Source organism: Bos grunniens, chromosome 25, assembly GCF_055505025.1.
Source record: "Bos grunniens cultivar Pamir isolate PY7600 chromosome 25, Bosgru_T2T1.0, whole genome shotgun sequence".
NCBI classification, from domain to species: Eukaryota; Metazoa; Chordata; class Mammalia; order Artiodactyla; family Bovidae; genus Bos; species Bos grunniens.
Genome location: NC_141189.1, coordinates 41,248,791 through 41,352,148, shown reverse-complemented (window position 1 = coordinate 41,352,148; position 103,358 = coordinate 41,248,791). Strand labels below are relative to the sequence as shown.

At 62.2% G+C, this 103,358-nt stretch overlaps 5 protein-coding genes across 33 annotated transcripts; 3 read left to right on the top strand and 2 right to left on the bottom strand.

Moving 5' to 3' along the window:
• The first annotated feature begins 700 nt into the window (after window positions 1–700).
• On the top strand, window positions 701–12,899 carry NHERF2 (NHERF family PDZ scaffold protein 2). Of its 6 annotated transcripts, XM_086376342.1 has the most exons (7): window positions 701–1,054; window positions 3,347–3,547; window positions 8,358–8,537; window positions 11,002–11,155; window positions 11,233–11,276; window positions 11,631–11,693; window positions 11,927–12,899. In XM_086376342.1, exons 1-7 carry the CDS (start codon window positions 842–844, stop codon window positions 12,083–12,085), a joined length of 1,014 nt encoding a protein of 337 aa, XP_086232468.1. In that variant the 5' UTR covers window positions 701–841; the 3' UTR covers window positions 12,086–12,899. The 6 variants fall into 6 exon arrangements, with proteins under 6 accessions (XP_086232468.1, XP_086232469.1, XP_086232470.1 ...); XM_086376343.1 differs by lacking the exon at window positions 11,631–11,693; XM_086376344.1 differs by lacking the exons at window positions 701–1,054; window positions 3,347–3,547 and adding an exon at window positions 5,922–6,058.
• Window positions 8,544–10,458, top strand: LOC147345647 (uncharacterized; the record flags this gene model as incomplete). The annotated part of the gene is made up of 4 exons (XM_086377037.1): window positions 8,544–8,763; window positions 8,948–8,971; window positions 9,034–9,155; window positions 9,806–10,458. Coding segments are annotated over 4 exons (870 nt in total), but the record flags the coding sequence as incomplete, so codon positions are not given.
• Window positions 12,383–19,205, bottom strand: NTHL1 (nth like DNA glycosylase 1). Of its 6 annotated transcripts, none has more exons than XM_086376323.1 (7): window positions 19,085–19,205; window positions 17,838–18,076; window positions 17,153–17,323; window positions 16,162–16,321; window positions 14,257–14,405; window positions 13,843–13,948; window positions 12,383–13,755 (listed from the first exon to the last, which is right to left on the bottom strand). In XM_086376323.1, the coding sequence occupies exons 1-7, from the start codon at window positions 19,200–19,202 to the stop codon at window positions 13,529–13,531; spliced, it is 1,170 nt and encodes a 389-aa protein (XP_086232449.1). In that variant the 5' UTR covers window positions 19,203–19,205; the 3' UTR covers window positions 12,383–13,528. The 6 variants fall into 6 exon arrangements, with proteins under 6 accessions (XP_086232449.1, XP_086232450.1, XP_086232453.1 ...); XM_086376324.1 differs by having other exon boundaries at window positions 17,838–18,073; XM_086376329.1 differs by lacking the exon at window positions 14,257–14,405 and adding an exon at window positions 18,154–18,319 and having other exon boundaries at window positions 13,530–13,755; window positions 17,838–18,069.
• Window positions 19,206–19,298: 93 nt separating this feature from the next.
• TSC2 (TSC complex subunit 2) lies at window positions 19,299–50,928 on the top strand. 18 transcript variants are annotated; one of them, XM_086376214.1, is made up of 42 exons: window positions 19,299–19,445; window positions 19,977–20,143; window positions 21,461–21,547; window positions 23,325–23,435; window positions 24,081–24,225; window positions 24,913–25,030; window positions 25,401–25,449; window positions 25,869–25,994; window positions 26,317–26,390; window positions 27,396–27,522; window positions 28,257–28,400; window positions 29,184–29,321; window positions 29,845–29,948; window positions 30,324–30,405; window positions 31,434–31,589; window positions 32,042–32,158; window positions 35,222–35,344; window positions 35,990–36,096; window positions 36,279–36,429; window positions 37,187–37,309; window positions 37,767–37,901; window positions 39,108–39,297; window positions 40,068–40,161; window positions 40,363–40,465; window positions 40,670–40,764; window positions 41,847–41,975; window positions 43,365–43,529; window positions 43,672–43,824; window positions 43,945–44,057; window positions 44,492–44,707; window positions 45,164–45,367; window positions 45,959–46,027; window positions 47,221–47,351; window positions 47,750–48,249; window positions 48,415–48,490; window positions 48,699–48,785; window positions 49,498–49,684; window positions 49,764–49,903; window positions 50,018–50,096; window positions 50,170–50,261; window positions 50,347–50,445; window positions 50,559–50,928. In XM_086376214.1, exons 2-42 carry the CDS (start codon window positions 20,006–20,008, stop codon window positions 50,727–50,729), a joined length of 5,448 nt encoding a protein of 1,815 aa, XP_086232340.1. In that variant the 5' UTR covers window positions 19,299–19,445; window positions 19,977–20,005; the 3' UTR covers window positions 50,730–50,928. The 18 variants fall into 18 exon arrangements, 17 of the variants coding, with proteins under 17 accessions (XP_086232340.1, XP_086232342.1, XP_086232337.1 ...); XM_086376206.1 differs by having other exon boundaries at window positions 19,348–19,445; window positions 43,368–43,529; XM_086376211.1 differs by lacking the exon at window positions 41,847–41,975 and having other exon boundaries at window positions 19,341–19,445; window positions 43,368–43,529.
• Window positions 50,929–50,931: 3 nt separating this feature from the next.
• On the bottom strand, window positions 50,932–90,306 carry PKD1 (polycystin 1, transient receptor potential channel interacting). 2 transcript variants are annotated; one of them, XM_086376204.1, is made up of 46 exons: window positions 89,859–90,306; window positions 76,841–76,912; window positions 76,654–76,725; window positions 76,400–76,569; window positions 75,557–76,228; window positions 75,289–75,472; window positions 74,153–74,373; window positions 73,784–73,899; window positions 73,078–73,204; window positions 72,515–72,762; window positions 71,353–72,108; window positions 70,466–70,597; window positions 70,036–70,211; window positions 69,721–69,851; window positions 65,575–69,188; window positions 65,231–65,380; window positions 64,203–64,346; window positions 63,841–64,120; window positions 63,561–63,774; window positions 63,305–63,476; window positions 63,048–63,200; window positions 62,277–62,421; window positions 61,558–62,178; window positions 61,155–61,311; window positions 60,802–61,054; window positions 60,526–60,721; window positions 58,798–58,968; window positions 58,473–58,616; window positions 58,182–58,392; window positions 57,967–58,093; window positions 57,146–57,262; window positions 57,015–57,064; window positions 56,492–56,676; window positions 56,327–56,420; window positions 55,961–56,079; window positions 55,686–55,888; window positions 55,417–55,611; window positions 54,899–55,038; window positions 54,408–54,520; window positions 54,034–54,181; window positions 53,814–53,939; window positions 53,490–53,664; window positions 53,080–53,370; window positions 52,873–53,007; window positions 52,493–52,798; window positions 50,932–52,399 (listed from the first exon to the last, which is right to left on the bottom strand). In XM_086376204.1, the coding sequence occupies exons 1-46, from the start codon at window positions 90,071–90,073 to the stop codon at window positions 51,929–51,931; spliced, it is 12,912 nt and encodes a 4,303-aa protein (XP_086232330.1). In that variant the 5' UTR covers window positions 90,074–90,306; the 3' UTR covers window positions 50,932–51,928. The 2 variants fall into 2 exon arrangements, with proteins under 2 accessions (XP_086232330.1, XP_086232331.1); XM_086376205.1 differs by lacking the exons at window positions 50,932–52,399; window positions 52,493–52,798; window positions 52,873–53,007; ... (16 more) ...; window positions 58,798–58,968; window positions 60,526–60,721 and having other exon boundaries at window positions 60,882–61,054; window positions 61,150–61,311; window positions 89,859–90,224.
• Between the last annotated feature and the right edge of the window lie 13,052 nt (window positions 90,307–103,358).

The following is a 103,358-nucleotide window of genomic DNA, read 5'->3' as shown; positions in this document are numbered from 1 at the left end:
GACCATCCTGGCACTTGGTGATGGGTACGGGAGGGATCCTGATAGAGGAACAGGGCATGGGAGAAGGGAGGGGGCTTCCCGAGGAGGGTGGGCAGAGCCATGGCCCTTGTTCTTACCCTGTGGCCCCTGGGTGGGGGTCCTTCAGCCTAAGGACCGTTTATCTGGCCCTTCTCCCACCTCCAGGGCCTGCCTCCATTCTTGTGCTGTTCATTTAGTAGGTGCGTGGTACTAGTGGTAAAGAACCCACCCGCCAATGCAGCAGACATGAGATACGGGTTCGATCCCTGGGTCGGGAAGATCCCCTGGAGAAGGAAATGGCAATTCACTCCAGTATTCTTGCCTGGGGAATCCCATGGACAGAGAAGCCTGGCGGACTACAGTCCACGGGGTCGCAGAGTTGGACACGACTGAAGCAACTCAGCATTCGCCCAGTGTTACTGGCATAGGAAGCAAAGGCACTGGTGCTAAGGAGGCTGCCCAGAATGGGGGCTAGACATAGGGGTCGTGGTGATTCGGGGGGTGCCCTGGCCCTGCAGTCTCCCTCCCGGACTCCCTGGGCTGGCGGGGCCCGAGGCAGGGGAATGGCCAGGGTAGCTTGGACCCGGGGCGGGGGCGGCAGGGCGGAGGGGGCGGAGAAGGGGCGGGCGCGGGGGCGGTGCCGCAGCCAGAGCCCGAGCCCGAACCGGAGGCGACGGGAGCCGAGCCGAGCTGGAGCCTCCGAGGCCGCCACCGGGTCCTCAGCGACGCCGCCGCCTCTGCGCCGCCCCCGCGCCCCTGCCCGCCCTGCGACGGGCGTGAGCGCCGTGGCCAGCCCTTGGCCGGCCGGTGGGCAGCGGGCGCCATGGCCGCACCGGAGCCGCTGCGGCCGCGCTTGTGCCGCCTGGTGCGCGGCGAGCACGGCTACGGCTTCCACCTGCACGGGGAGAAGGGCCGCCGCGGGCAGTTCATCCGGCGCGTGGAGCCCGGTTCCCCGGCCGAGGCGGCCGCGCTGCGCGCCGGAGACCGGCTGGTCGAGGTCAACGGCGTCAACGTGGAGGGCGAGACGCACCACCAGGTGGGTGTCTGCGCTCCGCCACCGGCCCGCCGGCCCGCAGACCCGCCGCGCGCCCCCAACCCCGCAGCCCCAGCGCGCGTCCCTGCCCCGCGCGCCGGTGACCACCCGGCTCGGCGCTGCCTGCGCCCAGGCCTCCGTCCCTTCTTCGAGGCAGGAGGGGATCACACAAGGGCCTCTGTGGGCTCCCGTGGAGACGTGGGGGACATGGCCCCCGAGGCCGCGGCAGCCGGCGTCCTTCCGCGCCTCCTCCACCCGGGTCGGTCCTGCACCGAGGGGGGTGGATCCTGGCAAGGGAGGGGCCCGCACTGCGGCTCCTCCGGGTCTCAGCCCTCGCTCTTCGCTCTTGGTCTTGTTCCGGCGCAGGGCAGTGTGTGGAGGAGCTGGCACCTCGGGGGTCTCCGTGAGCCTGGGGACCCCGGTGCTTTTCTACCAGCGTGTATATATGTGCGTGTGTGAATGTGCAGGGCCCTCGAGTGCACCTGCCGTGGATTTCACCTCGAGGGCACACCTGTGTGTGTGTGCATCAGTTGAGTGAGTGTGTGTGCTGGACTGTGTGCATGTGAGTATATAGGTTTGCACCCCTAGATGTGTGTGTGTGTGTGTGTACAGGTCTGCCTACCTGGAGGTGTGTGAACTGGGTTGTGTGTGTGTGGCCGCGTGTATGTGTGTCCCGGCTGTGTGTCTGCTGGCCGGGTTGTGTGTATCCTTCTGTGCGTGTCTGCAGCCTGGTGTACTAGTGTGTGTCCTGGCCCAGGGTGTCTGGATCCTGGTGGGAGTTGCCGCTGTGGGAGCTGTGGTAACACATTCCTGTCCTCAGAGGCTGCTGGGCGGCCTGGCTGGGATCACAGGTCGCAGCCCCCTGCCTCTTGCAGCGGAAGATAAAGGCCAGAAGGAGGTTCTCTGTAGGTTCTAACCCCCAGGGGGTGTCCATCTCCCACTGACCAGGGACTCACATGGCTCGAGACCAGTCTTCTACTGCTTCTACTTAGGGTCTTCTGTGTCCCTCACCCCACCTTTTGCAGGACCAGCCCTGGGCCTTGAGAGTCATAAACTGGCTCTTGGTTGGGCTGGGGGCTGCCCTTTGCTTATATCCTTGGAGGTTTTGTGTTTCCCCCTGTCAGCTGTCCTTCTGTGGTTTACTCAGAGTGTCAGCTGGATGGACTGTTTGCTCAAGGAGGGTGAGGGTCAGAGCCGAGAGCTTAGACGGACAGGCCATGGGGAGGGCCTGGCCTCTGTTTAATCGTTGTCGCCACCTTTGCCCCAAGAGCGTGTCCCAGGCCTCCCGGGGTGCTCGTCTCTAGGAGCCTCACACACTGGACCCTGTGAGACCTTCCTACTGTCTTGGCAGGGGGAAGGTACAGTTCTGGTTCCCATTTTACAGATGAGAAAACTGATGCTTGGAGATACTGGGTGACTTGTCTGTGTCCCACAGTCAGGAAACATCAGGGTCCAGGGTTCCTGTGACTCGGGGTGATGGGGAGAGAGGTGTAAAGGAGGGCTGGGGCAAAGACAGGCCCTGTTCAGACCCTCCTCTTTTGAGAGCATCTACTGGGCCCCACCGGTCCTTCCCAAGGCCTTGGGGAGGGGTTGGGTGTTGCCCTCCCTACACCAATGCCCAGTGGGCACTGCCCTCCTGCAGGCACACACTGGCAGGTATGGCCTTGTACATGCTCTAGACACGTCACAGACACCGTGTAACCACACCTACCCCTGCTCACATCTGCCTACAGCCTGTGAATCCCGCTTTCTGGGTTGTGGGTGTGCACCTGAGTAGGCGCCTTGCCACAGGACCCCAGGTGGTCTCCCTGCAGGTCTAGCAGGAACAGGTTCAAGGTCGGGGTCTGGAAGAGAACAGAAGGCCTAGAGGCGGAAGTTTAGACCGTGTTCCACTCCTGGGAAGACAGAGATAGGCAGAGACCCCGAGCCTGGGACCCAGGGAGTCACGTCTCCCCTTCAAACCCAGACCTAGAGACACCTAGAAGGCTGCAGGCCGCAGGCCATACACATGCACACACCCGTAGACTGAAAACCTGAGGCCCAGCTGAACACGGTCGTTGTCACTTCCCGGGCCCTTGCAGCCTGGGCCCTGGTGCCTGCAGCCCTGGGAGAAGAGGGAGGCAACTGCTGGAGCTGGGGGTGGGGGGTGGGGCCGGCGGGTCTCTCGGTCCAGCCGCCCACCGCTGCCTGGGCTCGTGGCCTGCCTGCCGCCCTGGGCCAGCCCGGGGTGGGGCCGCTGCCCTTGTGCTGCCTGCAGTGCCGGCCGTGACCCGGTCCCACACCCGCCTACCCCAGGTGGTGCAGAGGATCAAGGCCGTGGAGGGGCAGACGCGCCTGCTGGTGGTGGACAAGGAGACGGACGAGGAGCTCCGCCGGCGGCAGCTGACCTGCACCGAGGAGATGGCCCGGCGAGGGCTGCCACCGGCCCACGACCCCTGGGAGCCGAAGCCAGACTGGGCGCGAGCGGGCAGCCTCAGCTCCGAGGCCGCCCAGGAGGTACGGCGGGCTCTGCTCACAGCGACCACCCTGGCTGCATCCACACCACGATCTCGTCCTCCGCTGCCCTCTGGGCCCCTTCTCCGCCCCTGCTCACGACCCACTTGGCTACTTGGAGCCACCCTTTCTGCCCTCAGCCCGTGCTCTCAGCCGTTGCGGTCCCCGCCCCCGTTCAGGCCCTCTCCCCTGGGCTGCTCATCAGAGCTGCTGTCCCAAGAAGGACAGGTCACTTTGACGAGCCTCCCCGTCCCTGGCCTGGGGGCTGAGGGACCTGGGGACGGGCTGCTAGGGTGTCCCAGGACTGACCATGCTCAGCTCTGTGCCTGTGTTAGGTGTCTGTCTCTCTGTCCGTCCATATGAGGAGTCTGCTTGTGCTATGACGGCTGTGGAGGGGGCTGGCCCTCCTCTGTAGGGCTGAGAAGACTCTCCAGGCGGGGTCCTCAGCTCAGTGGTGGTCTGTGGGGGCTGGGCCACCTGCCCCTGCTCGCTGCCCCCTTCGAATTGGACAAGTCAGCTGGGAAGGAGCTGGGGGGGAGGTGTGGGGGCAGCCCAGTTCTGCCTCTCGCTGGGTAGCCAGGCCTGGCGGGGGTGGCCCTGTTGGGGCAGCACATAGAGCTCTCCTTCATGTCCTGCTACCTCCTTTTGTTTTTAAAAGAAAAAAAAAAAAATTCTTAAAGGAGGATTTAAGCCAAAGGGTTCCCCAGACCCCACTTTGAGAACCACTGGCCTAGGGCAGTTTCTGGGTGTCCAGGGGGCCCTGACACCTGCCGTTGCCTGGCTGTCTCCCTGGCAAGCTTCTGGGCCTGTGACCTGGGTGCTGGGGGGCTTCGGGCTTCCCCTGGGGGGAAGGGCATTCCCAGTGAGGGGAAGGGGGGAGCCTGGGCACAGTCGTGGGCATGAGCCCCTGCCACCCTTTTTGTTCTCTGTGGCTCGAGGGCAGGCTGGGGGTTGGTTAGGGCCACAGTGCCAAGTCCTGGAATCTGGACTTTGCCCCGGAGCCACTGAAGGCCGCAGTAGGGGTTTAAGGGTTAGGTTTGTGGTTTCAGGGGAGCCCTGGGACAGCGTGCTGGCTGAGCTCCCCACCACCGAAGAGCTGGAGCCTCCCTCCTTCCCAGGGCACCTCACCCCCAGGAGGAAGCGCCCTGGGCGTTTGTCCATTGACTTAGACACAAATGGCTGAGTTCACCTTCCTGTGGAAAAAGCTGCCCTCGGGCCTTATCTGGAGGATGGGGAGGCACCTTGTCCTTGGGTGGGACCTTCCCCCTCCACTATTTCAGGCTCTGGGGGCTGCAGGAAGCCCTAGGAGGGGTCTTCCGCTGGGTGTATTTTTAGAGGAACAAAGTGGGGCCCGTCTGGTAGGTCCCTCCGTGGTGGGGGCTGGCCTGGGGATGGGGCTCCAGATCACGGGAGTCCCTGAGGACAGGGTCTCTCGGTTTCCACCCCCGCAACCAGCAAGCGGTGATGTAATTGGCTGAGTTCAGAGCACGGGAAGGAGGGGCGGGGGCTCTTCCACCTCCACAAACCAGGCTTAGCTTCTGCCCCCGTGGGCCGTCAGGGGGCCTGCCTGGATGATGCTCGTATACAGGGCTGTCCTGGTGGGGCCCCAATGGCAGTGGGATCGGAGAACTGGGGAGAGATGGATGGCGCGGCTTGCAGGACCAAGATGGTGGTTTGCCCTGTGGGAGGGAGGGAGGGCCCCTCTGGCTCTCGCAGCCTCAGTTTCCTCCCGTTCTGGGCAGGGGTGCAGGAGGTTTGGGAGGGGGGCGCTGGTGTGGCGGGCCCTCCCTGCGAGGGGCTGTCGGGGCTGTCAGTGGTGACTCAGCCCTGCTTCGGGCTGTGCTGGGGTGGCTGCAGCTGCAGTGCAGCTGATCCTGATGGCGGTGATGGGGGCCCACCACCATCAGAGATGGGGCAGCGGGCGGTGCCAGCCGTGGGGGTGTGACAGGCCCCAGGCGCACCTCCCCTCACACCCAGTTCTGGAAGCCTTTGGGGGAGTGAAGGGACAGGGTCCTGCAGCGCATGCAGGGCTTACAGGCAGGCTTTGGGGGGCCTCTGATTCCTGTTCCCTGCCCCCCACCCCAAGCTGCAGCAGGACTGCCTCTTGTTTGGCGGCCAGGGTACCCTCCTTGGCCTCCTGGCCTCCCCAACCCTGGGTCCTGGGAGCAGGGCAGGGCCTCCCAGCAGTTTCCTTCCTTCCTTTCTTGGGACGGAAACCTGGCTGGTAGGGGGCGCCGGGCTGGAGCCTGAGCAAGGGAGGGGGAGTCAGTCACCACCCTGTTCCCCAAAGTGACTCAGCCCCGTGTCCCCACCCGTCCCTGGGGAGCCTGGGCCACAGTGGGAGGTGGATAAATGGGGTGGCAGGCTGCGCTGGCCCGAGAGCTCAGGCCACTCCAGCTGGACGCCCTGCCCGACGCTTCTGTCCCGACTCCCATGGCCCGCTCTGGGAATGCCGTGCCATCCGCCCCGGCCCCAGGAGCCCCTCCACAGAGCCCATCTCGGGGGCTTGTGCAGGTCAGGCGGCTTGGGGGTGGGGTGGGCAGTGAGGTCACCAGCACCCAGCTTAAGTCTCTGGCACCCAGGCTTGGCAGAGGGGACCCTGGGCACCCTGGTGTGAGCAGGCTGGACCCTGAGCAACAATGGGGGCCTTTCTCTGCCTGGGCTGGTGAGTCACCATATGGGGGGGTGTAGAGCCTGGCTCCAAGAGTTACCCCCATGCCAGTCCTTGGACTGGTCACAGGCAGGGCTGGGAGTCGAGCGCTTGTCCAGCTCAGGGGCAGTCTGTTTGGGACTGGGACTTGGAAGCCCCTGGAAGCCCAAGGGCCCAGCTGGGAGGCGGCAGGAAGAGCTCTGAGCCAGGCTGGAGCGAGGAATGCGAGCAATGCGCTGGGCCAGCCTGCACCCCCTCCCAGCCTGCTGCGCTGGGCCTCCCTCGGGGCCTCCCTCTGGGTCCCCAGGCCACCGGCCTCATTCTTCGGCCACTGCAGCCCCCAGCCTGAGGGTCCAGTGCCGAGTCCTGATCCTAATGCGAGGGATGTGGGCCAGATATTAGTGGTGGGAGATGGCTGCCCTGGGTCTAGTCAGGGAGATGGCCGGTGTGGTCTCAAACCGGAAGTGACTGCATTCAGTCTGGTCTCATGGCCCCGGATGCCCCCTAGTCCTGCTTCCTGTTTGGGGGCCTTGAGAGACCTCGGCCTGGAACCAGTGTGGAGGGCGTGGGAAGAGCCCCCGGGGAGGGCTGTCTCTCACACCACGGGTCACCACAGGGGTCTGTGGAGCCTGTTTGCGCGCCTGTGTTTGGATGTCTGGTCTCTGTGACCGTGTGAGGTGCCTCAGCCATTTGGGCCCACGTCCACCTACCAGGTGTGGTCATGTTACACGTCCAGGGTCCCCGACAGCCCTGGCCAGCCTCGGAACCTGTGGTCTGACAGCCCTAACCTGAGAGTCGCCTCAGAGCCACACACCTGTGCTTGCAGCTGTGTTTGGAGAGGGCCCAGTCTGTGGGGTCCTGGAGAACCCGGGTGTCTGCCCGGCCGATCCCCTGGAGGACAGAGGAGCAGCAGCCCCAGCCCCTGGAATTTCTGGGGCAGATGGTGGCCTGCAGCAGGGGTTCCCGGGGGGCTTTGGGGATCAGGGACGCTTTGGGGATCAGGGATGGGCTCCTGGAGAAGGGGCCCAGGCTGGACCAGAAGGTGTTCCCCACCGGTAGGAAGGCCCAGATGCTGGGGCAAGGTACCATCCTGTAAGGAAGGGCACTCTTGGTTCCACAGCAGGGTGGCCACAGTCAGATTTGGGGGGTTTGAGGTGAGCTTGGAGGCCTGGAGGCTAGCTCTCCCAGGTATGGCCCCCCACCTGGCCTAGTGTCCCTGGCCACACACAGGGAGGTGGAAGGCCAGGCCCCGGTGAGCACCCCCGCCCCGCAGAGTCTCACCTGCATGCACACTTGAGCCCCAAGTGCTGGGGAAACCTGAGCTGCTGGCCGCCCGCTCCCTCCGGCCACCGCCATGTTAGACTGAGCGTCGCGGCCGCTGGCCACTCAGTGCTGGTCACTGCCTCAGGCCCCGGCGGGGTGGGGGTCTTGGGGTCTGGCCCCTGCCTGCACGGCCCCCTGCACCCCCTGGCCCAGAGCCCTACTGCAGGATGCCAGAGGTAAATGGAGGCAGGGCCCTGGGGTGTGGGTGGGCACCCTCGGCACCAGGAGCCCCCGGGGCCGGAGGGGCAGGTGGGAGGCAGGCCCCTCTGCTCGCCCACTGGGCTCCAGCCTGTTGGGGTGGGGGGCTGCTCCAGCTGCTCTGGTATGTGAAGGCAAACACAGCTGCAGCCGCCACCAGCCCCAGGGAGACCTGTGGGAGTGTAAACAAAGCTGGAGCCCTACACCAGCAGACCCACACTTGGGGTGCGGGTGTAAACAACAGGCGGGGCTGCCCTCCTGGAACAGAGACGTGGGGCAGCTCACCTCGCCTGCTCCCTACTTGGCTCAGGTCTGCGCCCAGCCCTAGCCTCGACCCAGTGAATTCTCCTAACCCCGCTGTAAGGCCTTTGATCCCATCACAGGTCGACTGGGGGTTTGGAAACTAAGCCTTTGTTCAGGATCCCAAAGTTGGATCATCGTAGGTGGCCTAAGCCCCACTCACGCCCCAGAACGGGTCTCTGAGATGCGGGGCTGTGGTCAGGTGGGGGTATGAGGCCGAGTGCTGCCTTGGCACCCAGTGGGGCATGGTGTGGGTGTGGGCTGGAGGCCTCGGGGGTCAGCATCTCTCAGGTGGGAGGAGGTCAGAGCTGGAACCTCACCAGGTGTTCCTGACGCCTGCAGGATACCAACGGGCCCCTGAGGGAGCTGCGCCCAAGGCTCTGCCACCTACGGAAGGGCCCCCAGGGCTACGGGTTTAACCTGCACAGCGACAAGTCCCGGCCCGGACAGTACATCCGCTCGGTGGACCCCGGCTCCCCTGCCGCCCACTCAGGCCTCCGTGCCCAGGACCGACTCATAGAGGTACCCACCACTGGGGCTGCGGGGAGCCGGCTGCCCCGCGTGTACACATCTGCAGCTGTGTCCTGCTGTGCGTGCCTCTGTGTGTCTGTGCCTGTGTACTTCTGTGTGTGTGTGTGTGTATGCCTACGTGTCTGTGTATCCGTGTCCGTGTGGGTATGTGTCTGTGCCTGCGTGCTGTGTGTCCATGTGTATCTATCTCTGTGTGTGTCTGCGCCTGCATGCCTGTAGGTGTGTCCGTGTCTGTGCGTGTGCGCCTGTATGTGTCCCTGTGTATCTGTCTGCAACTGCGTGCCTGTATGTGTGTCCGTGTGTATCTGTGTCTGCACCTGTGTGCCTGTAGGTGTGTCCATGTGTGTGCACGCACGCCTGTGTCCATGTGTATCTCTGTGTCTGCACCTCTGTGCCTGTAGGTGTGTCCGTGTGTATCTGTGTCTGTACCTGTGTGCCTGTAGGCGTGTCTGTGTCTATCTGTGTGTCTGCACCTGCGTGCCTGTAGGTGTGTCCGTGTCTGTGTGTGTGTGTGTGCGCACGTCTGTGCACCTGTATGAGTCCGTGTGTATCTGTCTGCAACTGCGTGCCTCTGTGTCCGTGTGTATCTGTGTCTGCACCTGTGTGCCTGTAGGTGTGTCCGTGTGTGTGCACACACGTCTGTGTCCATGTGTATCTGTGTGTCTGCACCTGCGTGCCTGTAGGTGTGTCTGTGTGTATCTGTGTGTGTGTCTGCACCTGTGTGCCTGTAGGTGTGTCCTTGTGTATCTATTTGTGTGTGTGCGCCTGCAGGCCTGTGTGTCCATGTGAACGTATCTGTGTGTGTGTCTGCACCTGCATGCCTGTAGGTGTGTCTGTGTCTGTGCGTGTGCGCCTGTATGTGTCCCTGTGTATCTGTCTGCAACTGCATGCCTGTATGTGTGTCCGTGTGTATCTGTGTCTGCACCTGTGTGCCTGTAGGCGTGTCCGTGTGTGTGCACGCACGCCTGTGTCCATGTGTATCTGTGTGTCTGCACCTGCGTGCCTGTAGGTGTGTCTGTGTGTATCTGTGTCTGCACCTGTGTGCCTGTAGGCGTGTCCGTGTGTGCACACACGCCTGTGTCCACGTGTATCTGTGTGTCTGCACCTGCGTGCCTGTAGGCGTGTCTGTGTGTATCTGTGTGTGTGTCTGCACCTGTGTGCCTGTAGGTGTGTCCTTGTGTATCTATTTGTGTGTGTGCACCTGCAGGCCTGTGTGTCCATGTGAATGTATCTGTGTGTCTGCACCTGCATGCCTGTAGGTGTGTCTGTGTCTGTGCGTGTGCGCCTGTATGTGTCCCTGTGTATCTGTCTGCAACTGCGTGCCTGTATGTGTGTCCATGTGTATCTGTGTCTGCACCTGTGTGCCTGTAGGTGTGTCCGTGTGTGTGCACGCACGCCTGTGTCCATGTGTATCTGTGTGTCTGCACCTGTGTGCCTGTAGGTGTGTCCGTGTGTATCTGTGTCTGCACCTGTGTGCCTGTAGGCATGTCTGTGTGTGCACACACACCTGTGTCCATGTGTATCTGTGTGTCTGCACCTGCATGCCTGTAGGCGTGTCTGTGTGTATCTGTGTGTGTGTCTGCACCTGCGTGCCTTTAGGTGTGTCTGTGTGTATCTGTGTCTGCACCTGCGTGCCTGTAGGTGTGTCCGTGTCTGTGTGTGTGTGTGCACGTCTGTGCACCTGTATGTGTCCCTGTGTATCTGTCTGCAACTGTGTGCCTGTGTGTCCGTGTGTATCTGTGTCTGCACCTGTGTGCCTGTAGGCGTGTCTGTGTGTGCACACACGCCTGTGTCCATGTGTATCTGTGTGTCTGCACCTGTGTGCCTGTAGGCATGTCTGTATCTGTGTGTGTGTCTGCACCTGCGTGCCTGTAGGTGTGTCCGTGTGTATCTGTGTCTGCACCTGCGTGCCTGTAGGTGTGTCCGTGTGTATCTGTGTGTGCGCGCCTGCAGGCCTGTGTGTCCATGTGTACGTATCTGTGTGTCTGCACCTGCATGCCTGTAGGTGTGTCCGTGTCTGTGCGTGTGCGCCTGTATGTGTCCACGTGTATCTGTGTCTGCACCTGCGTGCCTGTAGGTGTCTGTCTTCTCTGTGTGCATGCTCCTGTGTGCCTGTATGTGTCCATGTGTATCTGTGTGTGTCTGCACTTGCATGCCTGTAGGTGTGTCTGTATGTGTGTGCACGCGCCTGTGCGCCTGTATGTGTCCGCGTGTATCTATCTGTGTGTCTGCACCTGTGTGCCTGTAGGTGTGTCCATGTCTATCTATCCACGTCTGTGTGTCTGGGCACCAGGTCCTCTGCAGGAGGGAGATTCCGGGAACCTGAGCTGGTGCTCCTCTTGCTGCTGCGGCTGGTGATGACACTGATGAATATTTGATGCCACACCTGGCTGGGTGGCTTGGGGGGCTGGTGGGGACCTTCCCCCAGGCAGCACTGACTCTGTGCTGGCGGCAGGTGAACGGGCAGAATGTGGAGGGGTTGCGCCATGCGGAGGTGGTTGCCAGCATCAAGGCGCGGGAAGATGAGGCCCAGCTGCTGGTGGTGGACCCCGAGACGGATGAACACTTCAAGCGACTGCGGGTCACACCCACCGAGGAGCATGTGGAAGGTGGGCGGCTGCCCTGGGGCCCAGGGCTGGGGTGAAGCATCGGGGCTTGAGTGGTCAGTTACACACTGTCCCCACAGGTCCACTGCCATCGCCGGTCACCAACGGGACCAGCTCGGCCCAGGTGAGAGGGTGGGAGCAGACAGGGTGGGCTCGGGGACCACAGGGGCACCTCTGGGAGCCCCTCCTGAGACCTCGGTCCTGGTGTCACGTAGTTGTGACACTGAGCCCGGCCCTGTCACTCCCAGCTTTAAGGCCCCTTGGGTCCGGTCCGAGCCCAGCCGCACCCCACCCCACAGGGCACTTGGGCACTTCCAGGTTGCAGTAGAGGCTCAGTGCCATTGCCAGATGCAGGAGTAAATGCAGCTCTGGTGTGTGCACGTATGTGCGCACACGTGTGTGTCCATGTGTGCACGTATGTGTGCACAGAGTTTCCTGGGCGGGCCCCTGAAGCCACACCTTACCCTTGGTTTCCCAGCTCAATGGTGGCTCCGTGTGCTCATCCCGAAGTGACCTGCCCGGCTTAGACAAGGACACTGAGGTAGTGGGTGCCCCTCCACCTCCAGTACTGCTGCTCACATGCTGGGGGGCTTGAGGCCTTGGGGGCGGGCATCTGTGGAGCTGTCAGCCTGAGCCGTGAGGCCGCCACCTCTAGGAAGCCCTCCTGGACCTGCTGCCAGGTGGCCTCTGGCGCGAGCTCCCTGGGAAGGGCCACCTGCCTGGGGGCTGGGGTCCAGGGCTCACTGGCCACCCGCCCACCATGTCCACCCCTAGGATGGCAGCACGTGGAAGCGAGATCCTTTTCAGGAGAGCGGCCTTCACCTGAGCCCCACGGCAGCTGAGGCCAAGGAGAAGGCGAGAGCCACCAGGGTCAACAAGCGGGCACCACAGATGGACTGGAACCGGAAGCGCGAGATCTTCAGCAACTTCTGAGCCCCCTGCCTGCTCCCCGCTGGCTCCTCCCCACGGGCCTGGGCCTTGCCCTTCGGACTGCCCAGAGCTCCCCATGCCCCGGTGGACTGGAGGGGGCATCCTTCCCCCCTAAGCTGGGGTGGTCCCACCACCACCCATGGGGTGTTAGGGGAGTGTGGCCACAAGATGGGCAGAGGGAGCCCCTGAGATGTGAGAGACCCAGAGAGACAGTGAGGGGCAGGGGGAGAAAGAGGGGGAGGGCGAGGGCCAGGGGGGAGGGGCGGTGGTGACCCGCGGGCTGGCCGCCGTGCTGACTGCCTGGGCCTGCTGACTTACAGGAATTTGTTTTTGCTTTTTTCCAGAAAGATCTCTAGCTCCACATATGTTTCCACTTAATAGCAGAGCCCCGCCCCCACCCCCTCAGGACGTGCTCTCTAAATACTTGCAATAAAACAAACCTTTCTCTGCACACCATTTCCCCCCACCCCCTCAGCAGCAGCCATCCCAAGTGGGAGTCCCAGGGACAAGGCTGGGGGCTCGCAGGCTTCAGGGCAGGGGCCGTGGGAGCTGCCCTCTGCCCTTTCCTGGGGTGGGCGGTCTGAGGATGGAGGCCCCGTGCACCTGAGGAGGGCACCTCTGGACAGGCCCCTAGTGCCTGCAGGGCAGCCCCCAGGAAGGATCTCAGGCTCCGGGCTCGGCCCCTGCCAGGAGCCTCCCTGGAGGAAGCCCATTCTGCCTTCCCTCTGCCCAGATCCCGACCCACCGACTGACATCGCTGTCTGCCCTTCAAGCCATAGCGCATGCGCGCCCTCAGAATAAACAGGCCTTTCTTGGACTCTGTCTGTCTGTCCTTCCTGAGCCTGCGTGTCAGAGGCTGGGGGGGCCATGTTCCAGGTAGGGAGGCGGCAGCCCACAGTGTCCCAAGACCCAGCTGAGGCACACAGCCCCCTCCCTAAGCCTCCGCTCCCCAGATCCATCTGCCTGGCCCCTCCCAGCGCACTGGGGACCCTCGGAGCCCTACCCTCCTGTCCCCAGACTGGGCCCCGGCCCCCTGCAGGAGCATGCAGGTCAGGCCTCTGCCCTGTGTTGGCCTGCCTGGACCTGCTGGCATCCCAGGATGAGGCCAGGTGGCTGTGTAAATACTGGGGGCAGGGCCTTGAGGCGGGGGCCAGGCTCTTGGGGGGCACAAGTTCAGGAGGGGGCGTGTTCCCAGGTCCCCAGCCAGCTGCTGAGGGAGGCAGCCGGCGTCCCCTGCGGGCTTCCAGACAGCTGGCTGCAGCTGGCTCCCACGACCCTGGCCCCCGCCCCCGCCCCCGCACGCAGCCCAGATTGTCACGTCCCCATCCCAGCCTCCCAGGCCGCCCTGTTCCAGACACATGTAAGCATGGGTGTGCACACAGCTCACGCGTGTGCTTTCCAGCCTGCCCCTTGCCCCCGCCCCAGTACAACTCAGCCAGACCCTAACTACAAACAACCCCCAAGCTTTATTATAAACAGGCTACGGCTCCCCAGCAAAGGCACAGACAGACAGTGGCCAGAGTGGCGCCGGGCAGAGGGCCCCAGGCCCTCAGAGTCCCCGTGCAGCTGGGCACAGGGCCCGGTTGAGGCAGGCCTGGCAGCGTGGGCGGATGGGCAGGCAAGTCTGCTGGCCGAAGCCCACCAGCAGGCCGTTGATTTCGCTCCACAGTTCCCTGTGGGGGTGGGAGTCATCAGTGTGGAGGGAGGGAGGGAGCCCACCTGAGGGAGCCCACCCCAGCCCACCATGGGGGTGGGCACACCTGGGCAGCCACTCCTCCAGAGCCCTTCGGGTTTCCTCTGGGGACTTAGTTGCCTTCTTGGTCCACCTGAGTCGGTTGGCGATTCTGTGCACATGTGTGTCCACTGCTGCTTGGAAACGGGGCAGGGTGAGCACTCGGCAGGCTTACTGGGCCAGACTGCCTATCCCTGCCCCTGGCTCCCAATGTGGGTGGGTGGGGGGTCCCCGTGGCCCTTCCCCTGACCCCCCCAGCTTCTGAGGAGAGCCCAGAACTGCACAGGCCTGACAGAGGGTTGCCTGGGCCTGTGGCTGGGCAGGGGCTGGAGCCAGACCCAGAGGTCTTGGCCTTCTACACAGGGTGCAGGCAGCAGTGCCTCCTGGCACTGGCCGTGGGTGCCAGGCTGGATGGCAGCAACTCAGCCCGCAGAGACATCACCTGCCACTGCACCGTCAGGGATGGAGCGGCAAGCGCGGCCAGGACAGCTGCAGCTGTCGTCCACCTGGCCGCAGCCCCTGCTCCCCTGATCGGCCACCGGGGGCTGGGCCGGAACACCTGCTCGGTGAGGCCTCCTCCCCGTGTCGTGTCTGCCCAAGAGAAAGCAAGAAAGTGTGTTCCTGCAACAGCTCACATTTCTGCTGCTGCTGCTGCTAAGTCGCTTCAGTCGTGTCCAACTCTGTGTGACCCCAGAGACGGCAGCCCCCCAGGCTCCCCCGTCCCTGGGATTCTCCAGGCAAGAACACTGGAGTGGGTTGCCATTTCCTTCTCCAATGCATGAAAGTGAAAAGTGAAAGTGAAGTCGCTCAGTTGTGTCCGACTCCTAGGGACCCCATGGACTGCAGTCTACCAGGCTCCTCCATCCATGGGATTTGCCAGGCAAGAGTACTCTCTGCTGATAGCTGCCTGGAAAAAGGCTCAGCCCTCCCCCAACAGCTGTGACAGGCATCCCGGGGACTCAGGGAGAGCAGGTAAATGGAGAAGTTACACCCTGGGGTCACCAAGGCTCAGCTTCTTTCTCTGTAACATGGAGGTAACCACTCCCTTAAGTTACCCAGGGCTGCACCACACTGTGAGCCCCTGGGGGGGCTGGTCTGCACCTTTGGGCCGCTAACGGGAGCAAATGATTCCCCCGCTTTGTGGCCCAGTTCAGAGAGGCCAAGTGCCTCGCCCAGGGTCACCTGGCTAGGAGGGTGCACTGCCCCCGCCAGGGTCACCCTGCAGCTGGCCGGGTCCACAGACAACCGCGAAGCACACAGTTCTCACACTCTGCCGGTCCAGCTGAGGGCGGGCCCTCCCCCACAGACCCGCCCGCCCGCTCCTGGACACGGGCAGCCGAGGACAGCCGCCAGGAGAAGCTCGAGTGTCTGCTGAGTGGCTGCCAGCCGCGGGAGCCCAGTGGGGGTGGGGGGCTCTGCCCTGGCTGGGCTCCTGTACTCAGGGCTTCTGAGCTCCTGCCTGGGGCGGGGGGGGGGTGGGGGGGTGGGCGTAGCCCTCTTCCTCCCATGGGCAGTGCAAGGAAGGGGTCCCCAGCCCAGGGGTGGGCTGCACCAGCCACAGGAGCCCTGGGGCATTCCTGATCACCTCCCTTGGCTCCTCTGCACAAGCCCGAGAAGCGCCAGGGTGGAGGCACACAACGGGTCATGGGTCAAGGCCTGGTTCCCAGGCTGACTAGGCCTGTGCCGTGAGGCCTCGGAAGCCCCAACCCACTGGGCAAAGATCTGAAGCGGCCAGCCCACCCCAACGCCGGGGTCTGTCTCCACTTGGAGCTCCTCCAGGGCCAGGATGCACCACAAGGACCCAGGAGAGGATTCCAGGAAGGGCCACCCCCACCCGCTGGGGTCCCATCTCCTGTCTGTCCATGTGCATCCCAGAGCCTCATGCTCTGGCCTCTCCCTGCCCCACGGCTCTACAGACGCTGTTCCTTCTGCCCGGAGCGCACTTCCTCGTCTTGGCCTGGCCAGCCCACCTCACCACTCAGCTCTTGGGTGATTTATCACCTCCTTAGGAAGTCCTCCAGACGCCCCAGACCAGGCTGGCTCCAGAGGTGCCCTGCATGCCCCGTCAGCATTTCTACCCTCGAGTGAGGAGCTGTCTGATGTTTCTCTCACTCACACGGCACAGTCCCGAGTCGGCCACGGGCCTCTCCCGGGGCTCAGCCCACCACACGTGCTGGGCAAACAGGAGCTCCTCCAGTCAGTACCCGTCTCTGGGTGGGGCTGCCTCGCTCCTGACCCTTTGGGCTGAGTTGTGAACGAGGAGACCTGAGCTGGGGACTTGGGGAACCTCGACAGCAGCCAGCAAGCCTGGAACCGGCCACTCCCGCCTTGCGTGCGCTCCACTCACCAATGCCTGACACGGTGCCCCAAGCTACCGCCATGGCCAAGTGCGCCATCTTGGGCCCGACACCGGGCAGCGCCACCAGCTCTGCCACGGAGGCTGGGATGTCCCCATCGTAACGCTGCTGCAGGATTGCACTGGTCTGCTTGATGTACTTTACCTTGCTCTGAAAGATTGCAGGGGGTGAGCCCTGGAGATCAGGGGTATCTCCTGACTGGGGAGGACGAAGCACAGAGAAGACCCCCAGGTGCCCAGAGCTACCCATCACCGGTCCTGGACACACTCAGAGGCACTTGCTTGTCAAGGGCAGCAGGAAGGCCAAGGGAGGCCCAGTGCAGGCCTACCTCCCACCTGCCTGGGCCCCAGGACAAGTGTGTGGGGTCTGGTTTGAGTCCCCCTGCCCCATTACTCTCCACGGGAGACCAAGCAGGCTAAGAAAGGCCGGCCATGTCAGCAGCTGGGCTCCACAGCACCTGGGGCTTCAGGAAGGAAGGCTGGAGACTGGGACTCCCTCGCCTGCCTCCAGGCCAGCAGGGCAGTTCCCATCCTGGGTCTGAGTGGACAGGGCTATTTAAAACCCATCTGACAAACTGCAGCCCAAGCCAGTGCCAAGGGGAAACAGCCCCGCCCACCCGCCACCCTGCACTCCCTGCCACTGCTCCCGAGGGGAGGGGCCGTGCACTCCAGGGAGGCTCCAAGTCAACAAAGGGCTAAGTGGGTGGGCAGCCTTAGCGAGGAAGGGAAGGGCCAGGAGGCTGGGCAGGGAGGGGGAGGAAGGAAGGGGTGGGCTGCAAACAGGAAAGGCCAAGGAGCTCTGGGGTCTGGACTGAGGCCCGACTGCCCAGCCCCCTGTGGGCTGGTCAGAGAGGCAAGGGCAGGATGGGGCTCCAGGGGAAACTCACAGCCAGGGATGCCCGCCCCCCGCAGCTGCTCAGCCTCCTTGACATCTTTGCAAGCCAGTGGCGCCCCCAGGCCTGCTGGCCACGGGCTGGCTCACCCTCCAGAAGCCCACGGGATAGATGAGCGCGCCCAGCGTGCTGTCGTCCGTCTGCAGGATGCTGTCCACCGTCAGGCCCCGGGCCCGTAGGCGCTGCATGGCACCCGCTGTCACCTGGTCCTTGGTCTGGCTGGAGAGCATCAGGGACAGCAGCACCTGGTACCTCCGCACCTGCTTGCACAGGGACAGGCACCAGGGTGGTGGCGGGTCCTGGGTGCTCACCGTGGGCCAGGCCCCAGGGAAGCCCTTTACTCATCTCCACATGTCACCCCGGGCCTGGCCAAGGGGGCGTGTGTGGTGTCTGGCTTAGGTCTGTTTTTCCACTTAGAAAGAAACTAGCTGCACATGCTTTGTAAGATCACTGTGAGGCTTACAGAACTGCACCTGGCGCGACGCCAGTGCTCAACACTGCTCGGTTACGCTTGTTATTGTGATCGCTTCGCAAAGGATGCTGCGGTTCACTCCACAGACAAGCAAACTGAGGCCCTAGTCACCAGGCAGCAGACTTGGGACTGGAATCAGGTTGGTCTTAGGACCAGGCTCTGGGCCAGTGAAGTATAAGGAACTCCCTCTCTGAGCCAATGTTACCCAACACCCCTGCTGTGCCAGCTGTCCCTGCTAGAAGCCTGAGAGGAAGCGAGTGTCTTGTTCAGAAGAGGTCACCGGCAGATGGGTCCCTGCCTACCTTAGGGGATGCGCTGGGGTCAAAGCAGTGCTCAGCCCCCAGCTGGTCCACGGGTGCGTCCTTCCCACTCCTCATGGTCCGGATGTTGTCCAGCTGCTGCCGCCAGTCCTGAGGCTGCCAGGATGGTGCCTGGAGATGCTCGGCCCCCTCGCCTCCCTCACCTTCTGAGGCCTCGTAGGCCACGCTCAGCCTTTGTGCCTTCCGCCGACGCTTCACGGGGCTGTAGCTTTTCCTCTCTTCTGCAAAAAGTGCCACTAGGTGCCACTACCTGCCATCTCATCCCATGTCGTTTGTTCAACAATCACCCAACAAACACCTGTTATAGCTGGGGGTGCACTGGCCTCTATGGCACATGTTCCGGGCCAGGTCAGCCTTCCTTATGGCGCTGGCCCTCTGGCTACGCCCACTGCCGCACACGAGGACGCTAGTGACAGCCTCCACCATGGCAGCCCCCGCTCTACTCTCAACGCTGTCAGAGAGAGCTTTCTAAAAATCTGGATTAAGTCGTGTGACTTCCTGTTGGAAATCTTTCATTGGTTTTTCTCTTTGCTCGTGAAGAACTCCAAACTGCCCTGGCATCAAAGCTCCTGCCCACTGTGCCTGTGCCCCCGCCATGCTTCTTGCCCAGTGTCATCCTGTCCGTCTGGGCTTACCCCTGGGGGCTTTGGGTGTCTGTGAGAATCCTCCTCTGGCCAATCCTGCAGACATCCAGGCAGGACAAGGGGCAGGGGCCCTGCCATCCTCACTTACCACTGAGTCCCAAAGTAAGCCCTCAATTAGAAAACATGTAGGTCTCTAATACACATGTAAATGATAAGGAAAGTCAAACCGTTTCCCATTTTCTCTCAGAGGAACCCTCTAGCAGGGGCAGAAAACATCAGGCTGGGACCTCTGAGCTGGAAGCAGTTCTCAGGACAGGGCCAGTGCGCCTCGCAGTCAGCCTGGCACAAGTGGCGTACCCTAGGGCATGCTAGTGGGGCTGGGAGGACTTTCTTGAACAGGATGTAGGCGGAGGAGGTGGGAATGTACGAACTCAGCCCCTGTCTGCTGGGAACCGAGCTCAAGGCGGGAACTCACGGCCCGCCCCGCTGTCCCCCGACGTGCAGCCCAGGAGCTTGCTCGAGGCTGCTGGGTACCAGCCCTCGCGGCGCGGAGCCCTCACGTGCGACCGGGACCCCAGCCTCCAGTCCCTTGCAGGTTCCCTTCCCCGCCTCTCCTCCTGTGCCCCACCTCGGGCGCGGCGCTACCTGCAGCCGCCTCTCCGCTCCGGAGCGGCGCGGCCTTCTCCCCACGCCGCCTCAGGCTGGCCCCAGTCCCCCGGCTCCGGGCGCGGGTCACCACCATCCTCACTCCCGCCGCGTTCATGGCGGATTCCTGCGGACTACACCTCCCGGCTGCCTCTGTGCCCTTCCCACGTGACCAGACCCTCCCCCGGCCTTCCGGCCAGAGAGCGACCCAGGACTACGTCTCCCAGCAAGCGCTGCGGCGGCCCTCGGCGCCCTCCCACGGCCGGAAGTTCGGGTCGCGCTTCCGGCGGTGGCCTGGGGCCGGGGGTGTGCTGGGTTTTCCGCCCCGGGACAGCCCTACGCGCGGCGGGCGGGGCGAGTGGTGAGTGGCTCGCGGCGTCCGGGCCGCTGGCGCCGGCTCGGCCCGCAGGGTGGCCAGCCCCGACTGGGCTGCGGGGGACGCTTGCCCCTCCTGGCCTGCTCCGCGCTGAGGCGGCGGGGGCGGACCCCGCGGTGTCGCGCCCGGCCGTCGGGCGCGCCCACCTCAGGCTGACCCTGGAGCCCCAAGCATTCCTTGGCTTTAAGTCCAAGGCGGGTGCGGGGGGGTGGTTCCTGCTCCTGGCGTCCCCCCGACAGTCCTCCCCGACACGGGGCGAAGAGAGACGGCAGACGTCGGGGCTCCCTGGACCCCGCGGCGGCCGCCCCCGGGGCCCCTCCCTCACCGCACGCACTGAGTCAGGAGGCGCGGGTGGACGGCCGGGCCCTTCACGGGTTTATTTCTGGCCGGGACCGCCTGGTTGTGGTTGAGGTCTCCCCGGGGCTGTGGGAGGAAGAAAGGTCGTGCCCACCGGGAACCTAGGGTTCGCGGGCGGGCAGAGCCGTCCCTGAGGTCTCTGCCTGATTCTCGGCACAGAGGAGTCCTCTGGTGCGTCCTTGCCCAGCATGGCTAAGCCAGCAAGCAAAGATTCAGGCTTGAAGGAGAAGTTCAAGATTCTTTTGGGACTGGGGACTCCACGGCCAAATCCCAGGTCTGCAGAGGGCAAACAGACTGAGTTTATCATCACCGCGGAAATCCTGAGAGTGAGTGAGCTGCCTGGGTCTTCTCTACTGAATGGGAGGTGCAGGGAAGGCTGAGTTTGACCTGTCACCCCGTTCTGTGGGGCTGCTGTCCCCAGCACCATGGTGGTGATGGTTTTCCTCAGGAGATTCAGGAAGTCAGGATCTTGGGGACTTGGTCCAGCACACTGGAGTTAGTATTCAGATGTTGATGTTAAGAAAATCTATTTCACTAGATGTGACCAGAACACCACGGTCTCCTCAGGTGGTTAGGATTATGCCCAGGTGTAACTGATAATTTGAGAGTTCTTGGGAGAAGTAAGTCTTCACCCTTTTGCGTGTGTTGGAATCTCCCAGCACATGCCTACTCAGTGCTTTGCCCATAAATAATGTTGAATTTTTGTGCTTTTGAAGTTTCCTGTCCAGAAACATGGAGAAGGCAATGAATGGCACCCCCACCCGACTCCAGTACTCTTGCCTAGAAAATCCCATGGACGGAGGAGCCTGGTGGGCTGCGGTCCATGGGGTCGCTAAGAGTCAGACATGACTGAGCGACTTCACTTTCACTTTTCACTTTCATGCATTGCAGAAGGAAATGGCAACCCACTCCAGTGTTCTTGCCTGGAGAATCCCAGGGACGGGGGAGCTTGGTGGGCTGCCATCTATGGGGTCGCACAGAGTCGGACACGACTGAAGCAACTTAGCAGCAGTCCAGAAACAACCACATGCTTATCAGTTGGTGAAGGTGTCAGCAAAATATGATGGATACATCCATAAGATGGAGAGACTGTTATTTGCCAAAAAAAAAAAAAAAGGAATGAAGCACTGATAACATGCAAAAGCATGGATGAACTTTGAAAACATTCTAAGCGAAAGAAGCCAATCACAAAGGCTCACATTAATATATGATTCCGTATATATGAAGTGTCTAGAATAAGCAAACCCATAGAGACAGAGTAGATTAGCCTTTGCCAGGGCTTGGGGTGGGTGAGGAGGGGTTGGGGAGTGAAGCTTCCTTTTGAAGTAATGAAAATGTTCTGGAATTAGTGGACCTGGTTGCACGTTCTGAATATACTAAAAGCTGAATTATACACTTTAAAGTCATTACAATGGTGAGTCTCATATGTGAGTTTTTTTAAGTGAAAAAAAGTGTAGCTATGAAAAAAAAAGTTTTCGCTCCCTTAAGGTAGGAGTGGTCAACTGGTGATTCCTGGTTTCAAGAGGTCTGCTGTAGGTTTCCAGTGTTGGTAAGACAGGGCAGTTCTTAGAGTGCCCTGTGATTCACAGGTAAGGAGACCTGGTGCCTGAGCCAGGACCCCCTTTCCTTCATTCTCTTTCCAGGAGCTGAGTGTTGAATGTGGCCTCAATAATCGCATCCGGGTGATAGGGCAGATCTGTGAGGTTGCCAGAACGAAGAAATTCGAAGAGGTAGGTGTGTCTCGGGTGGGTGACTGGACAGATTCATGTGAGCTGTGCTAGAGCCTGATTTGGCTTTTTCTAGGAGCAGGGCTGACAGCTGACGTCGCTAAGGAACTGTCGCACACCGTTTGAGAAATTTAGTCTTGTCTTAGTGATGGGGAGAGCTTCCCTGGTGGCTCAGCTGGTAAAAAATCCTCCTGCCATGCAGGACACCTGGGTTCAATCTCTGGGTTGGGAAGATCTGCTGGAGAAGGGAAAGGCTACCCACTCCAGTATTCTGGCCTGGAGAATTCCATGGACTGTATAGTCCATGGGGTCGCAAAGAGTTGGACACGACTGAGAGACTTCTTTCACTTAGTGATAGGGAAGCTTCTGGAAGTGTCCTGAGCACAACGTTGAGAGGCCAGTTACGTGTGGAGATGCGGAGCAAGAGGTGAGGCTCTTTTAGCAGATCCAGGAGAGGTTTTGAGGTGGCTTACAGAAATGCACACTCACTGTCCTCTCAAATTACAAACTTGCAGGAAAGGACAATAGAGGAATGTCTGTTTTGTTCAGTAGAGAGTATACCTTGATGTAGAACAAGTCCAGGCATGCCAGTCTCTGTCTTTTGGAGAGAGACGTTTGGGTGGTATTAGGCAGCCTCGCAGATGTAGGCATGTTTATTTCTGATAGACACTTCCAGGCTCTTTCCCGCGTCCTGTGGACAGAGGGGGGTGCTGCCGTTAGAGTTCCTCAAGGGCTGTGCCCTCACCTTGCCACCCCGCTTTTGCGCAAATGACATAGGACTAGATGTGGGTCTCATACCTGATGGGTTCAGATCTGCCTGGGGGAGAGTGACCCCTTTGTCCTCTGCAGATCATCTGAAACGTGCAGGCTGCACTTCACCAGGGATAAATGTGAGGACAGGCATCAGGGTTCTCAGAGCTGTTGGTGTGAGTGCAGAAAGGGGAGCCATGGCCAGGGTGCCATCTAGTGAATGCGCGGCTTGGCCTCAGAGGCCTGGGTAGTCTGGGGGCTCAGGTTGCATCGGGAGGAGTACAGGGAATGGGAGAGAGGAGGGGAGGTTCTGGGGTGTCTGGAGTCGGTTAGAGTGTTGGTCAGACTGCATCTAAAAGACATTTTAGCCCCCCACTTAAGACGAGTGAGCGCAGGAAAGGGTGAGTGGTCTGGGAACCTTGGCTGAAGTGGGGAAAGGAAAGTGATGTGAGAGGCTGATTCGAAGAGCTCTGGGGAAAGGGCTCAGTTCCCTCGTGGGCTGGGTGGACTTAGAAGGCAGATTCCAGAACCTGCACAGAGCACTTGGCAGAAGCAGAGTTGGGGTAGGGTGCTAAGTAGCCCGAAGCTGGCTTGTTCACACAAGGGGGAGCCAGAGCGCAGGGCTCCTGGGTCAGTCCACAGGCCTGGGGATTGCTCTGCCACTGCTGGTTCTGAGCATCTTCTGGTGACTGCCCAGAGACGCTGAGCAAGCTCTGGGAACTCCCTGCTGATCTCCGGGGGCCGCCAGGACAGCCCCCCTGGCCCACCTGCCCTCCTCCCTGACCTCAGCCTATGGCCTGGTGAGGGTTAAAGGACCAGCTAGGGTTTGAAGGAGCTTGGGAGCCGTTCCCCTGGTCAGGCTCATGCTCGCTGTGGGCTGTGACGTATAGATGAGGGCTTTAGAGAAGCGAATTTAAGTCAGAAGAGCACGTTGTTCTGCTCTGTCTTTTGCCCATGAGACTGTCCCCTGAGACTGACCCCTGAGCTGAGGGGCCAGCACGCCGATCGCCATCCCCTCTCTGCTGGGCAGCATGCGGTGGAAGCACTCTGGAAGGCCGTCTCGGACCTGCTGCAGCCAGAGCGGCCACCCGAGGCCCGGCATGCGGTGCTGGCTCTGCTGAAGGCCATCGTGCAGGGGCAGGTAAGGGTGGCCCGGTGGCACCCCGCACAGGTTGGCCGGTGCCCAGGGCCCTGGAGCTGCACCGCTCGTGTGGACACATGGTGTCACCCTCTCCTATCTCTGTGACCCGCACACGCCACCGCCACCTCTCCTGTCCGTTGAGGGTGCTTGTCCCTCCTTTTTCTGGGGTGTAGTGCCATGAGTGCGCCGTTGCTGTCTTGGTCCCACTGACCTCCCCACCCTTCTTACCCGGGTCCAGCCCTGCTGGAACACCCAGGCCATTCCTGCCTGGGAGGTTCCCTCTCCTCGTGGCTGGTTTCCTCCACACCTTCACAGCCCCCTGCTCTGAGAAGCCCCCACCTCAGCTTGGCTAGGCCGTTGCTGTCATTCCGTGAGCACCTCTTGAGGGTGGGGCTGAATCGACCCCTGCTGAGAGCCCGCCCCTGTGTCCAGACCTGGGTGCCTAGTAGGTGCTCCACACACAGGTCAGCTGATGGCCAGTGCGCCTGATCGCCTCCCCAGCTGGTCCCTCACAGCCGCTTCCTAGGGGAGGGAGACAGAGCCCCAGGGCTGGGAGTCTTGGGGCTGCAGCACTTCTAGGACTTATCACAGCTGCCCGGGAAAGCCAGGGGATCCTGACTGTTGACCCCATGGTTTTATCTTCAGGGGGACCGCCTGGGCGTTCTCAGGGCCCTCTTCTTCAAGGTCATCAAGGATTACCCCTCTAATGAAGACCTCCACGAGAGACTGGAAGTTTTCAAGGCCCTCACAGACAATGGGAGACACATCACCTACTTGGAAGAAGAGCTGGGTGGGTGCCAGGTTGGGTGTGAGGTTTCTCTGGCCTTGGTGATCAGATTTAATCTGGGATACCCAAGGCCTCGGGGTCCAGAGGGAGAGCTGCAGTTCACGAGGGTGGCCTGAAGAGGGCGCTGAAGCACCCAGTTCTGCTTACCTGTGTGCAGCCTTCTTCAGCTTCCCAGAGCTCCTGGGGAGCTTGTTAAAAATGCAGAGTTCTGGGCTTCGCTCCAGACCTGCTGGCTCTGAACCCCTGGGGACTAGGGCCTGGACATGTCTTTTGGGCGGGCAGGAGGTGGTCTGAGTTTTGTTGTTGGAGAGCATGCTGTCAACCCAGGCTTCAGGCTGGGTCTTGCCAAGAGTGGCTAGAAACTGAGTATTGCTTGTGTCTCTTGTTGGGGGAGGCCTTCCTAGACTCTTACCCCCCGTTTGCACCCCAAGCATCAGGGGTCAGGGCTGTGAGCATCAGATGCACAAAGGCTGTCCCTTCCCCAGCCCAGACCCTGCATGCACCTGGGTGCTGGTGAGCTCCTGTGACTTGCTGGCCTGCCGGGGCTCCAGCTCAGCCTCCATCAGCACCCTGGTGGCCTGCCTGTCATTCCATGGGGACCATTGATGTGGTTTCCAGCAGTGAATGGGAGGGGGACACAATTTCCTGGGAAGGGAGTGAGTTGTATGGACGTTGCTCTCTTCTCCGCAGCGGACTTTGTCCTGCAGTGGATGGACGTTGGCCTGTCCTCCGAATTCCTCCTGGTGCTCGTGAACTTAGTCAAATTCAACAGCTGTTACCTTGATGAGTACATCGCATCCATGGTCCAGTAAGAAAGCCTTTCAGTCACATTGGCCTGATCGCAGTCTCACTGTCTCATGTCCGCAGTTCAGCTCTGCAGGGTGAATAAAGCTGTTGAAACCATTAAATGAGATATTGGGAATGGCCAGAGCCATTTTCCGCATGCTGTTTGTGACGTGTGTGATGTCTGGTGACTGGTTCACCGTTACTTGCTGTGTTGAGAACACTGCAGCCTGCAGGCGGAGGCATGGTGCTGCACACCCGCTCCCGAGCAGTGGTTGGGTGGTGGGAGCCCTGAGGGAGGGCAAGCACCTTTTTAACTGACTTTGTTGAGGAAGTAGTGGAGCCACCCAGCTTCAGGGCAGTGTCCTTTCAGCTGTCTTGTGCTTCTTCCCCAGCATGGTCTGCCTGCTGTGTGTCCAGACCGTGTCCTCCGTGGACATAGAGGTCAGTAACCCCCCTAAGGCCCCCTCCCCCCAGGGACAGTCCCTTCCACCCTCCTGGGCAGGCCAGGTGGTGTTGCAACTGAGACCCTGGGCCCTGGGGTCAAGCCCTGTGCCGCCGCTCACCAGCTGGGTGGCCTCAGGCATGCTGCTTGGCCTCTATGAGCCTCAGGATTCTCCTCTAAGGAAGGGCAGTTGGGTGATATCTGTTCTGGGGTCATGATTTATGACGGAATGACCCGCTGTGACCAGGATGGAGCAGGGCCTCCCAGATGCACACTGACTCTGAGGGTCCCAGGAGGGCCACTATGGCAGAGGGAGGGCAATCATCACTGATCAAAGCGGCATCAGTGGGAACTGGTGGAGGTGTCCCATTCCTGCAGGCAGGAGGCAGGCCGGCCTGACCCTCTCTCCGCCCCCCAGGTGTCTCTGCAGGTGCTGGATGCTGTGGTCTGCTACAACTGTCTGCCAGCCGAGAGCCTCCCCCTATTCATCGTCACTCTCTGCCGCACCATCAACGTCAAGGAGCTCTGTGAACCTTGCTGGAAGGTAGGGTCTCCCCTGCCGTCCCACAGGGGCTTCCCAGGGGAGGTGATGAGTCAGCCTGAGGACAGGACAAGGACCCTCTGGTGTGCAGTGAATGGCCTCTGACTCCTGGAGCGCCCAGACAGTGGTGTGCTGAGGGAAGGCAGTGCACTTTCCCAGTGGCTGAGTGGAGGCCAGGGTTTGGTGGCATTTTGAGGGCAAACTTGGGTACCCATGTCTGGGAGGAGATGGTGGAGAGCAGCTGGGCGTGGAGGGCTGCAGGGCGTGGCCGTGTGAGGCCTGGGGCTCGTGTCTGCCTGTCCGACGGCAGCGTGTTCCTTCCCAGCTGATGCGCAACCTCCTGGGCACCCACCTGGGCCACAGCGCCATCTACCACATGTGCCGCATCATGGAAGACAGGCGAGTGCGGGCCGCCCGGGCCCTGTGGGCGAGGGTGCGGGCAGCTCGGCGGCCATGGGGCCCCAGGGGAGGCTCCCCGTGTGGGCTCTGGCCCAGCACAGGCTGACGGGAGCCTCCTGGGCTGGTGGGAGGGCTGCTCCATAAAGGGGGCCCTGAGCAGGGGCACACATCTTCTGCTCCTGTCTTCCTCCTGCTGGTGAAGTCAGGACATTCAGCCTGAGCTTCCGACCTCCCTCCACATGCGGACCTCCTCCAGCGGGGCCGCGTCCCCAGGCCTTCCTCACCTCCCGCAGCTGGACCATTGCAGGGCCCGTCACTTCTGCCCCAAGCTGGCTCATCGGTCCACTCCCTGGCCCCCACCCCCCCCTACCCGCCCAGCTCTCACCCGCTCACTGCTTTCCTGCATCCACTCTTGGCCTCCCAAGTCCAGTCCTCCACACGCAGCCACACAGATCTGACAGTGTCCTTCTCTGCCCGAAGCCACAGTGGCTCCTAGTGCGCTCAGCCTGTGAGCCTCTCGTTCCTCCACCTTGCCTTTCTGCTCCCACCCTGGGCCTTGCGCTACTGTTCGCCTTGCTGGAATGTCCTTCTGCCTGGGTTGAGTTTCTCTGAGTGTCCTCGACATCTCAGTGTTGTGCCTGGTTTCCCTGATGGCCCGAGCAGTCTGCTCTCCTGTCCCGCGGCTTCTCTTCAGCTGTAACCTGAGGGGGTCCCCAGCGTTAGTTTACGCGATGATTTGGTTCACACCTGTGTTTCCGAGGCTGTCAGCACCACGAGGGCCTTTGTGTCCTGGCAGCTCGCGTGGCTCCTCAGCCAGTCAGCGTGATGACTGTTGAGCACACGTGAGAACAGACCACGTGGTTGTGCTGCCCCGGGCCCCTTCACAGCCCCTTGCCGTGCTCGGCTGCCACCTCAGAAGCGTAGGGACCTCTGGAGAAGCTGCTGGAGCCTGGCAGACGCCGGGCTGCCCTCTGTTCACATCCTGTTTTCCCGGGATGCTTTCAGAGCCTACATGGAGGACGCACCACTGCTGAGAGGAGCCGTGTTCTTTGTTGGCATGGCTCTCTGGGGTGCCCACCGGCTCTATTCTCTCAAGAACTCCCCAACATCTGTGTTGCCATCGTTTTATGAGGTAACTTAGTTTCTGCACCATGGTAAGCTGGCGAGCGTGGCGGGGCTCCCCTTAGCTGGGCTGGGCCCATCAGACTGGAGTCTGCTGCAGGGACGGGGCTTTGCATGTAGGGATGAGATGTGGGACCTTTGAAGGGTTCATTCGCAAGCAGATGTTACAATTTATGAATTTCATCTTCTGCCAATTAGCATCAGGACTGCTCAAGATTCCCTTGGGGATAGCTGCATGCTTGCTTTTGACAGTTCCCTCGGTCCAGTGGCAGCTTCTCTCTCGTTCTAGAATGAGGCCAGAGATGGTAGCTCGTGTCTCCACAGTGCCTGGTGGAACCTGCAGCACTTCGTGTTTTCACATAGTTGTCACAGCATCCTGGTGGGCTGGGGTGATCGCACTCTTCTCAGCTTACCAGACGAATGGAGGCACTGGGTCTTGTCCAGGCTTGCACCGTGTCCTGATCAGGGTCGTCCTGGGTGGGGAGGGTATGCTCTCTGTGCAGGGTTTGCGTTTCATGAGGCCAGTGAGTTGGGGCCCAGAATTTGAAGTGAACGGTCTGGCTCCATCAGGCCCTTTGGAGCCAGCGTAGAACACATACTTCCGGGCTCCTGAGATGCTGTTTCTGTGGCCCGTGATACGTGTGGAAGCAAGGGTCTCAGGCTAGGTTCCGAGGGAGGGCTGCGTGCCCGGGCTTCCTTTGCGAGAGCTAGCAGGAGCTGACTGCCACGTGCCCTGTATTCCAGGCCATGACCTGTCCGAATGAGGTGGTGTCCTACGAGATTGTCCTCTCCATAACCAGACTCATCAAGAAGTACAGGAGGGAGCTCCAGGCCGTGACCTGGGACATCCTGCTGAACATCATCGAGCGCCTGCTCCAGCAGCTCCAGGTGAGGTGGGCAGGAAGGCTGGCACGGAGAGGACCAGGACTGTAGACTGGTTGGCCGGGAGGGCCCTCCCTCAGAGTGCGCTGTGCCGTGTCCCCTGATGGTTTTCAGGGCTGTCGGCTTGTGGTCCACTGAAGATGGCTGTTTTTCCCAAACTTGCTCCGTCAGGTGGAGCAGGACTGTGTTGTAGGTGAGCAGGGGGTGGGGGGCCATGTCAGTCAGGATGGACAGAGTAACCTGCCAGGTCACCTCCATGGCCGCAAGTGGACCGTGAAGACAGTTCCTGCCTGCCACTTTGGTGGAAGTTTGGAGTAAGGCATTGCCTGTAGCAGGAAGGAGGATGTGCTCGAGCAGGGGCTGTGAGGAGAGGCGGCCACACGCAGCGCAGGCTCGGGCCTGGACCACTGGGCAGGCAGCCAGACCCATGGGAGGAAGGACAGAACTCAGCAGGGCCCGGGCTCCCATCCCTCAGGGATGGGTACTGACTGTTCAGACAGTGCTTAATCTTGGAGAGATGGGCTGGAAGACCACACCATGGGGCCCCCAGAAGGTGCGAGAGCCTGGGGGCAGCCCACTGTGCAGGCAGCGCCAGCGCTCCGTGGCACCTGCCGTTCCCAGTTGGCAGGAGCGTCACAGGGCCTGGCACATCCAGCATGGGGCAGTCATGCCCCCCGCCCGGCTGGAGGGCTGGAGTCTGGACCCAGCTGCCTTGACCTGAGGACTCCAATACTGAGTCCTGGCAGGGAGCTGGGCTCCTTCCTGAGTGCCAGGGTCCTCATGTTGCAGAGCCTGGACAGCCCAGAGCTGAGCGCCATCGTGCACGACCTGCTGAGCACAGTGGAGGAGCTGTGTGACCAGAACGAGTTTCACGGCTCCCAGGAGAGATACTTTGAACTCGTGGAGAGGTGTGCGGACCAGAGGCCTGTAAGACCACCTCTTTCCTCACCACGCTGGGGCTGGGGTTTAGGTCAGGTGGTTGGCGGGGGATCTGTGTGGGTCTGGGGGAGGTTCTCCATGAGTTTGAAGTAAAGGCCCGGGCAGGCTCCTGTTCCCTGGGGTTTGTGCCCCAGCAGTGATGTCTGTAGTAGGCTGGAGGCCTGCGGATGTCTCCAGTAGGCTGGAGGCGTGCGGGCTGGGCGCTCCGCACAGCCCGACTCCATCTCTGCTCACCTGCGCGGAGGGAGATGCCTGGCAGTTCTGCGCTTGGTGTGTCTGCTCCCCAAGCCGTAGGCCATCCTGGCACCAGAGAGGCTAGCCGGATGCAAGACTTTCATGTGGGTTTTCAGTGAGTCCTCACTGAGGCCAGCAGAGCCTCTATCGTATATGCTCCCTCCCTGTGTCCTGGAGTGGCCGTTCTCCCGGGCCAGCAGCATGGGGTTGGGTTTATGAGAAAATCTCGGGGAGGGCCGAGCGGCTCCTTAACCCCAGGTCTGTCTTCTCTCAACAGGAGTCATCCCTTTTAAACTTAATAACCTACAGGGCTCAGTCCATCCATCCAGCGAAGGACGGCTGGATCCACAACCTGCAGCTGCTGATGGAGAGGTTTTTCAGGTGGGCGCACAACCGGGACGGTTAGCGCCTTCCTCTCCGGATCTTGACTGTGACGGTTCTCACTGCGAGGGAGAGGATTTGTCTTCCAGTAGGACAGACAGACAGGCCCCTGAGGCTGCTGTGCTTGCTCTTCCCGCTGGGTGGTTGTCTGGAAAGAGGCTGTCTCTGAGGGCCAGGTGCTCTGCCTTTCGCCCATTCTGGGTCTGCATGTTGCTGCTCTGGGTCCATGTCGCAAGAATCTGGCCTCAGTCTTGCCTGCCGCGGAGGCGGGTGGGTGTGGGGTGCCCAGAGGGAAACCCTCGGACTTGAGGCTGGTGCAGGGGGAGGCGGCGGCCGGTGCAGCTGCCCAGCCCCAGCAGTGTGCCCCGCCCCCAGGAACGAGTCACGCAGCGCCGTGCGCATCAAGGTGCTGGACGTCCTGTCCTTCGTGCTGCTCATCAACAGGCAGTTCTATGAGGTGCGTGTCGGGGCCGCCGCGGGAGCCCTGGGGCGGCAGGGGCGGGGTGACCTCCGCGGGCCGTGCAGGGCACTGCTGGCCTCAGAAGCAGCCTGTGGCCCTTGCTGGGGCCCCTCAGTGGCAGGCTTTGTTTCCTCGTTGACCTCTCCCTCCCTTCGTCACTCCCAGGCCTGTGGCTAAGAGGCCAGGAGGGCACAGCCCCTGCCTTCAGGAAAACGGACTTGTGTGGGGACGTTTTCTTTTCATTTTGTGATCATGCTCGCCCTCTGGACTCTGGGTGGGTCACCAGCTGCCAGGGTGGGGCCAGGCCCTGTCTGCCTCTCTGCTGGTTCTCTCTGTTGCTTCCCTTCCTGTCTATCCTCTAGGTTTGGGGTCAGAACCTGCCCTTTTTTCCAGAACAGCCACAGCCCCGCCCGCCGGGCTGCCTTCTCCAGGAGAGGTGCTCAGGCGCTGGGTGTGTCCCTTCTTCCAGCACCTTCCGCACGGTGGCCTCGCTGCAGCGCATGCTGCTCCTGGGACCTGTCGGCCCCGCCTGCCCTCTCAGCCTCCCCTTTCTCTGCATCTCTGCTGGAATTCACTCTGCAGAGTCTGGCTTAGCACTGCCTCTTTCAGGAAGCCCTCTGGGCTCCCGAGTCCCTTGTGTTGGGGTCGCCTTGTCTTATTCTGCGCTCCTGTAGTGCCTTGTACCTGCTTCTAGCGCCTCCTATAGCCCCATGACAGTGGGCTCTGTGATATCAGTGCACACGCAGAGGGCCCTCCGCGTGGGGGCCTTCTGAATCGTGACACTGAGGGAGCGGAGACGTGGTCACTGCCGTGTTCACGTCTGAGCCTGCACCCGAGGGCTCTGCCCACGCTGGGCCACTGTGTACCTGCCATTGTCCTGAGCTGAGGGGCTGTGCTGAGCGCCCTGGTAGGGGCCCTCCGGCTCTTGCACACCGTTGCCATGGGTTGTCCCGAGTTTGGATGACGTGTTGGTGTGTCTTGGCCATGGCCAGAGGATCACCCGGCTGCTCCTGTGCTTGCTGCAGGAGGAGCTTATCAACTCAGTGGTCATCTCGCAGCTCTCCCACATCCCTGAGGATAGAGACCACCAGGTCCGGAAGCTGGCCACTCAGCTGCTGGTAGATCTGGCCGAAGGCTGCCACACCCACCACTTCAACAGCCTGCTGGACATTGTTGAGAAGGTGAGAGCCGTGCGAACCTGGGGGGCTCAGGCAGCCACTGGGACACCGCTCAGTGGTGGAGCCCAGCAGGCAGCAGCGTTCCGTAGACCTGCTGTCTGTTCTTTGCAGAGTGACTGCCTGAGTCTCCCCGAGACCGGTTCCCTCCTGGGGTTGGGAGGCCTGGCTGCGCTTGCTGCTGCCCTGCTGCCTGGGGTCCCGGGACGTGTCTCTGTGGCTTTAGGAAGGGCTGGCTGGGGCGGGCTTGGGTCCATTGCTCTTCTGCACAACCAGCACCGTTTTGTTTTAGTTTTAAAATGCATTGCAGATTCTGATCTGTGCCTTGGCGGGGTGGATGGCGCCTTTCTTTCTGAGAAATAGAGGAGAAAGTAGTCGCTGGTTGAGAACTTCGGAGGTGATGGTTGCTGCCTGAGGGAGCCCAGAGCTGGGGTTTAGCGGAGGTCTTCTCTCTGCAGGTGATCGCCCGTTCCCTCTCTCCGCCCCCCGAGCTGGAGGAGAGGGATGTGGCCGCGTACTCGGCCTCCTTGGAGGATGTGAAGACTGCGGTCCTGGGGCTCCTGGTCATCCTTCAGGTGGGCTCTGCCTCGAGGGTGCTGCTCTCTGGGGACCTGTGCACTCCCGGGGGTGGTCCTGCCTCCTCGGTGCCGTGGGGCCAGGTCAGAGTCCTCACGGCGGGGTGGACGAGACCCCGAGTCAGTGCAGAACTGCCTCAGCTGTCCCCGCGGCCAGGGAGACGGGGAGGGCTGCCGTCTGTCTGGCCCCGCGGTTGTGTGGCTTTCTTTAAAGGAGCTTTATCAAGAGGTAATGCGTGTACCGTACAGCTCATCCATTAGAGTGTGTGGTTCAGTGGTTTTTGTTATGTTCATAGAGTTGTGCAGCTGTCGTTACAGTCACCCCAAAACAGCTCCACACCCATCAGCGGTCCCTCCTCATTCTCCCCTCAGCACCCCAGCCCTTAGCGGTCCCTGACACGCTTTCTTTCTCCGTGAATTTGCTTACTCTGGGCATCGCGTAGACACAGAATCACACAACATGCGACCTGTTCTGTCTGGCGTGTTTCACTGAGCATAATGTCTCTCACGTTTCTCCCGTGTCAGGGCGTGTGTCAGTACTTTGTCCTTTGTCTTGCTGAGTAACGGTCGTTGTGTGGGTATCTGTTCATCAGTTGGTGGTCGCTTGGGTCGTTTCCACTTTTGGCTACAGTGAACACTCATATGAGTTTTTGCGTGGATGCATGTTTCATTTCTCCTAGGAGTGGACTTGCTGAGTCAGCCAGTAACTCTGGGCAGGCAGTTGTCTGAGAAGCTGCCAGGCTGTTTTCTTTAGGGTCGGCTCCCATTTACGTTCAGAGCAGCAGTGGATGAGGGCTCCGTCTTTGCCACACCCTCACGCACACTCCTGATTTTCTGTTTGTTTTTGATTGTCACCGTTCTCATGGGTAGGAAGTGAAGTCTCATTGTGGTTTTGAGGTGCATTTTCTTAGTGACTAATGACACTGAGCACCTTTCCACATGCTGGTTGGTTGTGTGTGTGTCTTCTTTGGGGAAACGTCTGTTCAGGCCCTTTGCCCATTGTTAAGCTGGGTGGTCTTTCTTGAGTTGTCAAGGTCTTCACGTTCTCTGGGTACAGGTCCCCCGTCCATTAGCCCACTTGCGCACGTCCTCAGCCCTCAGCGGCTCTTGCCCGCTCTCCAGGGTAGTGGCTGTCCTCGTGTGTTGCAGGCATCCCTGGGGTAGCTGGTACCGTGGCCGTCCCTTCACACCCCAGCAGGGTAGTGATAGACGCTTCTGCTGGCCGCCACCCGTGCATCGCTGACCGGCAAAGCAGTGTGGTGCTACTTAAGGTCACTTGCCAGGATCTGTATTGTGTAAAATGAAATGTTTGAGTCAGTTGGTTCATCAACTACTTTGTAAAACGTTGATGGTAGAACAGTTCCTGTAAAGTTTACACGTGGTGGAATTTTATTATCTGGCGTGGAAGTTTAAAATTAAAATATATTTGATATAAATACTGAACGGCACTTCCAGGGCGTCTTGTCGGCAGGAGCCTCGTGCTCCCTGTGTCCTGACTTGAGGGGTCGTGGAGAGCCCTGTGGTCTGGATGGACCAGAACCCTACTGCGGGGAAGGAGGGAGAGACGGTCTTGCTCTCATTTGGAAAACCAGCCTGGAGACCTGGGGCTGTCAAGCGTGTGTGTGTGCGTGTGTGTGTGTGCGTGTGTGTGTGTGGAAGGAGGGAGAGACGGTCTTGCTCTCATTTGGAAATCCAGCCTGGAGACCTGGGGCTGTCAAGCGTGTGTGTGTGCGTGTGTGTGTGTGTGTGTGGAAGGAGGGAGAGACGGTCTTGCTCTCATTTGGAAATCCAGCCTGGAGACCTGGGGCTGTCAAGCGTGTGTGTGTGTGTGTGTGTGTGTGTGTGTGTGGAAGGAGGGAGAGACGGTCTTGCTCTCATTTGGAAATCCAGCCTGGAGACCTGGGGCTGTCAAGCGTGTGTGTGTGTGTGTGTGTGTGTGTGTGGAAGGAGGGAGAGACGGTCTTGCTCTCATTTGGAAATCCAGCCTGGAGACCTGGGGCTGTCAAGCGTGTGTGTGTGTGTGTGTGTGTGTGTGTGTGTGTGTGTGTGTGTGTAAGGAGGGAGAGACGGTCTTGCTCTCATTTGGAAATCCAGCCTGGAGACCTGGGGCTGTCAAGCGTGTGTGTGTGTGTGTGTGTGTGTGTGTGTGTGTGTGGAAGGAGGGAGAGACGGTCTTGCTCTCATTTGGAAATCCAGCCTGGAGACCTGGGGCTGTCAAGTGTGTGTGTGTGTGTGTGTGTGTGTGTGTGTGTGTGTGTGTGTGTGTGTGTGTGGAAGGAGGGAGAGACGGTCTTGCTCTCATTTGGAAATCCAGCCTGGAGACCTGGGGCTGTCAAGCGTGTGTGTGTGTGTGTGTGTGTGTGTGTGTGTGTACAGTGATACATGTTTTAAGTCTCCTCCAAGGCTGTGTGTGTGTGTGTGTGTCTGTACAGTGATACATGTTTTAAGTCTCCTCCAAGGCTTAGAGTACCACAGAGGGGACTGCAGCCCCGCCCCGTAACCCCTGACCTCTTCCCCCAAACCAGGCTGCTGGCAGCCCTGAGCGCCATCTGCCTGCCCACCCCCCCAGGCCTCACCTTTCAGGGAGATTTCCTTGACCTTGTGGAGGGGGCGGGGATGACTGCCCCACCGCGAGGGGACAGCCCCCTTCATGGGCTCGCACGGGGCACACATACCTCCTGCCGTGTGGGGTGACCCCCCACCCCCAGTTTCTCCCGCTTTGCCTCATGGTGTTGAGAAGGTGCTGTCAGTGCATGTGGGTCCTCCCGCACGTGGCTGTGCCGTCAGGCAGTTTCGCCGATTTCTTATGTGATTCCCTCTGACAACACAGACACGTGACTGTCTGGTGTTTTGCCTTCACCAAGGGGGGCATGAGAGGCAGTACCTGTGGAAGGAAATCCCGGAGGGGCATTGGTGGCTCGCAGGGTTTGTCCGTTTTAAAGGGCGGTAGATGTGGCCAGTTACCTCAGTGCCTGCTGGGCTACTCCCCCGGACACCACGGTGCTGGCTCCCCGGTTGCATCTCAGCCTCCTGCCCTCGCCGTGACCGGCATTCTCTCTGCAGACCAAGCTGTATGCCCTGCCTGCCAGCCATGCCACACGCGTGTATGAGACGCTGGTCAGCCACATTCAGCTCCACTACAAGCACAGCTACACCCTGCCCATTGCCAGCAGCATCCGTCTGCAGGTGTGTGCCCTGGGGCGCCCAGCAGCTGCAGCCGGCTCGGCGAACACAGTGACCACTGGCTGGAGGGGTGGCGGGGCCCCGGGGGGTCTGCAGCAGACGGTCCCTCCTCTGCACCAGCCGAGGCTGCTGCTTCCTTGCCCTGTGGTCTGTGTGCCTCTCAGTCACATGGGGTTCTGAGATGGTGGAGAGCGGGAATTGCCCTGACTTCCAGGGGGTCCTGGTGCCCCAGAGCCTGGCGGTGGAGGGCAGGGCGGGGCACCCTGGCTTGAGCTTCCGCCTAGGGAGCTGGCGGCAGCGTGAGCAGAGGTCGTTGGGATGGAAGCCCTGTCCCTCATGGAGCGTCTGCCTGAGGGGATGTCTCTCTGTGTTTGGGGGCGAGGGTGTCCTGAGCAGAGCTCTGCTGTCAGTACCCCAGGCCATGTGTTGTTGCCTGGCCAGGTGCCAGGCATCTGCTCCCTGCCCCACTGCCCCGGGTGAGAGACCGATGTTGCCCAGCTCTTGTGGGGATCACCAGCACCATGGGGAGGCCACGGGTGCTGTGACATTGGGGCGGATTTGCCGTTGGGGTGGCCACCCCTGCTGAGAGCCTGCGTGGCTGGGCGGCCGTGTCCTGCTCTGTCGGACCGCGCCGCCCGCTCTCTGCAGGCCTTCGACTTCCTGCTGCAGCTGCGGGCCGACTCACTGCACCGCCTGGGCCTGCCCAGCAAAGACGGGCTTGTGAGGTTCAGCCCCTACTGCGTCTGTGACTGCCTGTACGTCCAGGGCCCGGGGTGGGGTGGCGGCTGGCTGCTCTCACCCTGGGGCGGCCCTGGGGCAGGGGACAGCTCCATAGGGCTCGGTGGGCAGCCCCGGTTGCAGCTCGGGGCCTGTGTCCATCCTTAGCCTGCTGGAGAGGGAGCTCTGGCCTCAGCGCATCTCCTGCTCGCTCCCACAGGGAGACAGAGAGGAGCTCCGAGAAGAAGGCCGGGGGCCCCCTGTCCCCGCCCGCCGGGCCCCCTGGCCCTGCGCCTGCGGGCCCTGCTGTGCGCCTCGGGTCCCTGCCCTACTCCCTGCTCTTCCGTGTTCTGCTGCAGTGTCTGAAGCAGGTGAGGGGCTGGGCTCCCAGCGGCACTGGGTCAGACCGAGCTTTCTGGGTGCCCCGGGCACTCAGCCCCTTCCCTGTGGTGACTGTGGGGGGTGCTCACGTCTGAGGGCCCTCAGTGGTTCCATAGTGGGGTGCTGAGCGCCTGCCATGGGCAGTGAGTGGAAGCTGGAAGCTGGTGTGGAGCCCAGGAGACCTTCTGCCTCTGGGAGTGGTGGTGGTACAAGAGTGAAGGGTGTGGACAAGCAGCTGGATTGTGGGGTGGGGCGTGCCTCCAGGGGGGCCCTGACTAGTGGGGCGTGCCTCCAGGGGGGCCCTGACTAGTGGGGCGTGCCTCCAGGGGGGCCCTGACTAGTGGGGCGTGCCTCCAGGGGGGCTCTGACTAGTGGGGCGTGCCTCCAGGGGGGCTCTGACTAGTGGGGTGTGCCTCCAGGGGGGCTCTGACTAGCCGGCGGTGCTGAGGGCTGGGGGCATTTTGTGTCGTGGGGTGTGAGGGGGCGGGTGAGGGCAGTCTTGGAAGGCGGGAGATTGCAGCAGCAGGAGGGAGCCGGCCTGGTGGTGGGGTGGGTAAGTTGCCTGCCCTGGAGGTGTAGCTGGGCCTCCCGCCCACCTGGCGTCTGGAGGCAGTGGCCACGGTCCAGGACTGACCCTCCAAGTGCGAGCTGCAGGGACAGAGGACCAGGTCATGCAGGAGAGCAGGTCCGAGCCCTGTTGCCGCCCAGATGGAGCTCAGCCCTGAGACCTGTCTCCCGTTGCTGCAGGAGACTGACTGGAAGGTGCTGAAGCTGGTGCTCAGCAAACTGCCCGAGTCGCTGCGCTATAAGGTCCTCATCTTCACCTCCCCATGCAGTGTCGACCAGCTGTCCGCCGCCCTCTGCTCCATGGTGCGCCTTCCACTTTGGCCCTCCTCCTGGCCCACTGAGCCTGGGAGGTGGGCGGGGCCACATGTAGCACAGACAAGTTTGCCTCAGACTCATCCCTGGCTGGAGCGCAGGAGGGGCCTCCAGGACCCCATAGTCCCATCCCTGCTCGCCGGTGGGGGATCAGGGGCCTCAGTGAAGGGCTGAGCTCGCAGGCCCGGACGGGGTCCTGACTCCTCCCCGCTCCTGCAAGGAGCTCTGTGATACGGGCATCCTGTCTCCTATCTCCCTAGCGGGTCCACAGGTGTCCTCCTGCTGCTCTGAGAAAGCAGACTGCTGGTTAGAAAGGGCAGTAGGAGGGTCCCAGGCCTTTGGCCCATCCTCCCGCTGGGCTTCCATTCTCAGGGGCCTGCCTGGGTCCCCGGCCACCTGGCCTGACCTCTCTGCCGACAGAGCTTCATATCTGGGCTGTGGCTATTAGCTTTCAGGTCCCAAGACCCTGGAGCGGCTCCGAGGCACTCCAGAAGGCTTCTCCAGAACCGACCTGCATCTCGCTGTGGTTCCCGTGCTGACAGCCCTGATCTCTTACCATAACTACTTGGACAAAACTAGACAGGTACCGGGCAGGAGAGGGACAGTTGGTCTCCAGGATGCTGACCTCAGCCAGAGTGGCCCAGTGTCTTCCTTATAACCTGGTGCTGGGCCAGGGCGAGGGTAGCTGGCTTTGTTTCCCTCTGGGGCCACCGCAGGCATGGACTGACGCAGCCTAGAACCACGGATGTTTGGACTCCCTGGTGCTCCCGAGTTCTCTCCGGGTGTGGGCTTATGCAGTGCTCCAATGTGGCCTCCCAACGCAGCCCCGTTTTCTTTTTAAGGAGCATTGCCTGGCTTGCCCTTGCTCCAGCTTTAGGGTAGGTGCTCAGCCTCTTGACTAACCTGGGCGTGTGTGGAGAGGCAGGGTGGCCAGGCCAAGGGCCCCCACTTCTCTGCTTCCACGTCTGTCATCAAGAGCAACAAGCACGCGTGGTAAAGCCTGTCTCCTCAGGTCCACACTGCTGGGTACAAGGCCTGCAAGGAGCCATTATCTCATGCTTTAAGCTCCCAACACTTGTCTTTGTCACCCTGCCCTTATTGAGTAGGGAGCAGAAGTGTTTGGATGGTCAGGGCAAGGGCAAGGCGAGCCGCTGGACGAGGACTGTGTGGGCCCTGAGCCCACGCTCCTGGTCAGCGCTGCTTGGGGCTCACTGCACACTCGCACTCCTGGGGAACGTGAGCCTCAGCTCCTCCTGTGTGGCCCAGCCTGGTTTTCATGGCTGCACTCCTGGGGTAGCTGGCCATACTGGGCTGAAGGTTCCCCAAGGATGCATGAGGCCCAGAGTGTTACTGCGGGTGGGGGCGCTGGCTGCAGGAGGTCTCAGAAGCACCCAGGGCCCAGGTGGTTTGCCCCGAGGCTGTGGCCTGAGCCAGCACTTGTCTCCCGGGGACTTGGCCAGGGTGGATGTGGGCCAGCCGCCTCGCTGTGTCAGACAGCTGGGGATTCGAGAGCCAGGGAGTTGAGCCCAGCGTGTCCTGGCTCTGGAGTGGGCTGGGGGCACGTGGGGAAGTGTCAGGGAGGCCTCGCTGTCCACTGGGCTTGGGGGGCTCAGCTGCTGGTGGTGCTGCCGCTTGGGGGTCCTGAGACCTGGGATAAGGCCCTTGGCTTTCCCCTCTGGGGTGGAGGCGGAGAGACCGGGCCCTGGCTCCCCAGAGGGGCTCTCTGGATGGGGCATGGGCGCGGGCCAGCCTGTGGTGGGCCTGGTGCGAGTCATCATGCTGTCCACAGCGGGAGATGGTGTACTGCCTGGAGCAAGGCCTCATCTACCGCTGTGCCAGCCAGTGTGTGGTGGCCCTGGCCGTGTGCAGCGTGGAGATGCCCGACGTCATCCTCAAGGCACTGCCCGTCCTGGTTGTGAAGCTCACACACATCTCGGCCACGGCCAGCATGGCCATCCCGCTCCTCGAGTTCCTGTCCAGTACGTGTCTGTGGCTGCGCCCGAGTGTGCTGGGATGGGTGTCAGTGGGGTGGGCTCTCGAGTCTGGGGCTGCGCCTTGCCTGAAATAACCTTTGCCGACTCTCACCTCCCCTTGCTGCAGGTAGGTGTGCTGTGCCCCATGGGCCCCTCTGCTGCTTCAGGGCCTTTGCGCCCCCCCACCCACCATGCTTGAGGGCTTTCCTTCCTGGCCTCTCAGGGTCAGTGGCCAGAAGCCGCCCGTTGGCTGGCCCTGGGCTCTGTGCTTGCCCAGCTCTCAGCCTTCCCTTTGTCCCCTCAGCACAGCCGCAGCTCGGAGGGCGTCTCACCTCTCAGGCTAGGGTGTCCAGGAGCTGGGGGTGCCTGGCTCGCCCCTTCCTTCCCAGTGTCCCTGGGTATCTGGCCCTCAGCAGGCCTTGGGCATGTGGACAACAGGAGCCAGGCAGGGCTTTGCTTCTGTAAAAGGCCACCTGGGGCCAGCGTGACTGCGTATTCGTTCTGTTTGCAACGGTTTGTAAAGATGGAAAGCATGTGTAGCTCACAGGTCATGAAGCGAGTCTGCACGGAGCCAGGGCACTGTCGTTTGCAGCCGTGGGAGCCAAGGCCCAAGGTCACGCTCGGGCGGCTGCCGCCTTCGCTCCTTTGCTGCCCTCGGGTCAGAGTAGCAAGGCTGGCTTTAGACACACAGCACAGGACGCTGGTTCCCAGCCCTGTCATGGCCGTGGGCACGTGTGCCCAGCCGTCGGGCCCCTCACTGGCTCTCCTTGTTGCAGCTCTGGCCAGACTGCCTCACCTCTACAGGAACTTCGCAGCAGAGCAGTATGCCAGTGTGTTTGCCATCTCCCTGCCGTATACCAACCCCTCCAAGTAAGTGCTGGCCATACGTCCCTGCAGGCCTCCTCCTCCTCGGTGTGGCCCAGGCCAGCTGGAGGCCTCTGCTCACCGGAGGCCAGGCCTCTGGGCAGAGAAGGCCTGCTTGGTCTTGGCGCCTCTGACCTGCTGCCCTCCCTCCTGGCACGTTTCCCTGGATCCCTCCCCGGGCCCAGCACCTCCGTTTCTTCTCGGCAGGTTCAATCAGTACATCGTGTGCCTGGCCCATCACGTCATAGCCATGTGGTTCATCAGGTGCCGCCTGCCCTTCCGGAAGGACTTTGTTCCTTACATCACCAAGGTGAGCCGGTGAGGCTGTTGGCCGTCTACGGCTGGAGCAGGGTGACCAGTGGGAGAGGAGGCGGGCACCTCTGGGGCACAACTCGTGGCTGCCCATGTCCTGGGCCTGTGGCTCACCCCAGGGTGCCTGGGTGGCTCAGGGGCAGCGGGAGAAAGCCTGTGGGTACCTCCTGGCATGTGGCTCAGCTCCGCTCCTTTCTGCCAGGGTCTGCGCTCCAACGTCCTCCTGTCTTTCGATGACACCCCCGAGAAGGACAGCTTCCGAGCGCGGAGCACCAGTCTCAACGAGAGGCCCAAGAGGTGTGGGGCCTGTGTGGGCGGGGCAGGCCTGCCGGCAGGGCCGCATCATGAGGAGGCTGGGGCTGCCTGGCTGCCCCAGGCCAGGGAATGGAGACGGGCTGTGGCTGAGGGCGAGCCCCCTGTAGCCGTGCTGAGCGCCAGGTGTCCTGGGCTCAGGAGGCAGGCGGCCTTAGAAGGCTAGAGAGGCCTGCGCCCTCTGGGGCCTCAGTGTAGCTGAGACTGCATGCTGGATCCTGGCTGGTCCTGCCTGGATGGTGGGCGAGCACAGACTCTCCGAGCTGGAGGTTGGGGTGCCAGCTAGTTCTAGGGCATCTGGATTTGGGGCTGACTCCACTGAATGAGCCCAGGTTGACTCCTGAGAAGCCCACACTCGGCCTGGATGGGGGCCCAGGGCCACAGACGCCCAGCCTCAGACCGCCGTGGCCTGCTCCCCCAAGCTCTCTCCCAGCCCACTGCCAACCGGGGACACGCTCTTCACCTCAGCTGCTTTCGCCAAATCTGAGAAGAGCCGTGCTAGGCCTCGTGTTCTTGTTTTGCATTCCATTTGAATGGCTGCCCCCCGTCCCGCCCCCCTTCCCGTCTAGCTTTCCTGGCTCTCCCTGGTGGGAATACGGCATTTTCCAGAAGTCAGTGTGACCTGAGTCAGAGGCTGTTCTCTCAGGGTCCCAACGGCTGGGGCTGGGCCTGGAGTTAGAACTGGCCTTTTCTGGAGCTGTGCCCCTCAGGGCCCCAGCAGCTGGTCCCGAGCAGGGGGGCGGGACACCTGGTCAGCACAGCCTGGAATCTGCCGTGCGGTGCGATCCACACATGTTTAATTTGCACCAATGTTCTTTGTTTTAGTATCATGCGTGAAACCTTACTTTTTCGCCGTCATGTTTACACGATGTATTTTCATGCGTTTTTGTTTTCTGTTTCTCCCCCTGCTAACTGGCCTCTGGCATGGTTTTTTGTTCATCTCACCCGCGGGCTCTCCATCCTGACCCTGTGGCCTGTGACCTTTCCTCCTCATCCCTCCAATGGCTTGTCCTCCCTGCCGGGAGCTGGGCTCTCTGGGGCTTGGGCCTTCCTTCCTCACCTGGTAGTTTGAGGATAGCCAGACCCCCCAAACAAGGCTTGAATAACTCTCCACCCGTGAAAGAACTCAAGGAGAGCTCTGCAGCCGATGCCTTCCGGTGCCGCAGCATCAGTGTGTCTGAACATGTGGTCCGCAGGTAGTGGGCTCTGTCGGGCGGGGGGCTCGGACCCTGGAGCTGGGCCCGTGAGTGGCGCTGCCAGGCGGGAGCACCCGGGTGGTTGTGCATGGGGCTGCTTGCATGACCTCGTCACCTGCCCATGCCCTCCCCAGCCAGAGTTGAGGAGAGCCCGCCTGGCAGCCCTTGGGCCGTGTGGCCGGGGCTCTGCGGTGGGAAGCCTGGTGGAGAGGGCTGGAAAGGTTGCATTCTGTCGCCCGGCCTCGGACTAGCGTGGGCTAGCTGCACGGCATCCTCAGAGGCCGGCCTGGGGGCCCGAAGCGGGGTGACCCTTGTGAGGCAGCTGGTGTCCAGTGGCAGTGCCCACAGGCCTGTCCCGGAGGTCAGGGGGCTTTTGCAAACTAAAGCCACACCCATGCCGGTCACCTGAGGACACACTCTCCAGGGTTTGGCTTTTCTCTCACGTTCTCTTGAGTGGGCTTTCTTCTTGAGTTTTTCCTCTGGGAAAGGTCTGCTTTCTGTGGCAGGTGAGAGGGAACGGGGGCTTCTGTGTAGGACAGTGGGCCAGGGGCCAGCCTGCAAGGGGCTGGGCATGGAAGGCCTGACCTCCCCAGGGGTGCGGCCTCGTCACTTCCCCTGCTGTGTCTTGGAGCTCTTGAGGGGTGGGGTTCACCGCTTCATGCCCATGGGCCAGGCTACACCGTCTTCTCACGTGGAAGGCCCCTTAGGCCTCAGCATCCCACAGCTCAGGGACCCAGCCCCTCACTGATGCCTGGCTCAGGCCCCAGCCTGAGCCTGGCTTCCCTGAGTGGGGTTTGACCTGGATGGGAATCGGGGCTGGGTAGTCGTCAGGGAGGCTCCCCTCTCAGCTGTTTTCAATAACTTACTTACCATAAGCAAAACTCAGCCACGGGGGCGTGAAATTTGTATTGGAGTGAGACCTGCACACACCCCTCCTCCTGGTCACGGGGCGGGGTTCGGCGGCCAAGTGTGGGGGTGAATGCAGTGCCTTACACAGGACCCAGACCCTGCCCATCCTCCATGGGAGGGCCCGGGGGCAGAATGCAATCTGTCTGTGTCCTGTGGTCTCCACGTCTCTGCATGACTCCACTGTTCTGCCACAAAGGGATCACCTAATTCTCCTGTGCTTCGGTGAGGGGCCAGCCTCTCTCCCCATCTCCGAGGACTCTGCTCTGACGAGCCGGCCTGGGTCTCTCCATGAGCCCCTGTCTGCCCGCCCCCCAGGGCGGTGTGTCCACTCTTTGCCAAGCTGTGGTTCTATGGGCCATGTGCCCTGCGGGGTCTTTCTGAGCGCGGCCCTCTCCGCACCTGCATGCCTTGAGCTTTGGCCCCGGTGGTAGACGGCTAGGCCCCTGCCGGCACCTGACCTTGCCATGGATCCTCTTCCAGCAGGATCCAGACCTCTCTCACGAGCGCCAGCTTGGGGTCTGCAGACGAGAACTCGATGGCCCAGGCCGACGACAACTTGAAAAACCTCCACCTGGAGCTCACAGAGACGTGTCTGGACATGATGGCCAGATATGTGTTCTCCAACTTCACGGCGGTCCCCAAGAGGTGCGAGTCGGCTCCGGGACAGGGCAGGGCTGTGCTCTTCTGTGACTGCATCCGGTCTGAGCAGCCGCAGGAGTGATATGGGGGCGCCTTGTCCGTCCAGGGCTCCCACCCAGTGAGGTGTTGACTGACTCTGTGCTTTCAGGTCCCCCGTGGGAGAGTTCCTCCTGGCTGGTGGCAGGACCAAAACCTGGCTGGTTGGGAACAAGCTTGTCACCGTGACGACAAGCGTGGGTACCGGGACCCGGTCACTGCTAGGCCTGGACTCTGGAGAGCTGCAGGGTGGCCCGGAGTTGAGGTGACCACTGCTTTCTGCCTCTCTGTGGTCTCTATCCTGAGCCCACACCTGCATGAGAGTGTCAGATCACCTGAGCCCATGAACTACCTCAGTCACACTCTGGGGACCCTCTGTCCTCAGCTCTGACCCCAGCATGCATGTGAGACAGACAAAGGAAGCACCCGCCAAGCTGGAGTCCCAAGCTGGGCAGCAGGTGTACCACGGAGCCCGGGACCGGGTCCGCTCCATGTCCGGTGAGCCCCCGCCCTGCCCCGCCTCCCCCCCCCCCAGGGCCTTTGCAAGGCCAAGAAAGGCCCGGGAGCTGCGGGGCAGGGCAGTCTGTTCAGACCTGGCCCGGGCTCTGAGGAACTTGTGCTGTCTGCAAGCCCTCCCCACCAGGCGAGGAGGGGGCGCTGCTTCTGCGCAGCTGTGAGCCATCAGCCCAGCCCACCCCTGGGGCTTTCTCTGCTGTCATTTAAATGAGCCATGGTCTGAGCCGCAGGTTCTGGGCCCCTGCCTACTGCCCTGGGTCTACCAAGCCAACTCGACACTGTCTGAGGGCCGTGCCTGGGGAGGGCTGTGCTGCCTTGGCCCCGGCTCGGAGTTTGGCAGCCTGGGCCCCCGCTGGAGCAGCCAGGCCTGTTGGGCCAAGCGGTGGTGGTAGCCAGCCCTCCCCTCTCCTCCTCAGGGGGCCATGGCCTTCGCGTGGGTGCCTTGGACGCTCCAGCCTGCTACTTCCCCAGCAGCCCCACGTCCCCGGGCTCCCAGACCGCTCCAGCCAGCCAGCCCGAGAAGGCCTCAGCTGGCAGCCCGCTCCCAGCACAGAAGGAGAAGACAAACCTGGCTGCTTACGTGCCCCTGCTGACCCAGGGCTGGGCAGAGATCCTGGTCCGCAGGCCCACAGGTACCCAGGGGTGGGCCCGTGCTCGGCCGGCCTGGGCTGCTGTCAGCACGTGGTGTGCACAGTGACACAAACGCTCCGGACGCTACGGAGCTGGTGGCGGCCAGTCGGGAGATCACCTTGAGCTGAGTCCCCAGGGGTGGACGTGAGGGCTGGGCGGCAGCTGGTCTGCTCAGGCTGCCACAGCAAAGCCCTGCCGGCCGGGCGGCTATAACCACAAGATCTCCTGCCTCCTGGCCCGCGAGCCCGGGAGCCGAGTGTCAGGATTGTGGACAGGGCTTGTTTCTCCTGTGGCTGTCTTCTTGCTGGCTCCTTACAAGGTCATCCCTCTGTGTCTTAGTCGTCCTTTGTTGTACGGACCCTGGTCAGAGCAGAGCAGGGTGCAGCCGGGGCTGCCCAGGGCGGGCGGAGGGCAGGGCTGCTGGGGGTGCTATGCTGAGCCCTGAGCCCGCCCCGCAGGGAACACCAGCTGGCTGATGAGCCTGGAGAACCCGCTCAGCCCCTTCTCCTCGGACATCAACAGCATGCCGCTGCAGGAGCTGTCCAATGCCCTCATGGCCGCCGAGCGCTTCAAGGAGCGCCGCGACACAGCCCTGTACAAGTCGCTGTCGGTGCCGGCGGCCGGCTCAGCCAAGCCATCCCCGCCCCCACGCTCCAACACAGGTGAGCGCTGGCTCCCACCCGCCTGTGTGCCCCGTCTGAGGGCGGATGGCCGCGTGGGGTCCTGGGCCGTCTTGGCTCTGCCAGCCTTGGGCGCTGAGGAGGCCGGCTGCACGCGGGGCACACTGGTCTGCAGACCTGGTGCTTGAGAGCGGGGCCTGCTCCTGGGGGACCCTCCTTTGGAGATGTGCCGTGAATCGGTGGCTCGAGGCCTCCTCAGCTGGCCCTGCTCGTGGGGTGGACACAGGCCTTGCTCTGCACCCTTCTCGGGTACCCGGCGCTCAGGGTCCTGGAGACGGCCGCGCTGCTGCTGGGGTGTGGGTGTGGACGTGCCAAGCTCGCCTGCACCCGTCTGCGCCTGCGCCGCCCTCCTCCCTGCTTCCCTGTGGCCGGGTGACCGCTCGTGAAGAGAGGCGCGCTCCTGTCCCCGGCGTGCACCTGAGCAGCTGGGAGCGCTGGCGTGTGCGCCGGCTGCTGGCCGCCCCTCTCTCTCTCCAGGCTCGGGTCCTTGCAGGACCGGCGGTGCCTGTCCTCTCTGTTCGGCTGTGCGTGGCCTTCCTCCTGCTGACGGGCCGCTCACGGTTTCCCTTGCAGTGGCCTCTTTCTCCTCCCTGTGCCAGTCCAGGTGCCAAGGAAAGCTGCACAGGAGCATTTCCTGGGCAGGTATTCGTACGCTCTTTAAGGAAAGCGGTGTTTGCTGCAGAGCGCCGCTCTGCCTTGTAGATGCTGTGTCATCGTCCCTCCTCCGCTCACCCCTCCCTGACCCCGTCTGAGCCTCTCGTCGCCTCAGGGAGCCATCCCCTACTCGCACGAGGACGTCGGTGCAGGATGCCTGTGCTTTGTCAGCGGGAACCCCCACTGCCTTGTGCCCTCTGTGCCTGAGTTCTGTTCCCAAGCCTGTCGGGCTCTCCCAGCCCTGTCTTCAGCTTGAGGGGGTGACCTGGATGACTGCACCCCAGAGACCGGCAGAGGACAGAGCTGCACTGCCCTGGCTCTGGTGCTGACGGGCCTTGTGAGCCCACAAATGGGGTGTGTCTGCCGTACACACGGGCTGCCCGAGGGCCCCGCAGGCTGGCTTCCAGCCCGTTGCTCCCAGGCCCTGGCCGGAGGGTGTGGCTGGCCAGGTGCTCCAACTGCCCCAGTCCCCCACATGGGTAGGACTGGCTCGGGGCGGGCACGGCAGGGCTTCTCGAGGCGGCTGACGCACTGCGCAGTGCGGGGCTGCGCTGACTCAGTCGCTTCTCCTCAGCCCCTCGCCCTAGTGCTGGCACAGGAAACCTGGCTTTGGGGTCATGCTCCCTCCTTAGCTGCCCAGCTCTGGGTCGGTATGGACTCAGCAGGCGAGCCTCCACCCTTCAGGACACTTCAGAGCCCGTGTGCACATGGGGTCCCTCACTGGTCTCTCCCTCGGGCCTGGCAGGGAGGAGCTCAGAACTCTCCCGGCTCCTGAGGGCTGGTCGAGGCCCCTCCTCTGGGCCGGGGCCTGACTCAGGCAGGGGCTTCTGCACAGGCATCCTGTCTGCCCTTGCCCACCTGCCTTGCCGGGGGAGCTCCCCGGGGGGCTACTGGGGCAGCTTCTGTGGATGCTGGAATGCTCAGGTGGGCACTCCAAGGGGCCAGGTGCCCCCCATCTTGACCCCTGGGAGTCCATGAAGAGACAGACCCCTGTGTCAGGGCACTCAATGTCCCTCTCCAGCCGGCTCGATGGGAGGGGGTGGCTCAGAGCCCCCGGGAGGAGAGCCTTGGGCCAGGCCCTGCTGGGGAGCCGCTGTGCCCTCTCATGGGGAAACCCGGTGCCCAGAGGCCATGTGAGTCCTGGACGGGCCGCACCCAGCAGCACATCTGTGTCCTTCCAGATTCTGCGGTGGTCCTGGAGGAGGGAGGTCCAGGTGAGGCTGGTTTGTCTGCAGAGCCTCCCGAGTTGGAAGATTTTGAGGCGACACTGGGCTCCGACGGGCGCTGTGGGCGCAGCGACGCTTTCAGCAGGGTGAGTGCAGGCGGGGGAGCCACCTGAGGGGCCTGTGGGTGCTATCACCCCCTGCTGGGGGTACGGCGGGGCTGAGCCACCGTAGGCTGGTTTGCTTTGCACTTCCGCTGCTCTCCCATCCCTGTGCGTGTCCCTGTTGTGGGGCAGCCTGAGGTCCCCCGCAGTGGTCCGCCCGGGGTTTTAGCCCCTCCATGCCAGCATCCTGTAGCCTGGGGCCTTGGCTCCACTGCTGAGCGAAGGGCACGGGAAGTGCTTTCGGGAAAGGGGAACCGCTAGCTCCGTGCTGGCTGCTCTGAGGCCCTGGCTGGGGATGGGTGGGGCCTTATTTCTCCAGGTAAACCTGGGTGGGCTCTGCGGTGCCTCCTGGTGAGCGTTTCTTTTGGATCCATTCTTCCCAGTCATCTTCCACCTCCAGCCAGGAGGAGAAGTCATTCCATGCCGAGGAGTTGCCTCCTGGGGGCATCCCCATCGAGCGGGCGGTCTCCTCGGAGGGCTCCCGGGCCTCCGTGGACCTCGCCTTCCAGCCCTCTCAGCCCCTGAGCAAGTCCAGCTCGTCGCCTGAACTGCAGACCCTGCAGGACATCCTGGGGGACCCCGGGGACAAGGCTGAGGTCGGCCGGCTGAGCCCCGAGGCCAAGGCCCGGTCGCAGTCAGGGATCCTGGACGGGGAAGGTGCCGCCTGGTCAGCCCCGGGTGAGGAACGCCGGGGTCGGGGCCCTGCCCAGCCAGAGGGCCCCTTGCCTTCCAGCTGTCCCCGCTCCCCCAGCGGGCTGCGGCCCCGAGGCTACACCATCTCGGATTCGGCCCCGTCACGCAGGGGCAAGAGGGTGGAGAGGGATGCCTTCAAGAACCGAGCAGGGACCTCCAACACCGAGAAGGTGCCAGGCATCAACCCCAGGTGAGCCCTGCCCTCCTGGTGCTCCCGTGGGGGCCTGGGGCCGGCGGGGCCTAGGCAGGGCAGGCTGGCCACAGAGACCAGGCTCCTCGGTGACCGCGCTCTGGGCCCCTCACCCTTGGGCTGTGATTGCTGGCCGAGACCTCACCTGTCTTCTCCCCACCGCAGCTTCGTGTTCCTGCAGCTCTACCACTCACCGTTCTTTGGTGACGAGTCCAACAAGCCAATCCTTTTGCCTAACGAGGTAGGTGGGTCCTCTCTCCCCCGCAGGGCCCCCTGGAGCCCGGCTGCAGGAGCACAGTGGGCTGAGCCCCCAGCTGGGCAGCGGGGGCTGCAGCCCAGCTCCCGGAGGCCAGCGAGAGGATAGGCCTCTCCCGGACAGCGACTGGCTGGGCAGGGCTGGAGGAGGGGACTTTTCTGCCCTGGGCTCAGACTGGGGTTTATGGCTACAGTCTTTCGAACGATCAGTGCAGCTCCTTGATCAGATCCCGTCGTACGACACGCACAAGATCGCGGTCCTGTACGTGGGAGAAGGCCAGGTGAGGCTTCCGGGCTGGCAGGGACGGCCTGGGTGCTGGGCAGAGAGGGTGGCCACCCTGCTGGGGGTGGGATTCTTGTTCTCCGCAGAGCTGGGTTCTGGAGGAGCCGCTAATGTCAGGTGTTCATGGAGCTCCCTTCCCTCCGGGACTCAGGAGTGAGATTGACAAGCTGGGTGTGAGCACAGAGCGCTTGGGGGGTGGGTTGTCACTGACCCCAGGGAGGTGACTCTGAACGGAGATGTGGAGGAAGTGAGGACTCGCAGAGGAGTGCTGGGCAGGGGTGGCGAGGGGACAGGACGTGATGAGGGGCGTGGTGGCACCCCTCGAGGCGGGCAGTTCCCAGCGCAGGGTTTGCATCGACTCGACCTGAGTCTCAGAAGCGCCCTGGCTGCCGTGGGCCGAGGGCCAGCTCGAAGGGGGATGGGCAGCCAAGGACTCTGGGTTTTTCTGAGGACAGAGTTGGCCCAGGTCAGTGGCAGATTGGGAGCGGTGGGGCCGCGGGTTGAGGGGGAGGTGATACCCTGGGCAGTGGGTGTGAATCTGCATTGCCTCGGTCAGGTGAATGGCAGAATGGGGGTTGTGCCAAGGCACACTAGTCAGCCTGCCCCTGCCCCCCAGCAGCATCAGGCCCTCGGGGTCCTGTGGGCCTGAGACGGGGGGCGGCTGGGGGTGGCCTCGGAACTGGTGTTAGCGTGCCTTTATCTCCCTGCAGAGCAACAGCGAGCTCGCCATCCTGTCCAACGAGCATGGCTCCTACAGGTACACAGAGTTCCTCACGGGGCTGGGCAAGCTCATCGAGCTCAAGGACTGCCAGCCGGACAAGGTGTACCTGGGCGGCCTGGACGTGTGCGGCGAGGATGGCCAGTTCACCTACTGCTGGCACGACGACATCATGCAAGGTGCGCCCTCCCTGTCCACTGGCCCGTTCCTCGGGAGCCCCCACCTGGCCCGCCCTGCTCAGCTCTGCCCGCCCCACAGCTGTCTTCCACATCGCCACCCTGATGCCCACCAAGGACGTGGACAAGCACCGCTGTGACAAGAAGCGCCACCTGGGCAACGACTTCGTGTCCATCGTCTACAACGACTCTGGCGAGGACTTCAAGTTGGGCACCATCAAGGTGTGCCTGGGGGCCTCGGGGCGGCAGGTGCAGGTCTGGGCCCTGGGCTGAGCGTGGAGGGGGTCGCAGAAAGTGGCCCTCAGCACCACGGTGACCCTGCTCTCGTGTGAGCAGGGCCAATTCAACTTCGTCCACGTGATTATCACGCCCCTGGACTACGAGTGCAACCTGGTGTCTCTGCAGTGCAGGAAAGGTGAGGCGGGGCGGGGGCAGGGGGGCAGGGAGAGGCTCCAGGGCAGAGCCCCACATGAGCGCTGTCTCCCCAGACATGGAGGGCCTTGTGGATACCAGCATGGCCAAGATCGTGTCTGACCGAAACCTGCCCTTCGTGGCCCGCCAGATGGCCCTGCACGCCAATGTGAGCAGAGTTGGCCCCGGGAGGTGGGGGTCAGGCCTGCAGGTGCCCCCACGCAGGGCTCACCGTGCTGCCTGCCCCACCCCAGATGGCCTCGCAGGTGCACCATAGCCGCTCCAATCCCACCGACATTTATCCCTCCAAGTGGATTGCCAGGCTCCGCCACATCAAGCGGCTGCGCCAGCGGGTAGGAGGCTGGGCTGCGGGGGGTTGCTCCACAGAGATGGGGTGGCCAGTCTGAGGAGCGTGTGCCACCCTCTCTGGACTTGCTGCTGAAGCCTGCCCCACCCCCGCCCCCAGATCCGTGAGGAAGCCCACTACTCAAGCGCCAGCCTGCCCCTGATGCAGACACACCCTCCTGGTCATGCCAAGGCTCCAGCACAGGCCCCGGCTGAGTCCACGCCCACCTATGAGACGGGCCAGCGGAAACGGCTGGTCTCCTCTGTGGACGACTTCACTGAGTTCGTGTGAGGCTGTGCAGGGTGGGTACTCGGACCCGTGGGGCTTCTCTGACTCGGACATATCCTGGGCTGTTCCAGCTGTTTGAACAGCTGTGCTGCCAGACCCTCCTTGCCCCCGTGGCGCTGGGTGATATTTATCTGTGCAAATAAAGCGCTGGTGTGGCCCAGGCCTGTGCACTCACAGACCCCAGAGTGGACACAGACACGGAGCAGTCAGTCAACTCGTTTATTTGACTTCGTCGGTTAGGGGGTGGGATCTAGGCTGTAGCTTCGGCCATGCCCAGTGGAGTGGGGAGGGGGCCTGCCAGGCTGCTGCTGGGGCCTTGCCCTTGAGACAGCCTCACATGTGTATGTGGTCATGCTCACCTCCCCCGGCCCGGGAGCCAGCCCCCGGGCAGAGATCTTACCCCTACCAGCTCTAGGGTCCCAGCCCTCACCCAGACCCGACACCAGCAGGCCTAGACAGGAGGCTAAGGCCATGGTGGTGGCAAGGCCGGCCTGGGGGGCTTTCCCCTCCAAAAGCCTTTTCTGCCCAGCACCTGCCAAGGCCAGACATGGATCTGAGAAGCAGCTGCTGCTCCTCCAGCTGGGTGGGCAGGTGTCTGGGGAGAAAAGGACAGCTCTGGCGGTCCCAGCTCCCCTTCAATGTGGGTGACAGTGGGCACAGGCTGCTTCAGCCACCAGATCCCTTGGCTGTATCGAAAAATAAAGCGACATACAAAAATATATACATTTTAACCCCACATAAATTACAACAGACACACGGCGGCAGCTGGAGGCGAGTGCACTGAGCAGGGACGGAGGAGGTAATAACTTAGGGGAGGACGACAGGAGTGCAGGCCCCTCCCCAGAGCCTGGGGCCTTGGCAGGGGAGACATCAGCCAGGAGGGGGCCGGGCACAGCCCGCTGTACCTGAGGACTCGGGAAATAAATAGCGTCTGAGGCCGGGCACTCATCCAGCACTGCTGTGTCCTCCCACAGGAGTGGGAGGGGACCCTGGGTCCGAGCTGGCCACGTGGCCTCTGTAAAGTGCTGAAGCCCACAGAGAGCCTGCCTGCTCTCTGGGGACCTGCGTGCAGCTATTCTGCCTGGCCCGCGACTGAGGGTGGCAGAAGGTGATAATACTGAGCGGTGTCTGCTCTGGCTCCGAGGGGCCAGAGGGGAGCCACGGGCGCGCCCTGGGGAGAGGGGAGCCCAGAGGCCCTGGCACTAAGAGCTGCTGGGGTGGATCTTGTTTTTGGCCCGCAGTGATGCTCTGCTGGGGCCTGTAGACAGGCCGATGCCTCGACTGGCCCGGGCAAGGCGGCTGGGCAGGATGGGCCGCAGGCCTGGGGAGGGGCTTGGGGGCTGGGAGGCCAAGGGCGCACTGCTCCTGCGGCCGTGCAGGCACTGCAGCCGCCGCTCCAGCTGATAGACGTCCTCTGTGGCCTGGTTGAGCCGATCAAACTGGGTGAGTAGGGCCTCAAACACAGCATGGAGGCGGGAGGGCTCCGGCTCCAGCTCTCGAGGCCCCGGCCGGCCCAGGCCCAAGCTCAGCCCCTCCAGCTGGCTGGAGGAGGTGGAGGGGCGGGAGGCATCAGAGCCCCCGCTGGGTGGGGGCACGTCTGTTGAAGCCTTGGAGCCCCGGGATGAGCGGGAGGGCAGCGGCTCCATCCCTTCAAAGCGGACTTTGTGGCGGAACTGGGGGCGGCACAGGGGCTCGGTCAGTCCGGCTGCGCCCTGGGCTCTGCTGGGCCCAGGGTGCGTCCCTCTCCCCCCCTGGGCCGTACCCACCTCCTTGACCTTGCTGAAGCCCATCCAGAGGCGCAGGCGGCGCAGGAACAGCTCCACCATCTCGTAGTCCTGCGGCTCCCAGGCAGGGCGGTACAGCTCCCCACGCAGAGTGTGGTACCGCCACCGCAGAAGAACAGACCCCAGCCTCAGAGCCCCCCACAGACGCAGAGCCCAGAGCCCCGTGCACAGCATGGGGGACAGGCGCCAGGACTCCGCAGGGCACAGGGCAGGAACCCCGGTCCCAGGGCACAGCACCAGGAGGGCCTGGGCAGCGCTCCGAAGCGAGTCCACACAGGAGGAAACCAACTGCGGGGGAGGGGAAACGAGTGAGGGGCGGGCCCGGGATCAGCCGCCTTCCCACGGCCCCCCACCGGACCTACCAGGATAGCAAGCTGCGCGTAGGCTGCGGCGAGTACCACCAGGCCTAAGGCTGCCCCCGCGAGCTCGGGCAGCGCCCGGCACAGTGTCTTCCCAAAAACCGACCACTGGCGCACAAAGCGCAGCTGCTGGGCGGCCTGCGAACACAGGGCGTCAGCCGACTAACCCTGCCAACGCTGTCCGCCCCACCCCACCGGTTCAGCCCTCACCTTGACCAAGAGCAGGAAGAGCAGCGAGGCGGTCAGGCCGCGAGCCACGGCGCTCAGTTGAGCCACCTGTTCGAAGCTGGTGAAGCGGCGCGGGCGGCGGCGCAGGAAGCGGGTCCACTGGCGGTCGGCGGCGCCCAGCTGGGCCAAACGCACCAGCGCCGCGGCTGCCGTCAGCACCACCAGCAGCCACCGCGCCCAGGTCCCAGCCCGTGTGGCGCGCGCGCGCCCCTCCCTGCGCCAGGCACGCACCTCGGCCACCGAGAAGTACACCGCGAACAGGAGCAGGCTCACCTGGTGGGGCGGGGTGGAGCCGAGGCGGGGTCAGGCCCGTGGAGGGCGGGGCCACGGCCCTGGGGCGGGCCCTGGAGGACGGGGTCAGGTCCATGGAAGGAGGGCGGGGCGGGGCCTACCGAGGTGAGCAGCGGCAGCGAGAGGCCAGCGCTGAGCCGCCGCAGCGCGAACGGGCGGACGCTAAGCGCTGCCACTGCGTGTCCGGCAGCCGGGAACTCCAGGCGCAGCGTGATGGCGGCGTGCAGCCCCACGGCTGGGCTGTAGCGCGTCAGCTCCACAAACACGGCGCGGCTTCTGCGCGGAGGGCACGGGCAGGGGCCAGGAGTCGGAGGGGGCAGCGCTGGGAGAGGCCGGTGCTCTCCAAAGGGGCTCGGGCAGCAGGTGTCGTGGGGACGGGGCGGCGCGTGCAGGGAGCGGGCGGAGGGGCCGAGCGCGGGGCCCACCTGTTGTCGATCCAGTTGTGCAGCTGCAGGAAGCCCAGCTGTGCACGGCTCTCCTCCAGGCTGGGACCCAGCTCCTGCACGTAGCCCCCGCTGTCGTACACGGCACAGGAGCCCCAGGACCACACGCTGCAGGGAGGGGCGACGTCAGCGCCCGTGCCCCAGCAAGCTCCTCTGAAGGGCTGTCCCTGCCCCCGGCACTCCGGCCGCCCTCCAGGCTCACCCCAGCAAGTCTGGCGCCGAGTAGGCCCAGATCTCAGAGCTGTTTAGAGCAGCACTCCCCCAGCCAACACCATAGTCACTGGTGCTGAAGCCACTCGAGGCAGCTGAGCACGCAGGGTTCCTGGAGCCAGGCGGGTGCGGGCAGAGCGCTGAAAGCAGAGGGTTCAGGGCCCTGCCTGTTCACCAGCCTCCGGGCCAAGCTCGGCAGGGCTCACTGAACCCGCCCAGCACCCCAGGAAGCAGGTGTCACTGTCTGCACATCAGGAGACCCAGGCAGGCCGTCACCCAGCTGGGGGTGTTGGATCCAGACTCCGGCAAAGGCTTCCCTTTGGAAACAAGTTAGGCTAAGTGCCAGGGCGCCCCTCAGCTACTCACCTTCCTGCAGCCGCACCTGCCGCAGCCGTGGGGGCCCCAGCTCCGGCCTGGACTGGTTCCCGTGGATGTAGGGGAGCAGAACGTGGGACATCCATGGCCAAAACTCGTCAGACCTGCCCACCCCAGACCCAGAGTCGGTCACATGGCCGTCCCTCACAGCCCGGCCCCCCCGGGGTGAGAGGCCCAGGGCGCACTGCTACCAGTCCTGGCCGGGTCAGTGGGAGGCGGCCAGTGCTGCCCACAGGAGGCGGCACGGCCTGGGCTTCCTGACACTCAGGGCTGGTGAAGCTGTGCTGGGCCTGTCCTGTGTCCTCTCCCCATGGCCAGCAGCACCCACTCCAGTTCTGATGACCAGAAATGGATCGAGACGCTTCCCAACACCCCCGAGGGGCTGCACTGCACCAAGGGCAGGGTTGAGGTGGACCCTGGCTGGCGTCAGCACCACCCTGGCCCGGAGGACAGACCTGTGCCTGCACACAGGGCGTCCGTACCGGGTGATGGCCAGGAAGGCCTGGCTGTCCAGCTCCTGCTTGATGGCGCTCTGCAGGCGGTAGGCATGGTTGTGGCACGAGGTATCCCCGTAGTTGGCCAGCAGTGTCACCAGCAGGAAGAACATGTAAACCAGGAGGCCCTGGGGGGCAGGGATGGCCCTAGGGTCAGCCAAACCCAGTCTGGCGCCCCATGGGTGCAGCCTGTGACAGAGCATGGCTTCCACACACTGGGCAGCAAAGTGCCCAAAGCCAGAGAGGCTGGTGCTGAGAGCCAGGCCTGTGGGCACACATGGTCTGCAAAGGCCAAGAAGCCACACCAGGGCCCCATGAGGCTGGGCAGGAGGAGGTCACAGGAGGGGCGGAGCCCGCAGAGCCCTAGACCACCCGCAGAAAGGCCTTCTGTGCTCAGGAGGAGGGCGCATTGAGGTTTTTGAGAAAGGTGGGCCCTTCTGGAAGGTGCTGCCTGTGCCAGGAGGCCGGGAAGGGAGGCCACGCGCCAGCACGGGGCCCGAGCTCACCCGCAGCATCCTGTGCAGCCTCTTGACCTTCCGGGCTTCCTCCTTCGCCAGGAAGAGCGCAAAGCCGTGGGGCGGCCGCACGCGGGGCACACGCTCGCTCACGGGTGTCACGGCCGGGCTCTCCACTAGGGTGTCATCTTCATCGGGGTGCAGCCGCTTGGCCACCAGGGCGAAGTACAGCGCCTCCAGCAGGACCTGGGCCAGGGCTGGCATCAGAGGGGCCCATGGCAGCCAGAGGCTGGCGGGGTGGCCCCCTGCACCCTTCTCACCTTGAGCGGCTCCCAGCAGAGGAACGAGGCCAGGAAGCTGGAGCCGCTTGAGAGGAGCCACATGACAGACACGCTGGGGGGGAAGCTGGCGCCGACCCACCCCGACACACCCATGGCCACGGCCACCAGGAGCAGGCTGAGCCCGTGGGCCAGGGGCGCACACCAGGCTGGCAGCAGCCGCTTCCGCAGACCCTCCACCAGCCCTAGGAAGGCAGACAGATGGGTCAGCAGCAGCTCAGAAGAGCGGGAGGCTGTCCTGGGACTTGGGCGCGCACCTGTCCTGGGGAGCCTGGCTGGCGGGGGCTGTTCCCACGTCAGGCCTGGGCTGGGCAGCCTCATGTCCCCCGGGCTCCGCAGCATCGCAGGCTGGGTCTTCTCGCCAGGGGCACTGCACCTGAGGCAAGATGGAGGTACTCGCCCGTCAGCGGCATACTGCTCAGGGGCACAACCAGCCCCCTCTGGCCTCTGTGGAAAGAGGACGCCACCCCAGGCCAGGCAGAGGGTGCCGGGCCTGCTGGCTGCTCGGGGGTGCTCGCCTCACAGTACTGGGACCAACACCCGTCCTTCCTGCCACCGTTCCAGCAGCTGTTGCCCCACAGCACTGCACCTCCCCACCACTGCCCCTGGAACCCGGCACTCACAGGCCAGCGAGCAGGTCCGTTTCTCCCTGCGTGTCCTGGGTGGGGGCCAGGCTGCCGGCCCCTTCAGCCAGGATCTGCCGGATCAGGTTCTCATCTGTAGGGGGCAGGACAGGTCAGCCCAGAGCCCTCCTGGGGGCCTGGGCAGTGCCTCCCTACCCCGCGCACCTGAAGCGGAGAAATACTTGGCGGGCGAGGAAGGGCTGACCAGGGAGAGACTGTCCTCCTCTGGGCCTGGCGTGAGGCCCATCCGGCCCCGAGCCAGCCGCTGCAGGGCACTGCCCATGACAGACGGGTCACTCAGCAAGTCTGGCCAGCTGAGGGTGCCTTCGCTGGATGGCCAGCACACCAGGCTGCAGGCAACAGTCAGCAAGGGGTGCCCGGGCACATGATTGCACACACACCCAACCCAAGTCCTGTCACAAGGCTCTAAGCAAACGCTCCCAGGACAGGCGTGTAACACACGGATGAGTACATGTGACCCACAGGACACATGGAAGAGGACAAGTGACCCACACAACACGTGGAGGAGGACATGTGACGCCCACGACATGGACAAGGACACACGACACCCACGTCACGGACGAGGACACGCGACGCCCACGACATGGATGAGGACACACAACGCAACCCTCGCGAGGCACATCTGACCCACACAAGAAACAGCTCATGCTTTCTTTAGGGACCCCACCTTTTAGAATCCTCCAGAAATAAATCCTGTTTCATTTGTCCAGCAAACGCCTGTTGAGAAAGATATAGAGAGCCTGATCCCAGAGTGCCCAGGCCGCAGCCCCACCCGGGCAGGCCCCGGGGAGCCCGCACCTCGCCACCGAGTCCTGGGAAGGCGAGCATGGAGCTGTCCAGCATGGACGAGTCCAGGCAGCTGTCCACATCCAGTGCCTGCGGGCCTGCGGGGGTGGGGCTTGGGCCCCCTGCCACCTGCGGGAGAGGCAGGTGTAAGCGGGACACAACTTGGGGCCCCATTTGGGGAGGCGTGCCCGCCCCGGCAAGCAGAGTCTGCAGCAGTGCTGTCCTGAGAACCTTCTAGAACCACACGTGCGCTCTACACCTACAGACTCCATCATAGGAGCCGCTTGCCACGTGCCGCCGACATGGAGCGCCAGGAGTGACTCCTGTGACCCAGAAGCTGGAGTTGTATCTAACTTGAATCAGCGTAACCGTGGATGGCCACACAGAGACAAGAACGACCCTACCAGGCTGCTGGCCGAGGCGTGTAGCCTTTGCTGAGCGCTGCGTGAGGTCTCTGTCTGGCTCTGGCCTCAGGGAAGAGTCAGGAGGCGCCCGTCAGGTTTTATCGAGCCCATGTGGGACTGGTGCTGCTCTTTCCATGACCGCTCGGGAGACTCACCAGTGAGGCCACCTGGGCTGTTCTTGGAGGTTTTAAGTGACCTCCCACTGCCGCGCTGGCCCGGGGTCTGCTCAGACTTTGTCCTCGGGTTGGTTTTTCTCAGAACCTGCGGCCTGTCATCCAGGGAGCCCGTCCCTGCCTGCTCAGTGATCTGAGGCACGGGCATCGGCAGCTCACAGGGCCCGTTCATGCCTGACTTTGACGTGTTCTAGGTGCTGACCCCTTCTGGCCCTCCTGGACAGCCCGGCCATGCTCAGGAGCCCCACGCACCCACCTTGCTCCGGGACATGCGGAAGAGGAACAGGATGGCCAGGTAGACGGGGTAGACGACCAGGCTGGACACCAGGCCAACAGCGACGGTGTCCAGGCTCAGCGGGGCCAGGCTGGACACAGGGCCCTGGCTGCGGGAGAGGACACATGGGCTGGCTTGAGGGGGGGGGGGTGGGGGGGGGGGTGCCAAGGCAGGCGGGTGGGCGCCACAGCACGCACCTGTGGGCGCTGTCCCCCACAGCCCCGTACCACACGGCATTAGCACCCAGGAAGAGGCCGACGAGGAGGACGCAGCACGTGGCGCGCTGCATGCGCGTGAAGCGGCTCCGAGGTGGCCGGTCCCACATGGAGAGCCAGACGTGCTTGTCGAAGAAGCCGCGCTGCAGCTCGGCCACCAGGAGGCGCTGGAACCGCCATAGCGCCGCATCGCCTGAGGGGGACAGGCGGGCTTCAGGAGACCCCAGGCCAGGCATTGGTTTGTTTTGCTGCGGCTGCCAGGAGGGGTCTTACTTGCAGCCAGCACCTCCTTCTCCACCAGGCCCCCGTTGGCCTCCATCTCCACCGACAGCCAGTCGTTGACCAGGAAGAAGGTGCTGCGGGCGCTCTGCAGGTCCCGGACGATGACGTGCTGCAGGAACCAGGCGGGGCTCAGCCCTGTGAGAGCAGGCAGGTGGTCAGGGCCGGTGGGCAGTCAGGGCCAGCGGGCGGTAGGCAGTCGGTCAGGGCCAGCGGGTGGTAGGCAGGTGGGGCAGACAGGGCAGGGCGGGCAGTGGGCAGTCAGGGCCGGCGGGCTGTGGGTGTGCAGGGCAGGCAGTGGGCGGGCAGTGGGCCCCACCTTTGTTGTCGTGCCACACACGGATCTTCCACAGGCGGCCCAGGCTGTGCGGGGTGGCAATCTGGAAGACGTCCAGGCTGTTGCGCTGGAAGGCTCCATCCCCATCCAGGTGTCGGTGGCCGCTGCGGCCATCTGCCCCATACAGCATGATGCCCACGTGAGCCGTGGTCCCTGGAGCACAGGCGGACAGGGGCGCAACTCTGGGTTTCTGTCCACGGATGCTGACCCCGGCACGTCTGCCTGTTGATCTCCCTTCAACAGGCAAGGCCCGATCTCAGGCCCTCAAACTGTTCCATAAACGGCCCCGGTGGCGGTGGAGCATTAACTGCGAGTGACCACATGGGACAGAAGCATGGCTGCCAGCCCGCAGTCTGCTGCACGAATAAGAGACCCATATGCTGGTGCTGACTGGTGACACCACCCCTTCTAGAGCCTGCTGCTGACCAGTCCCTGCGCACCTGTCTCACACAAACCACCAGGCGCACGTGGTCTCGCCCCCGTGTCAGCCACGATAAACCCACACGACATTTTATGAATGTCACAGAAGGGAACAGAAACACACTTCAGAAATGAAAATTTCCCCGGACTTCCTTGGCGGTCCATTGGTAAAAATCTGCCTTGCAATGAAGGGGACACAAGTTCGATCCCTGGTCCTGGAAGATTCCACATGTGGTGGGACAACTCGGCCCGGGCGCCTCAGTGACGAAGCCCGGGCTCTAGAGCCCACGAGCTGCAGTGTTGAGTCAGTGCCAGGAGCCTGTGCTCTGCAGCCAGAGAGGAGCACCCGCACCACTAGAGAAAGCCCACACAGCAACCAAGACCTGGGGCAGCTTCAGGATAAACACATAAAAATTTAAGAAAATAAACACTTTCCTAACAAGAGAGGGGACCCGGTGATAAAGACGAAAGCACAGCAAAGAGATGAAAACTGGTACCAAAAAAGTGCGCTTTAAATTAAAGGCAAACGCGTAACTGAAGACCTAGCCAACTGTGCAGCTCCTGCCGCCGCCCCAGGCCCTAAAAACGCCGCCAGTGGCAACGAGTGGCCGACATGAGCAAGGACACTGGTTGCAACAAAAAGGATGAAGACACCGCGGAGCAACCAATACGGCAAACGCTTCTTCACATGAGACGAGCTCTCAGAGGTGCTTCACAGCAGGAGCGTGGACAATGTGCGCAGTAAAGTGACCTCTGGCCGAAACACAAGGACGCCCCTAAGGCGGCGCTCACCGATGGGAACACCGCTCAGACTACTTGCTCAGTTTCCCACAAAGAAATAAGATGCCTGATCTCAGCGTCCAACGTGTATGTCGCGCAGTACTGACCCCATGCCAACCTGCTTCTCTGATGGCTATAACTGATGGTCAGAGAGCTAGAGACATTGTGAAATTCACAACATTTCACCCGGACGACCTGCTACCGTTTAGTAATCAATGGGCTTCCCTGCTGGCTCAGTCAGTAAAGAATACGCCTGCAATGTAGGAGACCCGGGTCGATCCCTGGGTCGGGAAGATCCCCAGGAGAAGGGAATGGCAACCCACTCCAGTATTCTCGCCTGGAGAATCCCATGGACAGAGGAGCCTAGCAGGCTACAGTCCATGGGGCCACTTAGCGACTAAACCACCACACGGTCGATGGCCTGGCTGATCCTGCCCACCTGTGCATGCCAGTGGGACTGCATGCCCACAGGCCACTGTGTGTGAACCTGCCCCGCCGGAAGCCCCTCACCTGAGCCCCGGCCCCAGCCAGTCTTGACCAGGATCTCGTACTTGAAGCGGCCCCCCTTCCCGCAGAACGGGATGGCGCGGACCCGGCGGACGTCCAGCTGGTCCAGCTTACGCAGGATCACGGCCATGACTGCGTAGGTCAGCAGGCACACGGCGCAGGTCAGCAGGACGACGTGGTTGATGCCGGAGGCCGGCTCCTGGGGAGACAGGCCCGTCAGCCCCGAGGCCGCGCACCACGGCACTGGGCCCCCTTCCGTGCGGGCGCGGCGCCACTCACGGGGAAGGTGAACTCAATGCGGCTGGCGGGCACGAAGAGGCTGGCACCGAAGGCGGTGAGGTGGCGGGTGAGACAGACGGCCTCGCGGGGCGAGGTCTCCTCCAGGGGCACCAGCCCCTCCGAGCGCCATACCATGTGCTCCTCGCTGAAGTACTGGCAGAGCGACGTGTACAGGCCCACGGACACCGCCAGCGCCGACCAGCGGAAGTGGCTGCTCAGGTTCAGGTGGTAGCTCGCGCCCAAGTCGCGGGACCTGGAGGGGGGCGTGTCACGGCCAGGCCCCGCCCCACCCAGCCCCGCCCCGCCGCTCCCACCACGGGGAGCCCACCCGCCGAGGCCGCTGCGCACCGCACCCCGGGGCGATGAAGAAGGTGTAGGGCCTGTGGTCGCCACCCGCCAGGGCCTCCAGGCTGATCTTCTTGCTGGCTGAGCAGTTGTACTCGTTAGGCCGGGGCTCTGAGTGCAGGTAGGCAGCCAGGAAGGGCTCGGGCTCGTCCGGCAGGTACTGTTCTGTGGGCAGGCGGCATGGGCAAGCTCAGACCCCTGCCCGGGCAGCCCACACGCCCTGGGAGCCCACCCCTGTGGCCCTCTGGCCAGGCCCCTAGAGCCCCATGAAGCAGGACACAAGCCTTAACACAGGCCACAAGTTGGGGGTGCCTGTGAGAAACACAGGTTTAGCTGGCCACCCTGCAGCCCCACATGAGTCGGGTGCAGAGAGGAGGAGGCCGCCCACCAAGGGCCCCGCTGGCCACGCACCGTCCAGCACTGTGAAGGTGAGCTGCAGGTGCAGCCCCGCCTCGGGGTTGCTGTTCTCAGGGGTGACCACAACGCTGACCGAGGCCCGGGGCTGGATGACGGTGGAGCCGGCAGGGACGCACTGGTCCTGGGCAGCCTGGTCCGAGTTGTTGGGCACCTTCACAGTGATGGCGCGCTCCGAGGCCAGCTGCCTGATAGGGATCTGGGCGCCGGCCTGCGTCTGGAAGGCCATGGAGGCCACCTTGGTGGAGACGGTGTAGTTGCTGATGTAGCCAAAGGGGAAGGGGTTGGAGTCCACAAGCAGGATGAGCTGCACCACGTCGCTGAGGTTGGGCAGGGCTGCGCTGAAGGCTTCGGGGATGGAGAAGTGGCAGCCGGGGCCCGGGACGTCACCCTGGCACAGCAGGCTCCGTGGGTCCGAGCGCTTGCCCTGCGCCAGGATCTCCTCGCCTGCCAGTGTCAGGGGCTCCTCGTTGAGCACGCGGGAGCGTGTGAGAATGCCCACGAGGGCAGACGACAGCTGGTAGGCCCTGGATGCCACCAGCAGGGAGGGCGGTTCCGCCCCCAGCTCCGAGGGCTGTGGGCCCTGCACGTCTGAGCTGGCCACATGGATGAGGTCGCCTGTGGGTGGCAGAGGAGGTGGGGGGAGGCAAGTGAGGGGAGGGGTTGTGGGAGGGGTCAAGGGAGAGGAGGGGGCAGAGGTCGGCGGGGCGGCGCACCTGTGATGTTGAGGATGCTGTCTGCGATGGTGGTAGGCGTCCCCGCGCCCGTGGCGGTCTCCGCCTGCAGGATACGCATCATGTCTTCCAGCCTGTGCAGCGTCTTCTTCAGGCATGAGCGGCACACGAGCTCCCGGCTGGACACCTGCAGGGCGCCCACACTGCGTCCAGCCAGCTGGCCAGGCCAGGTGGGGCTCGCCCCACTCACCCTGCCCCTAGCGCAGCCTTTGCAGGGGGCTCCCTGCCTCCACTGGCCATTCCGAAGCACCCTTCCCGCTGTGTTCTGCAGGATCCACACTGAACACGCCTCCACCCCCAGTCTCTCTCCCAGAAGCCCCTCAGTGACCCTTCCCCACATGCAGGCCAAGTTCAAGGTTGCGTGGCCCCACTAGCCATCCTGGCCCCTCACACACCCGAGCCAGCTACAGAGCAGTTGGTGACCACGGCCAGCGCAGAGATCCCGCACTACCCTCCTGAGGCCTCAGCAACAGCCACCGGCCTCCCCTGACACCAAGCCCCCATCAGAACAGAGCCCAGCCCAGCCTGGCCACTGACTCCTGGGCAACGGGGTGGGGACCACAGGCCCGGGGTGGAGCACAGAACAGCGTCTCCACTCCGCGCTGCCCACCCCCCCACCCGCCCTCCCCGGGTGCTTCTTGTGCCCAGAGCCCTGGGGGCCGCCCTGGGGGCATGTAGCCGTGCAGGCTTGGCTAGGAAGGGAGCTCTCGGGATGTGGGGGGCCGGGCTGCTGTGGGGCTGGGTCTGCCCTACCGTGCACTGGGCCAGCGCGGCTGCCACCTGCTGGATGTCGTCCACCGTGTTGACCCGCAGGGACACCAGCGTCTCCGTGATGTTCTTGCGTATCTGGGCACGCAGCTCCTGCCTGGGGTCCGGCTCCGCCAGCACAGGCAAGGTCTGCTCGTACTGCGGGCACAGGGCCGTCAGCGGGCAGCGCCGGCCAGACACCGTCAAAAGGGGCTTCCCAGGACCTGGGTGGGGGTCGCCTGGCATGGGGGGGTCTTGCCCACCTCGTTGAGCACAGCGATGAGCGCCAGTGAGTACTCCATGACGTGCTGGGGGTCGGCCTGCCGCAGCAGCCCCGGCAGCGTGCTCCCCGCCAGGCTATGCAGCCAGCCCGTGAGGTCCAGGGGGCCGTCAGCAGGGTCCCCGGGGGGGTCTGGCAGGGTGATGGTCAGAGACCTAAGGGCAGAGGCGGGGCGTGAAAGGGGCTGGGCCCTCCCCTGACCCCTGGCCAGCGGGCTGGCTCTGTGGGCACGGGCTCACCTGTTGAGGGCGACCACGGCGGCCCCCAGCTGGTCCTGCACCAGCACAGCCAGGCCCACCACGAAGTGGGGCGCGAAGCCAGGCGGCAGCACGGCCCCATAGGAGGCGAGGCTGCCCTTGTAGACGCAGAACTCCTCGCAGTGGCCCTGGCGGCAGCGCCGCAGCTGCAGGGCGTACACCAGCGGCGCCCCCGCGTCCTCCGCGTCCTGCCAGCCTGTGGGCCCAGGGTGTCAGCGGGGTCCCCGCCCGGCCTGCCCACCCCACGGCCGGCCGTACTCACCCGTGCACTCGAAGTGCAGCTTGGTGGTGAGCGCACGCACGTCCTCCACGGGGAAGAGGCGGCAGGAGCCGCCTCGCGGCGGGCGGTTGGGCGCCAGGCGAATGGAGGCACAGCCCTGCTCCTGGCCTGAGCGGCCCAGCACGGTCAGCGTGAAGGTGTAGCCCTCGCCGTCGCGCAGCACGCCCCGCCGCACCACCAGCCGCATGCCCGTGCTGCCCGTGGATGTGGTCGTCGCGTCCAGCACCAGCGTCTCGTTGCTGAAGCTGCGCGCAGCCCACAGCTGAGGGGGGCACGGAGACCACGGTGCTTGGGGGAGGGTCTCCCCCAGGACCACCCAGCGCCCCCAGCCCCTTCCCACTCACCCCATGCTCCAGGCCCCCGTCGCAGTTGTCACAGCGGCCCTCCAGGTACACATAGGAGCTGCGGCTCACTGCGTACACCGCCTGCGCCTTGCAGGACACGCACTCCAGGGATACAATGGGCACCCGGCCGCTGCGGACCAGCACCTGGAAGCCGTCGGGGTGAGGGGCCTGCCACCTGCGTGGGCTCTGCTTGACATCAGACCCTCCCGTCTGCCCAGGCGGAGGGCAGCAGCAGACCCTGTTGTGCCCCAGCCCTCCTGTGCCTCCTCCCCTGCAGGCGCCACCTGCCAAGGCTCCTCTCAGGCCCAGCCCTCACCCAGGACTCTGTGTGGTTTTGTGACTCCCAAGCTGGGGGAGGGGATTTGAGGAGCACAGACCACGAGGACTTGGTTTCTGCAGCCCCCAGGGCCCCCGACAGGCGCCCAGACACAAGTGGATGGAGAAGCAGAGGCAGGAAGGCGTGAGCGAGTGCACACATCCGTGCAGGGACGACAGCGAGCCAGGTATGGCTCCGTCCAAGCGCCCCGCTGCTGTGCACTCTGGGGGGTCCCTGGCACACAGCCCCAGATGGCCCCTCTGGGCAGGACCCCCGCCGGGCGGAGGCCTGGCACCCCCCTGGCACAGGGGATGCACCCCATCCCAGGCACCAGCAGGGCCTGGTGCACTGGCTCCCATCACAGCCGGTGGGGTGCAGTGCTCAGGGACAGAGACTGCGCCATGCACGTGAGGCCAGGCCTCCCCATTCCGGGAGGGGCCCCCATGTGCCAGGAGGGGACGGCCTAGGGCTGTGCCTTGAGGCTTCCTGCGCCTATACGGCCTTTCTGGAGGGAAGCCAAGCCGAGGGCAGTCTTATTAAACAGAAATGGCATCGAGAGGAGTGACAACTCAAGACCGATGACTTCCAAAGCCCCCAAAACGTAAAAAAACCACTTGGGAACGGGAGCTAGGCACTGCGTGGGCTCCGCCTTGCCAGCTGCACCCGTCTCAGGGCCGAGGGCTCTCCAAGGCTGGGCCGCAGTAGCACCCACCGTTTGGCTGGTGACCTCCTCCTTGCGGCCGGCCTTCCACACGGTCAGGTTGAAGGTGTACTCCACGCCGGCACGCAGGCGCTCCCGAGGGATGGTGACCACGCTGCTCCCGCGGGGCCCGAAGTTCAGCGCACACCCACCGGTCTCGCTCTGCAGCCCATAACGGGGGGTGGTGGTGAGACCCCAGAGCTGCTCTGGCCTGCAGCAGCAAGACCCCCTACCCCCAACTGTGGTCCAACCCTCCACCCCCCGCCCTTCACCGGGCACTCGGAGCCCAGGCTTGCTGGGCTCATCACACAGACGCCCCGCGCGGGGTGGGGAGGACGCGTGCCCCCGTGGCTGACCTGCGTTGCGGCCACGCAGGCCCAGTGGAAGCTGAGGGGTGTCTGGTCGCCATCCTCCAGGTTGGGGTCGTAGGACTTGCTTCCGTCCAGCACCAGGTCCTGAGAGTCTGACCACACGCGGGAGGAGCCGCCCTCCACGATGGGCACTAGACGCTCGGGGGCCACCGTCACGTTGGCCTGGATGCTCCGGGCCAGCGGGGTGTCCCCGAACGACACCACGAACACAAAGCAGTAGTGGCCCACGGGCAGCGCAAGCCGCGGCACCACCAGCTGGGGCCGGCTCACGTCCACACCGGGCAGGGCCACCCGGGCTGTGCGCCCAGGCCGCTGGCAGCTGGTGGCGCGGTACACCTCCCAGCGGTACTCGGTCTGGTAGGTGACGCAGTCCCGCAGGTCCACGTGGGCCTCCAGGTAGTTGCGCTGGGAGCGCCGCATGAGTACCTGCGGCGGCAGGGCCACGTCCACCGCGGGCTCCCTGCAGGCCAGCACGTGGACGGTGACCGTGGCCTGCGCCACGAAGAAGCTCACCAGGTTGGAGGCGTTCACCTGCACGGGGTAGTCCCCGGGCTGCAGGTAGGAGTGCACCGCCCAGGGCCCCTCTGTGTCCTCCACTGGGGCCCCATCCCCGAAGTCCCAGTGGTAGGACACGCGCCGGGGACTGGGGCTGGTGGCCGCCTCAAAGTGGGCGGAGCGGTTGGCAAAGCAGCGGGGGCCGCGCAGCGCCACGTGCTGGATGGCGTCCTGCACCTCCACCAGCAGCGTGCAGTTCACACCGCCCAGCTCATTGAAGGCGCGCACGTGGATCTCCAGCAGCCCCGCGGCCACAGGGGTGTAGGTGACGTCACGGCCTGACAGAATGACCAGCGAGTCCCCCTGCACCTTCTGCAGCGAGAAGTACCAGGCGTAGGCGACGCGGGAGCCCCGCTGCACGCGGGCGCTGAAGTTCCGCTCAGCGCCTGTGGCGATGGCCGGCCCGCAGCAGTCGGGCACCTGCAGCCCACCCACAGCCTCCAGCACCGAGATGCGCACCTGGGCCTGCGCCCGGCTTACACGGTTCTCGGCGTGCACGCTCACCGTGTAGTCCCCGACCCGGGGGAAGCTGCGGGAAAAGTGGGGCGTGGGCAGCACCTCGAGGCCGCCCCCGCCGACCTGCAGGAGGAAGCGGACGGCCGAGCCAGCGGCCAGCAAGATCTGAAAGTGCACCGGCTGCCCAGGCTCCACCACCTTCCTGCTGGCCCACAGCACCAGGCCCACGATGGGCTCCTGCACCGTGAGGTTGTGCGTGGCCGTGACCCAGCTGACCGCATTGGAAGCATTGAGCTGGATCGAGACCGGGCCGGCATCAGGGAGGACCACAGTGATGTGCTGGCCCTGCCTGCTGCCACCTGGCACAGCCCAGCGCCAGCTCACGTCAGTCCCCACGGCCAGCTGCCCCCAGAAAGGCACTGTGGAACCGGCCACCACGAAGCCGCCGTCCAATTCCCTGGCCTGGATGCTGAGGCCGCCAACGGGCACCTGCACAACCACCTCCACGCTGGCATTGGCCAAGCCCAGCTGGTTCTTGGCCACTACTGTGACCAGGCATAGGCCGGGGCTGGGGAAGATGAGGGTGGTGGAAGGCTCCCGGGTCTCCCAGCACAGCCCTTCCTCCAGGGACCAGCTGTAAGTGACGCTGCTGCCCCCAGCCAGCTCGGCCCAGAGGGTGACACTTGTGTTAACGGCAGCTGGGTTCGGGGAGGCAGTCACGGCCAGCCACCCCACCGGCTCCACAAAGTCCACCGTGCAGTTGGCTGAGGCGCTGCCCAGCATGTTGGTGGCCCGCAGCTGGACGTGGTAGGTGCCGGCCTCAAGCACGGTGAGCGAGAAGGCTTTGCCGCTGCCAGCCAGGGTGGGGCCACCGTCGCGCTGAGCGGCCCAGCTGTAGGAGATGTTGGTGCCATCGCGCACCACAGCCTGCAGCTGCAGCGTGCGGTTGGTGGGGAAGCAGCAGCCGCCGCCCACCACCTGCAGCCCCTCGATGTGCTGCAGGACATAGACGAAGATGCTGTCTTGGGCGGCGCCCACCTCGTTCTCGGCTGTGACGATGATGTTGAAGGTGCCCACAGAGCGGAAAGTGTAAGAGATGGTAGGGCCCCCGGGGATGGGTGTGCAGCGGTCGCAGAGGACCCAGGAGTAGTGCACATCGCTGCCGGCCTCCAGCACAGTGCTGAAGCTCACGCTGCCGTTGAGGGGCACCACTGTGCGGCTGGCGTTCAGGCTGAGCCCCCGCACGCGCCGCTGTACAGTCACATTCAGCCGGGCCTCCCCCCGGCTCACCTCGTTCCAGCCGGCCACCCTGACTTGGAAGCAGCCTGTGCTGCTGTAGGCATGAGTGACCGTGGGGCCCTGCAGCTGCCTGCCGTCCCCCAGCTCCCACAGGTAGCTGGCAGGGTGCCCACGGCCCACAGCGGAGAACAGGTAGGGCTGCTGTAGCTCCAGAGCATGGGAGCTATTGACCCTGATGCCCGTGACCTCCATGGGCTCCTGTACCTCCACCAGCGCCGAGTCATTGGTGGCCGAGATGTTGTTGGCCGCGGTGACTGTCACAAGGTAGGAGCCCGCGAGCCGGTAGGTGAACGTGGCCTCGGGGCCCCCGACGTGGGTGGCGCCATCCTCGGCGCCGAAGTCCCAGGTGTAGCGGTAGGGGAAGGGGGGCCAGGCGTGGGCCACCAGGCGGGCCTCGTCCCCAAGCCGCACGAACTGCCTCTCGGGCTGCAGGGTGACGTTGCCCAGCTCAGGCTCCACGCAGACGCTGCTGAAGTAGTGTGCTCTGTTCACGCGGCTCGACAGCACCAGCGCCAGCGGGAACGTGCCGCTGTGCGTAAAGCTGTGCGTCACGGTCGGGTCCCCCTGGATGCTGACATTGGGTGAACCGTCCCCGAAAGTCCAGTCAAAGACGTAGTGGGCAGGGTCCCCGGTGACATGGGCCGTGAGGCGGGCGTGCGGCTGGGAGGCGATGCAGGCCACCGGCTCGATCCACAGCACCTCCAGGACGAAGACGTGCACAGGCAGGCTGCGGGCCAGGTGGCCGGCAGGGCTGGACGCGCTCACCGTCACCGTGCAGTTCTGCGCCCGCCGGTACACGTGCTCCACCGTGGCCTCGGGGCCCGTGAGCACCGTGCCGTCCCCCATGTCGAAAGTCCATGTGACATTGTCACCGGAATCCAGGGCAGCGCTGACCACCGTGGGCACACCCTGCTCTACGGCGGGGCTCAGGCTCACCGTCAGGCCGCAGAGCTCCTCGAAGACGCGGACGCTGACGTCCGCCACCGTGTGGCTTACTGTGTTGTTGACCTCCAGGCGGACACGGTACGTGCCCCTCAAGGCGAATGTGTGGTTGACCTCTGGCTGGGGCTGGGTGACAGCTGGGGAGCCATCCCCGAAGTCCCACGTGTAGAGGACACCGCCGGGCGACGGAAGCGGGCGCGGGAAGAAGGCAACGGGCCGGCCAGCCACCAGGACCTGGCTGCCCACAGCCACAGCCACGGCAGGCAGGGCAGCACGCACGCTGACAGGCACCTGCTGCGTCAGGTTCTCGAAGGCGGTGGACACAAGCAGGGTCAGGCTGTACTCACCTGGTGGACAGGCCCCGAGTGGGGATGTGGCCAAGCCAGCGCTGCCACCCCACTCACAACCCGCCCACCCCAGCCCCTGGGCTGTTGGCGGGGCCACGGGGCAAACAGGGCCCCAGGCAGAGTGTGCTCTCCACACAGGGCGAGGCAGAAAGAGGTGAAGGGCAACTCAGGTGCAAATGCCCTTGGGTGACGGGCGGGTGCAGGGCCAGGATCACAGGCTGTTTACACTTCTGTGTGAGGCTTCTGGGACTTCAGAAGCGACTTAGAAGGATCTCCCCTTCTCCCCCAGAAAAGGCTCAGGGGAGGGGAACAGGAGGGACAGAAGGGGTCTGTTTCTGGCTGGCAGACTCGCATCACGGGTCTCTGAGGCCCAATCCCCCCTCACCTCCCTTCTTCACGCTAGCAGGGGCCCCAGGCCATCAGCCCGGCTGCATTCTGGAGGCAGGACCCAGGGACAACCCCCCAGGGAGGCGCTGTCCCAGGGCAGAGCGCGCCCAAGCTACAGGCCGTGAGGGCGGGAGGCAGCCCTTACCTGGGAAGGTGTAGGTGTGCGAGGTGTTGTGCTCCACCAGCACCTGGGCCACTGTGGGGTCTGGGACCTCGAACGAGTCGTACGGAGGCTTGAACTGGCCGACCGCCTGCTGCCCGTCCCCAAAAGTCCACCTGCCAGGGCAGGGAGCAGGCGGTGAGCAGCCTGGGGAGGGCCCACTGCACCCCTGCAGTGCCCGCTGGCCCGGCTGCAGCCCCCTTCCCGGGAACCACCGCCCTGATGCGGCCCCTCCGAAGGGCCCGTGTCCCCAGCACGTTCTGGCAGGGAGGTGGGGGCTGGGGGAGACGCTGCACTCACAGGAAAGCCACCTCCACAGCTGAGTCCACCAGCACGTGGGCGGCCAGCGCCAGCGTGCCGTTGGGGGCCAGCACGGGCGGCACTGCCGACACGCACAGGCCCCGCATCCGCTGCATCGGCTCCACGGTGACGTTGAAGTGCGCGCTGACGCTGCTCACATGGTTGGAAGCCGTCAGCTGTGGACACAGGCAGCAGTGAGCAGGCCGCCCGCCAGCCGCGAAGCAGTGTGGACAGAGCCCCCCAAGCCCCGCACTCACCCACCGCTGCCACGGGGTCCTCGGGAGCAGAGCGGAGCAGAAAGCACAGGTGAGCAGTGCCGCGCCCCGCCCCACGCCCCACCCCACGCCCTGGGTCCTGCCCCCGCCCCCCCCACGCCCCGCTCTCCCCACGCCCCGCCCCTCCCACCCCTGCGCCCGAGACCCCGACCCACCGAGAGCTTGAAGACTGCTGCGCTCTGGTAGATGACGTTGAAGACCACGTTGTGGAAGGTCAGGGACTGCTTGTCGTCGATGGTCCAGCGGAAGACCACGTCCGAGCCGGCCTCCACCGCGGGACTGTACCTCTGCAGAAGGGCGCCACGTGAGCGGCCACGGCCTGTCCCAGGCCAAGGTCCCTGGGGGACGGACGCTGCCCCCAGCCCAGGTCCACCCGCCTGGACACGGCTGTCTGTGGGCTTCCCTTTCAGCCATGGAGGTCGTCATACCATACAGGGCTGAGCCCAGGCCTGGCCACACACCAACCTCTCTGTACCTCGGAGGCCCAGTGCCCAAGACCAGAGGCCAACCCACCACAGCCTGCACCCCCATCCCAGGCTCCCACTCGGGAGGCACGTGTGTCCCCACGGGCCTCGTGGTTCTGGACGCTCCCCTGCGTCACCCGACAGGTGTAAGCAAGGAAGACGGGACGCAACTGCACAATGGCCCGTGTGCAAGACGGGCACCCAGAGCACAGGCGCAGCCCGACAGCGGCCGGGCGGCAGTGGGCCCCAACCTTAGAAAGGGCTCAGTTCACCTGGTGAGACCCCAGTGGGGGTCTCAAAACACACCCAGGAACAGGGCGGTCGAAGGCAGGTGAAGAGCTCAAAAGCAGGCTCAGGAAACGTGGGAGAAAGAAGTGTTTTCAAAACAACTGTTCCGGAGGTGACTCTCCCGTCACTCGGGGATGGACGAGCCATTTTCTGCGCGCAGGGCCACCCGCAGGGGCCTGCCCAGGACCCAACACCAGGCCCAGTGTCCCAGCGGCTAGGCACGCTCCAGGATGGGGACGGGTGGCCCTCCACTGGGAGCCGCATCTCGGCGGGGCAGGGACCCCACTCACCACCAAGACGCCCTGCAGCACGCGGGCCTCGGGGCTGGGTGTGGCACGGAGCCCGCGGATGGGCTCTTCCGCCATCACCAGCAGGCTGAGGTTGGCCCGGCCGGCCCCGTTCTCCACCACCACCTCCACCTCGTGCTCGCCCTCGCGGAGCCTGGGCAGCGTCAGCATGGAAAACAGGCTGCCATTGGCCTCCTGGGCGCAGCCAGGCGCCAGGGTGGCCACAGCGGCTGGGCAGGCAGCCTCAAAGGGCGCGCTGGCATTGCCCCCGGGCCAGCGGGCCTCGGCGGTGGCATTGGTGCCCGAGTCCACCTGCAGTACCAGGGGCGACCCACTGGTGGGCACGTAGAGGCGGCCGTCCTGGGGGGCCGGGTAGATGGCCCGAAGCCCGGCCACTGGGGAGAGGACGTCGAAGATGCAAGTCAGGTTGTGCCTGGATACACTGTTGCCCACTGTGGCCCTGACCTCATAACGCCCCGGCCGCCGCAGCCCCGGGTTGGGGCCCAGGCCCAGCAGAGGGGTGAGCCGCTCTGTGGCGGCCAGCAACCGCAGGGCACAGGCGGGGCCAGCCGGGGCCGCCTCCAGCTGGGCAGGCAGGTGGGCGAGCCAGGCTGAGGCATTGGCAGAGAAATACGAAGCCTCGGAGCCTGGGAAGCTGAGCGCCGGGGGGCAGCGCAGGAGGGTGCCCGGCCCCGCGTCGTGCTGCAAGATGACGAGATCACCGGGGAGCAGGGTGATGTCCTGGCCATGGAATGGGACCTGCGGGAGAAGGCGGCAGGGCCGGGTTGCGTCCTCAATACGGGAAGGGGCACTGAGTCACTCCCCACAGGGGCCTCCACGTTCCTCGGTTCCTTGGAGCACCCGGCTTCCCAGGGGCCTCCAAGGCGATCAGGGCAGGGACGGATGGGGCACAGGACAGAGAGGACACAGGAGGGGTGGGCTGCCTGGACAGGGGCGGGGCCTCTGCCGGACGCTGACCAGCCATGCCCAGAGAGCAAGTGCAAAGGCCCTGGGGTGGGGGCAGGGGAGGAGGGCACTACTGAGGCAGCAGCAGGCCGCAGGGGACTGGATGGCTTGGCCGAAGGGACTGTATTTGGTCTGTGTGACGGGAAGCCGGGGCCTCGGGGGTGGAGGGAGGCAGGAAGCAGGGGCCAGAGATACGCACCGAGTACTGGGTGGCGGGGCCCGCAGGCACGGAGAAGAGGAACTCTTTCCACAGCACGTAGGAGACCCCAGGGAGGCCTGGCCCTGGCATGGATCCGTTGGCACAGGCCCCAGGGTGGCAGGGGGTGTCCAGAGGGAGGCAGACATTGGCTTGGGGGCACAGGGGCCCTTCTGGTGCACACACAGGGGCCAGCTCAGTCCTGTTTTCCAGGGACCTACCCTGGGGCTCGCTGCTGTTTTCTGGGGCCCCTACAAGGAAAGGAGGGATATTGGGGGCCCCAGTGTGCTTACAGACCACAGGGACACCCTGCTAGGAGACGGGGTCCTGCCAGCCAGTGTCCCCAGCCCCCAGCACCTCTCCTCTCCCCGTCTGACCCCAGCCCCAGCACGCTCCCCTCCAGAGCCACTGTCCTTGGCATGCCCTGCATGAACTGGCGTCTCCTGGCCCCACTATGTCCACCCTGAGGCTGGAGACCAGCCCAGTGGGCAACAAATCGACAAGATGCAACAGAGCAGAGAGGCCATTCACGCCCCCCGAGTCCCGCTGCCAGGACGGGGTCCCACCTGCTCTGCGCCCCGCCCGGTACACCTGCAGCCGCAGTTGGGCGGGCCGGCCCAGTTCCTGCGTCCCGAACTCGGCAGCGGTGAGGAAGGCTTCGCGGCTCGGGCTCAGGCCAGGAAACGCCATCACCTGGCAGGGAGGGGGCCATTCAGCTCCGAAGGCCCCGACCCTCAGCCTGGCCCCACCCCGACATCCTAACACCCGCCAGTCAGGGGAGGAGCCCCCTAGTGGCCTCGTCTCACACAGTAGGAGACCACGTGGCTCAGGAGAAAAACATCAGGTCAAAACCGTCTCTGAGCAATAGGAACCCCACCTTCATTTGTAAAAAATACCCTCAAATGGAGAGAGAAGGCTCGGGAGATTGGGGGTTCTCCCGGGTGCCAGCCAGGGTGCTCCTCTCCTCTGCCCTGCAGTGGGTTTTCTAAATTCTCCCCACTGGACACAGGATGTTAATAAGTCCCAGCAAAAGGCTTCTTGGGGTTTTTGTGGAGGGACTGTCTTGCTTTTCAAACTAACTTATTTGGCCACACTGTGTCTCTTCTGCGCACGTGGGATCAATCCTCCTTGCGGCCTGCAGGATCTAGTTCCCCTGCCAGGGATCAAACCTGGTCCCGTGCACTGGGAGCGTGCAGTGCCAGCCACTGGACCCCTAGGCCAATCCCAGTCTTCTTGCTTTCTAGAAGCAAGAAGTCCGAAGGGCCCGCCTACCTCGACGGGCTCCTGGGGAGCCAGGAGGGCCTCCTGCTGTTCCAGGGGGCTCAAAGGCCCCTGTAGGTCCCCATTGGGCGCTCCCACGAGGAAGTTCTCTGCGTCCCACACGGGGCCTGGGGTACAAGCGTGCAATGAAATGGTAGGCCCGGGCGGGAGGAGAGTGTTGGGGGCCCAGGGGTTGAGGGACCTGGGACTGAGCCGCCTAGCAGCAGGCCCTGGCTCGCCGTAGACAGGGGACGCTCAGCAGACGTGTGACGAGCACTGAACCGGTGCTAGGAGCAGCTGTGCTGGCCAGGTGGGGAGGACTCCAGGGTTCCTGGCCAGGGCAGCAGGCGCTCCCACCCACCCACCCCGGGTCCCGCGCACCTCCGGGCCGCAGCTCACAGACGTAGCTGTGCGGCGCTGAGCACAGGTCCGTGTTGCACTGCCCAGCAGGCCCCAGGCGCACGCAGCGCTCAGCCGTGGCGGGATGCGGCTCCCCGGGCAGCCAGTTCTGGCAGCTCTCCAGGCTGAAGGCGCCGCCCTGGGGCGCGGGACCTGCTGCCGCCCCCTCCACAGCTGAGAAACCGATCCACACGTCCAGGCTCCTGAGGCAGACAGCGAAGGGCCGGCGCTCAGGGGCTCCCCAGGGATGGGCACCCGCCTCGCAGCAGCCCGTCAGGGGCTCCGCCTCTATCCCCACTTCCAGACAGGCACACTGAGGCTCGGAGACTGGACCTGGCAAGCGGGGCCCAGGCCAGAACCTGCCCAGCCCCACCCCACGGGGCTGGGGTCCAGCTGAGACCTGCAGGGGGCTCTGCCTCACTCTGGGCCGGCCACCGGACCCACTTACGTCCAGGGGAGGAGCAGGCTTCCAGGGGAGGCCTGTGGGCACCAAGACACCCACACACCGGCCCCCAAATGGGCCAGCCCCACAGCTCTGCAGGCAGAGACCCTCCTGGAGGCAGGGCGTGGGGGTGGGCGGCAGGGTCAGAGCCAGGCACTGGGGCTGTGTTACTACCTGGGGACCCCAGGACCCGGGGCAAGGGCTGTGACCGCTCTGAGCCTCAATCTCCCCTCAGGACACAGGACGTTCAGCGGGGCCCACAGCCCGTCAGCCCCTTCCCACAGGGACCCAGGGGGGCAGGGGGCCAGCCTCCACCCCATCACTCAGCAGGCTCTGAGGGCCACCCCTGGTGACTGCTGCGGAGCGGAGTCCCCCACAGGCCTGGATGGCCAGAGTGCCCAAGAGGCTCCTGGGCTGTGGGCGGCACTGACCACGGACCGCCCAGCAAGGTCACACCAGACCTGCCCCGCCCTCTGCAGGAGGGGCCCAGCTCGGGCAGACAGGGAGGACACAGGGCCGGGTAGGGGCCAACTACCACAGCGGGCACCCCTGTGGCCATGGCTGCATCAGGAGAACCGACAGGAGCAGCCGCCCACGGGCACAACACAGCTGCTGCCCGGAGCCCGCCGGCCGGCCAGACGCAGCCCCTGCAGACGCCCCACACCCGGGCAGGCACCTGGTGACACGGGAGACCAGGAAGTGCTGCACGGCGGGGCTGTCCACCATGGCCAGGGCGGCCCCAGCCCAGGCCCGGCACTGCTCCTGCGCCTGCGCCCAGGACGCCTTCTCTGCCCGCAGGCTGTAGCAGTGCCCATTGCCGGGGAAGATCTCCGTGTCCGAGGGGCAGAGCGGGTGCACCACTGGGGGCAGAGGGCAGAGACGGGCGTCAGTGTGTGCCCGGCCCGGGCAGTCCGCCCACCTGACGCGGCCAGGGCGGGCCCCACCTTGGGCTGGCTCCTCTCCCAGGGCCACGATGCTGTAGGCGGCCTCCAGGCCCGAGCCGCCGCGGTTTCGGACGCCGAGCTGCAGGGTCTCCTCACTGTGCACCGAGGCCACACAGACGAGCTCCAGGGCAGCGGGGGCTGCCTCCACCCGCACCTCCACCCCCAGCCGGGCAGAGCCCACCCCCAGGGCCAGCACGGCCGTTACGGGGTAGCGGCCGGGCAGCACATAGCGGTGAGTGGCGTCCGGGCCCGTGACATCCACCTCCGGGGAGCCATCACCGAAGTCCCAGTGCGTGGAGCTGACCGGCAGCGAGGCAGTGACATGGAAGACTGCGGGCTGGCCAGAGGCCAGGGGTCCTTGGGGCCCCAGCAGAGTGGCCCCCGGGGAGGCAGGGAAGACGTGCTGGAGGAGGCTGGGCCCCCGGCAGGCAGGGGCAGGGGGCAGGGAGGGGCCGGAGCAGGAGGGCAGGCAGGCGGAAGAGGCGTTGGGGGGCCGAGCCGCCCCGCACAGGCACCGGCCCTGCTCCGAGAGGGCTGCGAGGGCCTGGCCAGCCGCGAAGCAGAGGGCGCTGCAGGCCTCAGGGGCCAGTGGGCCCTCGGGGGCAGCCAAGAAGGCCACCAGCGCCACGGCGCCCGAGCTGTCGTCAGGGACACAGGCAACATACTCCTCACCTGCAAGGGCGGGCAGGCCGGTCCCAAGGGTGCGCCCCTCACCCCACCCCATCCCAGACTGCATCACCTCCGAGCCCTCCCGACCCCTCCCCAGTCAGTAACTGCCCCCCACCCGAGAGGACCTGCAGGGGTCCCACCTGGCCACTCAGCCATGCCCCCTGGCACACTCACCACAGGCTCCATCCAGCAGCGCTCCGCCAAGCAGCGGCTGACCAGCCAGGGGGCCAGGCCCGGCGCACGTGGCCGCCTCGGGCCGCACCACGCGGACCCGTTGCCCCTCCACCCAGCGCGGCAGCCAGGCCAGACCGCAGTCACACTCGAGCGGATTCCCACCCAGACTTCTGTAGGGGGTGGGGCAGGCTCAGCGGGCAGCGCGGGGCCCCCAGGCCCAGCCACCCACAGCCAGCAAAACCATCGACACTTACATTTCACTTAAATTAAATAAATTAGCAAATATTCCTTCTTCTAACGTAGAAATCTTGTTGTTGCTTATGTCCCTGTAAGAAAGGAGGGGTTCAACGTGGTTTGACATGAGCCCCCGAACCACCACGGGGACAGGCTGCCGCCCGCCTGCAGCGTGGAAGCCCGCAGCCGCCCCTGGGGGACACTCACAGCTCCATCAACGCCGAGAGGTTAGCCAGTAGCCCAATGTCCAGCGCCTGGAGCAGGTTGTGGGAGACATCCCTGCAGAGTGCGGCAGACAGAGGTCAGCATGGGGCGGCCCAGACGCCCTCTGCCCGTGGCCACCCACCCGGAGCTCCGTTTGCCCAGGTCAGTGCTGCTGCCCATCTGGGAAACCCAAGGCAGGAGGAGCTGGCCCTAGCACTGTGTCCATGCCCTCCCCTGCCCCTCCTGCCCAGCAGGGTTGGGTGCATCGTGGGGGGCAGGCTTCACCCCTCCACACGGGGTTCAGAACACAGGAGGCAGCCCAAGGGTCTCCAGGGCTGGGCACCCAGATGCTGCTGGGGCGGGGGGGTGGGGGGTGTCCTGAGACACAGTGGGGCACAGACCAGACCAAGGGAGAGGGACCCTGGTGGAGGACCCCGCAGCACAGCAACAGTGACAGCCTGTGTTAACCCTCCGGGGTCAGGGCACCACGTAGAGCTGGACTCCCATAAACCCAGGCACTCAAGGTCAATAGAACCGTGTCAAAGAACCAACCCCAGCACAAGCACAGGAGAGGAATCAGGTTCTCAAAGCAGAAACTATGAACAGAAGGAAAATCTCAAAAGCCAGAAGATACAACTGCATAAAAGCACGCAACATCCACACAATATATCGGAAAACAAACTACCAGCTGGGAAAAGCACCAGCAATGAAGACCACGGATTGTTGTTCAGTCACTCGGTCGTGTCTGACTGCGACCCCATGGACTGTGGCACGCCAGGCCTCCCTGTCCATCACCATCTCCTGGAACTTTCTCAAACCCATGTCCCTTCAGTCGGTGATGCCATAAAGGCTCATAATACTCTCTCCATATGTGCTGTTAACAAACCATAAAGCAAGCAAGCTACTCCAGGAAAGAAAATTTTAAAAAGGCCAGAGATGAGAATAGGATGAGAAATACAAAACGTCACAGATGTACAAGAACACGCCCAGTCTTGTACGCCCAGTCTTGTAACAACTGGAGAAATGCCAAGAAAACAGCACAACAGCCCCTCGACCTGCCGACAGCCGCAGCGCTGGCGACATGGTGACACAGTGACAGCATGACCCCAGCCCCTTGCGAGTCCTCCCAGGGACACTCTCCAGCCACCAATGCCACCTCACCTCCCGGCCTGGAGGTGGAGGCCGGTCGCCCCACGTGTCCAGATTCTAGGATGGGGACGCCGGACCAGCCTGACTCAGTGGGCACCATTCTCCACACTGGCGTGGCCTGGGCCTCCCGCCCTCTGAGCCTCTGTGCGTCCGGGTGTCACGCTGGCCCTCGGACATCCCAGAATACCGCTCGCCAGCCCGGCCCTCCCAGTGATGACCACAGGCCTCGGGCCACGAGACCACAGTGCCTCCGCCAGGCCTGTCTGTCTCCAGGTCCCACCAGCCCAGTGCCCCCAGCCACAGCCCAGTCCAGACCCCCACCGCAGGTGCCCCCCCAGCCCTGCTGTCCCAGCTCCCTCAGCAGCTAGGGGCTGTCCCAAGCCCAGCTCCATTGCCCCACCCAGCCCATGCACAGTGGAGCTTAGTAAGAACTGGCTGGTGTGGAGACAAGGCCCTCCTGGGAGTCGAGGCCGAGTGAAGCCTACACCCCAAGTGCACACCTCGGGCGGTGCTGGGGTACCTAGGGCCACCCCTCACCCCCTGCTCACGACATCCAGGAACGAGGCTCAGGAAGCGACCCCCACCCCGATCCCTGACCGCTGCTCCTCCTGGAGCCTGGCTGTCCACGCAGGGCCTGGCGGCCACCTCTGCCCAAAGACTGGCTGTGCACCAAGGGCTGGAGGCCGGGTCTCAGCCAGGCCACTCACGTGACCCTGGCTCCCAACATGGCCTGGAGGGCTTCTGACCTTCATGTCACCAGCGGGGCTGCAGGTGACCGACAAAGGGAGCTCGGGCCAAAGAAGGGAGCTCCCATCCCTCTTAGGCCCCACCAAGGGGGTGAGGGAAGGTAGACTGGATGCACTCTGCTAACCCCTGGGAGCCAGGTCTCCCCCTCGGCATCGTGGGCAGCTATTGGGAGACTGGGCACTGAGCGGACGGCACGTGGACATGATGTGCTCCACTGACGCTGGCTGCAGCCTGCCTGGGAGCATGGGCACAGGCCCCAGGGAGGGGGCCACAGCAGCAGATGGGCAGGACCTAAGTCTCCACTGAACCAGGGGTGTCAAGAGGGGCTGTGAGCAGAGAGCCTCAGGCACCGTCAAGAGGGCTGCATAACCAGGGGCTGGGTCCTCCAGGCAGCGGGACCCCTGAACCTGGAGGGGGGTCCCTGGGGTCAGGACTGGGGCTCCTGGTGGGATCGGACGGGGTGGAGGCGTCAGCCCGGAGGCCCAGCAGCCCCACCACGGCTCTGCCAGTGGCCTGACTGCACGGGCCAGGGGGACGCTGGACTTGACAAAGGTTCTGTCCTGGCGACAAGCTCAAATGACGGCATAGGCCACCCAGGAATGGCACACGGCCGCACACCTGCCTGGAGACGCGACGGGAGAGACACAGGGCGAGACGCTGCAACGCATGTGCAGCCCGGCTGCAGCCACCCAGGCCTGAAGGAGCCCCTGGCCTGCCCATCATCACGTTAAGCTGCTGAAGTTCACGCCAAGCCTCCAGCCTGCTGCTGAGGAGTGAGCTCGATGCCACTGCGTGGTCACTGAACCCTGGATTCTTAATGGCTGGTGAAGATTCCACAGGCAGAGTTTATCCTGTTGATCTGTCCCACAAAGCTACCGGGAAGAGTCCTAACAACCAGAGGATTGCCGGAGCACGCCGGGCTCTCACCAGATGGCCTGGGGAAGGCTCCCCAGCACCGCTGATGCTGCTGACAGAAGCAGTGTCCATTATAAACAGCTGCAGACAGTCACATCTACTTTAAAAAAACAGGGAAACACGGTGCCTCCCACACCACTGCACACTAGCCCACACTAGGCTGCTGGGGCTCCCAGGCCGTCCCCGGGGTGGGAAGGGACAGGCCGGGAGACCAGCGGACATGGCCAGTTTCTACCCGACGTCAAGTTCAGCGTCCCCGAGCTGGGGAGGGCAGGCCAAGAGAAACTTCAATTAGACCCACGCAGGGGCTGAAGAGGGCACAGCTGTGGAGCCCGAGACTCCGGGGTGGGGCTGCAGAAGCCTCAGCCCCAGGCTGTCGGAGGACCCAGAGGTGGGCCTGGGGGACACTGGGGCCCGAGGGGGCGTGCAGGCCTGAGGCCCCCGCCAGGGCCTCAAGCGGAAGAGAAAGGAGGACAAGCGCTGCAGTGTTTTCCACATCCCGGTTTCTGGAAAATCCATCATTAGTGGCAGCTCCTGGGAGCCATCTGTGGTTGGCTCCCGATCACCGTGGTGCCAGAAACCCAGGGCGGGAGGGGGGCAGGGTGACCCTGGCATCCCCGCCACTCGGCCAGCACCACCTCCAGGATGCCACCCTGGCCCCACTGACCCACGGCCCAGCTCAGTCCTCCACCCAGTCCTAGCCAGCTGCCCCCAGAAGACTTCCCCTACCCCTGCCTGAGGGGCGCGGCCACACGCTCCCCGCCCCAGAAGTCCCTCGCCCGGGACTCCCCTGGGCGTGCCCAGGGCCCAGGTGCAGAAAAAGACCCTGCAGCCTGAAGGCAGGTCCAGCACAGAGCCGGGCACACCACCACGGGCCAGAGCCTCCTGGGAGCGTGCGGAAGGGTAACGGGGCGAGCTGGGGGGCTGGGCAGAGGGGACCCTCAAGGCGGACTCTGCTGGAGTCTCTCAGCCCTGAACGGCCACCTCTCCGCATCTCCATCTGCTTTTGTCGTCACCATTCTAGGAGAATGCCACGGCTGCCAAGGGCCAGCCCCATCCCGCTCCAGCCCCTCGGGTTTCCTCTGCACCCTGCCCCGACTCGGGTTCCCAGTCTTACCGAGTCTGGGATGGGGAACACGGCCAGCCTAGGGAGCCACCTGCAGAAGCCCAGCAGGGTGGCTGGCCAAGCGCCACAGTGGGCAGCCGTCCCCACAGGGAGGAGAGCTCACACCCAAGAGGGGCTATGCCACATGGTGTCAGCCCTCTGGGTCATCCGGACCTCCCAGGCTAGCCACTTCCGGGGACCCAAGGCGGGAGGGGAAAGGGGGACCTGTGGCCCACACCCCCGCACCAGCACGAGCCAGGCCAGCTCCCTGGGCACCAGGGACCAGGCCACAAGCCTGGCCCCCAAATGCCCACAGCCCTGGACTACGACGGGGGTGTCTTCACACACGGCCCCGCCCCTGCTGTTCTATTTACTTAGGTATTTATTCAGCAGCATCAGGCTCTTCGTGGTGGCGTGTGGGCTCAGCCGCCCCGCAGCACGTGGGATCTCAGCTCCCAACTGGGAATCGAACCTGCGTCCCCTGCACTGGAAGGAGGCTTCTTAACCACCACACTGTTCCCTCTCCTGACCCGGGACAGGCAGGGGTGTTGGGGAGGAAGACCCCTATTCAACCCCCAGGCCCCAGCCTTCCCCTCCTCCCTCCAGCGCCCAGCAGTCACTCCCCCCACCCTGCGGCAGGCCCAGCCCCACCACCCCCTCCCGCCCCCGTCAGACACCCAGCCTCCCAGGGGACTGTGTCGTGTCCTTCCCAGCCCAATCTCTCCTGCTGTAGCAGCAGCTGGGGCGGGGATCCCTGCTTCCACCAGCCAGGGGGGCCTGGGGGACAGCACTGAGCCCCCCACCCTGTGGACGCCAGCGGCTCCATCTCCCCCCACACGGGGCCCATCCCCTGCCTCCAGCACCAGGCCTTGCAGAGGGGAAGGGATGCCTCAGGACCCAGAGGAGAGATAGGGCAGGCCACAGGGCAATGCTGAGGGAAGAGGTGCCCGATGCGGAGCCCAAGGACAGGGTCCTTCTTGAGCCCGGGTGGCTCCCAGGGCGTCGCCTCCTGGAGCTGGGGACGTGGAGGGACCCGCGCTGCTGCCCTCAGCAGCCTCAGTTTCCCCCTCTGCCCAGGCGGGGGGTGGGGGTGGGTGCCCACTCCCCAGTCCAGATGCCCGGCGGGGTCTGGGGGCCAGCCAGAGCCCCCGAGGAAACATCTGCACATTCCAGACGCGTGTGGTCAGCAGTGGAGGCGGGCGCCAGGCCCCAGCCCACACCCCACCCCGTAGCGCTGGCCGCCACGCTGGAAACAGGGTTCCAGAGGGGCCGCCTGCACGCTACGTAACCGCACGGCGGGCCAGCGGCCGCCTCCCCCTGGCAGGACGGGATGGGACGGCCCTGCCCCCCATTCCTCTCCACAGCGGCCCCAGGGCTCCGGGTAAACAGGGACCCCCAACCACGTCCCCTTGGGGGCCAGGCCCAGGTGGAAGGGGCAAGAGGCCACAGGCTGGCCCCAGGCCCCTGGGACCCTGCAGGCCAGTCCAGACCCAGTGCCCCCACTTGACACAGCAGTAACGGCTCCCTTTGGCAGCGGGATGGGGTGGGTCAGTCTGAGTCTGCTAACCTCGCTCTGTCTTCATGAACTTCTATTTATGGTGAGCGAGGCTGGCTTCCAGGGCCGGAAATGATGTTTAAATTAATGAATTCAAGTTTTGGGGAGAGAGCTGATCTGAAGAAAAACACGCAGAGACGGTGAGAGGCAGGCGAGGGGCCCGGGAGGCCTGGCTGGAGCCGCCCACCCCCATCTGGCTCCTGACGAGGCCCGGGGACCAGTGAGAGGGGGGGTCTGGGCCTCTAACAGGGGAGAGGCCGCGGGAGCCCCGGGCGCCTGTCTCAAGCATCAGACAGGAGGGGCCTGTCTCCAGGGCGCGTGGAGAGGCTCCCTGCAGGGTGTGGCCAGCCCGCGGCTCAGCTGTCAGCAGGACGAGGCACAGGTGTCTGGTGCGGGGCTGCCCTGCCCGGGAAGCCCCTGGACCCATAGGCCGTGGCGGGGAAGGGAGCCCCGAGGAGGGGCCTTCCCAGGGCAGCCCACCCAGAGGTGGCCTCCAGGCGGCCTCCACTAACCAGGCCAGGATGGGGCGAGGGGCCAAGGAAAAGGAGCCTCCCCAGCTGGGGACTGAGGGCCATGCTTCAGTCCCCGGGGTCGCCCCCGCTTGGCGGGGGGCAGGCACGTGGCCTCCCGCGTTCCAGGGGCAGGCATGTCGGCCCAGGTGGCGGGCAGTCCTATTGCCCAGGGAGCTCCAGGTCTCAGCCTGTGGGCACGGGGTCTGCGAGCATGGCCTGGGGCACCGGCAAAGCTGGCCTCCACCGCAGGGCACGGTCCTTTCCAGGGCAGCCCCGCAGGACCCCAAGATGGGGTCCAGGGCCCGGGGGCTCAGAACTGGGGACACACTCCACCCGGCCTGGGCCCATGGGCACCTCAGGGGGTTCAGAAGGCCCCCAAACGCAGCCCCCCCACCCGGCCTGGGCACGGCTGGGCCCTTCGGCACAGGCGGCTGCCAAGCCATGAGGAACGAGGTGTTCCGGGAAGAAAGGATGTGCGTGAGCTGCATTTTCCAGCAAGATTGCCGGCACCCGGCCCGCTGGTCAGCCCAGAGCCGGGCCCAGGGCCGCCGCCTCCCCAGACGGCGCAGCAGGAGCGGGCTGTTTTCACCCCAGCGCTCGGCGGGCTGGGCCCGGCTGGGTTCCCGCTGCGGCGCTGGCACGGCAGAATGTTCCGGAAAGGAAAATGCACGTCTTGTCCAAAATGGCTTCCTCACTTGAAACCAAACCCCAGCCGGGGCCCCCCTCGGGAGCCAGGGTCCCCACACGCCCACCCACAGGCGGCACTGCCACTGGCCAGCTGTCATAAGATGCCTTATACCTTCACTGCGTTACATGTCCACACGGGAAGGCGTGGGACACGCAAACATGTAAAACTGAGATGAAGACACTAGAGAAGCGTGCCTGGCACACGTGCCTGCCTCCAGAGGCAGGAGGCCTCTGGACACGGGGCCTCCAGGACTGGGTGCTGAAGGGTGTGTAGGAGCCTGCCTGCCCGAGGTTCACTCATGTGTCTGGTCTGAGCAGCACAGTCACATGCGCACCACAAGGGCGCCTCTCCTCAGGCCTGTGTGCTCTGCAGCAGGACAGGTCCTAGGGGCCCAACCCCTGGCCAGCACTTGGGGACCAGTGGTAGACTCTGAGCTCATTCAGAAGGGTCTGGGGGTCCACTCTGGCAGCGGCTAGGATTATGTGGCCACCATCAACTGAGTGCGTGGGACACCGCACACCCTCACCTCTGAGGCCCACAACCACATCAGTCGCATCCACTCACGGTGCCCAAATGCAGGGCAGGCAACCGAAACTCAGAGAGGGTGAGTGACTTGGGCATGGTCACACAGGAAGCGGAGGGGCTGGGATGGGAACCAGGTCTGCCCATGCTCCTCCTGGGGGATTGCTGGGAAGGACCAGAGCAGGGACAGCCAAAGGAATTGGGAGAGAGCTGGTGGGCGGGGCCAGGCAAGCGGCTGGGGCTGAGTCAGAGCCCACCTGGTCCCCTTTGAACACACCCTGCCCCACTCAGGGATACCCTCACCGCCACCGAACCCCAGGCCCCTCAGTGCAGCTCCAGGGAGAGGCCCTGAGCACGCCCAGACCATCTCTCTGCCACAGCCCACCAGCCAGGCAACCCCAGGAAGCGACTCAACCTCAGTTTCCTGGTCTGTAAAATGGAACCGACTGCAGTTCCCAGGCCACGGCACCACACCGCCGGACAGAGAGCTCAGCAGAGTCCTGCTCGCCGCAGCCAGGCAGGGAGGCCAGGCGGCAGCAGGAGGAGGTGTGTGTGCCCCCCTGGGTACTTTCTTCAGGGGTCTGTTTTTTAATCCGCCAACTATAAAGGTCACCCTTCCAGAACATACAGTTCAGTGGTTTTCCATATACTCCCAGGGCTGGGCAACCACCACCCCTAATTCCAAGACCATCTCACCCCCCAGGGGGAAAACCAGCGTGCTTGGCCACCACCCCCAGCCCCAGCCCCACTCCAGCTGCAGACACTCGTCCACTTGCACCTCCATGGCCTTGCCCACTCTGGACGTTTCACATCAGCACAATCACACAACACGTGGTTTTCTGCATATGAGTTCTGTCACAGAACACGTTTCCAAGGCTCACCACGTTGCAGCAAGCCTCAGCACCGCATTCTTTCCCGTGGCCAAACAGTATCTTACAGACAGGCCACACTCTGTGCACATATCCATCTCCAATACATACTGGGGCTGTTTCCACCTCTTAGATCCTCTGAACAGAGCTGCTGTGGACATTTGCATTCAAGTTTTTGTGTGGACGTGGGTTTCGTTTCTTCCGGGCCTACACCGAGGGGCAGAACGGCCAGGCCCTCTGGTGACTCTACGTGTACTTTTCCAAGGAGCTGCCGGACTGTCTTCCAGGCGTGCCCCATCCCCGCCAGCCACGGACGAGGATTCTCACCAACACCCAACACCCAGTATCGTCTGTCTTTTGGGGACAGCCAGCCCAGTGGGTGTGAAATGGTATCTCCCTGGAGTTTCGATTTGCATTTCTCTGAAAGCTAGACACAGGGTCTTTTCACATGCTTATTAGTCACTGGTGTGTCTCCTTTGTAGATTGGCCTGTTCAGATGCTCTGCCTGCTTTTTAGCTTTGAGTCACTGAGTTTTTACATATTCTAGCTAGGAGTCCTTCATCAGACAGACGACATAACACGTGTTCCCCACCCTTCTCCAGGCTGGTGGCTGTCCTCACTGCTCCGGGGCCTGCCTGTCTCCTGAGGGTCTCCGGGCACTGGGAGCGCTCTCTTGTCCATCCCTTCAGGTCCCCGGGTCACCTGGGGAAGTAGCTGAAGTCTCCCCATTCACCTGCCCGCCCTGCCAGGGGCCACAGACAGGAGCGGTGTGCGCACAACCCTGCCGTCCGGCCCTGCCAGGCAGCTCCTGGGACATGCACTCGCAGTCTGCTTCTCCCAGCGCAGGTGGCTCAGGGACCCTGAGGGGGGAGACCAGCTCGGCACACAAGGCGCCTCTGCACCCTAGCCCACGGTCTCTCTACAAGATGCCAATTATGACGCTTCTCTCCTGGGTCCTTCAATGCTGCCCCACTGCCCTCTCTCCAGAGGCCCCACCTGCCGCCCCCCATCACCTGGAACCTCTGAGCTAGGCCATCCACTCTACGTGGGATGCTCTCTCCTGGCGCGGGGTGACACCTGCACGAGCGCTGAGCACTGGCTTCAGTGTCACCTACGTTGGAGATCCCTCTGGGGCCCCTGCAAAGTGGCCTCCTCTCTATCACTGGGGTTACATGCATGCATGTGTAGGAAGCCACATGTATGGCTGTCTACATGGTGCGTGGCAGTACACACAGGCCAGGCGCACTCCGAGCCCAGGGGTTCCCTCCCCAACACCCACCTTCCCTCACCCGTGCAGCTCCCCCGGGGCTGCATCTCCCAGAGCCCCCAACACCCCCTAACAGTTAGGGGGACATGTGAGGAGGGGCAAGGCCCTGGGTGCCCCCAGCCAATGGCAGACCCCAAGGCCCCAATATCCTAGTCAGAGAAGCAAACCCCTACTGAGTCCCTGCTCCGAGCCTGGTCCTAGACCTGACATCCATGAGACAGTATGAGGCCCACTCAGAGCCCCTGGCCATCACCCAAGAAGCGGCCGGCTAAAATCAGCCACACTGGACATGATGGACAGATAGCACCCGGAGCAGTACCACCCCATCTAGAACTCTCTGTGCTGACCCGGCCAACACGGCAGCCGCTGGTCCTGTGGCTCGAGCACCTGAAATGTGGCTCCCCACCCAACACAGCTCTGGGCCCGACCAGCAGTGTCCGGGAAGGACGCCAAGGGCAGAGGGACACACAGAGACATGACCCCACACCAGGTGCCGTGGGAGCCAGTCTCTTCAGCAAATCACAAGAGAGGGAAGAGAGACGGAAGGAGAGCCTGCACACCCGCAGAGATTTAAAAGACATCAACTAGCTGCACTGCCACTGCGTGGACCTTATTTGGATCCTAATTTGATCCAGTGAAAACACTGAGACGACCACAAATTTGAACACACTGGACACGAAAGGGACCAGGGAACTGTGCACTGTTTCGGGTGTGATCAGGGGTCGCCATACATTTCCCAAGGCCAACAGGTCAAATGTAGGATGGCTGGAGCTTGCTTCCAAAAGGGGTGGGGGTGAGGGTGGAGCAGCGGGCTAGGCCACAGGGCAGTGGGGTCTGTGAGGTTCATCACGCTCTTCCGCCCACTTCTATGTAAGTTCAAACTCTCCAGGATAAAAGCTTTAAAAACAGGAGCGCAGCCACCTTTTCCCCACTCCAGTACTCTTGCCTGGAAAATCCCATGGATGGAGGAGCCTGGTAGGCTGCAGTCCATGGGGTCGCTAGGAGTCAGACAGGACTGAGTGACTTCACTTTCACTTTTCACTTTCATGCATTGCAGAAGGAAATGGCAACCCACTCCAGTGTTCTTGCCTGGAGAATCCCAGGGACAGAGGAGCCTGGTGGGCTGCCGTCTATGGGGTCGCACAGAGTCGGACACGACTGAAGCAACTTAGCAGCAGCAGCAGCAGCAACCACCCTTTACTGAGTGACGTCATCCTGTTCAGGTTGCCACCTCCCAGCAGCAAGCATTATTTAACCCAAGGAGGCTGGGGTCTCAAAACCCTGGGTCATCCTGCAAGCCCCGAATCCCCTACCAGCCAGCCCTTGTCCCCCACCAAGTCAGGACACAGCTGTCCTGCAGCACCTCAGGCTGGCCAAGGAGTCTCAAATGGAGGGGTGCCTGCCTGACACTGATGACAGAGACGCTGGGCCGGAGTCCCCTAGGCTCAGGCTAGGGTGACACCCAGGAGGCAGGGCCTGGACGCGTACACCCTCCTGCAGGGGGCTCCCTGGCATCTCGGACCTCATTCCTGCGCCCTAAGAGAAGGTTCACCTGCCTCCCTCTCTCTGAGGGGGGTGCGGTTTGCAGAGTGGACAGGCAAGGATGATGGCTGGGGCAGTCCACAGAGAACAGACGGTGGCGTGGGGGGGGTTGGGCGGGGGCAGGACAGGCAAGGATGATGGCTGGGGCAGTCCACAGAGAACAGACGGTGGCGTGGGGGGGTTGGGCGGGGGCAGGCCTTAGCATCTGCAGTCAAGGGTCCAGTTTCCTGTGGGCTCCTCGCACTGAGCCCTGCAGAAATCTCTGAGGCAGCTTCAGAGTGTCGACTGGAACGTGAAGTCTCCTTGGTTCCCCGAATCCCTCCTCCCAGGCTGCAGGGCCAGCAGCCCTGGAATCCTGCCGCCTCAGGCCAGGCCGCCAGCTCCTGAACGTCCAGAGGCTAAGTGGACACACGCAAGGCTCAGGCTCCACTGCTGTCCTGCTCCCTGCTGCAGGCCTCTGGCCGACCTACCAGTACCGTTTATTTCCTGGACAGCTCCTGGAGGCCCGCCTGCTGCCAGGTGACGAGGAAGCGGGAATAACCAGCAGGAGCTGGGGCCTGACCCCCAGCAGCTCTTGGCCCACCAGAGATGGAGGCAACCTCATTCACAACATCCAGAAACAAGGGCCAGGGGTGGATCCAAAACAATTACGTGGGCACTGGCCGCAGACAGGAAGCCCATCTCCGCAGAGACAGCCGTGACGGCAAACACCAGCTGTCAGGGAGCAAGACGACAGCGTGGTCCCAAGGCTCCCAGCCGCTGCCCCTGGAGAACCAGCTCCCTCACAACACCCAGCAGAGCTCCAAGGAGGAACCCTCCAGGAGAAGCACCCGCCCCTGCTCCGCCCTCAACATCCAAACTCGCCTGAACAGAGACCACGAGGGTCCCCCTAAAAAGAGGCAGCCACACACTGGAGTCGCCCAGAGATTGTTACAAAACCAAATCCAAGCTTTAATAAGCCTGGGGATGTTGAACACCCGCCCCAAAGGGATTCCAGCATGCAGCCAGGGAGCCATGGAGTCCTGGCTGAGGTGTCTGGAAACACCCAGACAGGGCCCTGAGGATGTGTATCACAGGCCAGGAGACTGCCCCCAGCTCTGGGGTCAACTGTCTGAAAACCTCAGTTCCCCGCACCCTTTACAATCCAACGCTGCTTCTGCCAGGCATCGGCTGTTACTGGTCACTTGTGCTTAGACAAAGCACATCATCGTCATCTCCAGCCTGTGTTCCCATCTGTACAATGGGCATCTCTGCTGCACCTCACCTCAGAGGGTCAGGCTGAGGTTTAAGCGTGACAATTCACAACCACACCTTGACGCAGGCCGAGGCTGGAGGTGAGCTCTCCATAAAGACTGCGTGTTATTATTTCCTCCAAAATGCAAACCTGAGGATGATTTTTCAGCGTTTTAAACCCCTCCACGGCAATCACAGTCACCCACTGTTCCCAGGATAACATCAGAGCGCTAAACAGGACAAATGAGGCCCGCGAGGACCCTAACCCACCTCCCATCCTGCCCTCACTTCCCCTACAGCTGTCACAATACACCCGAGCTCGACCAAGTCCAGCCCCTCGGTCTTCCCCTTCCACTTCAAGCATCAGGCCAATTCTAAGCATCCGGCCAATTCTAAGCATCCATCAAGAGCTCTACACTGCCCAGCCCAGCTTCCTCCTCCTGGGCTCCCAGGTGCTGGGTATCGCCCCAGGCCAAGCCGCATCCTATTAGTCTCTAATTAGCGTTGAAGTATGAGCGGGAGACCGCCCCGCCCCGCCCCGCCAGAGCCCACGGGCCCCGGTCCGCTGGCGTTCGCGGGGCCCTGCCGGGCGCGCGGTCTCCGCCTGCACAGAATCCGGGATTTTCCTATTTCCCTCTGGCTGAGGCCAGGCGGGCTGAGAGCCGGCCGCGGGCCCAGGTTTTCCTTATTTAGTCGGGCCGCCCTCACTACGCTGGAGCCTCGCCCTGGGAGAGGCCTGGCCCGCACCCCGTTTCCCCTTCTGGAGGCCGGGGACGCGCCCACGCCCTGCGAGGCCCGCCAGGCCGGCGGCCTGCCCGGCCGGCCTCTCCCCGGAGGGTGCAGGCGCCCCGCGCCCCTGCAGGCCGCCGGGCGCCATGGCAACCACCGGGCTCGCGCGGCGGGCGCGCGTTACTCACAGCGCGGTGGCGTCCGCGGGGATGCGCAGCGCGGGCCCGAGCGTCCGCAGCCCCTGGCCTGAGCAGTTGACGAGGCAGGCGGCGCCGGGCGCCGGGCCGCAGAGGCAGGGGGGCGCGCACGGCCCGCAACCGCGCCCGGGGACCCCCGCCAGCGCCCCGAGCCACAGGCCCAGGCCCAAGGCGAGCGCCAGGCGGGCGGGCGCGGCGGGCGGCATCCTCAGGGCAGCGCAAGCATGGCCCCGGCCCGCTCCCGAGGGCCCGAGCGCCCCCGGCCCCGGCGGCCGCGGCTCAGGCGGGGCCCCCACACGACATGGCTTGCAGCGGGGCTGTATCCGGCGGCGGCCGCGGCCTGTCTGCCTCCGCGACAGCCTCTCGGCGCTCGGGGCCGGCCGGGTCCTCCACCGCCCGCTCGCGCGCTGGCGCTGCAGTGCGGCCCGGCCGTCAGCTCCTCCTCCTCCCGGCGCGGCGCGGGGCGGGGACACCCTCAGGCCACGCCCCCGCGCCGCAGAGTCGGGAGCGGCGCGGGGAGGGTTCGGGGGCGGGGCTTCAGGAGGCTCCGCCCCTCGCGGGGTAGTGGGCGGTGGGCGGTGGGCGGTGGGCAATGGGCGGTGCTAGGTGGGCCTGGCGTCTTGAGCTCCGCCCTTCGCTCCAGGCCGTAGGCCCGGCCCCCGGCTCTGCTCCCCAAGGAGCGCAGGCCGCTGCTCCCGACTCTCGGGTCGCCTCGCCGCGTGTCAGTGCCCGGGAGCAGTCACAGCAGCACTGAAAACACCAGCCGGCACCTCCAAGGCCCGGCTATGCGCGCTCATCCGCTCCCAGCGCCTCTGTCCTCCTCCACCACTGCGGTTTCCCGAGTGCTTGGCACACAGTAGGCACTCAATAAATGCGCATCGCTTTTCGGTGCTGTGACTCTGCCAAGGGAGCTTTTGTTCCTCTCTGTGCTCAGGACATAATTATGAAACAAACGCACGTGGTGGGATGAATCCAAACCGAACAACTTGGATGAATCCTGAAAATATGTTAGAAGTCAGACACAAAGGACAACATATTATACGATTCCATTTATTTTAAAATGTTCAAAATAGGCAAATCCATAAAGACAAGAAGTAGATTCATGGCTCCCTGGACTGGAGGGAGAGGAAATGGGGAGTGGCTGCTAATGACTATCGGGCTCCTTTTGGAGATAAGAGGTTCTGGAGTTAGATAGTGGTGATGGTTGCAGGGTCTTGCAAATACACTAAAATCACTGAACTGTGCTCTTAAAAGGGTGAATTTTATGGTATGTGAATCAACTTTTAAAATAAAGAAAAAATAAAATTGCTGGACCATTTGGTCATGAGTGGATACCTGACCCAAGCTGGTCAGTTAAGTCCCTCCACCACAGCCTGGATAGAGTAGACACAGGGAGGGGGTCCCCAGACTGCCCTGGGTTCAGGGCCTCTGTCCCACGTAAGCCCCTATCTCACTGTCCTGAGACTTGGGGTCAGGCTGTGTCTGGAGACTTCCCAGCTCCCTCCGTGTGCTCCGTCTTTAGCTAGCTGGCAGCCTCAACTGAGTCCACAGGCGCTAGGCCCAGGTCCCGAGGCCACTTTCTGGGGGAGTCCCGGTAAGACCACCGTGTGGGCACACTGAAACTCTGCTATTCCCTGGGAGGTAAAACAGCACAGGTACCTTCCTTTCTCAAGTGGGCCGTGGCGTAGCAAACCTGTTTTAGGACTGGGAGAGGGTCACATCCAGGAAAGACCCAAGGAAGAACAGGTTCCCAGCTCAGGCCCCAGCTGGAGATGAACAGGGCACAGCCTGCCAGCCTCACAGGCCAATGACCCAGGAGCAGGCAGAGGCTCTAGCGGGTAGGGGAAGCGGATGGTCCTGGTCCAGCAGCAGGGTCCATTCTCAAGACTCAGTTCTCACAACCTACTTTGTCCCCAAATCAGTACCTTAGAGCAGTTTGGGGGAGGGGCTTAAGTGAGACCCAAGGAGGAGCTTCCATCCTAACAGGGAAGGATCATGAAGCCAGCAGACCTCTTGGGCCTCGAGGACCTTTTGACATAGAGTCACAGAGGGAATACTTGGGGATCCTGCTTGGAAACACTGGCATGGAGGCTGAGCCACAGTGGGCTTAATGGGACGAAGCAAGGGGAGGGGAAGGAGGCCCAAGTGGGGAACAGTCTCAGGTCTGGCTGGGGGCGGGGGAGGAGGAGGAGGCTCAGATGGTGCCCTTCCTGGGGGCAAGTGTCAGAATGGGTGGAGAGACTGTTGTCTGAGGCCCGGTGTTGGGGCGGGCAGGGAGAAGAGATGTGGGGGGAAAGGTGAGGAGGGGCTTCTGGACAGATGGGGCTGAGGCCACTGGAGAAGGTGTCTGGAGCGCAGCTGGAGGTGGGGTGTGAAGCTGGAAAAGGGGTGGTGAGCACATCTGGGACAAGTGGGAGAATCCAGAGGCAGAGAACCCCAACCTGGAGTTGGGGAGTGGGGAAGCCTTGGGGGGAGTCTAAGTGAGAGAGCCAGAGAAGCAGAAGGAAACTGAGGCCCTGTGTGAGCAATCTGGGGGAAGAGCTCCTGGGGAGAAGCGAACAAGGGCTTGTGCTGCAGAAACAGAGCAGTGCTGCGTGGGTGCAGCTCAGTTTCTCCCTGTTCCCCCTGCACCTCCACGTGCGGCTTCCAGGACCCTCTGCAGCCTCCCGCCTCCTGGCCTTACCCCATGTTCTTCCCTTGGCTTGGAATGCTTTTCTGTCCCACCCCCTTGCAGACTCAGTGGAGGTGACTCCTCCTCCAGGAAGCCTCCCCAGGCCCCATCTTGTGCTCACTCACATCACACAGCCATCCAGGGGACACAAGCATTTGTTCTCCAGCTTATCCTGCAGGACAGACCTCCCCAGGGTCACCCGGTGCCTCCTCCACCCTGCTGTGTTGCTACAGGAAACTGAAGGTGCTGTGTCCACCGTGACCTTTGCTGAGGGCACTCTGAGTGGAGGGGACGGCAGGAAGGGAGATGCAGGATGTTAGCAAGTGAGCGGGTGTAGACACGGCTTGTTTCCCTGTTTCTAGAAGCTTAGATATGAAAGGAAAGGGAGGCAAGGAACAGGAGAAGGACACAGAGCGGGAGCCAAGGTTTTCTCTTAATACGGGAGAGACTTGAACCAATTTCCAGGCTAAGGGGAGAGTGCCAGCAGAGAGGGAGCAATAGACCGCAGAGAAAGAGAGTGTGTGCACAGGGAGTGGAAGGATTAGTGGCAAGAACTTCCTGAGAGACTGGAGGGAGGAAACCCACATCTTTCAACTCTCCACCCACTCACTGACGGCCTTATTCCATCCACTCTTCAGGACTCTAGGAGGTGGGTTCTATTACTATTCCTCTGATTAAAAGAGGTAACTAAGACACAGAGAGGTTAAGAAATTTGCCCAGTCACACAGCAGGTAAGTGGAAGGACTGAGATTACTTTTCAAACCCCAGTTTCTAAATTCCAGTCAAATGACCAACAGTTAAGATTCAAGGACTCAAGAATGGTGTCCTTCTTGAGTCCTTGAAGATACACTTCAGGGAAGATACACCCATAAGAAAGAGTGATGCAAAATAAGCAAAACAGATTAACCAAGTCTGCTGCTGCTGCTGCTAAGTTGCTTCAGTCGTGTCCGACTCTGTGCGACCCCATAGACGGCAGCCCACTAGGCTCCTTCGTCCCTGGGATTCTCCAGGCAAGAACACTGAGTCTAAAGGACTGCTTAAGTGTCATTGTGGAATACATGCAATTGATTAAAAAGGATTTCTGAAATAGAAAAAAAATTATATATATATATATATACACACACACACACACACATGTGTGCGTGTGAAAGTCTCTCAGTCGTGTCCGACTCTCTTTGCGACCATTTGGACTGTAGACTGCCAGGCTCCTCTGTCTATGGAATTCTCCAGGCAAGAAGTGGGTAGCTGTTCCCTTCTTCTGGGGATCTTCGCAACCCAGGTCTCCCGAATTACAGGCAGATTCTTTACCATCTGAGCCGCCAGGGAAGCCCATATATACATACATACATACATACATACATAGTCTGGTTGATTTTTTGTCACCGGGGCATGTGGCATTTTAGTTCCCTGACCAGGGATCGAACTTGAAACCCCTGCATTGGAAGCAGGGAGTCCTTATTTAAAATTTGTTTATTCAGGCTGGGCTGGGTCTTACTTGTGGCTTACAGGATCCTCACTGCAGCATGTGGACTTCTTAGTCGCCCCACACATGTGGGAGCTAGTGCCCTGACCAGAGATCAATCCTGGGCCCCCTGCATTGGAAAAGCAGAGTCTTAACTGCTAAATTACCAGGGAAGTTCCCTGAAAAGACATATGTATAAAGAAGAAAATTAATTATCTGGAGATGAAATTCTACACTATTTCAACAAACCATTTGGTGAGTCAGAGGAAATAAAATGTGCCAAAGATCCTCCCTGATTCAGCGAGGGGGACATTGGAGAAATGCTTCTTTTTAAAAAGTAATTAATTATGGTTGCACTGCGTCTTCTTTGCAGCAAGCAAACTTTCTCTAGTTGCTGCGAGCTGGGACTACTCTTTGTTGCGGTGCACCAGCTTATTGCGGTGGTTTCTCTTGTTGTGGAGCACAGGCTCCAGGTACTCAGGCTTCAGTAGTTGTGGCCCACGGGCTTAGTTGCTCCACGGCATGTGGAATATTCCCAGACCAGGGATCAAACCCATTAGCAGGCGAATTCTTACCCACTGTGCCACCAGAGAAGTCCAAGAAATGTCAAATTCTTGATAAAAGATAGATTTAAATGCTTTTTATTAATAGTTAATGATACCTATTAGTTTAAAGTAAAGGGGGAAACTAGAGGTGAGGGTAAAGAAACAAGAAGACCTGATTGGCCCAGGAAGGAAAGACTTAAAGGAAACAGTGGATCAGTGTATTAACCAGAACACAAAAGAAGACCAAGCATGTGGGTGAACATTATAAATATAAATGAGTTAAATTCCTTTGATAAAGAGCAAAGATTTTCATAAGAAGACACACTCAATCCAGGTAAATGTTGTTTGCAGAGACACAGCTGAGACAAACAGCCTAGAAGGCTGAGAGTGCAGAAATAGAAAGTGAAGACACAAAGAGGGTGAAGTGGCAGGATTAATACTAGGAAAATAAAACCTAAAGCGAAAGACAGTAAATGGGAAATGAGTCCAATTTTTTTGCACTAATTAAAGATACATGTAGAACATATAATGAACCATTGTGTTCCCGAAAAAAGAACATCAGCAAACACAGCTAAACATAAAAATTCACAAAATCATTGTGGAAGACTTTTTACATCTTCCTTTGAACTGTACAAATCAAGTGAACAATTTTTTTTAAGTTCAGTAACGATATGGAGAGTTTGAACCACACAGTTAGTAAGTTCTAGTTTATGTAACAGTACTTTGCCAAGTATCTGGAAGAGATTATGCAATTAAGTGGCCTTAGGAAACACTGCCCCCTAGAGGTGCTCTGGGTCCTTTCATCTGCTAACCACATCACATCATGAGTCTAGCTCACAGCTGGGGCTGCCCCAATCCCACCTTAACCCAGGGATGCTCACCTGGGTAAAAGCCTGAAGAGCCATTCACTGAGGGTCTGGGACAAGGGTGGACATCCTGATGACCCAGGTAATTGAAAGGTAAATGTAGAAGGGGTGCATATCTCCATTATCTTAATTGCCGTGATGGTTTCATGGGTGTACACTTATGTCAAAACTAATCAAGTTGCACACTTTAAAAATGTGCGGTTATTGGATGTGTTAGACATTCATAAAGTTGTTTCTTACATATTTAAACACTCACAGTGACAAAAAGCAGGTCAGTGGTAGCCAGGAGCTAGGGGTAGAAGGAGGGAATTACTGCAAAGGGACATGAGGAAATTTTGGAGGTGACAACAATGTTTTATATCATGAGTATGATGATGCTTAAATAATGATATTTGTCAAAACTCACCGAACTATTTAGTTAAAATTGATGAATGTTGGTATACAGAAGGGCTTCTCTGGTGGCTCAGTGGTAGAAAATCCACTTGCCAGTGCAGGAGACATGGGTTCAATCCCTGGGTCAGGAAGATCCCTTGGAGAAAGAAATGGCAACCCACTCCTGTGTTCTTGCCTGGAAAATCCCATGGACAGAGGAACTTGGCAGGCTACAGTCCATGGGATCACAGGAGTCAGACATGACTGAGGAACTAAACCAACAGGTGTACATAAATTATGCCCCAATAAACCTGATATTTAAAAATCTTACCATTTAGAAATTGAAATACCCTCTTTTCCATCTTTTAACTTTTAGTAATTTAAAATCAAGATTAAAATCAGATTATCCATAGAAATGACTAGTAATGAGCACTGCTGCTAATTGCTTCAGTCGTGTTCGACTCTGTGCAACCCCATAGACGGCAGCCCACCAGGCTCCTCTGTCCCTGGAATTCTCCAGGCAAGAACACTGGAGTGGGTTGCCATTTCCTTCTCCAATGCAGGAAAGTGAAAAGTAAAAGTGAAGTCGCCCAGTCATGTCCGACTCTTAGCGACCCCATGGACTGCAGCCTACCAGGCTCCTCGGTCCATGGGATTTTCCAGGCAAGAGTACTGGAGTGGGCTGCCATTGCCTCCTCCAGTAATGAGCACACATCTTACCAAATCTGTGGTACGCAAAGTTATATGTGGAGAGAAACTGATAACATTACTTTTTAAAATTGATGATCATGGAATATCAAACTAGTATATAAGTTAAACATCCTTGTCAACATTCTAGAAAAACAACTATAAAATAAACCAAAGCAAAGTAGAAGGAAGGAAATTAGAAAGTTAAGAGTATCAGTTAGCTATTTTAAAAAGAAAAAGTAGCGACTGCCCTGGTGATCCTGTGGTTAAGACTTTGCCTTCTAGCGCAGGGTATATGGGTTTGATCCCTAGACAGGGAGTTAGGATCTCACATGCCTCTTGGCCAGAAAAAACCCAAAACATAAAAAAAAAAGAAGCAATAATGTAACAAATTCAATAAAGACTTTAAAAAAAATGGTCTATATAAAAAAGTCTTTAAAAAAAAAGAAAGTAGAGGGACTTCCTGGTGGTACAGTGGATAAGAATCTGCCTGCCAATGCGCAGGACACAGGTTCCATCTTTGCTGCAGGGCATCTAAGCCCGTGCGCCACAGCTGTTAAGCACCTTTGCCTAGAGCCCGTGCTCCACAAGGGAAGCCGCGGCTAAGAGAAGCCCGTGCACCTCAACAAAGAGTAGCCCCTGCTTCCCACAACTAGAGAAAACCCTTGCGCAGCAATAAAGACCCAGGACACCCAAAAATAAAGAAGTAAAATAAAAGAAAGTAGAATTGATTAATAACATCAAGAGCTATTTTTAATAAGCAAGGCTATTAAGTTTCTTTTCTAAACCTCCTGGCAAGTATAGCCGAAAGAGAGATGAAAATAAAATACAGCACATTAAGATTAAGAATGAAGGTTTATTCACAGAAATAAAGAGTGAAAAATTATGAGATTATGTGCAATTTTTTAATCTAAAAATTTTTTGTCTAAAAACATGTTGAAATAATATAAACTGTAAAAACTGACTCAAGAAAAAATAAAAAATTAACATCCAAGGAAGAGATTGAAAATATATCAGAGCCCTGCCAGGAAAAGACACTTAAATCTTTTTTTTTCTTAATTAAAAAAACATTTTTTTGGCCACACCCTGCAGCATGTGGGATCTTAGTTTCCGGATGGAACTCCTACCCAGGGGAGTCCCTAGTCCAGCTCTTTTAATGGGAAAATCCTATCAAACGTGGAAAGATCAGGTAGTCGTTATTTTATTTATACTCTTAGAGAACAAGGATCACATCTCAATGTACTTTATGCATGCTTATGCATAAATGTTCAATGTACTTAGTAAACATAATTTGGATACCTAAAAAAACTGGGACAAAGATAAGATAGAAAAGAAATCCATAATCCAGTGACTTTTTTTAGGTTTGCTCAGTCACAGAAACCTTGTTTCAAAGTCCCAAAATAAAGACTTGAATGGCCCTGTTTCAGCTGAATGAAGGATCCCAAAGACATCAAGGTCCTAATCCCCAGGAGGTATGAACACTACCTCATGACAAAAGTCAGCGCAGATGTGACTAAATGAACGACCGAGATGGGGAATGACCCTGGACTGTCCAGGCGGACCTGAAATGTATTGTAATCACAAACGTCCTTGTAAGAAGTGTCGATGGCAGAAGAGAAGGCCAGGTACCTGTGGAAGTGGAAACTGGAGTGATGTGGCCACAAGCAAAGAAAAGCTGGGGACCACCAGAAGCTGAAGAGTCAGGGACTCTGCCCTGGAGCCCCCAGGAAGAACCTGCCTTGCTGACACCTTGACTTCAGTCCCATGAGGCTCATCTCACACTTCTGGCCTCCGAAGCGCAGGATGGCCAAGCTGAGTTGCTTTGTGCAGGTGTGTCTGTGGGAATTTGTTACAGCCGCTGTAAGGAACTCACCCAGGAGCCATTACCAAAGCTACAGTGGTTACCCCTGAAGGACATAATCTGGGAGTGGGGAGAGACATTTTTAGGGGGGCTGTGCTGGATCTTCCGGAGAAGGCAATGGCACCCCACTCCAGTACTCTTGCCTGGAAAATCCCATGGACGTAGGAGCCTGGTGGGCTGCCATCTATGGGGTCGAACAGAGTCGGACACAACTGAAGCGGCTTAGCAGCAGCAGCAGCAGCAGCAGCAGCAACTGGGTCTTCACTGTGGCCCACGGGTTTAGTTGCCCCGAGGCATGTGGGATCTTACTTCCGTGACCAGGAATCAAACCCGAGTCCTCTGCGTTGGAAGGCAGATTCTTAACCACTGGCCCACCAGGGAAGTCCCAGAGCAAGGACTTTTATTCTTGCCTTTCCCTTTTGTGCAGCTGATGTGCCTGCGAAACTCATATATATATTATTTTTATAATTAAGAAAAAAGAAGAGATGAGGCAAGTGAAGAGTTTGGCCCACTCCACTGCAGCCAGCTGCAGACTTCAGTGGTTGTCATGGTTACACGGGGTTCATTTTAGTCATTCCCACCGACACTGAGGCCTCCCCTGCCAGGAGGCCACGTGTGGCACTCGGGAGCCACGCGACAGCTGGGGGTGCTCTGAGCCCAGAGGTCTCGCCCACCTGGGGCCTCAGTTCAGGGACTGGATCAGAGCAAGGCCTCTCCCACACTCTCCACACTGCGACTGGCACACTTTTTGTCTCGAGACTGCCAAGGGCAGCCAGATGCCAGTTCCTGAGCGGCCGTGGGAAGCAAGGACAGGGGGCGGACCTCACAGCCACACCTGCAAGGGAACAGCGCTGTGCTCCACACACACCACCCCCCCGTGCCAGTCAGTCCTTCTCCCCGCAGGCGGGGATGGACACGCACTCCTTATACCTGCTGGGCCTCATAGGGGCACATGGCAGGGCACATGGCATGTCCCCTTGGCATGGGTGGCACAGTGTGGCCCCTGTGCACCAGGGCTTCGAGGGTGGCAGGGGGTGGGGAGGGCTCCTCTGACACCAGCCGCTTCCTTAGGGGACTCCTCAGTCACATCTGTGCTGTCGCAGCTCCTCTCCGACGTCTCCATGGCAACATTCACGCGGATCTCATGGAACATAAGGTGTCTGAGCTGGAAGGGACCTCGAAGACCAGCTCCTCCCACCTCCTCAGCTCACAGAGAGGAGGGCGGGCTCAGAGAGTGTGCGCCACATACCTGGGGGGGGGAGGTCAGTGGGTGCCACACACCCAGCGGGGCCCCTGCCTTCGGGCACCACTCCCAGCCAGGGTCCCTCTCCCTGAGATTGCAAACTGTTGAATTCTGCAGGACTGTCTTCTTGAGAGGTGTTCTGAGGGCACAAGTTCTGGGGGCTCTGCCCCTCCCTTCTGGCTAAAGGAGCCTGAAGTCCAGCCTCTCTCTGTTCTGTTCACTGGAGCTGACCCTCCAGTGTATGGTGAGAGTAGGAGTGGGCAGGACAGACACTGTCCTCAGGAACCTCACTGACTGGTGTGGGGGCAGCACAGTCCCCCAGGAACCACTGAAGAGCAAACGTGAGTGTCTGTGTGCCTGTACAAGACTGGGGGCGGAAGGAGCCCAGGAAGTCTGCTCGGAGGAGGAGGATCCAAGCAGAGCCTGGAAGGAAGGTCAGGGAGGACTCTCATTCCTGCCTAAGGCTGCCTGGCTTGAGGGCCACACCCTGTGGCTGAGCGGTGAAGCCGGAGTGCTTGGAAAATCGGGGACCAGAGAAAGACTGCCTGAAGCCATCGGTTCCAGAGGGTTCTCTTGGCTGGGGAGCCACAGCACACATCACTCCAGGACTAAGGGGTCAGACACATGGATGGGCAAGTCAGAAGGCAGAATGCAGGAGCTGAAGGCCCCAGACAAGGGGACCAAGGGTCCAGGCCGGCAGAGGATGCTGGAGAGAGGATCCAAGAGAGGCACCTTGGGTGGTTCCATCCATTTCCTGGGATGTGGAACTGTGCAGCCCCTCCCGCCCAGCAGTGAAAGTGAAAGTCGCTCAGTTGTGTCCGACTCTTTGCAACCCTATGGACTATACAGTCCATGAAATTCTCCAGGCCAGAATACTGGGCTGGGTGGCCTTTCCCTTCTCCAAGGGATCTTCCAACCCAGGGATCCAACCCAAGTCTCCCGCATTGCAGGCGGATTCTTTACCAGCTGAGTTGTAAGGGAAGCCCAAGAATACTGGAGTGGGTAGCCTATCCCTTCTCCAGCAGCTCTTCCCAATCCAGGAGTCGAACCGGGGTCTCCTGCATTGCAGGTGGATTCTGTATCAGGCAGGGCCAGCCCTAAGCCAGAAGGGCCAAGCACTGGTAGGTGTCCCCTCCCCAGGGAGACACAGCCCTCATCCTCAACTCTACCTCAGCCCCAGGGCTCATTTCAGCTCCAACCCCCACCTTGGGGACCTAGCCTGCCTTGCGGAGGTCTCTCCAGGTCTGAAGATCCCCAGCTCCAGCCAGAGCCACCCTGCTGACCTTTCCACCACAGGGCCCACTTCTCCTGTTGCTGGGTGCCCAAGTCCAGGGCTGTGTGACACACATCTCCATGTGCTCAGCGTCTGCAGCGTGGGTGGGGCTCACCTCCTCTCCCTGGGACCTGCCAGGGTGCCTTCTTGGCTCACAAGTCTGGCAAGTGAGGTCCTCTCCACCTGGGCTTCTCTGCCAGGCCACTCGAGCTTTCTCATGAGGCAGCAGCTGGGTCCCAAGAAAGCGTGTGTGAGGAGACAGGAAAGGAGAGCTGCCAGCCTGGAGGGCATGATCCAGAAACAGGCCCAGGGTCACTTGCATTGGTCACAGCGGTCACAGACAGCTGCCATAGACACTCCCCTCACTGGGAAGAGCAGCAAAGGACCTGTCATCTTGAGTCCAGCCGGGCACCCCGCAGGGTCTCGGATTCTTTCTTGCCTCCCCTCCAGGCCTGCAGACTGTCTCCCCTCCATCCTCATTAGCCCTCCTTGGGCTCCTGAAATCCCCTCAAACTCACCTCCCTGTCCACAGGCTGCACCACCCAGCTCCCCCGGCCACACCCACTATTCCTTTAGCAGCACCCTCTCTCTGTTGCTCTCAGAAACCACGCATGGCTCCCTATTTCCCACCAAACAACTTCCAAGCTCCTAGGAAAAACATTTAAACTCGCCTTCCAATCTAGCCCCCTCCTCTGTCACCAATCGAATCACCTCTCATTTCTTCCAAGCAATTGGAACACACTTTGGCGTCTTCTGCTCAAAGTGCCCACCTCCCGGCTCTCTGAATCTACACATACTCCCTCTACCTGGCAAGTTTCTCTGTCTCCACGAGTGTTGGACTCCTGCTCAATCTTCAAAGCCCGGTGCAAATTCCCCACCTCCACAAGCTCTTGCTCTCACAAGGTCTTGCTCTCACCACTCAACACACTAGACTTACTCTTCTTGCCTGTGGAGGCATGTTCTCCCTCAAATCCGTGTTGGCAACGACGTGTCCTCTTGAAGTGGAGCCCACATTTCTAGCTCATACTTCTTTCACCAATTTCATAACTGTTTATTGAGGCCTGGAGCTGGCTGCCAGGGATATGGCAGTGACCAAGACAAGCTGCTTCCTGTGCCCAGAGAGCTTACATCCCAGAGGGTGAGACAGATGGCAAACAGAGGAACCAAAAGACACGATGATCAAAGACTAGGAGAACTGCAGGAAGGCAGGGAAGGCAGAGGGGGCCTGCAAGTCAGGGACTCAGAATTCCCTCTTTCCAAGAGAAACCAGAGAACTGAATTTTCACATACTCCCCCAATTTTAAAGGTCGCGAGGTCAAGTCTCCCCACTGCTTTCAGTCCCTCCACTCCTAGCTTCCCACTCTTTCTGGATTGCCAGCCTCCTCTCTTCCTGTTTACCCTGCCAGCAGCCACCCTCCTCCCCTTCAACTCAGGACACCTCATCTGTAGCCCCAGCCCTAAGGCACTCAAGCCCCTGGTGCTTCCCATGCCTTGGCAGCAGCTGGCAGGAAGAGGAAGAGAGCCCATGGACTAGGATGCCAGGGTCAGTGGACACCGCCGCGCTGAGACCCTGGGCCAGCCTCGTGGGAGTGAGATACCTGGAGTCCCCAGGGCCACTCCCCAGGGTGGGAGTCCAACACCCCAAACTCAGGCCTCACCAGCCACACGTCTGGGCACTGACCTGGAAGAACTGGAGAACCAGAGGAGCGAGACAGGCAAGGGGCCCTAAGGTGGGTCCCCAGCTCTGACGGGGCCCTGAGGGATGGGTCTCTCTCCAGGGAACCTCTAGGCAAGCCCTGCTTTATGCTCTCTGGAGCCACAGTTCCCATGTAGATATCCTAGCTCTGCAGCTTCCTGCCTGGTGACTAGACTGCTCCCTTCCCGGTCCTTCTCCCCCAATCCCCCCGCCACCCTCCAGCCTTGGTTTCCCATCTGATCGTCAGGGCACCAGAGCAGCACCCACCTGCACCTAGCACATGATAGCACTCAGTGCAGGGCAGCTTTGCGCCAACTCTCTCATGCAGGGCCCTGCCAGGTCTCTCGAGGAATCGCTTGGCTGGGTGGCATCCTTCCATCTGTGTTTTCCCGGACTTCTGAGCCCCAGAGGCAGAGTCTGCCCGTTGTGATTATTTGGACTCTGGGTGCTGCCAGCTGAGAGGGCTCAGGCCTCTGAAGGTCCCAGGGTCCCAGTGACAGTGGTCACGTCTCAGGACAGAGGAGTGCAGAGCAGGGAGCTGCCTTTCGTCTGCACCTGCTGCCTGCAAGCCCTAGGAGAAGGGCATGTCGGCTCACCACTCCCAGGATTCCAGGAACAACTCAGCCTCATCCTCAAAACTTGGAGCATCTTGGGTGGCAGTCCTGGGACAGAGGTGCCAGCCCCTGCAGAGGGGTCTGCCAGGACCCAGCATGGGGTTTGGACTGTCAGCACTTGAAAGCATTGGAAAGCCCAGGAGCCAGGCACAGCCTAGCCTCCCACGTTCTTCACCTCCTGGGTCCCTGAGGGCAGAGCCC

What these genes read in the sequence shown, in the direction of transcription:
- NHERF2 (XM_086376342.1), top strand. Translation starts at nt 842, where the DNA reads ATGGCCGCACCGGAGCCGCTGCGGCCGCGCTTGTGCCGCCTGGTGCGC. An exon ending in GCTCCGAGGCCGCCCAGGAG is followed by an intron (nt 3,548 to 8,357) that starts GTACGGCGGGCT and finishes TGACGCCTGCAG; the next exon opens with GATACCAACGGGCCCCTGAG. An exon ending in GCTTAGACAAGGACACTGAG is followed by an intron (nt 11,694 to 11,926) that starts GTAGTGGGTGCC and finishes GTCCACCCCTAG; the next exon opens with GATGGCAGCACGTGGAAGCG.
- NTHL1 (XM_086376323.1), bottom strand. Translation starts at nt 19,202, where the DNA reads ATGAACGCGGCGGGAGTGAGGATGGTGGTGACCCGCGCCCGGAGCCGG. An exon ending in ATCCCGTGGGCTTCTGGAGG is followed by an intron (nt 16,322 to 17,152) that starts GTGAGCCAGCCC and finishes GCAATCTTTCAG; the next exon opens with AGCAAGGTAAAGTACATCAA. An exon ending in CCCTGACGGTGCAGTGGCAG is followed by an intron (nt 13,949 to 14,256) that starts GTGATGTCTCTG and finishes GTTTCCAAGCAG; the next exon opens with CAGTGGACACACATGTGCAC.
- TSC2 (XM_086376214.1), top strand. Translation starts at nt 20,006, where the DNA reads ATGGCTAAGCCAGCAAGCAAAGATTCAGGCTTGAAGGAGAAGTTCAAG. An exon ending in CTGATGGAGAGGTTTTTCAG is followed by an intron (nt 29,949 to 30,323) that starts GTGGGCGCACAA and finishes CCCCGCCCCCAG; the next exon opens with GAACGAGTCACGCAGCGCCG. An exon ending in TGTACGTGGGAGAAGGCCAG is followed by an intron (nt 48,786 to 49,497) that starts GTGAGGCTTCCG and finishes ATCTCCCTGCAG; the next exon opens with AGCAACAGCGAGCTCGCCAT.
- PKD1 (XM_086376204.1), bottom strand. Translation starts at nt 90,073, where the DNA reads ATGCCGCCCGCCGCGCCCGCCCGCCTGGCGCTCGCCTTGGGCCTGGGC. An exon ending in GGGAGAGGAGCCAGCCCAAG is followed by an intron (nt 75,473 to 75,556) that starts GTGGGGCCCGCC and finishes CTCTGCCCCCAG; the next exon opens with TGGTGCACCCGCTCTGCCCC. An exon ending in CCGCGCTGGCCCAGTGCACG is followed by an intron (nt 62,422 to 63,047) that starts GTAGGGCAGACC and finishes GGCGCCCTGCAG; the next exon opens with GTGTCCAGCCGGGAGCTCGT.